Source organism: Mesocricetus auratus, unplaced genomic scaffold (genome assembly GCF_017639785.1).
Source record: "Mesocricetus auratus isolate SY011 unplaced genomic scaffold, BCM_Maur_2.0 Super-Scaffold_2245, whole genome shotgun sequence".
Classification (NCBI taxonomy): Eukaryota; Metazoa; Chordata; class Mammalia; order Rodentia; family Cricetidae; genus Mesocricetus; species Mesocricetus auratus.
The window spans coordinates 47219392-47363570 of record NW_024429180.1 but is presented as its reverse complement, the minus strand read 5'-3'; positions in this window follow the sequence as shown (position 1 = coordinate 47363570).

The window sequence follows — 144179 nt, the reverse complement described above, 5'->3', positions numbered from 1 at the left end:
GTGATAAAAGTACAGCATGGGGGAAGGGACTTGGCACATGGAAGAAGGGCATTCAGAGCATGAGAACAGGAGATGAGAGAGGTCCTTAGACACTGGGGGAAAGCAGCAAAGAAGCATCTTATTCCAGAACTTCCAGAAGAAGTCAGCACTTTCATTAAATCCCAGTGAAACACACCACTGACTTCATACTTCCAAAGTCTCAGAAAATGCACCTGCCTTGTTTTAAACCCCCAAATATTCCTATATATGGTAAAACTCCATCAGGTAACCAAGGCAAGCATGGTTGACAAGTACAGACATACCTGGGATGCTGTACATATTGGAGCATAAACAGGTTTAAGGGTCAAGGTTCTCAACAGGGCACTGTGTGCACAAACATATTTAAAATTCTAAGACTAACCCTTGAAAACACATAAAGGTAAAAGATCAGAATAAACAGAAATAAGTGGAGTAGCTTGTATCTGACTAAAGGTTGTTGATTCCTGGCAAATACTATGCAGGAAATAGAATAAAAAACTTGGACTGCTGGGTCAAACCCTTTAAAATCTCAGTGTATAAAAGATTGATGGACAGTCTTTTAAGCAGATTGGTAGCTTCCTCTACTGTCTAGTTGCCTGACCTTGGGTTAGCTTTCCTGGGAACAGACAGTCATTGTACAAAACCTACTGTGGAGCTCAACTGCTCAGATCCCAGTTAAACTAAGCTTCATAAAAGGCAGTGAGCCCTTGGGGCTGACAGCAGGGTTAAATTTTGTGCTTTGCTTATGTAGTACAGGTCACACAATCGAGTTTAAGAGAACGGTGAAAGAAAGAAGGTAAAATCTCCAGGCTTGGTTGGGCTCCAAATAACTAACTAACTCTCTCTTTCTCTTTCTCTTTCTCTTTCTCTCTCTCTCTCTCTCTCTCTCTCTCTCTCTCTCTCTCTCTCTCTCTCTCTCTCTCTCTCTCTCTCTCTCTCTCTCTCTCTCTCTCTCTCTGTGTCTGTGTACACATGTGAACACCTGGGTGCATGTGTGTGTGTGTGTGTGTGTGTGTGTGTGTGTGTGTGTGTGTGTGCATGTGTGCCACCAGGCTGAAAATGGGTAAACTCTTTTATTTTGTCCGTTGAGGTGGGTCAAATCTTGATCAAAGAATGACAGTTCTTTCAGACATGCAGTGGTGTAGTCTTCAAACAGAGGTTGGACAGTAGAACTGATTCGTGTGAAGCAGGAGCAGGTGAATTTGGCCACTAGACAAATTGCATCCAGGATTTGAATTATCATACTATCTGTCTCAGGGTGTGGCATTCTTCTTGGAGTAAAGTGTTAGTTTTCTAGGGACAACAATAAGCCATTAATTAAAACTGCTTGGGAGCCATGAAAGAATAGACCAAATAAACTGATAGCAAAGTACATGGTCTTTGCAAACTAGTCATTTTAATGGATATATCTTGGGAAAAATAACTTCACTAAGGGTTGGAACTTCAAAGGCTAAAGTACAGAAAAAAATTCTAACTTTGGAATGGAAAAACAAATCATTTTTCCACTTGAATAACGACGTGGAAGATTTTGGGGTTTGTTTTTTATGTGAGAAAATAGGGAACTCTTGATGGGAAGGAAGAAAGAAAGCTCTTATGGGACATGAACAGGTGTGAGGGTGTAAGATAACTAGATGTTTTGTCAAGACTGCTTAGGGCCTGCAAGATGACTCAGCATGTAAAGCACTTATGACAACTGACTCTAACAATCTGGGACCCATGTGGTGGAAGAAAGGAACCAACTCCTGCAAGTTGTCCTCTTAACTTCTATGTGATCCGACACATATACATACATACAATCATCAGTTAATCAACTAGTCATCAATGTAATTAAAGAGACAGGAAAGGTTCACCCTGATGTTATGTAGAATGGGTTGGGAGAAGTCATGACGTAGGCATGAGAAGCTAACTAGGTGAGCACTACATTAAACCAGGCCAGAAGGATATGTTAGGGGACATGAGTGGAAGTGAAATACAGTGAGGGAAATCCATAGAGATCTTGGAGGAGAAAATCAATATGATTCATTAATGACTTGACTATGGAGAGAAGTATTAAGGACTTTGAAGTCATCAGTTTTGGAAGCAATCAACTTTTTATAGCCTTTAGGCATTTAGCATGCTTTTGTTTATTTCTAAACCTTAGCTTAAATGTTTTCTCTACACCATTGTGCTCACAGCTTAGGGTTTTTTTGTTGTTGTTATTGTTTTTTCATACCTTGAGTTTTGTACAAAGTGTTCAGGATCATAATAACCCCCTCCTCAACCATCCAGATCAACATCTCCTTCTCTACCTATTTGCCCTTTTCCTTTATTTCACCCATAAAGTCTAAGGTGTACTACCCACATAGTTTTGGATGTGTGGCCTTTCATGGGTGTGGTTGATTTACCAGTGGTGAAACTCTTAAAGAAAACTGACTCTTCCTGGGCAACAGCAGTGAGTTTCCAAGAGTGTCTCAGCTAGGGCTGGGATTCCGTTCCCACACCCCTTCTGCATGCTGGGGTTTTCCTCTCGGCCTGAGTTTGCAAGCTGCACGGAACCAGATGCTACCGTATTCAGAACCTTGTCTTATGTGCTTGAACCTAGCCTTGGTCATGCTAGGTAGGCCATCTACCACTGAAATATATTCCTAGGTCACAACCTAGTTTTAAACCCAGCATTTGAGATAGAATAAGTAGAAAATTAAAAATCAGTTCCTTTCTGGTACTTTTGTATACTGGAGTTTATAAAGTATGTTTACCTAGTATGGTAGTTTGAATGTAACTGACCCCCAGAAACTCATCGACAGTGGCGCTATCAGGAGGTGTGGCTTTGTTGGAATATGTATGGCTTTACTGAAGGAAGTGTTTTACTGTTGGGGTGGATTTTAAGTTCTCCCTTGATCAGGCTCAGTGTGACACTCCGTTTACTTCCTGTTTCCTGAGGATCAATATGTAGACTTTCTACTCCTTCTCCAGCACCATGTCTGCCTGCATGCCTCCATGTCTCACCATGGTGATGATGGGCTAAACCTCTGAAACTGTAAGCAAGACCTGAATGCAATGTTTTCTTTCATGAGTTGCTGTGGTAGTCATGGTGTCTCTTTACAACAACAGAAACCTTAACTAAGACGCTCAGTGATCATCTTGGTCGTGCTTTCAGGGTAGCATAGCTTTTGCTAAGGCTGGTATGGGGCAGCGCTACTCTGAGTTAGTTTTGCCTCTGCTTCTTGCTGGTTCCAGTGGCTATTGTGGCTATAGGTAATTGGTGTTCTAGAGACAAGGTGACCTTTGTTTTTGTATACTCATTTTTATCTTGAACTACTTATCTACAGTATTCTTACCACTATCAAAAAATAGCTCATTTTGCATACTAGTTCAGACTGACAACTTACTCAGCCAAAGTTCTAGTACAAATGGAAGTTGATGGTTTACAATAAAACTGGAGCTTTTGAGAGAAATGGGCATTATTATTTAATAGTCATATATCTTTTTTAGTAAATAATATAAGCATCATTTTGAAGTCTTATTATGAACTATCAGTTGTGATACCTCTGTGATTTCATTGGGTAAAACAAGAACATATAGGTTTAATGTTCTCTGGTACTGAAGAGATTGTACATCTAGCTACAGTTGAAAACTGAATCTCTTACGAATAGAGAAAACACTTGAGATGTGAGCCCAACTTCTCTTGGGAACTATGAGAGTGAGGAGGGGTCTGGGGTTAGTTGTTAAGTGGACTTAATGCAGGGGGTGGGAGAAGTAGTCGAATGAAGTAGGAGGAATAGTTTTTCTCCTGTCTGCTCTCTTCTGGGAGAACTCAAGGATTTATACTGAAGGCTGGATAGAAGGAAAAACAGCCCTGGGTAAATTTGCCTGACAGATGACCAGGGTACGCACGTGGGAGGTAAAAAGTTACACAGGGCTCTGGATAGTTCCATTAGTGAATATTTTTTTCCGAGACAGGGTTTCACTGTACTGTTTTGGAGGTTGTCCTGGACTTGCTCTGTAGACCATGCTGGCCTCGAACCCATTAGTGAACTTTAAGAGTAAGAAAAGAAGTAAAAATGGGCTATTAAATATTAACTGGTTGTTTGAGCTCACATTTTAATTAAATACAATTAACTCACTATTACTGCGAAAACACTTCAAACCTTTAAGAAATAATTATTTGATTTCTCATGACAAAAGATTGTCCATCTAAACATTCAGAAAGAAAAAGCCCTGCCCATACCTTGATGCTAGCTCAGTGAGACCAAGAACTTTTGACCATGGGACCTCAGGAAATTGCTGTTAGAGTGAAGCTGGCTTAAGGTTTGTAGGGAGAGAATTTAGGTGACCGTGCCACTAACCATGCCCACTTTGGGCATGGCTAGAGGCACATTCGGATGTGGTAATAAAAGGAGGTGCAGGAAAGACTCACATTCTCTTCCCCTTTCAGTCTTCCAGTCAGGTATGGGAAAGCTGCTAATTCACTTTGGTTGCCAGTTTCTTTTGTAAGTACTTTCCACAATAAATAGTTACCTATACCTTCATCAATTGTGCCATTTATTTTTACAGAGGTGTCTGCAATTTCTTCTTACCTTGACCTTGTAGAGGAGATCTCACAAGGCAGAGGTCAGAGCTTCACAAGCACAAGGTGCTATCATGATATCCAAGCAGAGAGCATCAGCTATTGATCCTTCAGTATTTTCTCATGTAGGCCCTACTGACAGAACTCTGAGAGGCTAGAGATGGGGTGCTGAGCTGGTGATGGGCCAGTCTAGGGACATTATCTGTTAAGTCTTCAAACATCTTAAAGTTAACATTTTCTGAAAAGTAGGAATCTCAATAGGATAAGTGAAATGGATCATAATCTCAAGTATGATGGGCAGTCTGCCCCAGCAGGTAGGAGGCAGTTTATAGCTGCTGATAGTGCTGTATTCAAGCAGTTTCAGTTGCTATCTGAGCAACTCCAGATTTCTTTTTTTTGAAATCTTTTTAAAATTTAATTTAAAAACTATCTTATTTTACATATTAATCCGAGTTCCCTCTCCCTCCCTATCCTCTCATGACACCACTGACCCCCCATCCCACCCCCCCCATCCACTCCCCAGCAAGAGTGAAACCTTCCGTATGGGGATCATCAAATTCTGTCATATCATTTTGGAGAGGGCCTAGGCCTTCCCCTGTGTATCTAGGCCGAGAGAATATCCCTCCATGGGGAATGGGCTCCCAAAGTCCATTTGTGCACTAGGGATAAAGGTTCCCCATAGACTGCCCAGGCCTCCCAACTGACACCCATGTTCAGAGGGCTTGGTTCGGTTCAATGCTGGTTTTCCAGTTTTATGACTGGGCTCCATGTGCTCCCACTTGGTCAGGTCAGCTGTTTCTGTGGGTTCCTCCAGCATGGTCTTGACCCCTTTGCTCATCCCTCCTCCCTCTCAAAAACTGGATTCCAGGAGTTCGGCTCAGTGCTTAGCTGTGAATCTCTGCTTTTGCTTCCATCAGCTACTAGATGAAGGCTCCGGATTTGTTAAGGGGAGAGAAAGATTATCAGCATAAATCAGTTTCTCTAAATAGAAAAATCCAAATGTTAAGTTATGTTAAGTAGGAGATAAGAGTAAAAATGTTCAAAATCAGAAAACTCATATGCAACAAATCAAGTGATGTTATAAATATATGGTAGGTCAAATATTCATCACCATAAAATACAGGCAAGAATCATGCAGGCATAAAATAGATTGCATCTAACGTGTTATGACAGGGTAAATAAATACAGTGAAACATGGAATGGATTTAGCTACACAATTTGAGTCAGAAATGGAAACTTATGGTTCAGATTGTTGAATAAATTAGCATTGTGAGTTTCAAACTCCAAAATAGGAAGTGAGAAATTATACTGATGTTCCATGCTTGGAGTTAGGTTTGTGAGACAATTTTTGCATAAATACAAATTCAAATGTATTTTTGATGGGCTCATTCAAGTAGCTTAATGGAACAGTTGGAAAATCAGAACCAAGTGATCTAGATTTGAGTTTGTTTTCTTCACTTGTAGAAATCATTGGACAGTCTATTAAATACTTAGCCATAGAATAAAAAGAATATGGAATGTGAGGAAAATTACCTATGGTATGATCATTAGTTAGAATTTATAGTTGCTTTGCTGATGAAATGGTCCTTTTCAGCAGATAACTGTCCCTTGTTCCCAAAACACAAACTCATCCATGATGACAAAACTAACAGGTAGGCAGAATGTGGAGGTGAGACTGACAAAGGATCATGGGAATATTTCCAATGCGATAGTTATATTCCCAGTCTTTATTGTGATGGTTGCATAGATACAAACATTTATCAAATAACATTTATCAAATATTACTAATATATATATGTATCGTGTAAATATTTTAACCATAGAAAGACTTCTCAACATTTCACATAGTGTAGTTCTGGTAGTCATATTTTATTTAAATTTTTCTATGCATGAACATCTTTGTTTCAAACTCATTTTTAAAAGGTGCTTTGACTGGGTATAAAATTCTAGAGGAGGCAGCTGTAATTCAATAAAGAGATTCTTCAGTGTCTGCATAATTCTGTCATGTTTATTTTTGTTTTTCTTTCCATATCATTCTCTTCATTTATAGATTTAAAGTTCTTTTCCTTGTTCTGTTAGGCTATGCTAATGCTGTGCCTTTTTAGATAGTTAATATTTCCTGTGCTTAGAGTACGAGTTGGAATAAAATATGGATCAGATATCTTAGAGCTATGGATTTATAGTTTTTATTCAAAAGTGGAAATTCTTTCCAATTCATCCGTTCTCTCCTCATATAGCATTTTTATTTCCCTTTGTTACTTTTGGATACTCCAACATCAAGAATATTAATTGGCTGAATCAAGTTGCATAGCGTGTGGAACATCCTGTTCTTTCATAATTTTTCTTGGTTTAATTTTGCACTGTCCTATTTTCCATTAACTTTATCCAGTATCTTTCTCATCTCCTACACTGTAGCCTTCTTCTATGTGGTTCTTTTTTCTATCTCTCATATTTCAACTTAACTTTTTGAACACTGCAATATGGTTATAACAGCAGTTTTAATGAATTTTCTGCTAATTTTAACATTTGATTTCCAGGCCAGTTTAGATTGGTTTCTCTTTTTTTGTAATGTTTTTATTTAAATTAGAAACATGAATGCTTCACATGTCAATCCCAGCTCCCTCTCCCACTCCTCTTCCCTTGTCCCTCAACCAGCTCCCCAGCCCCCCACCCAATCCCCACATCATTCCCCAGGGAGGGTGAGGCCCTCCTTGGGAAGATTTCTAAAGTCTGTCATTTCATCCAGGGCAGGGCCTAGGCCCTTCCCCATGTGTCCAGGCTGAGAGAGCATCCCTCTATTTGGAATGGGCTCCCAAAGATCATTCATTCATAAACCATGGTAAACACTGATCTACTACTTAAGGCCCCAGTGATTTTTGTGGCCTCCTCACTGAGACTACATTTATGGTAGATTGGTTTCTTTTTTACCTCATTATAGATTGCTTTCCCCTCTTCTTTGGATGCCTGGTAAGCATTGAGTTTTGTATTTCTATAAATTATGATGATTTTTTTCTGAGGTAGAATGTAGTTGACAAAAAGAATTTTGTGGGGAGGGGTTTGTTTGCATAATTTCTTAGGTGTGACCAAAGCAGCATTTAGAAGTAGAACTACTGTTTTCACAAAGGCAGGGATCTTCTACATTAATTTAGGTAGTATTCCACGAATTATCAATGTTCTAGGGTGTGTGGTAAGAACAGGTATGATGATATTTTGTTTATGATCATACAAATAAAGCTTGCCTGTAGATCAGAGTGCAGAGCTAGCCACACTAGTTAGAAATAAAGGCCAGACAGTAGCGGCACACACCTTTAATCCCAGAACTCCAAAGACAGAGGCAAATGGATCTCTGTGAATTCAAGGCCACCCTAGGCTACATGAGATTAAATCTGTCTCAAAGAGAAACAGCTCACACGAAGGTGATCCCAGCACTTGGGATCACATGCCTTTAATTCCAGCACTAGGGAGATGGAGATAGGAGTGATATGGCTGGGTGCAGAGAGGAATGCAAGGCAGGAGACAGGAGCTCAATGCAGTATGAGGAGTCATAGAGAAGGATGCAATCTGAGGATTTGTAGGTACAGCATCGGTAGAGGTAAGAACTCTAGTGACTGGCTGATCTGCTTTTCTGAACCTTCAGCTTTCATCGCCTGATAGCTGACTCTGAGTTTTTATTATTATGGCCAATTAGAATTCTTGTTATAAACATGTACTGTTTGGGCCCTTTGTCAATATCAAATAACACCATTTTCTTTCATCTCCATTGTTGTTTTTCTAGACTGGGGGAGTTCATTGACTCTTCTATGTATCTGACGGGAAATGCTTGCAGATTTATGGAGTTCTTTTTCTGTGCTGTTGTCTATTATTGGTACTCTGCTCTGAGCACTATTTCCCCTAGTTTTTGAGTCCCTAACTGTTGCTTCCTCAGTACAGGTGCCCATTGAGCTCTGCCTGAGTTTTCTCTCCCCTTTCATGGTTTGGTATTCTCTGAAGATTGCAAGCTGAGGTAATTGTAGGGCTCACTTAATTTGTCATTTCCCTGGGATTACTGCCATCCATTGCCTGTCATTCAGTCTCTCAAAAATTGTTGTACATATTTTTAATGTGCTTTTTCTTGTTTTGGTTGGCCATTTCCAAGCAAAATGATATATCCAGTCCCTATTTCTATGTCTTGTCCTGAAGGGACCAAACCCAACCTCCCCTAGCCCCATTTTAACAACCATGACATGCTAACATGTGCTCACCTGACCTTGCCCCTTGCCCCTTCAGACCTACTCAGCTTGGCGGTCAGACACTATTAAGAGAAGCTTTTTCCTTGTGAGGAGCCTTCCCGCCGGCCTGGTTCCAGATCTGCATCAGTCCCAAATAAACACACAGGAGGCTATATTAATTATGAAGCTGTTGGCCTTGCTTGTTTCTTACTGGCTAGCTCTGACTTAAGTAATTACCCCATAATTGTTAATCTAAGTATGTCTCTTACCAGAGAGGTTTCCGGGCTTCCTACCCCAATGGCGTTACATCTCGACTCTCTTGTGTTTCTCCTTCCCAGAATCCTCCTGGACTCCTAGTCCCTCCCATCTAGATTCCCTATTGGCCAGACAGTGCTTTATTGACAAATGCACAGGCAAATAACAGGACTTCCCCAACAAGATACCCTTGTGGCAAGGAACCAATCAGAAGTTAGCTGGCAGGACTGTGCTTTAAGGCTCTGGGTGTGCTTTATTTACAAGTGCACAACAGTCATGTGCAGAGCATAGCAACTGCCCTGGGGGGGACTATAGGCCATAACAACAAGTTGACCAATCAATACAAGACAGGTTGCCCAAGCTGGGAAGCACACCAGTCCTGAGACTGTTGCATTCCCCTAGACACTCCCCTTAATCTATCTGATATATTCCCTGTCTCATGGTTTATCGGGGTCTTTCTCCAGCCATCTACCTGGTGATTGGATGAAAGGCCCAAGCTAATGGGGTTAGCTCATTAAACAACTACAATAAAAGACTATTTGCTTTTGCATTGAAATGGGTCTTTTGGTGATTTTGGTGTCTCAGAATTTGGGCACAACAGTTCAGAAGAATAGTTCTGTATGCTGTCGTCTTATCTCCCTCCTGTTTCTTTCCTAAGTTTTTTTTTTACATTTGTTATAGTGCCAAAAGCCAGGACTAATAGCCTGCAGGGTAAAATTTATTCACAGCCAGGTCTAACTTATAGTCCCCTCCTTGGGAATAGGAGAACATAAGCGTTTCTTAGTGTCCTATATAGGTCTTTCGTGACCTTTGCAAGCAAGCAAATTTTAAACAAAAGCAGAACTTTGTAGCATTTAGCACAAACATACCATCAAAGTCATTGTGATTGGCCAGTTTCAGAAAGCCTTGTCAAGTCGACCTGGCTTTTCAGAAGGTCTTTGTAATCTGTTGGTTTGAAAAAAGTCTACACAATAGGAGAATGACTCTTAGTACACCTAAGAAATACAAGTACAAGCATCAAGTTTCTGGGAACAGGTCTGGGAGCTGAATAAGAAGAGGGATGGAAGCACTTATTTTATGTTATTTAACACATGTTGAAATCAATGGTGAAACAGTTCCAGACATGGGGGAGGGCAGCCTCTAACAACATATATCTAGGTGTATAACATGTTTGATATACACATACATACATATAAATGATAGTTAAGCTTCTATTTACAATGTCCATTTCTCAAATAGCTATCCTGCTGTTTGTGGTAAGATCCAAACTCTACTTTCTGAGCAGGTTTCAGCTGGAGTCTTTGTGCTGTGCACTGGACCTCTAGATTAACTTTCCAAGAGACACTGTTTTGTTCCCTGACTGACATCACATTGCTTAACTGGTAACTTCTACCATACTATTTTTATATGCTCAATATTTAATTACACCTCTAATTGGGAATGTGTATTTTTCTTTCCATATGGTCTATTTCACTTAGCATGGTGTCCTACAGATTCATCAGTTTTTTGTTTGTTTGTTTGTTTTCAAAGATAGGGTTTCTCTGTGGCTTTGGAGGCTGTCCTGGCACTTGCTCTTGTAGACCAGGCTGGTCTCGAACTCACAGAGATCTGCCTGCCTCTAACTCCCAAGTGCTGGGATTAAAGGCATGCGCTGCCGCCACCACCACCACCTGGCGGATTCACCAGTGTTATTGTAAATAAAGACTTGATCATTCTTTGTTAAAGCTAAACACTATTCACATCACAGTTTATTAACCAATCATGGAAATAGCAACTTCCATATCCCAGTGATTCTGGATAATTTGGCAATAATCATGACTTTTCAGATTTCTGTGAGTTGTTGATTTAATTTCCTTTAAATTTAGCAGAGAGGACATTCCAGAGTCATGTGATAGTTCTATGTTCTCTCTTTTTTTTTTTTGTTCTTTTTTTTTCGAGACAGGGTTTCTCTGTGGCTTTGGAGGCTGTCCTGGAACTAGCTCTTGTAGACCAGGCTGGCCTCGAACTCACAGAGATCCGCCTGCCTCTGCCTCCAGAGTGCTGGGATTAAAGGCGTGCGCCACCAACGCCCGGCCAGTTCTATGTTCTTAATAAGAGCCACCCTTACAGTATGAGTTGATATTTGATATGACTTTTATACATATTATCATGGTTCACAATGTTGAACATTTAAAAATGTATGTCCATTGACCAATTGTATCAGTGCTGTTGAGGAAGGGTGCAGGGATGAGTTTGTTTTGTTTTTCCTGCCAATTAACAAATTAAAAGGCAGGAAAGAAGTGTTTCTGGGAACCTTATGGTGTCCTAGCAGAGCTACCTTGGAATTCAGGTTCCTCTAGTAAGGTTCTTCATTTCATCAATAAAAGAAGTTAAGAATGGACACAGAAAGAAACTTGGAGGACAAAGAACAGACTCAAAGAGAAGCCCAAGGGAGGTTATTAGAATCTAGAAGGGGAACTCCTGGGCAGGCAGGCTGTCCATCTCCTAGCTGCCTGGAAGGGAAGAATGGAGAAGAGAAGGAACAAAAGTCACACTGCTTGAGGTCTGGCCATCCAGGGAACTAAGAGGCAGAGGAGCTGTAGGAAAAGAGGAAGGTGGCCCAAAGCCTAGGTTAGGGAGTTTAAAGCATACTTAGGCTCTAGAAAGAGCCCGAAGGAAAAGATGGAGAAACAGAAGCATTCACTCCCTTTGGAATCAGGCCTCAGCAATGTAGGTAATAGCCCAAACTCACGGTAACTTGCTGCACCAGAAAGCAGGAATTCTGGAAGGGAAAAGCATTGTCTCGAGGTGAATTTACCTTTCTAGGAGTGGTCTCTGACCTGCCCCATAATCCAGTAATTTATGGATTATTAGACTAACTGATAAGGGACAAGACAAGGGCAAATCTTCACCTAGATGTAGAATCCATCCTCTTTTAAATTTTTTATTTTATTTTTAATTAAAATGCAATTTTATCATTCCCCTTCTTTCTCCTTCCCCCCTCCAACCCCTCTCATATCTCCCCACCTTCTCAAATTCAGGGCCTTTTTTCTTTAATAATTACTGTTTTGCATCTAAACAGATTAATAAATGAAAATAAACTCTGAGTCCATTTAGTGTTGCTTGTCTTTTTTTGGAGGGGGGTGATACTAGTTCTCCCTGTTTAGTAGTTGTTAACTCCCTATAATTCTTGTCTAGGAGTGGTGATCCATCCACATTGGCTTGTCAGTTGGTGTTGTCATTGTTCAGGTCTTTTCTAGGCAGTCATGTTGGGATTTGATGGGTGTAGCTTACTTGCCACATCTAGAAGACACAATCTTGTGGCTGATCTACTGGTCCTCTAACTCTTCACATCTTTCTTACCTTTCTTCCACAATGTCCCCTGAGCCTTAGGTATACGGGTTGTGTTGTAGATATATTAGTTGGGCCTGGACACCTGTGGTAGTTTGAATGTATTTGGCTCCATAAACTCTTAGGGAGTGGCACTATTAGGAGGTGTGGCCTTGTTGAAGGAGGTGTGGTCTTGTTGGAAGAGGCTGGATGACATACACCCTTAATCCAGACCTTGAGACTGGAGGGCACACCTTTATCTGGGTCACACCCTCTGTTGGAAGGGTGTCACGGTGGAAGCTTCTCTCAGTGTGACAGTCCGTTGACTTCCTGTCGCCTCTGCGTCAAGATGTAGGACTCCACCACCATATCTGCATGCATGTCACCATGCTCCCCTTCATGATCAGAATGGGCTGAACCTCTGAAACTGTAAACAAGCTACCCTCAATTAAATGTTTTCTTTGTAAGAGAAACTCAAACTGAGACATCACCCCAAGGTCAGTTGTTCTCTGCATTTTGACCAGCTGTGGCTGTCTGAAATGGCTTCTGTCTGTTGCAAAGAGAAACTTCCTTGATGAAGGATGAGAGCTAGACTTTACTGTGGGTGTAAGGATAAGTAGTATAGAGTTAGGAATTATACTAGTTGTGGAAAGTGACTGTAGTAGAGTCTTTTCTTTTTTTTTGCATAAAGTAAGTCTTATTTAATCATGTTATAGCATTTAAAGACTTTCAAGTGCTTTGTTACCTTGTATTTACATGATTTCTATTAAATATATAACGCTTAGTAATCACATTTGGAACGTAATTGCTTGTTTCTTATCTTTAGTCTAAAGTTCTAATAATTTTTACTTCTCTTAGAAACTAAAACATTTTGTTAACATTACAAGGTGACATATTCTTTATTCAAATGTACTGCCTGAATTTAATATAACATTGACATTAAATAAATAATATAACTCAAACCCTTCAGATCCTCCATGAAAGGTTTTTTTTTTTTTTTAGTAGAGTCTTTTCTAAGCTTCATGACTACTATAGACACAGATTTATGATGCCAGGACCATTTTCCGTCCTGTTGAGTCAACCTTAAATCCAATTAGATAGCTTGTGGTTACCACTAATACATAAGTGCCATTATGGCACCTTAAGGGATCTTGTGCTATGCTGGTGATGGTTGTGCTTCCAAGGTGTCAACACTAGGTTTCCTCCCTTGGCAGCTTACAAGTATCTTCAGACCTTAGGAAGGAGGCTTTTGTGTGAGACATGGCTTGGTTCCTTTGAGCCTTGTGTCTGAAGTGCATGGTATCATCAGGAATAGTGGCTTACTTCCAGTTTTTGTGAGACAAACTAGGACAACAGCAACAGTATAATGATTTGTGAGTCTCATGGAGTTTACTAACCAACAGCTTGAAGAAGTTTCTTTTGTCTGGCACTGGGGTTCTTGAGTAGTTTATTGTGTGTGTGTGTGTGTGTGTTAGCACACACTTTTAATGTCAGTACTCAGGAGGCAGAGAAAGGTAGATCTCACTAAGTCCAAAGTTGGTATAGTCTACATAGTAAGTTCCAGGACAGCCCAAGCTCAAAAAGACCAAAATGTATATGTATGTGTATGTATGCATGTATGTATATATTCCATTCTTAAAAGTGTGTCAAAGTATGTCTTTTGAGAAATTTCCTACTTCATGTCTTTTGTTTTTACTTTATGACACACTAGATTTAACTGGGGCCATTCACATAGGCATGGGTGTTACACTATCCATTGGAACATGAATAACTCAAAAGTGACCTTGTAACCAAAGATAACGACCTCCTCTCCCAAGCAGCTTTTAGCTGCTCCCCTGGACAGGGCCCCATGTTCCTGCTCCATATAAGACCAAATGCAGGTTAAATCATACATGGCTAAATTCACACCCCTTTTGGGGAACCCTTGTAATTTATTAAACATATTGCTACTTCTTTTTAGGCTACAGATTTTAATTTTCTTTCTAAATCTACCCCAGGTCCCTAAGAGTCAAAAACCCAGGACTGTCCTGGGAGATCTTACCATTTGTGATACGTAAGTTGAAAAATAAAGAGTGGAATTTAGAGAGGAGATGCTAGACTTAATGTATGAATCCATCATAGAAATTACCATTTACCCATTCCCACAGAAACTGAGTGAAAAGAACAGAAGGCAAAACTGAAGGTGGGTATTACAACTTGGAATGCAGATCATCGGAACTGAGTTGTGCTTTGAGTATGAAATACATACTAAATTTTAAGGATTTGGTATGAGAAAATTAAAATAATTCATTAATATTTTAATAGTAGTGATTGCTTAAATGATATTATACCACTATTAAAATTGTTTTTTGCCGGTATGACATGGTCGAAGGAGAATGCAATATTAGCTCTCAGGAGGTGGAGGCAGGACAAGAATTCAGGGTAAGCCTTGGCTATATAACAAGCACAAGGCTAGCCTAGATTATGTGAGACTCACCAAAAAAAAGTTTTAAAATGCTTTTGTCCAATTCTTCTTCATTTTTGGAGGGGTGGTGGTTTCAAGACAGAGTTTTTCTGTATTGTTTTGGAGGCTGTCCTGGAACTAGTTTTAGTAGACCAGGATGGTCTTGAACTCACACAGATCTGCCTACCTCTGCCTCCCGAGTGCTGGAATTAAAGACATGTGCCACCACTGCCCAGCTGTCCCATTCTTCTTGTGATTTTATTTTAACTAGGACATTTAAAATTGCAATATTGGCTGTACAGCGTTCCCTTCCATGGAACAGGTGATGTTGCCTGTGAGTCTGAGCCAGTCAAGCTTGCCTTAATGTAATGAAGTAATTACACGAGGTCAAATAAATCTCAAGCAAGGATGTCTGTAAATATTAGAAACACATTTGATTATCCCAGGTTGAACTAGAGAGAAAAGATTCATCCTCTGAGTACAGTGATTCAGCATGTGTGCTTACTCCAGCTCAGGACAGCCACAGTACTATATGGCCAAGAACAGAATTAGAATATGGTTTACTTTAAGGAAATGGAGAAGAGGAGAACACGTTGAGGCTCACTAAATTAATTGAACAGTTATTAAGTATAACTGGGTATTGAATCAACAATCTACTGTGTGTGTGTGTGTGTGTGTGTGTGTGTGCATGAGTTCACATGTGTTCATGAGCTCTTACTATCTATAGATACAAGTGTTCTGGGGAAACTGGAAGTATTGGGGTCTCCCACTTACGATGTATACAGGTTGTCCCATGCTGCACGTGTTAACTGGGTAATACTAAGACCATGACTCGTCAAACTTTTGTTAGTAAATAAAAAGTCCATCCCATAACAGAATTACTGTGGGGATTAAAAACATTTCTAACCCCATCCCCCCACACAGTGACAGTCCCTGCATAGCTTTTGAGTATGCATGTCCTTAGGGCTTCTGAGTGGTACAGAATGGAGATTGTGTGGTACATAGTGGGACATCCTTTCTAACTCTTCTATGGTATTTGATGGCGTGCTAAGGCTCTCCTGTCTTTTCAATATCTAAATATCAGAGGGATTGTCAGGTACAAAATCTCTGAGGAAGGGCAAGGCCAGTTGCTCACATTCTAAGTAGCATGTGGTGACCCAGGGCATCAGTTTCTGGCCAGAAAATATAAGCATCAAATTGTTGAGCAAAGGCTTAAAAATTTAATTCTGCATTATTTTAGCACTTTTTACTTTGGCAAAGTTCTGTCTCCTGGTGATAAAACTGAACATTCTACATTTTTTCCAGAGTATAAATCAATTTATTTGAGATTTCCTGCTGAAGAGATAACACAAAATCTGACTTTGGCACACAATTATTCACTATAAAGCCATTTACTAAAAAGTCAGAATTAAAGTATTTTATATGCTGTCAAGTGTGCCAGCTGGCGAAGGACATTCCCAAGGACAGGCAGTAAAAGCCTTGGACCTTGGCACAAGAAGTACCACACTCAGAGCCTCATCAAAAAGGTGTCCCAAGGGGCTCCCCACCAGCATGGACAACCTGTTGGCTTACCCAGGAGATTGTGATAGCCTTGAGTACCAGATTCAGTGGAGTTGCACAGAAAATTTTTTTCTCATTTTCATTTTGTCTTGTAATTACTTTCTTTAGTGTTCCTTTTTATCAGTTCAACTTCTCTTTGAAAGTGCTATCTTGTTTCTTTTAAACTAACCCACAAAATTGCTTTTTATTTGGAATGGGGATAAGGAAAATTAGGATTTATTATTTAAAATGTTCAATACATGCTCATTGTAGAAAATCAGAAAATACAGAGATGAATAAGAAAATGTAAATAAATGAATAGCTCATCTTCCTGATGTAAGCATTGTTAGTACCTCATGGTATTTTTCTCTGGAGCATTTTTATGGCAGGGAGAAGTAGATGTAGATAACTTTTACAGGAGTCATGTGGATCTTTTCTATAGGAAATCATAATAGTAATTATACTATATAGCAGTATAGAGAGTGGCCATTTGATAATTAAGTGTTTATTATTAAACATCTTTTGAAAATAGTCTTTAAAATGGTCTGTGTTTTTAGTATCTTGCTATATTTTTTCAATTTAGGGCTTTTTAAAAAGTTTATTTTAAATTTACTTGGGTGAGTGTCTGTTGAATATCATACATCATTAAACATCTAATTTTCTTAGGATGAACTTCTAAGATGAAACTTTGGGGTCAATGGGTATGAGCATCTTTAACTGTTTTCATGAACAAATTGATAAAATTTCTTCCTGGAGCTCCTATATTAATTTGTAGTATATGACAGTTAATAATCTTCCTAAAACAGTAAGTTAGGTACCGTAGCACAAGGTAGCAAGACAATGTTCTCATTATCTAATCTTTACCCCTGCAATTTCTTTTCTGGATTTTGTTGTTGCTGTTGTTGTCAACCACAATACTCCCTGGGTACATTTCCTGTTCTCATTACCATTTCTCTTGTCATTTTCCTAGTCTTTGTTTTCACTATTAGGGTCTCTTTATTCATACATGGCTATTTTTTCAGTATACTATTTTCTAACTTTTAGATGTCTTTCAATCTCAACACTTTTTGCTTTTTATGGTTTCAATGTTTTCTTGTGATATAGAATATCTTTATCATGAGATGAATTTGTTGTCAAACTCATTAACATTTTTAAGCGTTTTTGCACAAATCTCTTCAACGTCAGTCTCATTTTATCATAAAAGGAGATGGTGGTTTTGCTACTGCAACACCTTTCTTTGTTCTCCTTTATTGCATTTGCTGCATTGAACAATTTAACTTTTTCTCAATGAGCTGCCACCTTGGTCACCTGACTTTGTCTGTTACAAACACTGTATCTGTTTCTGCTCTTCCTGGAGTCCTGCCCATAGTGAGAGAAGATTTAAGGAGATACTAGTTAGGAAGTACTCTGGATATCTCTGGCCTGAGTCGGTATCAAAGTCTCTAGTTAGGATTATAAAGGATATGATGCCAGTAGAGAGAATATTGTATTTCAGCCAATAGGAGTCACAGATCCTTAGGTGTATGTTGTTTAAGTATCATAAATTGATATACTTACAGCACAGAATGACAAGTTGTTGTGTCATTTATTTAGATTTTAATTACATACTTCTAATAGAGGCATAACTTGACTGCTAAGAGGGAGACGACATATATATTTGTTCTGATGGGACACAGGAGAGCATCTAAAAAAATTGCATTTATGGTAGATGACATCCTGGAACATCTAGTCTTGGCACATCGTTACAACACATTCAAATGCATTGCACATTGGGACACATCCAGAACACATCATGTTATATTTGCTTGCTGGTGATTGACAAGGCAGAGGTTGTTAAAATGACTGTGTCTTTATGCATGTGTTTATTAGATGTGTAATGCAATTTAAATATTCTAGATACATTTAAAAATCAGTCTGTAGGCTCCTCTGAAACAATCTATAATGCATGGAAATATAAGTGACATAAACTTGATATGAATATTTATTTCCTGAACATCTGCTTGAATACAAAATATACAGTTTAAGGAAGCCTAACATAAAAAAGGCAGCTAAAAGTATAAGTATTTAAGAAAAACATTATCTTGAAATAATTAGATCTCACTTGGTGACAGTTAAGCACATATTGGGCATGTGAAATGACAAAGAATAACAAAAGAAACCATTAGCTGAAGTTACAGAATGCTAATGAGAATTATATGAATAATTGTACAAACTTCATAGTATTTAATCAATACTTAAAACAAAAGATATTTGAATAGAACTTTGATAAACAGACTAAAATATTTTAATAGAACAAGCTTGCATAGAAATCCTCTTACAGATAACTTTTCTGGCCCCCAAAAATGTGTAAAAAGAAAAGATCCCCAATATTTTTTGCATTCTGTATTAGCACATGACAACTTTCATATGTAATCAGTGGCAATGTCTTTTAATGGTAGCACTATATTTTTTATGCTCTTTTGTCCAGCAGAATTTATCAGAGTGAAAAGAATACTTTCAGTTTGTAATTGAAAGTTTTGAGGGTCACTGATGTGAGCTCTCTTTGAAAAGTTTGCTGGAATTAGTGTTCATTCCGTTTGTTTTTTTTTTTTTTTGCTTTCCTTTTATTCTTTTGTGTTTGTAGCACATTTTATTCAATTTCAGTGGGTCATATGTGTCAAAGGACTTACCTACTTCATCTAGATTTTTCAGTTTTTGAGAATATAAAATTTGAAATATTATCTAATTGTCTGAAATTTATTGGAATCTGTTGTCAACTCCCTTTTCTCATTTCTATTTTTTAATTTGGTCTTCATTATTACTTTTTGGTTAAATTGGCCAAATGTTTTGGTTAAATTGGCAAAGGGCTTTGGTTACATTGGCCAAGGGTTTTCATTACTTTGTCTGAGGGTTTTGGCTAATTTGGCTGAGGGTTTCCTAACCAGGCCACATGTTTTTAAAGACTCACCTGTTAGTTTGTTCCATGTATTATTATTTTAGTCCAAGTCCACTAACTTCTGCCTGATCTTTGTTGTTTCTTGCTGTATGCTGTTTTGCAGTCTGGCTTCTGCTTGTTTTCTGGTTCCTTGAGGCAAATCTACACTACATTTTGTACTCTCTCTGGTTTGTTCATGAGCTTATCCTGGTTACAAATTGTCCTCTCAGAGCTGCCACAGTTATGCCTCAGACTTCTGGTGATCTGTGCATTCGTTTTCCTTTGATTCTAGGAATTTTAAAGATATCCTGTGATTTTGTTGAGTGACCCCACTGGTGACTCAAAGAGAGCTTTGTTCAATTTATATGTTTGTGCATAGTTTCTGGAATTTTTCTTTTTGCCATTGAATTTATAGTTCTGTGTACTATCACTTGGTAAGAGAAATACATTATTGCATTTGTTAAAACTTGCTTTGTGGTCTGGAATATGGACCATGTTGGAGAAGGCTGCTAAGGAGAATGCGTATTGTGTTCCTGTGGGATGAAATAGTCTGTCATTGACCATGAAGTCTATTTGATCCATGGTGTTTAAATCTGAAGTTTCTTTTCTGATTTCCATATTGGATGACCTATCTAGGGATGGGAATGTGGACTAGACATAATCTGGTCTAGTTTTCTAGTCAGCCCAATTGTGTCTCTTATTGTTGAGTTGAGACTATTTCCATTAAGATGACTATGTATGAACGGTGTTTAATTCTGTAATGTGGGTAGTGGCTTTTCTGATTGGTTGGTGTAATCTTTGTTCGCTTTTTTCCTTATCTATTAACATTAGGATTGTGCTGGTTTATTGTGTTAGTTGTATAGACTACTTCCTATCACTCCTCTGCTCATCTGTTTTCTCTCACGAATATGCTCACATGATTTGTATTTTATTCTTTCTCTACAGTATTTCTTTAGGTGCCTTTTATAATGTGTTGCTTGTGATGAGCTGCCTTTGTTAGTGCATGTTTTCAAATGTTCTTATTTCTCTATCAACATTAAAGATAACTTTGTTATATATAGTGGTCTTGAGTGACACTTTCAGAATTTTGTGTATTTATACACAAAATTTAAATATGTAACCAAAACTGAGCATTGGTCCACCTACCCAGATCTCTGTCAAGGTACCACTCATTATATTACAATTCCCTTTCTGTTGCTGTGATGTATACCATGACCAAAGTGACTTGAGGAGGTCACAGTTCATCACTGAGGGAAGTCAGTCAGGACTGGAATTTAAGCAGAAAAGAGGCAGACAACATGTAAGAAGATGGCTAACTGGTTTACTTGCCTGGGTACACAGCTGGCTTTCTTATACAGCTGCCTAGGTATATGGTACTGCACACATTGGACTGGATTATTCTGTATCCATTAGCAATCAAGAAAATGCCTTCTAGAGATACCACATGCCAATCTGATTGAAGTAATTCTGTAATCAAGACTCAAATAACTCTGGAATAAGTCAACTAGGAGAACCATTTTCCCCCCTCTGAACTTTCTAGAAAACTGTCAAACTGTCAACACCTTTGTGGATTCTCAAAGCTTTCTCCTTTCTTTGGAGTCAGATTTATTTATTTCCTGACATGTCACACAAAAACAAGTCATAGTCTAACATCCCAGAAATCTTGAGCTCTTTGCTGATATCCAAGGGTTCAGATCACATGCGGATTGAGAACTGGCATAGCCACAGGAAGGTAGGTGCCTACCTGGTTGCCCCTGCTCCTTCTCCGTTACTTTCACTGTTTACTCAGAGTCCTCTTCTGCCTGTCCTCTCAGTCTGTGTGTGTGTGTGTGTGTGTGTATGTGTGTGTGTGTGTGCATGTGTATGTGCGTGCAGGTATTCACAAATATCCTCCAGCCTCATTATCTGTGTGAGCCCAGTGGAGCCTGTTTGGGGAATGCTGCTTCTGTCTCTGGTTACTATCTGGCGGATAACCAAACTTCCTGGGCTGACTTGGTGTGACAGCCTTTGCTCAGCCCGACTCAGAGAACTACTCTTGGGTTTTCTTCTTGCCTTTCTGACTCCAGCAATTCTGTTCAGGGGAAGCTGCCACTTATTTATCTTTAGCACAGTGATGCAAAGGAACCTTTGCACGGATTGTCTACTATGTTAGGAGAGGTTTTCTTTTTTCTTCAAAGCCCATTTCTTTTTCTTTTGTCTTCTGTTTTTTCTTCTTCTCACCCCTCTTTATCTGTCCTTCATTTACCTGAAATCTTCATTTTGTCTTCTGAATTTCTTCCACTCCTTTTTGGTATTTCTTTATTTTTAATAACGAGATCATAAAGGTGACTAGAACTTTCATGTTCCCTGCAATCTCCTTTTTTCGTCTTCTATCTCTTTCCCCGGTTTCTCCTATCTTTATGTTTTCATTCTGTTTTCTACTCTGTAACTCCTTTTAATGAACCCATTCATGTACAGAAGATCTTCTGGGACGGAGAAAATGGTCTCATTATTTGAGGTTGCTGATAACTATTAACAGGACACATTTCCCATTCCCTGGACATCTGTTTACTACATTTATCTTTAGAACAAGCAAAACCACTTTAACTATGTCAGTTTTTAGAAACCAGAGTGAAAGTTCATTGTTTGAAGTAGCTACTCTCCATGTATATAGAGATGTTAGCTCCATATTACTCAAATTTCTTCTTAAATTGCTCTTGGAGTCACCAGCCTAGTTGTTGCTGTGATTCATTCTACTTTGATGTGAATGAATAAGGCAGGCTATGGTTTCTACTTGATTTCATTGCCTGTACTGCTTATAAATGGCTGAGAGTGTATGCATTTTGTTGAAATGGCTGTTACGTCTTCATCTTCAAATTTTCTTATTTGTTTTATCTCTTGTTCTGTTTTGAAGTGTGTTTCCCTTGATGTGTGTATGTGTGCATGCACTCATTTATTCAGGAAAAAGTGAATGAAGCCTGACAGTCAAAGGTAGTCATAAAACCCCAAACCCAATACAATACAGATTCCTTTACTTTCTTTCACTGTATCTGGGGAGAAAAGTGATGATTGCATCCATAATGGGCATATACCTAGGAGGAAACAGAGTGATGATGACATTGAACACAGATTTTTTTTAATGGGGTAGGTGCAAAGAACCATTGTAATGAACAGGACCTTGGTTCCAGTATATTCTTCTTCCCTGCCAAGTGCAGATTTAGGAAATTCAGAGCAAGAATGTGCATGTGTCTGTGACAAGGTCTTCTAAATATAACTGGGGGAATAAGATCACTGCTCTGTTCCTGAGACCGGAGAAAGGAGCCAGTCATGCAAGAAATGCAGCAGACTCATCAGCAGCAATCATTTCAGAGTTAATAGGAGATGAAGTTGTGACCTAACCTCCTTTAAGGAGGAAGGTGACAAGCTTATATACTGTGTTAAATTTGAAGCTAGAGGGTTTGCAAAGGATTCTTGAGCTGTGTCTTCCAGTGATGCAGATGACATTAAGGATATTTCCATGTCTGCTCTTGTCAACTATCATTCTCTACTGATTTCGTGGCTCTTGTCTGGCTGTGTTGTTCCCAGACAGCTTCTTTGCATTTGTATGACTCAGTTGTAAGGGGGTCACTAAGCTGTTTGGAGCCTATTGTGGCAAACTGTTAGCATGAATCTTACTCACTCTGTTTCTGGATGCTAGAAGGCCTGGGACCTTCTATGTCTTTTCTCTCTGTCTCTGATTCTCTCTTTTCTTGCTTCCTCCTTTTATACATGGGTCTCTTGTTTGGTTCTTCAGAAAAAAGAGACAAAAATGTGGAGGGAGGGAGAAATTGATTCATGTTGTCAACATCCCCCAAGAAGAAGTCCTTAACATTTGATGAGAAAATTCTGTTCACTTTACAGTTTCATCCGTGCATTCAGATTCAGTGTCTTACACCTCAACAATTTAAGAGCTAACAACCTAACTTGTAAAATGGTGAAGAGATATGATCATTGAAACATCCCACTAAAGAAGATATGTCAAGAGATACACTTTTGTACCCAGTATTATAACACTCAGTTCTGGCCTTAGTGGGCACTATACATACATGGTATAAACATACATGCAGGCAAAACACATACATATAGAATGTATAAATAATATTCCATTCTGTATTTTAAATAATGAGCATTTATCAGACATGTTTTTAGCAAACATTTTCTGAGCTGTGTTTGATGTTAGTATGTTTATTATACATACACTACACACACACACACACACACGTGCAGTGTATATGTGTTGGGCATACAATTTGTGTCAGCACGTGTGGAGGTTAATGGTAGGTGTGTCTCTGTATCATTCCTTATATTATTACTGTTTTAATTTTTCATTTATTTACTGTACACATTTGCACTTTTTGGAGGGCCACCTTTTATCCACTTAATCATTTCTTTGGCCTGATGTTAATATATTTTCAGGTATTCTCTAAATGTTTTTGCATACAATTTTAAGTAGAAAAATGAATTTTTCTTATACCATTTTTTACTTTACAAGCGTTAATTACATTTTATTTAGTGTGTGTGTGTGTGTGTGTTGTGTGTTCCCCCTGTGCTATATACGGAGGTCAAATGACAAGTTGTAGAAGTCAGTTTCTTCATTCCACCATGTGGGTCCTTGTGGTTGAACTCAAGTTATTTTGCTTGGTGGCAGGCACCTTTACCCCCTGAGCCACTGCTCCAGCCTTTAATACACTATTCTATATGATGCTAAAAATAATCCTTATCATTGATATGAGCCTGTTTTCTCCCATGTAAAATAGAGGTGATTATAAGACTTGTGTAAATCAGAGTAAATGCAGGCCTGGAGATCTTAGAACAAAGAGTGGTATGTACGATGCATTATGGAAACAGGAGCTCTTCTCATTGTTACTTTGAAAATGAGCAAATTGAGATTCTCCAACTGGTGAGAGGAGAAGCTGTGACATCCCAGCAATTCTGACTCTCTAGGCAGGCTTCTCTCAGCTCCAGCTCTGAAGGAGAACGAGAGGGAGACGCTCAAGAAGCTGAATGTGGTATGTGTGTGTGTGCTTGCGTGCGTGTGCGTGTGTGCTTGCGTGTGTGCGTGTGTGTGTGTGTGTGTGTGTGTGTGTGTGTGTGTGTGTGTGTGTGTGTATGAGTAGGGGCTACCCTTCCAGGGTAACAGCATTGCAATTGGGTACTTACTCTTTTGGTTGTATGTCTTTCTCTCTCTCCTCTAATCTAAGTAGCAACATTTCCCCATTTCCATATACTTGCTGAAAGACCTGAGACCTGTTTTAAAAATTTCAAGCAGTGCCGGCATTGGTGGCGCACGCCTTTAATCCCAGCACTGGGGAGGCAGAGGCAGGAGGATCTCTGTGAGTTCCAGACCAGCCTGGTCTAAAGAGAGAGTTCCAGGACAACTTCCAAAACAATACAGAGAAACCCTCTCTCAAAAAATATTTTTCAAGCGGTAACACCTGTTAAAAAAACAGCAATTCCCATTCCACATAGAGGGCTACTTTCTCAGTCTAGACACACGGGGGAGGGTCTAGGCCCTGCTCCAAACGATGTGACAGACTTTTTAGATCCCCCCCATGGAAGGCCTCACCTCCCTGGGGAGCAGAAAGGGGAAGAGACAGAGGGTCAGTAGGGGGCAGGGGAGGAAGGGAGATAGAGGGAACTGGGATTGACAAATAAAACAAGCTTGTTTCTAATTTAAATAAAAAGAGATAAAATCAGCAATTCTAGGCTTTTCACTCAACAATTAAGCCTCAGGCTGGTAGAGGAGTGGACTTGATTTTTCCTGTCTCTGTAGGCCATGAATACTGTAACTCAGGTCTCCATGAGCTTGATAGGGAGTCTTTCTGCTTCTCAGTCATGTTTCTTCATTTCTCTTTTGTTCTTCATCCCATCATGTATCTTCCTTCCCTTTGTTGCCTGGAGAATGTATGAAACATCCGTGGCACACAGAGAGGTACTTATCACACAGATGCTGCACGAGGAAATCTCCCATGAGTCACGACGCCGGTGGAGAGGTAGAGCATAGACTGTTCACGGCAGAACTGACCACATCAACTGACTCCTTGAACTGGATTGTCAGGGGGTGGTGTGGGATGTGGCACGCTGCCCTAGAATGATGGACCAAGTGCCCACTTCCTCTCAGGCAGAGAACTGAAGTAAGAGGGAAGAAAACTTTCCTCAGGCAACACTGTGGAGATGCCTTGCCAAGAACTAAGCATGGCTAAGCGATTGCCAGCTAATGTGCCATGAAAATGACTGAAGTTAGGGTGGAGGCGATTTTGGAGCACAGATAGGCATTTTGTTGCTGTATTTGTTACAAGAAAAACAGCTTTAATCCCTAGGAAACAAAGTACCCTGGGATTAACGCTGTATTAAAATTTTTCCCTTTGCATACAACATCATGGTAATTGTCACAGTCTACATGGCCAGAGAAGATTTTGAATACATTGACATGTAGCTGTTAGTTAAATTTAAACAAGTTTTTAAGTGCCGTTTCTGTCACAGGCAGCCTTCAGTAATTTACAGGCACACTTGGCTTGAATGATCCCTTCATCCACATATAGATATGTATAGGTTTGCTGAGCCTTATACAATGTCAGTCCCCCAAGGATGTGTCCGCAATCTCTGCACTGGCAGCACAGTGAAGAGGAAACACTGGAATCATAGTGAGGCGTGGGCTGCTAAGTACGGACAAGAAAATAAAAGCACAGCTCAGGATATGATCTTTTAAAAAGCCACATGTGCTGTCCCCATGACCAGCTCCGCTTGTCTCCCAGCACCCAGGGGAGCCCCTGTGCCTGTGCACCGTCAGCAGACACTTGCTCCTCTTTGTAGCTTCAAACGTGTTACCCGACGTTCTCTTCTGCAGGTTTATTCTGTTTGGGGTTCTTTCATCTTTGGATCAATATGTTTATAGCTTGTGTTCTTTTTAAATCAAGCTTTACCTTCTGGATGGCTATTTCCAGTCAGTGCCATTCCATTCTGTTTTATCGCTGTTCATAATGTAAATGCTGCCCAACAAACTGCATGTATTTAAAGTTTATAGTTTCATGATTTTTGACATATGTACAGCATAGGAACAGCACCAAAATCAAGACAGTGTGCAAATACATCTTCCCCAAGGTCATGCTTGGTTGCATGCCCCTGCCTGCTCCATTAAGCTTCCTCTAACACTCTAGATGATCACTGATCTGTTTTATGCCATTATTCATTAGTATTATTTCTAGAGTTTTATGTAAACAAAATGGATGGTGTTCTCTTTCTGTCTGAGTTCTTTCATCCTAGAGGGCACGATGTGGTATCTTCTTAGGATTTCATTTTTAAATTTTATTGTTTAAAAATGTGTATATGCATGTGTCTTTGGGTCAGTAAGTGCTTGTGGGTGCAGGTGTCTGTGGAGCCTGGAAGAGGGTGTTGGATCACCTGGAACTGGATTTACAGGTGAGCTGCCTAAAGTGGGTGTTGGGAGCTGAATTCATACTCTCCCTCCCTTCCTCCCCTGCCCTCCCCACCAGGTCCCCAGTCCCCCACCAAATCTCCAGTCCAATCCCCAAGGAGGGTGAGGCCCTCCATGCGGGATCTCCAGAGTCTGTCATTTCATCCAGGGCAGGGCCTAGGCCCTCCCTCAAGAGACCCGGCTGAGAGAACCTCCCATATTGTGGCATGGGCACTCAAAGTCTATTTGTATTCCAGGGATAAGTATTACCCATGGCCCCATAGATTACCTAGGCCTCCTCACTGACACCCACATTCAGGGGGTCTGGGTCAGTTCCATGCTTTCCACACAGCCATCAGTCTGGAGTCCAAGATCTCCCCCTTGTTCAGGTCAGCTGTTTCTGTGGGTTAAACAAGCCCACTCTTAACTCCTTTGCCCATCAGTTTTCTCTTTCTGACACTGGATTCCAGGAGTTCAGTTCAATTTTAGTCTATGGATATCTGCATCTGCTTTTATCAGTTTCTGGATGAAGGTTCTGTTTCCTAGACTCTCTGGCAGTGGGATTGTATGCTGGCACTCTCCTGATTCATGTCCAAATTCCATAAATGAGTGAGTACATACCATATTTCTCTTTTTGTGACTGGGTTACCTCACTCAGAATGGTTTCTTCTAGTGCCTTCCATTTGCCTGTAAATTTCAAGATTCCACTCTTTTTTTCCGTTGAATAGTACTCCATTAGGTTTTAAAACTTCAGTTGTAATCTATGCATATTTGGATTTTTACTTTTTTCTTTGGGGTAGGGACAGTAATGAGGATCATATTCAGTGCTTCATGGCTGGTAGATACGTGTTCCACCACTCACCTATACTACTAGCCCTGTGTTTTAAATTCTATCTCTCACTTTTGAATCCATTATATTTATTATATAGTTGTACATAGGTACCTTAAACACTTAGAGAAATATTTTTACTTTACCTCCTTCTTTTTTCCATTAGTTTTATTACATTTTTTTTAGAAAAGAGCTTTCTTCATATGTCAATCCCAGCTCCGTCTCCTTACCCTCCTCCCAAACCCCCTCCACCATCTCCCCCCAGCCTCCCACCCGATCCCCACTCCCTTCCACATAGGGGATATCCAGAGTCTGTCATTTCATTCAGGGCAGGGTTCAGGCACTCCCCTAAGAGTCCAGGCTGAGAGACCATTCCTCTTTGTGTTATGGACACCCGAAGTCCTTTTGTATGCCAGGGATAAATGCTGATCTACTGCCTAGGGCCCCATGGGTTGCCCAGGCCTCCTCACTGACTCTCACACTCAGGGGGTCTGGCTCAGTCCCATGCTGGCCTCCCACCTGTCGGTCTGGGGTCCAAGAGCTCTCCCCTGTTCAGATCAGCTGTCTCTGCTGGTTTTGCCAGCCCATTCTTTGTCCATTTGCTCATCACTCCTCCCTCTCTGTCACTGAGTTCCAGGGGTTCACTTCAGTGTTTAGCTGTGGGTGTTTGCCTTTGCTTCCGTCAGTCACTGGACGAAGGTTCTAGGATGGCATATAAGGTAGTTGTCAATCTCATTATCAGGAATGGGCATTTAAGGAAGTTTCTCCACTATTGCTTAGTTTGCCAGTTGGTGTCATCCTTGTTGATTGCTAGTACCTCCTTTTTCTTACTACCACCCTTCCCCCTGCTGTAGCTGACTCACCTTCCATCCCAAATCCCCTTTTCCCTTACAGATTCATGGGCTCTTTTTTATTATCACCACATATATAAGTGTACTATGTAAGTACAAACTGCTGAGTCTGCTTATTGTTTCTTGTATGTGTATGAATTCAAGGCTGACCCTTGGTTTCATCCTACAAATTAGAAAAACTAAAGTTTTCCTAGGATCAAAAGACAGCTGTGTGTGTTACAGAATCATCTTTAAATGGCTTTCATTTCTGTGGCCTTCTGAAAACCACTGTCTGTTCTGGTTATTGACTTGCTGCTTCTAAAAGTCCAGCACATTCTTTATCACCATCTCTGTAATAAGAGAGCTGGTACCTGTCCTTTGTCTGTGGCAGGATTGTCACACTCTGTCCTCAGAGGGTATTAACTGTAGGGGGAGGGGAGGAAAGGATGCTCTCATTCTGATTTTGCTGCATTTTCTGGGAAGACGTTGCTTGGTTTTCTGAAAATCATTTGATTTTGACAGTGCCTAGCTCTAAAAGGGTTCAGCAGCCAGTAGAGATTAGGGCTTCTCCAGGCCTCCCTTCATTGCACACTTCCCCTGGCATCCTATAAAGTGTCTTTTCAGAGTCTCATGAGTAGCTTTGACAAATGATCCCTTGAGCTGCTTTGAGAGTAGAGCCAACTAATGGGCAGCTTCTTCAGGTCCAGGGCACCTCTCAGAAAGAGGCTTACTAAGAGCTATGACACTTTACCATGGGTGGCTTTCCCCAGAGCCCTCAGTGAACTAGTCTAATTCTAGATGTTATGTTTTATACCTGTAATACAACTATATGAATGGACCCGGTGGGCTTTGTGAGAAGTGAAGAAAGCCAGGAACACACAAGTATAGATAATGTATTTCTTACTAGTAGCTAAAATAAAAAAAAAGACCCATCAGTTGCATAGAATCATATTAGAAAGATTTTCTTTATCATTGTTAGGGAGAGGAAATGAGGAAAGGAAAGATGCAGATCAAAGGCTGTTTGAGTTAGCCCAGAGGAATAAATGAGTTTTATTTATCTAATACAGAGCGTAGTGACCATAGTGAATGATATACAGACACTTCAAATTGCTAAGAAGAGATTTTTAGCCTCTTAACAAATAAAATAAGTAGATGGAGCAATGGATATGAATTAGTTTGCTTGAATCCTTGTGCAATATAGATGAGGATCCAGGCATCATATTGTACCTCATGAATGTACACACTGATTGTCAATTAAGATATTAAAAAAACAATGTCTTATATCCTTGTCAGTTTAGTTTTAGTAAAGGTGTTGATACAAATGATGTAGCTTGTGGTTACTGAAGACTTGAATCGCAGTTCTTTTCCTCTAACAAGGAAATTTGCTGAACTTGGAGAGACAAGAGAACATCACATAGACTCTTCCTCTAGAAATACTGTTCTAATAATCACAGCCCTTTCGTCTTCCTAAGTGCTCCAAGATCTCCCCAGTCCGTTAGCCAGCTGCTTACAGCTCATTATGGCTTTGCTGAAGTTAAAATTTAACACTCACCACCACATATTTTTATACCCAATTCTGAGCACCAACCACCCTGACATTTGCATATGCTGTTCCAGCTTGTATAAGCATTGTCACACGTCTTGGGAAGCATTTGGACATGACCTCTAAAAACTTGGCTGTGTCTGTGTTTTGAGTTTGTGTTTCCACAAACTACTTGTATTCAGCCCATTCATCCTTGGATTGAAAATGTCATTCATTGACTTATTCATTCAGCAGATAGACATTTAACATATTGCTTCCCCTGCCAAGAAAATCAAGCTAGAAAGATGCTGCAGGCAGACATATTTTGCTTTAGCCTTGATTAGTTAATGTTTTATCTTCCTCCAACTATCGTGAGATGGTTATCCTTTCAGGACCTTGTTTATGAGCTGCACATACAACTCTGCAAAAAGTAAATAAGTCATGTTGAATGAATTAGTGATGAGGTCTGAATGCCAAAGAGGAACTAGGAAATTTCAACAGGGAATACTGGTTGAGAAACATTAAAATTGCTATATTTTGAACCAGTCCCTTTAGTAAGTTTATAGGTTTTCCATTCCTTCTATTTCCTGTATTTGATTTTTGTATGATGTGATACATTGTATTCTCTCTCTCTCTCTCTCTCTCTCTCTCTCTCTCTCTCTCTCTCTCTCTCTCTCTCTGTCTCTCTCTCTCTGGTGTGTGTGTGTGTGTGTGTGTGTGTGTGTGTGTATGTTCATGTTAATGCAGGTGAATGAGTATGTGCTTGATTGACCTGGGGACCTGGGATGTCACCCTTTGAATTCCATCTACCTTATTTGTGAGACAGACGCTGTCACTATCCTAGAGATCACTAAGTAGGCTAAATAAGGTAGCTGGCCAGGGATCCCTAGGAGCCCTTCTGTTTCCATTTCCCCAGTGCTGGAATTATAAGTTCTCACCACCACATTTAACCTTTATCTGCTTTATTTTGTGACATATTCATGAACATAAGGAAATAACTCCAGGGATTTGAAGAACTTAATACAATTTTGCAGCTGCATAATTCAAACCTAGACCATATTCAAGAGCCTGCTATCAACACACTCTACCATTTCTTGCAGTTCTGACAAGACAGAGTCTAGAAGATTCGTTGTATTCCAAATGTCTAGAATGACTTTTGTTAATTACTTTAGAAGCTGATGTATAACTCGCTCTCATGGAGGTTGCATAAAGAGCTGGTCATTCAGGATGTGCCTTTGTTCACAACTTCCGTAGCCTTGTCCATCAGTTTGTCTCTGGCACATATCAAGTCTGCATTTTCATGGTTAAACTTTGAAAGGCTGACATTCCACATGCATACTTTCAATAGCTTGCTTCAACATATGGAAAAATAGTGCACACTCTTCCGGCAGTTAGGTATCTTTTAGAACACAGAGCTTGCTTTTCCCATGGGTCCATGTGTTGCCTTTGTGCTTAATTGGAGGGACTGTGGCAGAAAAAGCTTGAGGTAGAGTACATTGCCTCTCTCCTGAGGGTCCAGTTTTGGGAAATGTCCCAGCAATTGCTCACAGGTTGAGAGCCTAAGCTAGAAACCATGGTGAGTGGTACACTTTTATCTTGTGTCTTAATTATGATGGGAGAAAAGACATTTTGACTACCCACAGAGAGGTTAGTTAGCACTGGAGGAAGATGGTTGAGAGAGCAGACATGTGTCTGTAATGTGGTTCACAGCTAGACATCTATGCTCAAAGTCCAAATGAGAATTCTGTCCCTTATGACTCATATGCTTGTCCAGAGTAACCACTCAGAATTCAATTTTTATACCTACAAATAAAAGGGGCAGTATTACTACCTGTCTCAAAGGAATGTCTAGAGGACTACTTCTGTCCAGAGTATCTATGAAACACATTTAATGTTCCCTTTTCATTTTCAAGTAAATGAAATCAAATGTAGCAATATTCCTTAAAGGTTAACCACATGGTTTGGTGATTGGTTAATCTCACTTTACTGACTTCCTGTACTATCAATTTTTTTCTGATGTATACATTTCATCCACAAATCACTTGTTTTAATAAAAATAACTTTTTTATTGAAAATATGGAATAAAATCAGGCTAAAATATCACCTGCTAAAATTATAATATGCCCCCAAAGTAACAACCAACACCATCTGAAAGATGATCAGGAAATGGAGATTTAGGAAAGAGAGGAGTTGATTGTATCTATACTACTCCAAGTAGGAAGTGGGCATTTCTAAGCTACCTAATTTCTGGGTTAGAGAGACACCCTATGTGTTTACAAGACACACTCTGGAAATCCATGAATGGATCAAACAGAATCCTACACGAGCATTCCAGGTACAAGTAAAACTGACACAATTGCCAATAAACAGTCTTTACTGTACAGTTGGAAGATGCCAGCCAACATCATCACCAATCAAATTATGTCTGGTGGGATTTTTTGGCAACTTAATGATAGTCCTCTATACAGTGAAGGCAAAATCTGTAAGTTCTCATTGGTTTAATTTCATTGATGTCCTAATTGTTATGAAGAGACACCATGATCGAGTAAAAGAAATTATTTAATTCAAGGCTTGTATATTATGTCAGAGAGTTAGTCTATAATCATCATGGTGGGGAACATGGTAACAGGCAAACAAACATGGCTCAGAGGAGTAGCTAAGAGTTGACATCCTGTTTCATAGGGATTGAGAAGGGGAAGGGAGAGAGATGGAGAGAGAGGGGGGGAGGGAGAGAGAAGAAAGGAGGGAGGAAGTCAGAGGGGAGGGAGGGAGAGAGGAGAAGGGAGGGAGAGAGAGGGGGGAGGCAGAGAGAGGGGGAGAGAAGGGAAGGAGGGAGGGAGACAGAGGGGAAGGAGGGAGACAGAGGGGAGGGAGGGAGGGAGAGAGGGCGGACACAGGGGAGGGAGGGGGTAGGAGACAGAGAGAGAGAGAGAGAGAGAGAGAGAGAGAGAGAGAGAGAGAGAGAGAGAGAGAGAGAGAGAGAGAGAGAGAGAGAGAATGAGAATGAATATAAATATAGATGGGCCCTGCATGGGTCATGGGTGTTTGAAACCTCAAAGCTGAATCCCCAGTGACACACCTTCTCCAACAAGGACACACCTCCTAATTCTTCATAAACAGTCCACTAACTGAGAACCAAACATCAAATATGTGAACATATGGAGAGCCTTCTCAGTCCACCACAATCAGCTCATCATCAGCCAAGCTGATACCTTTATAAAGGTCATTTCTCTGATATAGGACTTCTGGCATTCAGGAAAGTCCATTATGTTGGTAGTTATTATAGTCTAGTAAATGGGGGCCTTGAACTCTAACCCACTAAGCCATGTAGCTATCATTCTAAAAAGTAGAAATCCGAATGAGGCTAGGTGTTTCTTGTGGCCACTCTGGACTATTGAATGGGAGGACTGAAATAAAAGCAGTTAGTTGGTGGCAGAGGCTTCTTGTGAACTGCATTTGGAGAATGCAATCATCATAACTGCAGATAGTTTCTGGCATCTTCCTACTTCTCATGGGCCTTGCTCTAGGGGTTTAAAAGCAAATACCCAGTGGGAGTCTCTGCATATGGAAATAATTACTACATAATTACTCACTGGTAAGGAATGCACATAGTAATTCCCACACCATATATTCTAACTTCAGAGAAATTCTGTCTGCCCTTATTTGGAAATTTTACTCAAACAGATCAATAAAATTTCTAGGGTAAGGAGCTATATTCCTATATCTTAGACACCTTACAGTGAGAATCTCATAAGCTAGTGGCTACGTTCAAAACCCATTAGAAATATTTCCAGACATACTTTTCCTGTGGGATGCAAGCGTGGGTGGAGCCTTTGTTCCAGTTCTTGCATGGGTGGAGATTAGCTTAGCAATTTTAGCAAATGTGCATAGCAAAAATATTTTCATTTTTAAATGAATTTTCACATCTAATATTCACCAGAGAGAACTGGATACAAAAAAGACTCTAGGTTATGAATTAAAATCACTCTGGTTCTATGAATGAAAATCACTACCTTGTGTGGTAGCAAAGTGTCAAGTGTTTATTGAGATACTAAGACCAGGAATACTTGCAGGAGCCACCTCTAGTGGCTCCTCAGGTCCAGTGCCCACTGATTCCTTAAGTTGAAGTTGGCAAAAGTGTAATATTATACTCATTTTGTGCTATTTCAAAGTGGATTGAGGACCTTGTGGCAGGATTCTGTGTTTCTGCACAAACATCTTAGGGAGAACTATTTTTTATTTAAATTCAACTTTTCAACTTCCATATAGGAGGTCAATTCTTTCCATGGTAGACTTTTTGGTTCTGTTCATATATTCTTGTTATGTTTTTGTCAACTTGACACAAGCTATGGTCATCCTGGAAGAAGGAACTTGAGAAAATGCCTCTCAGACTGGTGTGTAGTTAAGTGTGTAGGGCATGTTCTTCATTAATGATCAATGTGGTAAGGTCCAACCCACTGTGGATGGTGTCCCCCACTAGGGGGGTCAGGTGGTCCTAGGAGGTATAAAAAGGCAAGCTGAGTAAGCCAAAGCCATGATCAGTTTTCCTCTATGGCCTCTGCTTCAGTTTTTGCCTGCTGATTCCTGCCTTGCCTTCACTTCACTGCGAAATGAAATGAACACTCTCAATCTCAATTGCTTTTAGTTGCAGTCTTTATTACAGCAATAGAAGGCAAAGCAGGACACCATACTAAGCAAGTTTTGACTCTTTGGTGATGTGTGTGTTGCTGAACTTAAAGTGACACAAGTCAAATCTTTAGGATAATAAGCCCATCTGATAATTATGCCCTATGGTGCAGAATGCTATTGGCTACTTTAGCAGCATTGTGTAATCCTTAGAGATATCTGGTGGTGGTGTTTTGTACCAAAATAGAACTGAAATACCTTAGCCAGGGTCACATAATAGCGGAGGCATTACTCAAAGTTTGAAATGGAATTCCAAGCATCACATATTTAATTAATGCACTATATCACTCTAATGGGATATTGTTTAAAATTCATGTTTCTTGAAGACATCATTTACCCCAATGGTCAACATTTTCAGAAATGATTATACAAGGATAAGATATTATGTCTCATTGGTTTGGGAATAGCTAAACTCTCATGGAGGAAGGGGACAAGTGTATGTGCACATACGTAATCTCCAATTCTGAGCATCCTGACTTTCTATTTCAGCATATTTATAACATGCCATGAAACTCACAGTATATTTGGAATATATTTAGTGAGCCAAAGTAAGAGCTGCCCATCCTAGTACCACTTGGGAAATCTGGATTTACAATCTAAAAACTTTCCGTATGACTGAACTATTTTTTTTTCTGCTTCAGGTTAAAAAATTTCTGTGAGTTCTGAGAATAGATACCTGTATTCTGATGCTTGAGACAGGCAGTCAGAATGCTGGAAATCTGCTATACAGTTTTCAAACAGTCTTAAGTAGCTGACTTATTTCGACAACAGTGAAGGCAAACTCTTTCTACAAAAACTGCTTCGCTTCAGACAGAATTGAATCTGAGAGATCAGAATAATCCGCAAACACAAATCAGTCTCAAAACTTTGCCCTTAAATTTTCGAAGACAAGGCCATAAATGGATGTGTTTTTTTATTTTCTTATTTTAATAAAGTCTGATCAGTCCTTGGTAAAAAGTATTCTTTGAGGTCACTGAGAGACTGCTGATAAGCTGCCCCTTTACCATGGGCCTTTCAAAAGCCTTTGGGTCATCAATATCCATTTGAAAGCTGCAATCTTAGGCTAGCATACCAAGTTTGTCTGGTTCACATTTGAAAGTGGAACATGTCATTTTTAAACCTGGCTTTTAGCCATCAAAGCTGAGCTGCTTGACTTCTTAGACACATTAATGTTTCAGAAGTACTGTCTCTTTATGGACAGAAACTTCAAAACAAATGTGTAAACAGAGGGGATTACTATAAAAAACACTAGCCTTGGGGATGCCAAATACCTTAATAAGTAAGACAAAGGGAAGACTGCATAAAAATACCCCTGTAAGTATGTAGGTGGTAGCTATAAAAGCCTTTATAATAATTTAATTTCATAAGTATATAATTAATATGTATGCAGATGTTTTATGAGATTAAAAGCATATAGGAAGGCTCATATGCTTACATTCAAACGATTGATAAAGAGTTAGCTGTGACAGGAAAATAGGCCCACTATCCTTGAGTAATAATTTTTGTTTTAAAATAAACCTATTAAGAAATGTTATATATCAAGAGTCATGTAGACTCTTGAACTATTTATTAATTTCCAGTAGAGGGATATATAATATGGTGTGTTCATGGAACATACTTCAAATCCCCCTCAAAGGAAAATGGCCATTAAAATCTTCCTCAGTAGGCACCATGACAGTTAATGTAGATGGCCTTGAAATTGTCAACCAGACCCACAACCAGGACAATAGAGAATCTCAACATGCTGGGAATCAAATGAGGGATGATGAGCACAAAGTGTGGAGCCCGACTCTCAACATAAACACACATTTACAGCTGCTTTTGGTTTAGAGAATTGGATGCGATTTGAATGTGTTAAAATGATTATTTGTAGGTAGAAGTTTCTGTCCCATCTGCCAGCTCCTGAATAACTGACACAGAGACTTAATATTACTTATAAATGTTTGGCCAATAGCTCAGACTTATTACTAACTAACTCATACATTTAAAGTTAAACCATATTTCTTATTTATGCTATGCCACATGATGGTAACTTTTCTCAGAATGGTATGCTCATCTTGCTTCTCCCTGTATCTCCTAGCAACTCTGTGACTCCTGCCTTTTTCCCATCATTCTCAATTTGGCTCTCCTGCTTAACTTTATTCTGTTCAGCTACTGGCCAGTCAGCTTCTTTATTAAACCAATCATAGTGAAAAATCTTCACAGTGTACAAAAAGATTATTCCGAAGTAATTATTTAAACAAATAGCATTGAAAATGGAATTTTCTGTAATTTTAAATTTAATTAAAATATAATTATGCCATTTCCCACCATCTACCTTTCAAATTTATGGCCTCTTATTATCTATTATTGTTACATATGTGCATATATGTGTATATAAGTGAATAAATACATTATTGAAACTTGCTGAGCCCATCTAATGTTGTATGTATGTATATCTGTTTAAGGTTGACCACTTGTGATTGAATAACCATTTAGGGTATTCATCTCTGGGGAAGACTAATTTTCCCTCTCTATAAACATTTTAGTTCCCTATAGCTCTTCATCTATGCAATTTCCCCCATCTACATTGGCACAATGAACCCTGGTGTTGTCTTTGTTTAGGTCTTATTTGAGCAGTCATTTTGTTGATATTTCTTAGGTGTGGACTCCCTGCCATATGCAAGTACTTCCTGGACCTCTGGCTCTTAGAATCCTTCCATCTTCCCTTATGTGATCTCTGAGCCTTAGATGAGGAGCTGAGTTATAGATGTATCAATTGGGGCTTCACAATTTTCTTCATGATTTTCCCCTAAGAAACCTATTTTACAAAAAGGAATTCTGATGGCTTGCATTTAGCTTCACATCTCAGAATTCCAAGGATGGTAAAGTAGGATACAACCTTGCTATCTCTTCTTCTTTCTCTCTTCTTCCCCCATAACTTACATTTAACACACAAGGAACTATTTTTTCCTATTTTCAATCAGTGGATACTCTAAAAATAATGTGCTACATTCAATATTTTAAAGTTCTATCAATTGGGAATTATATGTTTGTATGTTTTCCCAAACACAATGAAATCATAAAGGAAAAATGGTAGTGCTTCATGTATTTTGTAGAATCACATAAAATAAAAAAAGATATACAGTAGTGATTATATGCTGCAACTTCACAAGTGATTCTTCCCATGTTTGGACTTCTCTTTTTGTGTTGTACATGAATGAAAAGCATTCTTCAGCTCCTACTAGAATATTCTGGAAGGGTCAAGTAATTTACATGTCTTTCATTTACACCCGCTGAAGAAACATGTTTGTGCACAAAGCTGCCAGGTTCAGTGTGGAGATCTCTAATTGAAAATGCCCAGCATTGAGCGAGATCAAGGCATAATAAAGCAGAAAAGGTCACCGAGCAGATTGATTATTTCCTCTTATAACTATGTTTCTCTGCTGGCAGAAAAAGAGGCAGTATCATCTCAGGTATATGTGGTTGCCATAGGGACAGACGTTGTGATTTACTGGGGAACAGTTGCTGCAAATAGCAATAAAACAGCAATTCAGCTGAGGTCAGAGGCACAGATTCTCTGAAACTGCAATCAAACCAGACAGCTGCTCAATTCATTCAGTACGAATTTCACAGTTGCCATTGTAAAGCAAGTGGAAGAATGGGGAAATCAAGCCAAGTGTTCCTCTTATGCTTACTCTTCTGCAAATGACGCCAGGGCTTTTGTCCAGAGCTTTCAAGCCACTGTACCAAGAACTCTGGATAATTGAAGGGGTAAAAAGTAGACAAAAATGTTATTTTAATAGAGTAACTTAAAAGCAAAAATTTAGAACCACAATAATATTCTAAAATGCGAAGCTTTATGAAGCAACGTAGAGAGAAACAGCTTAAATATTACAGGTAAACCTGATGCTCAGTTTAGCTGATAGGAGCACTGCATGTCAGCTGAGTATGCTATGCATGTGTGTGGGTATGATATACACATATGGAGACTGGCATGAATATACATGTGCTTTTGGTTTTAAGTGCAGCAGACCGACTTGGCAATGGCCTCTCTTCCTTCTCATCCCTTTTTATCTTGGAACAGTGTGCTCTGAAGTGAGAGATACTGTCTGCTGTCTTAGAGTTGGGGGTGTGTCTCTGTCTCTTTCTTCATTATCAGCACAGCTGCCTCATCTCCTTTGTCCCTTCATCTGAATCTTTGGGTTCAGTATTTCTAGAGCACTTGCTGTTATACCTTTTATTTGGTTCTAGGATTTGACAGGAGAGCCTGTGGCGTTTTGAAAGGGAGAGGTCAGACTTTACCTCTGTATTGGAGGTCTCCCTTTTGTGAACAGGCACTTCATAGAAGCCCGTCTGGTATCTGTTCTCAGGGGATGGAATTTGGAACATGCAAAATAACACCAGATGTGGTTTCTGCACAAAGGAATGTAAATTTTAGTGAGACTCTTAAAAAGAAACTCTTAACAGATGAAAGAGTAGACAGCGCAGTGTTGCCTTATATAGGAATTGGTTGTTGAAGTGACTCAGTATCAGCTGAGAGCCATTGACATGATGTAGCAGGATCCTGGCTTTGGAATGTCCAGTTCTGAGAAGTCTTCACATCTGACAAGCAGAGGAGGCCTCTCAGATGTGCACGTTTCATCCTTTGATGGGATGAGTGAGCCATTAGTTGGTACATATTTGCCTTTTTTTCTTTATCAAAAGAGATTACTCTTTCTTCTGAAGCTCAAGCAAAATAGATTGAAAAAACAAAAACCCTACAACAACAGAACAAACACAACAGGCAGTTTAGTTTCCTCAGTGCTGCAAGTAGAACTAGCTGTTTTGTTCCTGTCTTGCTATCCTGAGTTTTTAGTCATTTGGAAGGGGGAATTTCAATTGAGGAAATGCCACCATCACATTGCCTGTAGGCAAATGTGTAGAACATTTTCTTGATCAATGATTGAAGTGGGAAGGCCAAGGCCATTGGGGAAGTAACTCTCTCCCTGGGCTGGTAGTCCTGGATGGTATAAGAAAGCAGACTGAGGAAGCCACAGGGAGCAAGCCAGTAAACAGCATCCTCCATGGCCTCTGCAATTGTTTGTGCCTTGAGCTCCTGTCCTGACTTCCCTCAGTGATGGAGAGTGACCTGAAGGTTGTAAGATGAAATAAACCCTTTCCTCCCCAAGTTACTTTTAGTCTTGGTGTTTTAGCAAAGGAACAGCTATTCTAACTAAGATATCTGCCCGTAATTATCATTTTTCTCACTCTAAAGCATCTTTATTTGTAAATGTAAATGCAGAAGTGGAAAGTGAAAAGATCAGACAGTTAATTAGAATTGGTAGCATTTGATTGCTTTTTTTGGTCCTTGTTTTGTTTTCTCTCATTCTCTGGTCTGTGCTGAAGCTACTGTTCTCACCTCTCCCCACCTTCCCTTACTTTAGTAGTCCAGTTTGTTTAATGTCTTTTGGTAAACATTCTAAGATGAGTTTTATCCACGACGAATATATAAAATTCTTTTTGCAGGGTATTCACTGTAGTAGGCAAGGCTGAAAATCTGGACCCACCTGCCTGGGAGAGGCCTTCACATTACTACACACTAGGCAAGTGTCCCTGGGGCTGATAAGTCTCTGCCTGGGACTCTATCGGGACAGTGATGGCGGTGATTAGTACCCATCTTGATGGCTGGTTCATAAGATTAATATATATTATATGGACATCTCTATAATGTATGTAGAACATATATAACTATATATACATATGTAATACTGAGGACATGTCTAGCACATAGTATTTGTATTTGTTATAGTAAGGATTATTAGATATATTTAGTTTACACAGATAGAATTGGGTTATAGTTCTTTTTCATAATAGTTATTATTTTAAACAGCTATTTGTATGGCTTAGTCATTTTCTTGACTGGACCTGTTTTCTGAATTGCTGTATTTTGTGGCACATGTCCCTATGCATTCTCACTTGCAGAACACCTAAGCTATTGCTGTCCTCCTGTACTGCACAAAGGCTATAGTGTCTGTCTGTGCCCCTCCTTAGAGGGAATGAGGGAGTTTCTAAGGCAGTACCTGCCACCTTGAGGCTGCCAAGCCCTGGAACATAGGAGCATGTTTTGTCAAGAACTCCTTTCATATTCTTCTATCTATCTTCCTCTACATGCTACCTGGAATTTTCCCATTCTCATTGGATCTTTAAAAAATGAAATTGATACATAATTTTTATTGTCATATAGTTATTGTGCATAGTGATGGGTTTTATCAAGACATTTCCAAGGAAGTATAACAGGTCCTTAACCATATTCATCTTCTCCCATTCTCCTTCCATCCACCTTTGCCCCCTCAGACATTCTTGTTTCTACTTTCATGTATTCATATATATGGGCGTATGTGTGTCTATACATGTATCTATATACAGTATAAGGTACTCAAATTGCAGAAAGCATGGTTGTCTTTCTCACATGGCTTTCTGACTATTGCCAGTTTAACTTAAAACCGCAGTGAAAGAACCTTTCTTTCCATTGCTCTAATGATAAATAATGGAATGTTTCTTTATAATCGGTCATTCAAGTTTTCTTCATTGTCATTTTATGCCTGTTTTCTGCTTCAGTTAATGTCCTTTTCTTGTCAACTTTTGGCCCAGGCTTGTCTTGAACTTTCTATGGACTTCTGATAGTCCTTCCTCCACCTGCTGAGTACTGTGATACAGGCAATGCACCGCCACACCCAGTTTATGTGGTACTCAGCATTGAACCTCCTGCTTCATGCATGCTAGAGTACTCTACCAACAGAGCTGTGTCTCCATTGTTCAGTTTTAGATGCTGTAGATATCAATTATGACTTCCCAGCTAATTCTCTTAAATAAGGAATATAATTTACATTTTTGTCAGTTAATTTTTCTATCATAGAGATATATTCACATGTATAATATTTTTCTGTTATAATTTTCCTTTTCATTAACATGGTAAATTATAATCTCAAACTCTGCTCATAACTTTTTCAGTTGAAAGATTAGTCTGTTGTTTTTAAATTTTCTTGGCTTTTTGATGATGTATTTGAAAATACAAGCATCTAAGTATTACTATAGCTGTTTCCTTAAGGTTTTTACATCTGGACTTAAGTGGTCTCTGAAGCCCCTGATGTCCCTGCCAATCAGCTTCCTTGAAGACAGCATCTTTGTTGCTAAGATGACCCCAGTCCTTAGATTCAAGCTTCTTAGCATTATATTTCTAATTTTCCTGCATAACAGAGCCTGAGAAAGCCTAGTATATGACCTGTTTCCTTGGAAAGTACTATGTCTTGTGGTTATTATACGGTAAGTTTATGATAGTCCCACTGAGTGTAAAGGAATATATTTACAGATATATTCATTTATATATGTTTAATCAGTATAATATTTTCCTTAGAAATCCCATTATGGATATTTTAAAACAACTAATTATTTTTGGCATCTTGAGCTATCAGTTCCTGAAGGGAACATATAATAGCCTAAAAGTATAACTTTGCATTCTAGGTTCACAAATTGGAACATATGACATGATACATAATACATAGAAACATCCCCATTCTACTCTGTGATATCCCTTTTATTTGCCTCCAAGAAGCAAACCACTTACTTTTTATGGGTGATTTCTTCTGTTAATTATTTTCGTACTACTAAATTTTCAATTTAAATGTCAATGTGTATGTGTTTTATTTATACAAATGAAACTCACATGTGTATATATTTTTTATATATTGAGATTTTATGTTCATATAAATTCTGAGCAGGAACTATTTACTATGACAGGGAGATTCAGATTTAATTGTTACATGCACTCCTTTATCTCTCCCTTTCCTCCTCCTATGCCTAACAGTTATGGTTTCCAGAGTCAAGCTACATGGATTACTGTGATAGATGTCACAATGTATTTTTGGTCATGTTTATCAATTGCCGCATCAATATATATACATATAATATATACTTACACACACACATATATTTATTTATAAACACACTTTCTAAGATTCCTTTATCTCTTTTTTCCCCTATAAAGCATGTGTTTTGTGTTTTTCTTATGGCTTCTTTTATAGAACTTCTTGTAATCTTGTGACTAAGAATCTATAAAAGAAATATTTGTAAGACATTGTTACATAGTTTATTTTTATAGGGCATAATTCTACATTTAAACAATTCTCCTGTAGAGTACCGAGACTATAGCTTTGTTGCATTCTAGCTCAGGGCTGTTCTTCTATCATCCATCTTGTGCTTAACCTACCTTGTAATACAAAGGACAGAAGAATGAAAGCGCCAAGGACACATGTGGTTACTAGTTTGGACCCCTGACTTCTTTGGACAGAGAGACTCTCCTGTGTCCCTGGCCCCTGAGACTGGAGTATGATGTTAACTAAACTCATTTTCTGTTTCATAGCACTGTAGGATGGTCCAGCAAAGGCAATGTTAGCAGAGAAATGAAAAGTCCTAGGAAAAATCCCCTTTGGCTTTTTCTGGTCCATGACTTCCTCCTTTGTGGAACCTATCGCTGACTTTCTAAGTCCTCACTAAATCGGGATGGCATGGCAATCTCCTACAGCTGCTATGTTATTCAGGGTCTTAAAGAGATTCTTGTTGTGAGGAACATGAATATTATTCAAATATATTCAAAATCACATTTACTAGTTCATTCCATTAAAGTAAACAAATATTGGAATATATTTGTTCAAAGTGTCATAATGTTTCCTTTTGGCGAGTGACATTTCTCCTCAGCCTCACGTGAAGCTTGGCTCTGAGAAGCAGTTCCGTTTCTTTTGTCCCCTTTACCTCACATACTTATTTCACCACCAGATTCTTAAGACATTTCTTTCTTCAAAATATATCATAAACCTGTCCACTTTTCTTTTGAAACTTATTTTATTTTGAATTATATGTTTGTGTGGCAGAGGTCAGCAGTGCCAGATCTCCTGGAGCTGGAGCTACAGGTGGTTGTGAGCCACTCAGTGTGGTTGCTAGGAATCGAACTTGGGTCCTCTGCATGAAGCTCAGAGTCATTTTCCCAGCCCCACTTTTCTACACGTACCCTAGAGGTAATGTGGATTGCCGTAGTATCTCCGCATGGTCTCCATTCCTCTAACACTCTCATTCTCTACAAGGAAGCAGCTGTATGATCGTCAGATGCAAGTCTCCATGGCAGACAAGAAGCACAGCTCAAGTTTCTCCCAGGTTTCCGGTCTGCAGTGCCATTCTCTTAGCCTCTGACTGACTTTCAGTGCCTACATAGTCTCTGTTCTTCCCAAGTCTCTGATTTTTGTGTGGGAAGTTCTCTTGCCTTTACTGTAACAGCTATTGCTCATCTTTTGAGCATCAGTGTGAATAATGAGAGGCTTTCCCTGAGGACTCATGCTAAGGTGAGCCCTCTCCAGTTTCCACTTAGAGTCATTTCCTGTTCCTTCACTTCTTTTAAGACTCCAATCACATTGACATTTACGTGTTTACTTAGTGTCTGTCTCCCAAGCAGACTGTAAATACCATAAGGCAGGTGTCCTGTTTGTTTTGTTGAGGTTCCCAAATGAGAAAACTGCCCAGGACCTAATTGAGTCATAGTGGCTGTATTTGGATTTAGTAGCATGTCTATTCTGTTCTATTGCTGTAAAGAGACACCATGGCTACAGCAACTGTTATAAAAGAAAGAAAGCATATAATTGGGGTGGCTTACAATTTCAGGGTTTAGTCCATTTTCATCGTGGTGGGGAGCATGGCAGCATACAGGCAGACATGGTGCTGGAGAAGGCATTTAGAGCTTCTACATCAGGACTTGTAGTTAACAAGAAGAGAGAGGAGGACAGACAGACACTGGGCCTGCCTTGGGCTTTGCTCTGTAGACCAGGCTGGCCTTGAACTCACAGATATCCACCTGCCTCTGTCTTGGGCTTTGGAAACCTCAAAGGTCACCCCTAACTTCTAAGTAGTACCAATCCCTGATGACCAAGCATTCAAATATATGAGCCTATATGGACATTCTTATTCAAACAACTGCATAGCATGTGTTACAGCCCCGTGAGTTGTTCTGTAGATGTTGCTGAAGAAGGTGTACCCTGGACATGTGGTCCATATATACAAAATTATTTGTTCAGCTCTGAAATTTTAAATGATACTTGCAGGAAAATGGACAGAGTTGGAGTCGTTTTACTAAGTGAAATGAGTCAGTCTCAGAAGGAGAAGCTTGTGTGTACATAAGGAGAACATGAAAATAGAAGGAGACTTGGAGAGGGGAAGTGAAATTCTAAAAGAGGGATAGGGAGACAAGGGAAGGTAGAGAATTTATATGTCATGAAAGCCAAGTGGAAAACTATTGGAGGAAGGAAGGGGACAAGACAAGCAAGAGATGAGAGATGAGCTGTGAGTGTAGTATCACAGACTTTGAATAAGAACAAACTCTAAAGGTACATATGTATGAAAATGTTACCATGCAATGCATTTGGCTGTATGTTAACAAAAAACTAATAAGACAAAAGTTAAAAGATTAACTAAATGGGAGGCTAGACTGGAGGATAGGATATTAACATATCACCCCAAATAGATGGAGCGATTTCTGCATTCCCTGAAATATACTAGGTGTGGCGTTCCAAGTTTGGCATACTCATCTGAGAAATTTAAACACCCAGTTTGTACTAACTTATGCAGTTGCATGTCTGAAGAAAATCTATGTAATTTTCATGCAAAGCAGAATGATTTAAGTATTCCCACAAAGCCAAGCATCAGACTTATGGGGATGATGGCATCAGGTAAGATTTGGAAACAATGATGGCAGCTTAGTGTTGAAGCAGGTGAAGGATTTTCACAGGTGGCCTGGGGCCCTCCCTCTCTTTCAGGTAATACGGGCAGTTGTGGGATGGATCAAATCTCTTGTCAGACGGATTTAACAGGATTTCCTCTTCTGCACAGTTCTTGATGTCACAGACAAAAATGTGTGCTGCATAAAGAGAGCATGCAGGTGAAAGATTGCAGATATTTAATATGATGGACCGAAAGGTTAGTGGTGTTAACCAAATTTTTGTCTGGTGATTAGCCGACAAGTAACTTAAAGTTTATCTCAATCAAACCTTCTTTTTAGTGGGCCATTGTGATCTTAAAAATAAGGTATTTTACACACCACACATTTAGGTCATATACAACCTATGATATGAGTGTAGAAATCATACAGTTTTTATACTAATATTTTTGTGTATGTACACACAGATCTACTAGGTTGAATGAATTTTGACTTAATTTGAACATAATTCTTATTTTCTTTTATGATTTTGCTTAGATTATAGCTACATACGCAGCAGCTAATTACTTCTGAGCATTTTAACGTGGGAGGAAATTTCTCTTCCCTCTCAAGGTAATTTGCTGCTGCAAATAGGCACACAGTGTTCTCTGTGTGCATATCACACAGTGGTTTGTAAATGTTAGAACCTTTATTTAAAGGTGAACTGATGAGAGCAAAGTGACGATCAAGGATTTAATAATTCATGGGAATCCTATGCTCCCTTGCATAGCATTCTCCTTAGAAAAACTTCCCAGCTTGTCATTTACAATGGCTAATAGAAGCATTCACCAAGGGACTGGGGTTGTAGACTTGGGAACAAGCTTGTGCATGCAGCTACTTTTCCTCTTCTAAGGGACAGTTTCTCTCTGTCATTTCTGAGGAGACCTTCATTTCATTTAACTCTGGTTGCTAAAGGTAACACAAAGGTTGAATGGGGGGTGATGATCCAGAAACTACCAGACAGGATGGAAAGGGAGTTTCTGTTAATCACTGCATGCATGTAAAAGGATGGAGAAAGTTTCAATTTTAGAGATAATGTGAATACGTCTATCATGTATCTTTAATGTTCCAGGTTTAAGGCCTTTACCCTAGAGACTCTGAAACCAACATACGATCTCTTTGGCTCACTTTACAAGGAATCTTCAAGCACACAATTGCTTGGCTGAGTTCAAGAGATGTGGTTAGACCCTTCCTGCAACTTTAAAATAGGCCCTGTCTCTCCCAGCCATCTCCCAGGCTTCTCATACAGTCTTGCCTGCTGTAGCTGCCTTACGTCAAAATATGAAGGTGAAGAACTTGGGGTTTTAGGAATTCTAGAGGAGTATCACTAGTCAGGGTATCCACAGAAGGCAACAAGCATACCTTTATCTCTTTTCAAGTTTTCAACTGGGAATGAAGTACTGGGAAACTTCTGCATGTTGGACAAGAACAGAAGGCAAAGTAGAAACTGAGTTTTGCTTTTTGACAGTAACTGCTATTTGCTCTACTCGATTCCTGTTTCTGCTTGCTCCAAAACTTGCCATGTCAACTTGTTGATCTTGTCCTTGAATTATGAATACAATCACTCTGCCTTCATTCCTGTCTAGTCTTTCATGTCCATTAACTTATTTTCTCCTGGTCTGACTGGATGAGTTCCTCCGTGTACCCTAGACACCTTGTGAAAAGCTGATGGGTGTGTAGATCTCATGGACTATGACTATGTAATCTAGGGGAATGTATTGTTCCCATTTGGAGTTTAGGATGTTTTTGGGCATATTATGCTCAGAGTTGAGTTTCATCACCATGAATTTCAGCTTAACAGTTTCAATGCTTGCCAAATACTCTGAAAAAATGAGTCTGTGAAATTATAGGGCAGATTGTTGAAATATTTATGTCCTTTGACTTACATCTAAATGTTCTTCTATGCCCACAGTCTCAATCTGCTTTCTCTCTATCTTTCTAGTCAGTCACTGTCTATTATACAGGCTCAGGATAAGCAATAGATTCATAATTCTTTTCAATGCTGACAATTTTATAAGAACTCTGATCACCTCTTTATGCTTCTGATAACCTGAGTTACTGATTTCTGTCATTATAGAGAAAACTTCAGAGATGAGAAGTCAGCATGGTTACACACTTACATATTTATTTTTGAATCTGTTTCTGTTCCCTCACACACACACACACTTATATTGCCATTATTAAGGTTTATGACATTTTTTGGCTTGGCCTATAACAATACATCTCTAACTTGTGTCTTTGCTTTGGGGTTCATCTCTCATCTATATTTCTTATATTATGATTTGAGTTAGCAAAATGCAGAGCATAATACCACGTGTCCTTGAATAACTTGTTCCCTATAACTTAGAGAACCAATTTCACACTTCTCATCACAGTATTCTACTCATTTCACAGCTCTGTTTCAACCTTGTTCCAGCCTTATCTACTGCATGTCTCCTGACTGTCCCACTTGGCAACCACACAGTGGGTGCCTCCCTGGATGCATGTTACATTTCCAAGTTTTGTGTATAGGACCTGGAGTTTACTTCCAGCTGTAATACTTCTCCAATTCTCTTTTGGGATAATTGGTCAAGTCCTTCACTACTTGTCTTAAATCCTACCTCCTTCATAAAGACACTAAAAATCTTTGAGGCAAATTGGTTTTTCCTCCCAACATCCTGGTATCTTGTCATTTTGATATCATGGATTTGCTACTTTGTTCTGCAATGCAGTGAGTTCCTGAGAGATGGTGATAGTCTCATATTGGCTTCCTCTCCCTTATCCTTTAACTAGAAAATGGTGTTCATATAGTAAATAGTTGGTCCTTAGTCTTCCAAAGACAGGGCAACAGTTTATTTCTGTTCCCTATTCCATGAATAAAACTGTCTGTGGCAAATTGTTCCAAGTAGGAGGTTGACTTGATCCAGTCAACCATCTCCTTAGAATGACAGCTCTCTTTTTATATGGCTGTATATGGCTGCCCTGACTTGATCATCTGTTATCCTCAAGTCTTCTCTATCTAACCACATAAAGTTCCAGTCAAATAAAAAGGGGATTAGAAACTCCTAGAAGACAAATCAAAATGTCACTGACTACTTATTGTCTGTCATGTGACCTTGCCTAACACTTCTTCTCCCATTGGACATCCTTGTCTGGAATAGGAAGATGTTGACAGATCACCACATGGTTAACCACACAGTTTTAATCTTATCTTACATGGTATGTGTTAGAGCTTACAAACAGGAGTGGTGTGTATATCCATCTCTTTTGAAATGAAACACCAGGGGAATGCAGTTGGAAAAATCAGGAAGGTAGAAATACAGTCTAGAAATGCTTGAGAGGGAGGAGTCCCTTCACTAGAGAACACAAAGTAAGTGAAAAGATTTAGAATAACAAGGGTCTGCTAAAAAGCCAGATTGTTGGATTATAGTCCTTAAACCTAGAGAGAAACAACTTACCCCTTCAAAACAGATGAGTGAACAAGGTGGGGGTCATAGAAGCTCTGGAACCCCACATTGATTTATTTGATCAGTAAGTTTCATGTGGACCATCATTTCTTCTTCTCCAAAATATAAATATTAGGGCTTTATAAGTGAAACTGCAAAGTGATGCTGGGGCAGGAGGCTGTGGATAAATCTCTTCCTCGAGTGACTCTGCCCATATTTGACATCTGCATCTGATTTATACGAAACAAGAGAAGACAGATTGCCATTCTGCTGACATGAAATGTGTTACACCAGGTATGCTCCTGGGAATGGGATTTGATAAGGAGAAAGGCAGAGGAGGACACCAGACTAACAAACAAAGCAAACAACCAACAACAAAACAAAAAACGAAAACAAGCTAACAAAACTAAAAAAAAGTGGCATAATAACCCCCCAAGACTTGGGAGGCAGAAACAAAGTCATAGCTGGGTGATGGAGAAGATTGTCATGAAATTGCTCATTTCTGGATGTGGCATGGTCGTTGCACATTTGAGACCCGAATGACTAGGGCCACCTGTACAAGATACTCAGGAGATGCACCCAGTTGAACATTCCTGTAAGGACAGGTGTAGCTGAGGCACTGGCAGCTGAAGGCTGTTAGTGGAGGAAGAACCACCTTTCTCTGAGGAAGTAGCCACGAGTGTGTTACCCTGCTCCAGTGGGTGACCACACACCCATGTGCTGTGGGCAGCATCCATTGAGATGAGTGGCTCAAAAACTAAAAACCAAGCAAACAAACTAACAAAATGTAAGAGAATGATTTTTTGTTTTGGTGGTGTTAATGTGGGTGAGTTGGGGGGAAGGAGCAGGTCGGCCAGGGTTGGACTCAGCATTCTCATTCTTATCTTTGAGAACATCTACAAATTCTTTAGAGGTTGTTGAAAATTATAAAAAAGTAAAAGGTACGCCAACCTGGAATAGCTTCCAAACATGGTCAAACTGTTGGCAACTTTAAAAGAGCTAGCATGATTATTTACATTATGAAGAAAAAATTCACGGTTTACACAGCATGTTCAACCTTTTGTCCATGCTGGGAATAAATAATACATGTGTTTTTATTATTGGAAATGTTTTCAGTTGTGCCAAGTGTACTGAAAACTAAAAATCACATTAATACGGTATTAAAGTTAATAACATGAGTTTCAAAGAAATTGTTTTTTATTAAGCCCAGGAGTTCTCAAAGTAGGTGTTTTTAACAGCAAAGTAGAAAAAGAATCTTTCTTGGTATGAAACGTTCTCATTAAAAATATTGTTAGGGCTCTGCAGGCTCTTTTCTTTTAGGATATAACAATGATTCTGCCATGAAAGAGCAGGAGACCTAGAAACTTGCTGTATTGATGAATGGTTTACTTATGTGTGGAACAGCTCATGGGGGGCATGTAAGAACTTTAACTCTGAGATGGATTCTGTTATTCATGCTGCTCCTCTCTGCTCGCAAAGTATATGAGATGGACTAAGGATTTCCCAGGGTCAGTAGGATTTCTAATACAGTTCTTTTGAGCATGTGACATAATAAATTGATATAGTCTGTGTAATAATACAATCATATAAAGCTGCAGTTGTCCACAGTGATAGGACAATCTTTTTACATTTACCTACTAATGAAGAACACCTTAAGAAATACTTCCAGAAAGGAATTTCAGCTTTCAGATTATTCCTGGGCAAAGAAAATAGAAACATTCATCACTAACCACATGATCAGGACCATAAGGAAACAAGAAGAACAAATGTATAGGCGCCACATCTGCAGTCTTCTTTAGGCTGCACAAGTGTGTACTGGGCTCACAGAGCAACACAGGCCTGTGTCACAACCAAAGGAACTGCTTGGGGAATGTTGAAATAAGTCTTTTCAGTAATTCCATGAGTTTCTGTAAATATACATTGAATTTCTTCCTAATTATTCTACATCTGTTTAGAGATATGCAATTTCCAACTACGTAATTTGGTTTTAAGTGCCCTTTCATAGCTATAAATAAAGTGTTACTTGCAATTACATAGCAAAATCTGCTACAAAAGCAAGCTGCAGCCCACGGGTAACTGCACCTCAGCATACAGAATGTCCTTTGTGTGGTGTGAGGGTAGCCAAGTGAAGAAGACCGCCTGACCTCCAAGCTGGGGAAGAAGCTGCTTATTGAGTCCCTTCCCACAGTCATTCAGTAGAAAAGATGCCATAGTTCAAACTACTGTTCCTGGTCAGTATCATGACAGAGTGGAAATAGGAGCCAGAGAAAGGAATAAATCTACCCAGGATTGAGATACCAGAGCTTTGAAAAGAAGGATCCATTTTTATCCTGCTTTCAAACCTGAGAATTTTTCTTCCCCAGGATAAAAGCTGTGATCACCTCTTTAGGTACCAGCCTCCATTACTTGAGGCCACATACATCCCTCTTTTTTCTTCTAAGCTACCTTAGTGGATGATCAGTTACTTGTCACAGTTCCTGAATGCTAAAAGGCAGGTGGTCCTTAGGTCTGTTGTTAGGAAGGGGCAGAGGTCAGAGATAACCTGTGTACATCATGGAGCTGTAATGAGGATGCTTTGAGTAAGGTGCAGAGGAACGAGCACACCAACAACAGCGCCTTTGTCTTTGTTGGGATTTCTATTTCTGTGAAGAGACACCATGACCGTGGCAACTCTTAGAAAGGAAAGCATTTAATTTCAGAAGTTGAGCTATTGTTATCATGGCGGAAAGGATGGTGGCATTCATTCAAACTGCTATGCCCTCTAACTATTGCTTCCTCTGAAACTTGCCTTTGTTTTTTTTTTTTCCAAAGTGGCCTCTATTTTAGCTCCTGTCCCCACCCCCGTATCTCCTGCCATTGCCTACTTTGCTTTCTGCTCCGTTGCCCTTCCAGGATGGTCTGCAGTGCTATCCCCTGCAGTCTCTGTTGCTTTGGGACCTAGCCACACTGTCACCGGCTTCTGTTCAGAACATTTTCTCATCCTTGAAATTAAATCCATAGAGCCCCTGGGGGTTCTGTGTGTATTTTTCCAAAGCTTTAGTTTAGATGGCTTTCTGAATTTTATTTTTTAACTCCAAGGTAGAGCAAGCATTTTTTTTGATAAAACTGCTCTCACTTTAAAAATTGCTGAATTGATGTGGTGTGTTAGTTCCTAGTGTGTAACAGATGTCCCAAGCAGAGAGAATGCTCGTCCTCCACACGATGCACAGCTCTATGTTGTTATGCCCATCAGCTGTGGTTTCTGCTTCTTTCATGCCCTCTGGTTCTGCCCTCTGAGCTCCCCTGAGAGCTCAGACAGGATGTGAGAAAAAGTTCTTTCAGCCATTAATATTTATATTCATTGGGGAAGAGAAGGGTGAGACATATCAGTGAGCTCTGATGGATCTGGAGCTGACTCGAAACTTACATTTAGATCTATGATGGAGAAGAGCTGCTCCAGCGTGCACTGGGCCCATTGATGCCGTTCGGTCACTTGTATTGATGGGAAACAATAGAGTCTTCCAAGTCCATCCTACTACAAAGCTGAGTAATAAAACTTTCCCCATAACCTTCTGCTTAGAAGTTAAAACATGCTATAAACACATTGCAGAGGTAATTTATATCATTTAGGATTTAAGCATTTTGCACCTTGATTATTTTTTGCTTGTGAAAATGGTGACTAGATACTGTTGGGATTTTTACAAATTGGTATTTTTACCCCTAGTCTGATTTTTCCAACAAATTTCTGCTTCATGAGTAACAGGTTCCAGAACTATGTGATTTTATGTGTAACTTAAAATGTCCTTTTCTTCAGTACTTATGATTTCTTTTTTCTCAGAAACTGTGACTCATTAGTTCAGTTTTAGAGAAGACAAAAAAATCAGGCATGTTGTGAAATGGAAATCCTTTTGGACTGCTTCCTTCCCTAGAAATAATGACTAGATGAATCGACATCAAGAAAATATACATGAACATTCTCATTAGGAAGCCTTTTTTGTAAGCTGGAGCGTGAGGATCATGGGAAATCCATCATCTATACACAAATACTTACATGCAGTCATGCATCTACATTATATCCTTTGTACATTTGCCTTCAAATTAAGCAAACCACCACTGAGTTTCATTTTCTATCCGAACTTTTATAATTGTCATCTCATTAAGTTTACCATTGCTTGCAACTTAAATTTTATGTTTTGGATACAGTTCTTTTTTTTCCCAAGACAGGAACAGGGTTTCTCTGTGGCTTTTAAGGCTGCCCTGGAACTAGCTCTTGCAGAGCAGGCTGGTCGTCTTCCTCTGCCTCCCCAGTGCTGGGATTAAAGCATGTGCCACCATTGCCTGGTGGATACAATTATTTTATCAGACTTTTTAAAAACTTTATGATTTTCCTTCCATTCTCCTAACAATGTAATCCATGGAGCAAGCATCTACTTTTTCGTTTGTTTTTTTCCAGACAGGATTTATCTGTGTAGCTTTAGAGCTTGCTCTGTAGACCAGCCTGGCCTCAAACTCAGAGATCTGCCTGCCTGCCTCTGCCTCCCAAATGCTGGGATTAATGGTGTGCACTACCACCCCTGGTGTAAACATCTACTTTTCGATGTGGTATCATGCAAGGCTCAGTGTCAGCCCTGCTGTCACCTTTGTTGTCTTCTCACTGTTAGATAATTTTGTGTTTTAACATATAGCCATGTGATCCTTTTGGAGTTAACTTTTGTGTATGGTATAAGGTCTCTGCCCATTTTTAGTTTTCTACACATAGCTGGCTGAAAATAAAGACAGACTTTCCTTTTTCTATTGTCTTCTTTTTCAAAGACCAGACCTGTTTTGTATAACTGCATAGTTTTATTTCTACATTTTCTGTTCTGATCCACCTACTTATGTATCTATATATTTTTTTTCTGTTATGACTAATTTTCTTACAGGAAGTCTTGGGGAGGCTAAGTGATCACCTCAGCTTACTCAAGTTTCAGATAGAATTTTGAGCCAGGGACCTTTGAAATCATAGACCATAGCAGCTCATTGAATTATGGCTGCCTCTCTTCCAGTGCACAGCAGACACCACAAGACCACACTGCAACCCTTTTCTTCACTTCCTCTTGTTTGGACAAGTGATTTATAGCACATTGGTTAAGTGGAGGCACAGTTAATCAAGCAATTTCTATTGCTGAGTAGACAAAACATTGCACACTGTAACAGCCACTACCTGTTCAATAGGAGCCTGGGAATTGTCTAATTTGAGTTTGATTGCTTTATTGAAATATACTCAGGTGCAGATTAAAACCAGAATCTGTCCAGAACCTATTACAGAAGGTTTCTGGTAACATGTACTTGCTGGATAATGATGGAGAGAGCTGCTAATGGTGCAGCTAAGGAGACCAGGGGCTGCCATTCATACTGCTGCTTTTTTTTTTTTACAAAGGGGAATGGTTTTGCTGGGAGAAACATTTTCAACTCCCTGGTTTTGCTCCTGTGGCCATGTTTATAGAAGGAAAAGTTTATTTTGAAGTAAGTGTGTGTGTGTGTGTGTGTGTGCGTGCGCATGCACGTGTGTTAAAGAAAAAAGAGTAACAGGCTTTTATGAGATTAGTGTCTTCAAGACAGTGTTTTCTCATATAGTTATCATTCTTTTAAAAATTACAGATACTATTTAAAATAGAATTATACATTGTTCACTCTCCTTTTTTCTCCCTTCAGGCCCTCCTATGCCTCTGTCCCTGTCCCCTCTCAAATTGATGTCCTCCTTTTCTTTGATGATTACTATGTCATAAATATGTATGTATTCCCAAATATGTAAATACAACCCCCCGAATCCATTTTTTGTGTACATATGCTTTCAGGGTTGACTGCTTTGTCTCATCCCTGGGTGAGGCTAATCCTTCCTCTTTCATCATTCATATACAGTCTATAATTCTTTGTCTAGAGGTGTCTCGAGGTGAGATTTTCCCCCTTCTGTATTAGCATAGCTACTTATATTTCCTTTTTCTGGTCTTCTTTATGTAGCCATTTCTAGGAGAGATTTTATCACAGCAGAAATCCAAGTACTCTCTCCTACAGTCTTCTGTCCCCTCCTCCTCAATGTTCACTGAGTTACAAGTATGGGAGCTGTGATGCTGATGCATCCATTGGGTCTGGGCTTCCCACCACTTGTGAATCTCTGCATTGTGCCCAATTATGAAATTATGTTTTTTGTTTGTGTATTTGTTTTTTTCTGTGATGGTCTCCATTGACTGTTAAAGAGATGTTTGCTTGATGAAGGGTAGTAACTACATTTATCTGTGGGTACAAGATAGTAGTAAGGAAGTATACTGAGAAAGTAAAGTGATGGTTGTGGATTCTTTTGTAAGTTCTATGGCATCACTAGCCCTGGGATGTTAGCTAGGTTCTTAGTGCCAGGTATGAAGTTCCTCCTACTGAAAGGGTCTTATATCCTACTAGACAGCTGCAGCTACCACTAACATATGAACACCACCCACTGCATCTTTAGGGATGTCTTGCCCTGCTGGTCACTGCTGTGATTTATAGGGGTTGCACCTAGATGGAATATTTTACCTCAAACTTGAGAAAAAGACAGGCTGGACAATAGGGGCTAATGGCTTCCCTTTCTTTCAGATGCAAGAACTATGACAACATGAAAAAAATTCAAGAGAGTCCCCTCTCTGGAACTTAGGTGAAGTCTTTGGCAGGACTCTGAATAATGAATGAACTCCATGACTTTAAGATTATGTGGGTAAGTAACAAATCCTTCTACATATGTGTTGTGATGGCCTAGTATTAAGATGTGAAGATGAACAGTAATCTGATTAAGGTACACCCATATTCAGATCCTACAGTACAGTTTTTACCCAAGAGCAAGTTCTAGATAATGTAGCACCTGAGATACAGGTCATGGCCCTTGAAACGTAAGGTTTAAAGATAATTCAGAAGAAATATAGATATGGAATAGGGTTACAAATCCATATTGTTGTTTTTAATACTATGCAGAGTCAAATCTGAGAAAACAAGGTGATATTAAACAATTTATACAGGTACCAATAGTCAAATACATTTTCTTGATTTATTGGCATGCGGTTATTGTCTGCTGTGTTGATTTCACAATGAGATTTTTCTAGCGTATCATATATTTAACCACACCTACCCCTCCTGTTCTTTCTAGTACTCAGAATAAACATTCCCATTTTAAATGGGAAGAATGAGGGCATAGCAATGTAAGGCTGGACCAAAGCAAGACCAAACAAAGCAAGGCAAGCATCAAACCCTGCAGGTCTTTGTCAGACATTCTGGTAAGCAGCAATTAAGGGTTCTGTATTTTGTCATCTCTCCGCAAGCCCTACACCCTCACTATCATGCTTTTGTTTTAGATCAGATGAAATTTTAATGTGGTTTTAATTTTAATTTCTCCAGAGTTAAAGGCTGTTGACATTTTTTCATGTTTATACTTACCTTTTGAGAACAGCTTGTTCATAGATTTAGAAGTGTTTTGATGTTGAATACATTGAGTTTCTGATTTCTCGCAATGTACTTATTTATTGATATATAAAAAAGTTGATGGCGTTTGTGTGTTGATGTTGTATAACTTTTCTAGTGAAACATTTTGGGTCTTTAATGTACAAGATCATAGTCTCTGATAATGATGATAATTTGACTTCTTTTTGTAGTCATATCCTATTTACTTTCGCCTATTGTTCTAGCTGAGACATAAATGACTATATTACACAAATGTGGAGAAAGTAGATGTTTTTGTAATCTTTCTTCTCTTAGTGGCCATGCTTTAGGTTTTTTCCTGTATAAAGTTCACTACAGTTTTATCAGACATAGCCTTCTCTTTTAAGGTCTGTTCCTTCTGACTCTACTCTCTTTGGGGTTTTTGCTCAGAAAGCTGGACTCCTACTATTCACCTCTTAAGAGCTTCATATAAGCTTCATATAAGCTTTCCAGTAGTCCTTCATTTCTGTTCAATAGAAAATTTGATATACAGAGATGTGCTAGTTCTCTGAAACCTTGGTATAGCATGAAGCACAGCTCAGTGGTAGAGTGCTTGCCTAGCCATTTGTAAGGCTCTAAGTTTAGTTGTCAGACAGCAACAAGCTCTAGTGGATTACAGCAGTCTTTGCACAGTTACCCATCAAATCTCCTAACATACTCTGAAAATTATGCTCTTCAACATGCTTAATAAATGAAGATGGCAGTTTTCTTTAGTGAGATTAAAATTCTTCAAGTGCCTGTTACATGGATTCATTTTTTTAAAGATTCACATTTATTTTTATGCATTTGTGAGAGCCTGAGGTGCCTGAGAGGCCAGAATAAGACAAGGGATTCACTGGAACTACAGTTACAGGCATAGGTGAGCTGCATGTTTGTGATAGGAACCACACTTGGGTCATCTGGGAGAATAGTCAGTGCTCTTAACCACTGAGCATCTCTCCAACTACTGACTCATTTTTGTATCAGGTATTCCTAACAGTTCTTTATATTTCCTCAAAGATCTGATTTTGCCATCAGACCACTAAAGGGTTTAGAGTTTGAAACTTCCTTTAAGGCACCAAAATGATTTGTGACATCTATACTTGCAATAAAGTCTAAGAACTGAATCATATATATTAATTGTGTTAGTTTTGAACTTTAAACTGTATGGGAATAAATTATTCTCTATTAGGGTTAATATTTGAAAATGAAATTGATTTTGGAACTTTATAGAAAAGTAAACACATTTTCTTGACATTTTCGGGGGGGTTAAAAGTCCTTAGAGTCACTGTGTTACCCTAAGGTAAGGAAAGGATGTAGGACCTGTTGGAGATCCTAGAACATATCATATGACCTAAAGTTCATTTAGTCCCTATAAATACCATGTTAAACTTTTGGAATTCACTCAGATGTTTGGTTCAGATCTAGGAGGAGACTTTGAGTTTTATATTTTTGAAAACAACTAGTGAAACAAAAAATAAACAATTCCCCTACCTGAAAAAAAAATGTATCTCTGAAAGCAGCTGAACAAAGATCTGTACTTTGAGACATTTCTTCAGATAAAGTGAAACTTGCTTATCATTTCTCCCTTCCCTGTGTTTGTTAGGCAGATATTGTACTCGGCTTGTTGGTTTTTTTAAACCTGTATTTTTATTTAAATTAGAAACAAGGTTGCTTCACATGTCAATCCCAGCTCCCTCTCATTCCCCTCCTCCCCGTCCCCCCCAACTTTCCCAGCCCCCCACCCTTCAGGGAGGGTGAGGCCCTTCATGAGGGATCTCCAAAGTCTGTCATATCATCCTGTGGCAGGGGCTAGGCCCTCCCCCATGTGTCCAGGCACTCAGCTTGTTTTGTTTTCTTCTTATATTCAGGTCAGAGTCTTAGCCCAGCGAATGGAGTCACCCTCAGTAGGCAGGTCTTTCCATCTTAATTAGCTTATCAAGGTGATCTCTCATAGGAATGCTTAATCTCATTCCCCAGGTGATTCTAGAGCCCATTAATTTGACAATTGCGATTTTCCATCATAATGAACAATAATGCTTATGTATCTTTCTCCACCAAGTTCAAAACCAATACAAAGATGAATACAGGGTTGTTTGGATTCAGGGGATTTTGGTAAATGAAAAACTGCTTTGTCACCAGTTTAGCTACATCAAAGCTTTTGAACTAAAAGATGGGATCATTTCTCTCTAAGCCTGTGCTAACCCTTCAGGCTCAGACAGAATGGAATGAGGATAGTTCATTCCTGCAAAGGGAGGTTGTTTCTGGTGACAACATTTCTTCTCCTTCACTGATATTTTATAAGAAATTAAACACTAACCCCATTGTAGGAGAAGTTGGAGCAGGTATAAGAAAATTTATCACTAGATCTAAGATCTTGTACTCCTTTTAAACAAGGACCTTAGGCCTTACACACCATGTTACACATTGCATTGACTCACAGACATCCCAGAATTCAATAATTATATTTCATGATAACCAAATGATAGACTCACATGATGTAATAATAACCACACTTATTTTCTCAAATTTTAAACATTTCTCTTGGAATAATCCTAAATGAATTGATGGAGAAAGATTTGTCCTCTAGGGCTGCTCACTCTAAACTCTAGTATCCTTCCTCTCAAGGAACCAAGGTTCAATGTGGTTTAGAACATTCCTCAAAAGTACTTGGTATGTTGAGAACACTGCAAATGTTAGCCCTGAACTCTGATTGCTACCTATCAAAGAAGATACAACTGCACTTTGACAATGACACAATAGATCACAGTATTAGAGTGTGATCTAGTTTTATGTCTTGTACAATAGTACAGTAACACAAGATTTGTCTGAGGTTGTGATTCCAGAAGGTCATAGAGTGATACTTCCCCAAGCAGAATGTGATTTCTCTGGGTGCTGTCTAAACTGTGTAGTGAGGGGAGGGAGTTCAGGATCAGAGGATACTCCAGGCTTCAGAAAATTGAACTAATGGCCTTACGTTTAGGTCTACTCAGAGTCCTTAATTTGTTAAACTACTTTGAATGTCCATGGAGGGAAATGATGGCTAATGTTTATGGATCAAGTATCAATGAGGCTGTGTTTCCATGGAAAGCCATTTGAGACACTCTCTGAAAATTGCACTAACGGTTGTGGTTGCAGCATTGAACAACAGAGAGACTAATATCTATTTGGAGCCAAGTAGAAAGTGAGTTCCCTTTGTGTAATCGTGGCTAAATAACAAAACCATGGCAACTCAGTGTGTTCTGCAAAAGGCAGTGGACCATGAAGATTTTTGAAAACAGTAAGACCTGGACTTGACCTGTGTGCTGACTGAGTGGGATTAACAAATTCATTAAATCATAGCCTTTATCTCTTTGTAAAACAGGCAGCAACAATTACCATTTAGTTAAGTCAGTTCTGCAAAGACCTAGAGCACTGTTTGGAATACAGTGTTTGTAAGAGAAAGCTTAGTTTTTATTCCTTCCCCAGAGCTTTGCATCTGTCTTTACAAGGGTTAAATGAAAAATATTAGGAAAATACAGTTTTTTCATATATATTCATTTCCTAGTTATTATAAGCAGTCTAGGCGGGGCTAATGAAGATATAAATAGTGACTTAGAATTATTATTCAGCATTTTCACTTCTTATTTAATGTTATGAGGTCTCCTTTGAAGTAGAACTTAACTATTGCCACAGAAATAGAAAGAAAAAGAGAGGGGTAAGGTCTAAAGGAGGTAATCGGCATCGACAAGGTTCCCTAGTTGCTAGCCCCAAAGGTAGGACTGGGAATTCAAACTTTTTGTGTCCTTGCTCTATCAAATACTCACTGCACTTAACACTTTAAAAGTGAAAGGTTTCTTGGGAATTCTTTTCTTTTTAAATGAAGGCCACAAGACTGGATGTCAAACAATGACTGATGGTCAAGTAGTAAAAGGATGCTTGGTTTCTTAAAGCTAATCATTATGGTGACAGATTAACCATATGAATGTCCTTGAAAGGGTACATTTTGGTAGGTTTTAAGACCTTCTGTATCATGCTGTCTAATCTCAAATTAAAGAAGAACAATACCCAGACTTCTTGTTGACAATAAGAACAATGAGATAGTACCTGGGAGTATTTAGGAGGCACAACATTGCTGGTTAAGTTTCTAGTGTTTAATCATTCTCTCTAATGTGGGAAGCAGTGATAATGTGAAAGCAATTAATAGTTGTACAAGTTTGTAATACATTACTTGATTATCTCTGCTAGGCAAGAATAGTATCAGACATTAATAGTCTATTTTCCCTGGGTGTTTACAAACCAGTGGCTAGAGAAGGGAATTGGATTCTGAGCTTGATGATTCCAAAACTAACTTGTTAATTTGACTGACTATAAATAGACCCAACAAGTCCATGGATGGATTATATGATCCTTGTTTCCAAAATAAGACGTGCATAAAACAGGAAAGCTCTCTTTTCTTAGTTCAATTGGAATAATTTCCTTTTTCTTCCATGTATCTGGAGATAGGGACTCACTCTGTATTATATGCTGAACTGAAATTACTAGGTAGCCCAGGCTGGCCAAAACCTTGTAATATTGCTCCTGCCTCAGCTTCCCAAGTGCTAGGATTTCAAATATTAGTCACTGCAGACAGCTTGGAATGATTTCCTTGGCTAAAGCAACTGGGATGTCACCATGTATTGTGTTGTGCTCTTTCTCCAGTCCACATAAAGTGTCAACATTTCTTCAGGTATGAAAAGGATAGGTCTTCCCAAATGCATGTAGTGACTTAAGAGGATGAAGGTTTTTCTAAAATATATAATTTGATTCCCACATGATTTTCTTGTAATTTTATTTTGTCAATAATTGTTATTATCTAGAATTTGGATGAAAGTGATAAAACTTATTGCTGGTAGAGATATGGGTAATGTTACAGAGGTACAAACTAATAATCCTTATTTGTTTAATAAATATTAAGTATTGGATTAAGGTTCCTTGTTATGTACCGAGAATATCATGTGAATAATACATTTTCCCTGCTTAACATGTGCAATAGATTTGAGTAGAGGGCAGAAACCTTTCTTGAAGATATCAGAATTGAGTGTTTTACTTTGTGGTAATAAACCCTGACTATAAATTCCAGATACCAACACAGGCTCAGCCCTGACCACAAAAGTTCTTGAATGCTTCTTCAACTTAAAGTGTGGTTAAACATGTCTTTGCTCTTTGGAATATGTGGTATTGGAATGTGAGCTCTGAGCAGAGTGCTGCTATGTCCTTGGCCACCTGAGGTAATGCTGATATGAACAAAAGCATATCTCAAAGCAGAAAACACAATAGAGTAAAGAGTTCTAACAAAAGTCATTTCTGAATTGATGCCTCTTACCCAATTCTTAAGGTTTGCTTATTTGAGGCAAGTAATATTTTTGCTCAGAGTTCACTTTTTGTTATTAGTAATCTGAATAACATAGATCATTGCTGTTCTAATGAAATATGAACTATAAAATTATTTATACCTAAGGACAAAGTAATTTTACTTTGATAAAATCTATGATTATAGTTGGTCTTCACTTTTTTCAGACTCTGGACTTGTGAATTCTCCTACTCATTAAAATTTATTTCTAATACTCAAGGAGAAACTAACCATGCTGTCTGCTCATTTGAACTCATGTGGAGAGGGCTAGAGGGATTTAGTTTTCTTGACAAATACATTCCCAACTCATTTGTACAAAGTGATACTCTGCCTTCTAACTTTAGTTGTCATACTAGAAACAGATATCTTTTCTGTGATCTCTGTGATAGCATGCTTAACACTGAAAGAATATAATTTAAAACCTTACCAATCATCATTTCACATTGATATAATGGGGATATAATGTTTAGATCACTAAATGATGAGGAGAACTGTTTAGTTCAGGAACTAAAACCATCACTTATTTCTGGTAGAAGATAATTCAGTTTGCTGAATTGAATATATCTCAGCAACCCAGCAATTCTGCTTTGCAGAAATCCATCCTAACAACACTCAGATGCATGATGCCAGGGAGACAGATCCAACAAAAGTCATAGAATTTGAGTGACTGTGAATGTTACAAATAAATTGTGTATTCACTTAGAGGAGAATGTTATATACGGATATAACATATTCATAAGATGAGATATGGCATGACAGTGATAATAAATGCCACACACAGTGATGGGTTATTCTAAAAACCATGGTATTTAGTGAAACAATCTTGTATGAGATCACATGCTGCACTTACAAATTCATGTAAAGTTTATATACTTGTAAAAGAAGTATAGGAAAATCAGAATGAAATTGATGACAACCTATTGTATGCTTGCTTGTTTGTATGTTTGTATGTTTCTTTGGTGGGAAATATCAAGGACTTCAAGTCCTGTGATTTTTCTTTCTAAAGAATTTATCTGTGACTGATAAATGGCTACCTTTTGCATTGTCAGTTTGTAAATTAATAACATAGACATTGATTGCATTTGTCTAAATGTTTCAGACACTTAACATTTTCAAAATAAATTAATACAGAAAGTCACCAGTATGTATTTGAATTTTTGAAAGGAGTGCCCAGGTACCTAAGTTACTAAAGGAATCCAAACTGGAAGCTGAAGGTGTATGCAGGAGAAAGTGAATGTCCCTACGTTTGACTCCAGAGCACAATGACTGTTTCCCCCATTCACTGTTTCCATTTTCTTTCTGTCTGTCTTAGTTTTTCTATTCTATTCTCAGTGTGAACGTTTAATGAAATTCCAAGGAAAAAAATCTGTAAGTTGTAAGTTTTAGAGAGAAACTTATGGAGGACCATGTGATTTATTCAAGTCTATTTAAAACTTACACATACGATTGCTTTCTCTATGGTACATCTTACAAAACAGATCAACCCTTGTAAAATAAGAGTCATGTTTCATTTACAGAATTCTGGATTTCCTTTGTGTGCTACTTACTTCTCTAGCTCACCTGTGACTCTCAGAAAACTACAGCATTTAGAAAAATATGGAAATGAGTAACCTGCTATCACCTACATTATGTTTTTGATACTCAGAGACATTACAAGTTTAGAGGAACCTGAACTGGGTGAGGCACTTTTTCTGGCATTCTGTGTGTTACTAATAAAAAGCCCAGAGAGAGAGTCTTTGCAAAAAGAAACAAAGCTCCCAGTGTGTCTCAGGCAGGAAGCTCCATCTGCATACTGGGCTTCTCTTGAGCTACAGCAAACACTAGGAAAGAGTCACAAAAGACATCTAACTTCCAGATAGTCCTTCAATCCAACTGGCCCTCCAAAAGGTACAACATGTCTTCACTGTGTTTTCTCTTCTCTCATGAGTTAGAGAGCTCTGCTCTCATTTTTCTAAGAAATCAATGCTATCAGGTAAGCAAGTGATACACATATAAAGCATTTTACAAGTATTTAGAAAGATGAACAAGGCTCATATTTATAGACTCACCTAAACCATGATGTAAACTTCTCAAAGTAACAGTACTTTAATAGGATTTTTTTGTAAAACTTGCTTATCTTTTAATTAACCTTTAGGGTATATTTGCATGAAATGTAAAATTACATAACTGATGTCAAAAAGGAGAGATGGCATAAATATGAAATCTAGCTCACTGTATGTTTTTCTCTCTTTTAAAGCCCACAATGGATTTTAAATTCATTAGCCTACATAGAAGGAGTACCTTCTGTGTCTAGAATGGCAAGCAACTATTTACTTTGTATTTTAATACTTAACAGGGGATTTTATTCCTGTGCTTAGAGTGGTAGAATCCAAAATAAGCCCCACAGGTCACTTATAGTAGGGCATGGAACATTCTACAAAGCAAGTTTCCATCTGGGGATATCTGAAAATGTAATAATTATTTGTCAAATGAATAAATGATATATAGAAATGCCAAAGTTACTGTAGAACACAGCTAACTGTAGAATACCTAATGTGGGTGTCAGATGATAAGTATGATAAGTATCAGAAGGTGGAATGTGATGTTCTTCATGCTACATTGAAATATAGTTCTTTACACAGAAACCTGTTTCCTGCTACCTAATGAGAAATTGATAAAGTATGAGACTACCATTTGAGGTGAAGTCAAGTCTGAACTAAACAAAAATGCTGGGCTAATGTGGAGGTACCATTTGAGGTGAAGTCAAGTCTGAACTAAACAAAAATGCTGGGCTAATGTGGAGGATGTATATATTGACCTTGGGATAAGTAAGTACATGTTATTATAAGTAGTATCTCTGGAAGTGCAGATTTTCCACACAACCAAAATGATACCTCAGTTTGCTTCCATCTGTATGGACTTCACTTGTATAGAGTAAATAAGTCTATAGTTTATTAGTTGGTTTGTTCATAGGTTTGGTAAACGTTAATTTATCATCTATGACTTTAGTTGAATACTGATTTCAACTGCATGCCTTGGCTGTGTTCTGTGACAACACCCAGCTTCTTTATGTCTGTCTGCTCTACTCTTCAGGGTGCCATTCCAAGAAAAACAGGGTTTTTTTCCCAAAGTAATACCAGAAAATATGGACAGTCAATGTGGTTATGGAATAGCTAGTCACTTAGAGAAAACATTAATTACCATAGACAGGGCAGATTTGTTGCCTGTCTGGCTTCCCCCAGAGAAAAAATTTCACACATGAGTTCATCTAATCCTTCCATTATCTGATAACTTTATGATATTTTATAACATAGACAAGCAAGAAAACCTTCCAAATCCTTTTTTACAAATTTCAACTCACAATGCTACAAAAATATCTTGCAAAACAAATTAAATGAAATACTGTGGGTCACATTTCAAACAGCACCCAACAAACCTAGGCATTTTGTCTGGAAGTACAAGTTATTTGGATTTCTTAAATTTTACAGAAATTCAAGTTATAAATATTTAAAAATTGTTTACGTTACTAATACTCTAAAATTATTTTTACTCACTATGTGAACTTTTAAGTTATAAACATTTCTAGTGAAACCACATTTACTCAGTTTGAATTTTCAGTTAAGTATGAAGTCTCACTTTACTGTTTGGATGTCTTTCCTGAAATTAGGTATTTTAATGTTTTTCATCAAACACTGACATGTTTTTCTGTGTTGTATTTTGAAATGGCTATCATTTTTGCAATGAAATATGATATTTTATTTTGCTTATAAATATATTTTTCAAATTAAGATGAATCTGAATTTGAATATTAAAATTACAAGGTTTTTGTTGTTGTTTAAAGATAAAAATCGATTTTCTTTTGAAGCAGTCTGATCATATGACTCTGGTAGCCTGGAACTCAAAGTGTAGACAAGGTTGGGCTTGAATTCACAGAGAACCATATACCTTGCCTCTTGAATGTTGGGATTAAAAGTGGGCATCACCATGCCTGACTATCATTTTTTAAAACAATGCTTTTTATTTTATAATTCACACATTATGCAGTATATCTTGATTATACCTACCCACTTCTTTCTGACTTTACCTGCTCCCCAACTCAAACTCTCCCAGCTTAGTCTTTTGATTTTGATGTACTTCACTGAGTCCAATTAGTGTTGTTTATATGTACATGGGTGTTTATTCATATTTAAACCATTGTTTCTTATAGTTAACAATCTCTAATGCAAATCTGTGAATGGTTATCCTTTTCAGTATTTGTATGCCTCTCACTTTACCCTTATTCTTGATTAATCAGTTATAATTTTTATTTTTCACTATAATTCTGAAGGTAATCTATTTCCAAATCTTTTACAACTAATGAAAGGTTCATTTTTTTCTGGTGTTGCTGTTCCAGTAATAGAGTTTTCCTCTCTAATTATAAAGGGCTCATGTAAAGGGAAAATAGCAGAGAAATAAAGTTGAAAAGGGGATAGAAAAAGAAGAGCAGACATTTCTCCCAATAATGAGAAAGTCACAATCAACATTAGATAAATATAGAAAAGGCCAAAAGTAAGAACAAAAGGATTCCAGAAATTAGTATGATCAAAAGATTAGCAAAGCACAGGAGGAAGAGGGAGAAAGGGGTGAAATGGTGGGTCAAAAATTTACCAAAAAGTATAACAGTTACATTTATGAAAGCCAGTGTGTGTGTGTGTGTGTGTGTGTGTGTGTTTAACTTTTTTTTTATTACTTTAATTTTAAATAGCTTGCTTCACATGTCAATCCCAGTTCCCTATCCCTCCCCTCCTCCCCCACTTCCCCACCATCCCCCCCCAGCATCCCACCCTATCCCTACTTCCTTACACATAGGGGATATCCAGAGGCTGTCATTTTGCCCAGGGCAGGGTCCAGGCCCTCCCCTAAGACTCCAGGCTGAGAGAGCATCCCTCTTTGTCTTATGGACACACAAAGTCCTTTTGTATGCCAGGAATAAACAGTGATCTACGGCCCAGGGCCCCATAGGTTGCCAGGCCTCCTCACTGACTCTCACACTCAGGGTGTCTGGATCAGTCCCATGCTGGCTTCCCAGCTGTTGGTCTGGGGTCCAGGAGGAGATCCTCCTTGTTCAGATCAGCTGTTTCTGCTGGTTTCACCAGCCCATTCTTTGCCAGTTTGCTCATCGCTCCTCTTTCTCTGTCACTGGGTTCCATGGGTTCAGTTCAGTGTTTAACTATAGGTGTTTGCCTCTGCTTCCATCAGTCACTGGATGAAGGTTCTAGGATGGCATATAGGGTAGATATCAAGTTCATTATCAGTAATGGGCATTTAACGTGGTCGCTCCACTATTGCTTAGCTTGCTAGTTGGTGTCATTCCTTTAGATCACTAGAGGTCTCACTGGTGCCAGATCTCTCTTCTAACCTATGATTTCCTCTATTATGGTATTTCTCATCATGTTCTCCATTTCTACCCTCCACTCAACCTTCCTATTTCCCCATGACCTACTCTTTCTTCCTCTCCTCCCCCTCTCTTCTTCCCATCTCCCACTCCCCTCTCCCCTCACCTCTAGCCATGTTCCCAATTTGTTCAAGAGATCTTGCCTTATTCCTCTTCTCTGGGGTACCATGCATATCTTTCTTAGGTTCTTTCCTGTTTCACAGACTCTCTGTCAATGGAAGTGCAGACAGGCACTATCCTGATCCATGTCTAAAATCCATATATGAGTGAGTACATACCATGTTTGTCTTTTTGTGACTGGGTTACCTCATTCAGGATGGTTTCTTCTAGTGCCATCCATTTACCTGCGAATTTTAAGATTCCATTTTTTTTTTGCTGAGTAATACTCCATTGTGTAAATGTATCACATTTTCTCTATCCACTCTTCAGTTGAGGGGCATCTAAGTTGCTTCCAGGTTCTTGCTATTACAAATAATGCTGCTATGAACATGTTTTTGTTGTATGAATTTGCATCATTTGGGTATATGCCTAAGAGTGGAATTGCTGGCTCTTGTGGTAGGTTTATTCCCATTTTTCTGAAGAAACTCCATACTGATTCCCAAAGTGGCTGTATGAGTTGGCACTCCCACCAGCAGTGGAGGAGTGTTCCCCTCTCTCCACATCTTCTTCAGCATAAGCTGTCATTGGTGTTTTTGATTTTAGCCATTCAGACAGGAGTAAGATGGTATCTCAGAGTTGTTTTGATTTGCATTTCCCTGATGGCTAAGGATGTTGAGCACTTTCTTAAGTGTCTCTCAGCCATTTTAGTGTCCTCTACTGAGAATTCTCTATTTAGTTTTGTAGACCACTTTTTAATTGGATCCTTTGGTACTTTGGAGACTTGGTTCTTGAGTTCTTTGTAAATTTTGGAGATTAGCCCTCTGTCAGATGTGGGGTTAGTGAATATCTTTTCCCATTCTGTGGACTGCCTTTTTGTCTTGCTGACTGTTTCCTTTGCCTTACAGAAACTTCTTAGTTTCAGGAGGTCCCATTTGTTAATTGTCTATCTCAGTGTCTGTGCTACTGGTGTTATGTTGAGGAAGCAGTCTTCTGTATCAATTCATTGAAGAGTATCTTCCACTTTCTCTTCCAAGAGTTTTAGTGTGGTTGGATTTATGTTGAGGTCTTTGATCCATTTGGACTTAAGTTTTATGCACGGCAATAGACATGGATCTATCTGCAGTCTTCTGCATGCCAATATCCAGTGTGTGTGTATTTTAATGTAATAAGTTAAAAATACTACCAAAAGTTCAGTAAAAGATTAAAAGGTAAAACAAAAGGAACAAAAATAAGACAAGTAAAAAAAGGATACATTTTTACTGGAAAGTTTGGGGAGTCCCTTTGTAGTCACTACAATATTGGGGAAATCCTCTGTTTAATATAACATTATTGGTGTGGTTTCTTTTCAGAGTCTTGAAAAATTTGGGAGTAGGAAGAGGGGGGTGGGTTAGGCACAGTCGGAGTCTTTGCTATGATTTATGCTGCTAAGAAGTCTCTTAGCAAATATGCTAGCCATGTCTTGGAAATACACTACAGCTGTCTTAGCCTCCTGTCTGCATGATTAGGGGTCTTGGCTGGCTACACTTAACTTTTTTGGCTGGGTAGAGTCTCCCACCTTACTGAGACTACAAGGTTCATAGCCCAGGCCCTAATGTTCTACCCAAGAGGTATTTTCTAAGCACTTTGGGATTGTAGTAAGTAACCACAACTTTGAGATATATACATCTGGGCCTGGATTAGTGTTTAAAAAAATCTGTTAAAACAGATTTTTAGGATTTCTGTTGCTGCAACAAAACACTGCGTCAAAAAGTGCAAGCTGGACGGGAAAGGGTTTATTTGGCTTATACTTCAACATTGCTGTTCATGTTGACTGAAGCCAGGACAGGAACTCAAACAGGGTAGAAACCTGGAGGCAGGAACTGATGCAGAGGTCATGGATGGGAGCTGCTTACTGGCTTGCTTCCCTTGGCTTACTCAGCCTGCTTTCTTACAGAACCCAGTACCACCAACCCAGGGGTGGCACCACTCACATGGGCTGGGTCCTCCCACTTAAATCACTAATTGAGAAGATGCCCTACAGCTAGATCTTACAGAGGCATTTCCTCAACTGAGGCTCGTTCCTCTCTGATGACTCTAGCTTGTGTCAAGTGGACCCACAAAATCAATATGTGTAGTATTAATGACCCTGCTGGAGGGAATGTGATTAGAGATGCCACCTGGTCTATAGAGCTTGGTGTTTGGATTCTGTACTACTGAACTATTACTGAATTTTGTGACATATAGGTAGATCCAATGTTTTATCTATCTCATCCTCATGTGTGTGGATATCAAACTTCAGAGTTAGTTGATGAGGTCTGTACCAATTGCTAAGTGTACACTATGAGAGGGATACCACACCTATAGCATGTCAGAGACTGACCAGAGCTTCCCATAACCTGTACTTCCTTGGTCTGTTAATGTCAACCTTCCTACTTTGCACAGTTGTCTCTTAGGTCTGTATCTCACCCTGACCTGTTGTTGAATTTAGCTTCTCTGACATGTAGCTGTTCCTTGTTCTTGGAATCCAGGAGAACTCCATTTTTAAACATTAGATTCCATACCAAGATGATGATTAGCCACAACTCTGAGTTGGTGGGAGATTCCTATCCACAACCAACTTGCCAGAGAAACCACTGTCTCAGTAGGACCTCTAATTGTGTTTGACACCTTTGAGACCCATGAACTGGTACTGTAGATAGGCTACCAGTCTTTTTACACCATTGCCATCTCTTCTGGTTTAGCTGCTTTTCTCCTTCTCTTGGTATCTTGGTTTCTTTACCCAGTGATAAAATACCATGACAAGTAAAACTTAATGAAAATAGGGTTTATTCTGGCTCTCAGTTCAATGGCAAGGGCATAGTCTATCATGGTGTGGAAGCCAAGACAGTGGGAGTTTGAAGCAGCTGGTCACATTGCATTTTCATTCAAGAAGCTGGGGAGATGAATGCCTTTTGCTTGGCTAACTCCTTCTTCAGTTCATGTAGTCATGATGGTCACCCACAGGCATGCCAGAATTCGGTCTTCCAGGGGAATCCTAGATTCTGTCAGCTTTGCAATTAAAACTAATGCCACTCCTTGCCAGGAAGCTCTATGAATCAGACTACATTTGGCTTGATTTTCATCATAGTACTTTGCTCTTCCATTTTTTCTTACTTTTCAGCTATTCTATTACTTCTTTAGTGGGTTCCTATCTTAGTTAGGGGTTTCTATTGCTATGAAGAGACATCATGACCATGGAAACTCTTATAAAGGAAAACCATTTCAATGGTGGGGTTTATAGTTTCAGACGTTTAATTCATGGTGGGAAACATGGTGGCATGTAGGCAGCCATGGTACAGAGTCCTACATTTTTGATGTGCAGACAAAAAGGAAGTGAATTGAGACACTAGGCTTAACTCAAGCACTCATGAGCCCTCAAAGCCCACCCACACAGTGACACACTTCTTCCAACAAGGCCATACCTACTCCAACAAAGCCACACCTCCATTCCTTTTGAGCTTATGAGGGCCAATTATGCTATGTTCCCCTCTCTCTTTGGAAGAGCACTGACATTTCCTTCCCTGGCCACACACAAGTAGCATCTAGATGCAGCCCTACTGAGAAGTCTTCTGTGCAGTGATTCTTCCATTGAATGTACATTTTTTCATTTCTTATCCTTGGGAATGTACAAGAAATGAATCCATTGGATTTAGATGTTTGTATAGTTAAACTTTGATGTTTTTGTCTTCCTATCTTGATAGTTTTTTGGTGCTATCCCTCAATGCCCTCACTCTTCGAATCTCATTTTATCCTACGTATTAAAATTCTTATTACATATATATATATATATATTGGCTACAACTTACATGTAATGATTTGTAATTCATATTTCATCTCCCATTTTTAATTCATGTGCCTTTTTTACTATCCAAAGATAATTACCAAAATGTCTTTTTGTAAGTACACTTTAAAATGTATACTTCTTTCCTATTCCATCTCTACTTTAAACATTTAGTCTCTTATTTCTTTGCTTCTATCCATTCCCATGTATCAGATTTATATCTGTCTCCAGATACTTAATTTGGGGGCTCAAAAGTCCAGCAATAAATATGGTGGAATAAATCAGCACAAGACAATGACATAAGTACAGACCCACACATAGAAAGTCATGTCTAGATTAAACAAACAAGCAAGTATTTATTGCTGGACCTTTGTGCCTCAAACAAATTCCAGGACTCATAACTGAGCTTTGAGGCTGCTGCCTGAGGCGATACTGAGTACATAACAGTGAAAAACTAATAACCACTGAACACAATCTCCTTTGTGTTTTTAAGGCCCTTGAGTTTCTCCTGGTCAGCTTTGATAACTGAGCATGGATACGCAAAATGGGAATTCATTGTAGCTGAAGAATGTGATGCTCAACTCATACATAAGCAGCGACTTTATCATCTCCATTTCATAGGATAACATTTCCCATTTTCTTTACTACAGCCTGTTCAGCCTATGACAGTTTGACTTCACCAGGGATAGTTGCCTGTTTGTTTAATCTAGATATGTCTTTCAATGTATGGGTCTGTGCCAATGTCATTGTTACATGCAGATTTGTTGTACTGCATTGAATTTAAATGCCTGCATTTTATATGTTGGAAGGTAACACACTAATAATAACTAAAAGTATATTGTATCTCTTAAAAATCCATTTATTTTGCTCATTGAATAATAGTTTTAGAATCTTTGAAAATGGACATTACTAACCATAGTTACAGTGTGTATGTTTATAGTCTTTTAAACGTCAGTTCCAATGTATTAACAAGAGTCTATTCATGTAATTTTAAGCACAATATTTCCCAAATTATGAAAAAATGCAGTATTCACAGCACATATAATAAAATTCTCAGTGGTGTTTTATTTATGTATGAAAAAACCAACAACTTTTAAATTAAAGCCAAACAACAAAATCTCTTGAGAATTTAGATGACCATAATTAATAATAAACAGAAAAAATCTGTTGATCATGAGAATTTGAAATCAAGAAAGCTAATTTTATCACTGAAATTTTATAACATTTTATAGTGATATAAACTGATTTAAAAACTAAAAATAGGACTGGTGCACAAAAGAAGCAATTCTATATTAAATGAATCTCAAAGCACAGCAAAAAGGGGCCTTCTGACCTCTGGGTTCCCTTAGGTCGTTGCTTCATCAAGTGCTCTGTCCTAGATGTAGCAGCTTAAACATCATGTGAGCATTGCTGCTATGCTGTGGTAATAGCTACAGTTTGGGTTCCTGGTTTTGGATTCATTCACTATGACAATGCAATCCCCTGATTCCTCTATTTGACTAGATTCTTCAAAAAGACTTACTGAACTAGGAAGAGCTTAATATCTATGTTTTTTTCCAATGGTGTGTATGAATGCATGTAAATATAGAAATCTTTGTTATAAACTGTTATTTAATACTCTAGTAATAAGCAAAAACCATTTATATAAGAAAGTGTCTAACATGTAACTTCTTAGGCTATGAATTTTTAAAAATATCTCAATATATTATTGGTATCATAATTACAACATTTCCCCACTCCCTTTCATCTCTTCAAACCTCCCATGCACCCTTCCTTACTTTCTTTTCCATCCATAGTATCTTTTCATTAATTGTTACATTCATGTAACATACATATATATATATATATGTGCATATGTATTTCCAAATGCAAAAATACAGGCTTCTCAGTCTGTATAATGTTATATCTATATGGTTTTGGGCTGAAAATTTGGTATTGGATAGCCAATTAGTGTGCTCTTTCCTGGGAAAGACTATACTATACATATAAAATATACTTTGAAAATAATTTTGATTTTCAGAGAGGTAGTTTCCATAGTAAGTTGTAATTTGTCTCTTAGGAAATTCTGGACCTCAGAGAGTGAGTCAAGCCTGGTCATTTCTTGTTAATTTAAATCCAGTTTGACAGCATCTTTGTTTTCTGAAGCTGTTGTTCAGGCTTCATGTAAGTTTGTGTCTCTGAGTTTGCAAATGAACCTTGTGTGCTCTATATATTCTCATCTAGACTACTGATAAACAATCATTGAAGGGGATGTGGAAGATATCTCCAACAAAAACCAAAGATTCTTTTCAAGACTCTGTTAAACTAAGTTTTCATTAATAAGCCCTCCCTGGTCCCACACTGGAGCCCAGAATCCTATTCAAATCTTTGCTAAATTCTAGAGCCTTTAACTTAGTGAAATTCCCTTTACTAGTGTAAGAATCTTAAAATTTCATCAGCTAAGTCTGGAATGACTTGTGAATACACAAATGAATTGTCACCTTTTCCTTGTTAAGAACAGGCTGAGAGAAGCTGGAAGTGAGTCAGGGATGCCGGTAGTCATAATCACAAGGTCGAGCCTATAATGGAACCAGGTGTCAGGTTATCATTAACTGCACTCAAGGCAGCATGCGGTCCTTCCCTTTTCAGATAATGATGAGAGTGTTGTCTGCTTTCCCACCTAGACTTCTTATGGAAAGTAGATCTGCTTGGACTCTAGGACTATAGCTGTGGCCCCTATCCCTTTCTTTCCCTTGTGTAAGGTGTATGTGTTATCCATTCTTAAAGTAGAGAATCACAGGACAAGTTTACTTCCTGATGTCATAAACTGAATAGAAAGATGTTTAATTTGTTTGTTTCCCTTGTGCAGTCTTCATCATTTAACACTTTGCCTCCATATGTCAAAGTGGTCCAATGTTTGGTTTGTGGTTGATGTTCTTGGTCCTGGATTGTATTGTCTGTATTTGTGAGTAAACTGCTGAATTATCTTCAGTTTTATTGTACTCTCCTAATGTCATCTTTCTCATCCATTCAATGGGAATAATGATACTGATGACTGAGGAATTGTGTGTAAGACATTTAGAAGAGTTTTTAGCGTATCACAAGCTTTAACTTGGCATTGCTTTCTAAAATAATTTTATTTTATGTGTATGAGTATTTCGCATGCATGTATGTCTATTACCACATGTATGATTGGTGCCCACAGGGACCAGAAGAGGGCGCTGAATCATCTGAAACTGGAGTTTCATGCAGTTGTGACCCACTGTGTGAGGGTTGGGAGTCAAACTCTGGCCCTCTGGAAGAGAAACCAGTGCTCTTAACTCCTGTGCCATTTTTCTAGCCCCCCCCCAAATTGGTATTGTTTTAATTGTATTGAGAAGGGTATGGCCCCTCTCTGTTTGAAGAAATGCTGGGTAGTCGAAGATTATAGTGTTAGTTAATTAAGGTTGCCTTGTTTAGACATTGTAAAAAGTATTTCCAGGCATGGGTAGTTTTTGCTTTTCAGAGAATTATAGAACATAGTGAAAAATGTTAGGCAAAAGAATCCTGTTTCAATTGCTCAAATAGGCCAGTAATGGCTTGTTTTTTATAAAGCCCCTCTCCATCTAAAAGCAGAAGGCACTCCATGGTATTATCACATAATGTCTTCAACAAGTTGCTAGGCTACCAGGACTATGTTATTGTTTCTGTTTTTCAAGGCATTCCAGGTTACCTGCGTGTGTTCACAGAGGACAGCAGAGGAACAGGAAGAAATCAATTACACATGTCATTGAAATCCTACCCACAGGTCCAGGTCCCCAAATGACGAACTTTGCAACCTACATCACAAGCACTCTGTGAATCTAAGATAATTCAATTACAACCATTTTGCAATGTGAACTATATTGATATATATATTGAGTATATATAGCCTTTGCTTAATTCAGTAGGTCTAAAAATCAATCACTTGGCTCAAATCCTAATGTATTTGATTAGTGTGTGGGGGGAGAAGTTCTATAATGAGGGCAGAGAGCTGTCTTAGTCTATGGATATAGGGGTACATGTTTAGAGGGTAGTTTGATAAGAATACTTGATATAGCAAGATTATTTGTAAAATAGGTTCACCTCTGGGACCTGTGGGCTTCCAGTCATAAGTTCTTGGTCAGATTTATTCTACCAGACATGTATTTCAGGAGATGTTATTTTAAAATGGGTTCTGGAAAAATCGAAAAATCTTCTTAGAGAGATGATTTGAATGACATATAAAGCATAAGCACATTGTAAATGGCCATTGCTGCTTGGCAAAATGAAAGTAAAGACCTTAGGTCAGGTAGAGGGAAGTTTTGCAAACTTTTGGACAATTATGCCTTATCTCTTTCTGTTTTATACAAGCTTAAAGCCAGATTCTCCTTTAATCTATCAGGGAGGATAAGAAATGAGAGAAGCACAAAAGGAGAGGCAAGAATGAAGAAACTATTTAAATACTTTTCATATTTCTCTCATAGATTCTATATAAATCATATATATGCATATTAGCTCATTTGATGGCTTATTTTAGTAGCTAAATCTGTGTGACATTTCTTTATTTCCTTCTCTGATTAAGAACATGGTAACAGTGAACTTTGTATTCATCTCACTGATGAGATGTTGGGATTCTACTGAATTCCACTAATTGCAACCCAGTGGTACATCCGTGGCCAGGATGGCATATATAAGTATATAATCACTAATCAAAGTAGTTGCAATTCATTTTCTTGTTACCTGGATTAGGAAGGGATAGTTACAGACTCATTGTATAACCATATATATGTAAATTATTTTGAAGTCTTCCAAAATTGAAAAGATTTATGCTAACTCATTTAGTCTATATATTATTTTCCAAAATAAGGCTTAGTTATAAAAGAGACAAGTAATAGATACAGCTGAGGGACAGCTAGCAGACAGCTTCAAATGAAAACACATTAACATTACTTTTTCAAAAAAACAAAACACAGTACATGTATAATTGGCTAGCCATGTGCAGGGGAAGAAAAATGGACAGGTAAATCATACCTTACATGATGCACTAGAATTAATTTCTCAAAGAGGATTTAAATTTTAAGTAGAAAACTTAATAAAATATTTGTCATTTTGGACCAGGAAATAAGTTTTCAGGTAAGATGTCAAAATTCAATGTGTTTATAAGAAGGATGTATTGAACCTCTTCAAATGTGAAAATAGGCACATTTCCGGCTATAGGCTGTTGCTCTGGAAACCACAGTTTCCTCTTATCTAGTGTTTGGAAAGGCCAAGTGAAAGAGAAAAGGAAAAGCCACTAATATTAGATCAATAAAACTGCACAGAGTTCATCAGAAGGCATTAGAATTTGCAAATTTTTATATAAAGGTTTTGACTATGAGAGGCATGCATGAATGCTTGGTGGTGATGGAAATGTTCTGTCTCTTGAATGAGGCTATGGCTGCTTAAAAACTCACAGTGAAGTGTGTTTAAAGGGTAACTCTTACGATGTATAGATTATTAATATCTCTCTTTGGAAAATGTTCCTTTTGGTTAGGCTAAAACCTGCTTCTTATGAAAAATTTTCCTAAGTCTTATCAGGTACAGTTTGACTTCAAGAACACACAGAAATCTAGTATTTCATTACATGAATGTTTGAACAGCTTGTGGTTACAACCAGAAGAACCTAACTATTTCTAACATCTTAGGCAATATTCTGTACATACGTTTATGTGTGTGTGTGTGTGTGTGTGTGTGTGTGTGTGTGTGCGTGTAGGCTGGGCTGCCCATACATTTTCTAACAGCTTATATATACACGCACGCACACACACACACACACACATATATATATCACAACTATTTTTATATAATATATAAATTTTATGTAATATATGTACTTTTAACAATTGATTTATTTTTATATACATTGGGGGTTTTGTCTGCATGTATGTCTGTGTGAGGACACCAGACACTCTGGAACTAGATTTACAGACAGTTGGGAACTGCCATGTGGATGCTGGGAATTGACTCTGGTCCTTTGGAGGAGTGGCCAGTGCTCTTATCTGCTGGGCCATCACTCGAGAGATGGCTAAAGTCTAGACTCATTACAAAAAAAAAAAAAGCATTCTCCTTGTAGTTTTAAAACAGTGAAATTATGAGAAAAGGAAATGTGAGTTGACTTTGACCCACCCCAGCCTGGATTTTCTGACAGTCTTTGGAATGCAAATGTAGACATTTACCCATGATTTGAATGTTCGATATTGAGAACACTTTCCCAGCTCATTGAAATGTCAGGCAATGCTGACGTTGCTCTCTATCTCCAGAGATGCATTAGTTAGTGTTAGAGCCGGGGCTGTTGCTCGGGAACCATAGACTTCTTCATTGCCAAGAGGGACCAATGAAAGGAGGGAACATGGTTGGTGGATATAATACATTTTAGAGAGGACTGGCCCAGAAGAAACAAAAAAAAAATGTGGCCTACTGTACAACTGTGATTTGTGTCCTTGTATGTCTCTGTGCCTTTATCCTTCCTGACCACTGCTTAAGTCTGATAGCACAAGCCGAAAGCAGGGGCCAGGAAAATGGCATTTGATCTCATTATCTCGACCCACAAATATTCAAAGTCTTTATTTGCTTCCAAAATGTAAGTATTGAATTCCTTTTTTTTCTTTGTTTCTTTCATGCTTAAGCTATGTTTTGATGACATGGAGGAGGAATTCCCCTTTTTATTAATTTAACATATAAGGATAGATAGATACTAAAGGAAGAAACTATTATTTAAAGGGATTTCCTTGTTGCTAAATCCATGAGATATTTTATGAACATATTATAATTAGTCTTCACACTGACCTTGACAGTTAAATTCAACTGATTGAATTTCCAGTTCATCAGCGTGTCCTGGAATCCTACCCCTAGGCCTAACATAGTAAAGATAATGAAATTTAAGAGAAGTATTACAGGTTAGAGAGTAGAGGAAGATCCTAGATAAAGGGATAGTTTGCTTACTATTAGTCAAACTACTTGACATTTGTACATATGACATTTGGCTCAGTTAATTAACTTGAAATTTTCCGTGTATTTCACCATCTTACCTGTTTTCCAAAATACCTATGGCACAATTAAATAGCCATTTGCTTTTACATATCTCAAATGACAAACAAACTTAGCACAGTGGGATTTAAAACATCATAGAAAAGGAATCAAGCAGTAGAGAAATCATGAGGTTTTCCCAAGGTCTCTTAGGTAAGTGACAGGCCTAAATCTTTTGGCTCTTAGACTGGTGCCCCTTTTGAAATATGAATATACGGTGCCACTCTTTACTTTGGTCTCTGTTGACAGCGAGAAAACCAATTAAAGATGGAGCTGCTGCTGATCAAAGTGAGCTCTTGAGAGTCAAGGACAGCAGAAACTTGTGAAGGAAGGATGCACACCAAAGAGGAAGAATCAAGTCCTTTGAATTGAGACAAACAGGTTGGCTTGAGTCACTGGGTTTGAAGTGTTTTTGGCTGTTTGTTTGTTTTGGTAGGTACATTTTGACAGTGCTTCCTAAGAACCTTTAATCTAGTTACGTTTGCTTAATTATCTGCCAGTCATTATGATTATTTTTGCTTAGTTAGCCTTTGCTTATGGGGAAGGAGGTAGACTGATGATAGATCCCAAACTCTTTGCTTAAAAACAAGTCTGGTAAAATTGGATTTGGAATGAATTATGAATTCCATGAGGAATTTGTCATTATGTTTATGTTCACTCTACCTCCACCACCTCCCTCTCTCTCCTCCTTTTTCTTTTTTACTCCTCAAATCCTTTTTATTGTTATTTTATTCTTCCCCAAAACCATGCCTGAGAAGAATGACAGAGTGAGCACATGCTCCTCCTTAGCAGTCTCTGGCACATTGACTTTTCATCAATTGAAGGTTTGGGGCATTCCTTACTATGTTTAGGAACTGAAGTTGTCTACAGACCCCTGTGGGTAGGTATCAAGCTGTCTTGCATATGTCTGAGGCTAATTTGTGGCTGGATCAGACATAACTAAAATCAGAAAGAGACTCTAGCTAGAGCTTGGTTATTTTTCCTCATAGTTACAGGGGGGTCTTGTATAAAGGGAGCATTTAAGAACCATGGTAGAAATCTGCTAACCTCAGCAGAGCATGAACTTTTCCCTTCACCCATCACCCCTGCACATATTTCTAGATTGTGAATGTGGATCAGGCTCTAGTCCTTTTATAGTCATGGTGAGGTGGCCAAGTGTAGAGGTCTATGTTCAAATAAATACCTCCAAATCGGGGGCAGGGCTCCTTTTATCTGGTTTTATGACATTGCAAGTTTTAAAGGAATTGAATTTCTTGAGAAATCATTCAAGCAACAACAAGTTATATCTCCTGCGAGAGCTTAGAGATTTAGTGATTTAAAAGCTGTGAATAAAACTATGCCTAATGTTGGCAAAAGCAAGTGGGGTAAGGATTATGGAGTTAGAATGGGACCCATGTTGAGAACTAGCAGTGTCCTAAAGAAAATGAGCAAAAGGTTGATGTTATAAATCTTCATAATCTCTGAAATACTTAGCTTGTCATCATCTGCTTAATAAATTCTGCATGCGTGTGCTTATATTTAAGACCACATCAGACTGCAGAAAATTCATGTTTTGAAATGCTAATTCCTCTTGTCAAAATATGTGTATGTTGCAAAAAACCAGTGCACATTTTACAAAGAGAGGGCACCAAGTAGTTTCTGAACTTTCCATCATAAAGGTTTTTATTATTTTTGCCTACAAAAAAATATCACCTAAGAGACAAGCTTATTTCATGGACTACGCATTTCTGCTTAGGTCTTCGTCTCTGATATATCTTCTATATTTTTTCACAATAGCTAAGACAAATGGGTATCTTGATCATTTCAATCCTTTATGAATGCCAGGCTTCTCAAGAAACTGCTTATTTAAATACAATTTAAAATTTAAAAAATTTCTAGCATGACAATATATGTCTCTACTAAAGCTAGCTCAAGATAGAATTGATCTGTGACAGAAGAATGTATGTATGCACAGATTGGTATATTTGTATGGATATATTCTATTCACATGAGAACCTTCCAAATGTAGCCTTCTTGACTTCCACTGAAACAGAGAATAATGAATTTCTGGTTGGGACTGAGCTGAAATATTTGGCCAAATATTTCTTTTTTCTATTTTATGGATAAGAATTTCTTCATATGTACCCATAGATTGCAAACTTGTTCACAGAAATACAAGCATCCTTCATGGTAGTCGTGAGATCTGCCAACAGCTGTGGGGGTCTATCCCAGTGAGCCATGCTGAGGCTGCTTCACTTGATGTGTCTCTGGCCTATACTCCACACAGTATTGCACATTCCTGGGGGGACCACATACCTCCAGTCCTATTCTCAGTCAGTCATGGTGAAGAGGATGGCAACTGCCTCTTTTTGATCCTCTAATTGGTCTGTTGTTTGCAGTGTACCCTGGTTGTTTCCCAAATTTAGACAATCTCTAAGCTTTCCAGAAATTTGTATAATTTTTAGTGTTTCCACTTATTTTCTAAGCAATTAGAAAAAGTTACACCAGTTGAGCATGAGACCCTCTGTCTTATAGCTCTCCATGTGAGTGCACTCATATTCAAATCTTAGAGATAATAAACTTTAAATGAGTGTTAAAGATATTTCATATTTGTTAAAGCTATCCAGTTCACGGTAATTCTTACAGGATACCTGCTTGAGCCACTGTATATGTGTCTGAACTCCCCAAGGAAGTACCTGGTTAAGGGAATTGTAGTACTTTCACAACCTTCTTCAAGTCTGGGAGTAAAATACCGAAGAACAGCGTAGCATTCAATGATATTTACAGTTACATTAAGAAAAAGATAAATGCATATACACTATGCAACCACTGAGGCAGGTATGAAGAAAGTGAGTAAAAACTGCTTTTAGAGCCACTATAAAATGTTAGAATTCCTGGTGCTTGGAGAGTGTGAAACATGGGCAGTTGGGAGAAACTGATAGCGTGAAAATGTTTTCTGCGAGTTGTAATGATTATTTGCATGAAAGTTGCTCTAGCAGCATCCCTGATGAAGACACAGAGCTCATATTCTCTCAACACATTGCTGTATGTGTGGAATATGTTAAACTAGAACACTTGATCCATACACTTACTTTGATTTGGAGTCTGTTCTACCCATCTACTGAATTTCTTTATCAAATTCCCTCTCAAATTCCCAATGCATTTCCTAGATGATAGTATGTTTGGGTCAAAGAAAGTATTTACACAACACAGGAACAGAAAACAGAATGCAATGTCCCTTTAGAATACCTCTTGGCTTCCTTAAGCCCCATAATCATTACCCTACCCTGATACACAGTAGTGTGCTTCTATCTGACAAAAAAAACCTTTAGGTTTCAGTCTAGTGGCACTTTCTCAGTTAAAAATGACTCAGAGTCACAAAGTGCATAGTCCATTATTGGTGCAGCAAGTGAGTCACTGATAGCCATCATGAGTCAGTTGAGAGCATATTTGTAGCACTTATATGCTTGTGATGAAGGTACCAACTGGAAGTCCCTGCAAAACCTCTTCTTAAAATTATGTTTTGATGGGTAAGTAATATATAGGTGCTAACCTGGAACCAAGAAGTTAAAGTCTGTAAGACAATATATTATGTAAGAAAGGAAAGGAAGAGTGAGACCCGCTATCTCTACACGGTTGGCATATTGTAGAGATGGCATGTTTGGTCCATTCTGTCTCAGATTCACTGACTTCATGGCTATTGGTAGTTGCTTGTCTCTGTGAGTCAGTTTTATCATGTTCAAAAGGGCATATATTCATTGCACATAGGTAGCTCAGAAATTGATGGGAGAACAAGAGAAATATCCCCTAAGCTGGGCTTTCAAAAGCAGCAGTGAATGCTGTGCTGCTGAAGTGACCTCATGAGGATGCTACAGCTATTGTATCTTCCTGTCTGTGGCTAACACTTCATTAACTAGACTCTTCTACTGCTGTCCAGGCTAGCAACACAATGCTCCTTACTCACAGCCAGTAAATATCTCTTGTAGGTGTATCTGTTTGGAAGCCGGCAAGGAGACATAGAAAATTATAATGATGCAAGAAGGATGGTAATTGTGTAATTGCAAGTCATGCAAGCCAGATGTTTGCATGCTGCTTTGTAAGCTACCAACACTGCTGAATGAGTGGTGTTGGAAAGAATCATTACAGTGGCTGGATGATTTGGTTTTCATTCTCTCTCTTGTGCAAAATTTTAAAACATGACTGTATAGGACTTTGAGAATTCTGCTATGGATTTGTCCTGTGTGATACTATTGGTATGACTCTGTCTTTGCCTTAAAGTAAGAAGGGGGAAAAATCTCAGCTTCATCTGAGCTCTTCTGTAATGCTCACTTTGGCAAGGAGCTTGCTCCTTAATACAGGGGTTGGAGTATAGGATAGTGGACTACATTTTCTTTCCTGTCTGTAGAAAAGTGTTCAGCCCTAAATAGAAATGGGGAAAGGGGGCTGTTTGTGCCTCTTTTCCAAAGCTTGGGAAGCCAGTCCCAATACAGTAATGAGTGCAGTCCCATGGAATTGAGGACTGTGACCCTCCACCAAGAGGCCATTCATGGACACGTATGTGTTGACCTTGAGTTGGATGAGCCAACTCTTTTACATAGATATGTATGTCACAATGCCAGTACCCAGGAAATGATCTTGGGAGTTGGGAAGTGAGAGAAAGGAATATATTTTTTTCCTCTTTGGGGGATAATTTTAAGAAGGGACACTTCCGGATCTGCTGGTGCTGAGTAGCAGCCCTAGTTTCCAAGACTAAAGGAAGATGTTTCTGAAAAGTAAGTTAGCAGTGTCTTCATGTCAGAGTCAGAAATAAGAGGCAGCACTGAGAAGGGTGAGGGCTAGAATAATAGAAAAGAGGAATCCAAGGTAAATAAAGGTGGGAAAATCAGAACAGTCTAGGACGTGTCTCCTAAATAGCAAAAATGGAGACCAGAATGTCTTCTAGTTGCTATTCAAATAATGTCTATCTTAAAGAAATGGCAATATTCCATTTATACTTTTGAATTCAGAAAAGCCAGAGACTGGTTTTGGCATGACTGGCAAAGAGACTACATATTAGACAAAAATGTGATATTTGTCTTCCCAAGCCTGACATTTCCCTGATCATGATGATCTTCACTTTTGTTTTCTTAAAAATGGAAAGTCAAGTTATTCATTCCTTATGACTAAATAACTTAATTTTTGTGCATGGTGTAAGGCTTTTGTTTAAAAAGATAATAATGTAAAATGATCAAACTGTGGAAGAGGAAAAACATAGGACAAATTTATGAATAATGAGTTGCAGATACATAATAATATTTTGGACAGAAGTGTTAGCATGATTTTACAATCAGGAAAGAACTGTTCAGGAAATTCCATTGTCTTGTGTAATTGATACCTGGCTATGAAGTCAAAGACATAGACTATTACTTAGAGTAAGACAAAAAATATTTGATAACTTTAGAAGTGGTACAAGCTCCCTGCATAAGGCCATGTTAGATGACTAGGTACTTAGGGACAATCTCCCAATGATATCATTAGCCTGATCCCCTGAGCCAAGGATGCTATACTTAAAAGAACTGACTACTATTCTCTGGAGACACAGGATATGTCACTGAACAAGATGGTTCACATGACTCTAAGAGCAATAAAATGAGACCAAGTTGTGATGGAATGTCAACACAGAAGAACATCTCCTTCTAGTTGTAGATATCTGAGTAATACTATGTGAGAGAGGAACAGACCTGAGACAGGGGAAAACAAAATACCGTGTCCTTCCTTTTGTTCTGTGCACAGAGTGTACATGGGGTGAGTGAGGCAGCAGCAGTAGAGGAAGAGGGCCCATGGACCTTTCCTCATGTTTCCAGGACAGCTGCAGAATTGTTTGCCACACCATTGCTAGAAGCATAAACAGACTCAAAATAACCAAGAAAAGTTGATACCTCACAATCAATTTCTAATTTACTGCTATCATAGGATTTAGGGTAGCAGGCTCCTTTCTTCCTTTCTTCACTCAGAGAAGCTCAGTCAGTTGTTCAATGTAATCTGAGATGCTCCATGCTTTCAGCAGCTAGCACCTCTGCAAATGGTATTCAGTTCAGTTCTTGGCCAATGTCTTTTGGCAAGGTAGACAGCAAGGAGCTGTGTCTAGCCATGAATCCTGTTGAAACAGCTGGATTCTCTCAAGAGGCATCTGAAAATATCCCAAGACTCTAGAACTCCACTTGCAATGTGAGGGAGAAACTAGGTCCAGGTATCTTCAGGGAACTCCTGCAAAATGATTGCACTCAACAGGAAGAGTCCCGGTGTTCCTCTGGAGGCTTCTCTAGGAATTAAACTGGGACCCAAAGTGTCAGACATTGACACTGCTCATATTTTAAGTTTGCATCGCTCCTCCTTGTCCTATCTGATCTCTTGAAAGTGACTGGCACCAGAAGGTCAGAGAGCCAGTGTCTCAAAGGTCTTTTATGGGCAAAATATAAGCTGAGACATTTAGAAGGAAGGTGCTCTTAGGTTGAGTTTTCCTGGAATTCAGTTTTAGTCTCTCAGAATACTGTTGAAAATTAGGATTCTATAGCATGTATACAGTAGCACATATATAATTTAATGAAGAAATGACCAAACAATGCCAAAGAATGTTTAGCAATTTTCAAGACCTCACCAACTGTGTGAACTTGGGTGGCACAGGCGGGCAAAGCATGTATAAGCTGAGTACTTTTTTTTTTTTGGTTTTTCGGTGCCTGTCCTGGAACTCACTCGGTAGACCAGGCTGGTCTCGAACTCACAGTGATCCGCCTGCCTCTGCCTCCCAAGTGCTGGGATTAAAGGCATGTGCCACCAACGCCCGGCAAGCTGAGTACTTGTGAAAGCCTTGGACCCAGGGGACGATAAACATACAAAAATAGAGTATAATGGGTTTCACATTTCCCTCGAGGACCTCCTACATTGAATTAGCCTTTATTCCAGAGGCAAAAATTTAGAATCTTTGAAGTTGTATAACTCTTAGGACTTAGAGAAAAATATCAATGGCCATAAATAGAGTTAATAACTAATGTAAAGATGTGTCTCACACAGGTAATAGCTTTATTTAACTAAGCTTTAAAACAGTAATTTAAAGATTCCAATCCAAAGCAGATATTTAAACGAGCCTTTACTTCATAAATAGGTGACCAATTTCATGGGAAACACAGTTATTTTGATATGACATTAAATCTTGGCTATTTAAAGTTAGTCTTTTTAAAAATCTTCTGTCATATATTATATCACAATTACAGTTTCCCCTCTCTCCTCTCCTCCAAGTCCCTACCCCCACTGTCTCTCTTTCCCCACAGATTCACTCCTCCTCTTTGTTTCCCTCCAGAAAAGGGCAGTCCTCCTGGGGATATCAACCAACCATGGGATTTTAAGGTGCAATAAAACTAAACACCTCCCCTCATATTAAGGATGAATGAGGCAACCCATTAGGAGGAAACAGGACCGAAAAGCAGGCAAAAGAGTCAGAGACAACAGCCATTTCCACATTGAAGAGTCCCACAAGAAGACCATGCTACACAACTCTAACATATATACAGAGAGATAAAGTTATACATGTGCAGGTTCCTTAAAGAAACTGAAAAGCTTCTATCAGGCAAAGGACAATAGAAAAAAATAGCAGTCTACAAAATGGGAAAAGATTTTCACCAACAGCACATCTCACAGAGGGTTAATTTCTAGAATATACGAAGAACTCAAGAAACTAGACACCAATAAACAAATAATCCAGCTAAAAATGAGGTATAGATCTAAACAGAATTCTGAACAGGAATGTAAAGTGATCGAGAAACACTTAAGGAAATGTTGAACATCCTGAGCAACCAGGGAAATGGTAATCAAAGTGACTCAGATTCCATCTTGTACCTGTCAAAATGGCTAAAATAAAAATCACAAGGAACAGCTCATGCTGGAGAGGACATGGAGCAAGGGAAATGCTCCCCCATTGCTGGGGGGTGGTGGAGAAGCAAACTTATACAACCATTTTAGAAATCACCATGATGATTCCTCAGACCTCAAAAACCTAGCTATAACACTCCTGAGCATATGCCCAAAAGATGCTCCGTCCTACCACAAGGACACTTGCTCTACTATGTTCATAGCAGCTTTATTTTTTTATTTTTGTTTTTAAATTTAAATTAGAAACAAGGTTGCTTCACATGCCAATCCCAGGTCCCTCTCCCTTACCCTACCCTCCTCCCACACCCTCCCACCAATCCCCCCATTACTCCCTCATTTCCCCAGGGAGGGTGAGGCATTCCATGGGGGTGTCCATAGTCTGTCATTTAATCCAGGGCAGGGCATATAATCTCCAATAAGAGTCCAGGATGAGAGCGAATCTCTCATTGTTGGATGGGCACCCAAAGTCCATTTGCATGCCAGGGAAAAATACTGATCTACTACACAAGGCCCAATAGATTGCCTAGGCCTCCTCACTCACACCCACATTCAGGGGGTCTTGATCAGTCCCATGCTGGATTCCCAGCCATAAGTCTGGGATTCAATAGTTGACCCTTGTCAGGTCAGCTGTTGATGGGGGTTAGACCAGTCCTGTCTTAACCCATTTGCTCATCAGTCCAAACTCTCTGCAACTGGGTTTTCTGAGGAATCTCTATACTGATTTCCAAAGTGGCTGTACAAGTTTGCACTCCCACCAGCAGTGAAGGAGTGTTACCCTTTCACCACAACCTGTCCAGCATAAACTGTCATTGGTGTTTTTTATTTTAGCCATTCTAACTGGAGTAAGATTGTATCTCAAAGTTGTTTTGATTTGCATTTCCCTAATGGCTAAGGATGTTGAGCACTTTCTTAAGTGTCTCTTGGCCATTTTAGCCTCCTCTATTGAGAATTCTCTACTTAGTTCTGTATCCCACCTTTTAATTGGATCCTTTGGTGTTTTGGAGACTTGCTTCTTGAATTCTTTGTAAATTTTGGAGATTAGCCCTCTGTCTGATGTGGGGTTAGTGAATATCTTTTCCCATTCTGTGGACTGCCATTTTGTCTTGCTGACTGTGTCCTTTGCCTTACAGAAGCTTTTTAGTTGCAGGGGGTCCCATTTGTTAATTGTCGATCTTAGTGTCTGTGCCACTGGTGTTATGTTCAGGAAGTGATCTCCTGTACCAACTCTTTGAAGAGTATCTCCCTCTTTCTCTTCTAAGAGTTTCAGTGTGGTTGGATTTATGTTGAGGTCTTTGATCCATTTGTACTTAAGTTTTGTACAAGGCAATAAACATGGATCTATCTTCAGTCTTTGGCATACCAATACCCAGTTATGCCAGCACCATTTATTGAAGATGCTTTCTTTTTTCCATTGTATAGTTTTAGCTTCTTTGTCAAAAATCAAATGTTCATAGATGTGTTGGTTAAAATCAGGGTTTTCAATTCGATTCCATTGGTCTACCTGTCTATTTTTGTGCCAATACCAAGCTGTTTTCAGGACTATAGCTTTATGATAGAGCTTTAAGTCATGTATGGTGATGCCTCCTGAAGTTCCTTTATTGTATAGGGTTGTTTTGGCTATCCTGGGCCTTTCGTTTTTCCATATAAAGTTGATTATTATTCTTTCAAGTTCTGTGAAGAATTGTGCCGGAATTTTGATAGGGATTGCATTGAATCTGTGACTACTTTTGACAAGATTGCCATTTTTATTATGTTGATCCTACCAATCCAAGAGAATGGGAGATCTTTCCATTTTCTGGTATCCTCTTTGATTTCTTTCTTTAAAGACTCAAAGTTCTTGATATACAGGTCTTTCACTTCCCTGGTTACATTATCCCCAGATTTTTGATGCTGTTTATGGCTATTGTGAAGGGTGTTGTTTCTCTGATTTCTTTCTCAGCCACTTCATCATCTGTATATTATAGGGCCACTGATTTTTTTTGAGTTAACCCTGTATCCTGCCACTTTGCTGAAGGTATTTATCAGCTCTAGGAGTTCCCTTGCGGAGTTTTTCGGGTCACCTTTATAAACTATCATATCATCTGCAAATAGTAAAAGTTTGACTTCTTCTTTTCCTATTTGTATCCCCTTGATCTCCTTTTGTTGTCTTATTGCACTAGCTAGAACTTCAAGTACAATATTGAAGAGATATGGAGAGAGTGGACAGCCTTGACTTGTTCCTGATTTTAGAGGAATTGCATTGAGTTTCTCTCCATTTAATTTGATGTTAGCTGTTGGTTTACTGTATATTGCTTTCATTATGTTCAGGTATGTTCTTGTTATCCCTGATCTCTCTAGGACCTTTATCATGAATGGGTGCTGGATTTTATCAAAGGCTTTTTCAGCATCTAGTGAGATGATCATGTGGTTTTTCTTTCCCAGTTTGTTTATATGGTGGATTACATTGATAGATTTTCTAATGTTGAACCATCCCTGCATTCCTGGGATGAAGCCTACTTGATCATGGTGGATGATTTTTTGATGTGTTCTCGAATCCTGTTTGCTAGTATTTTATTGAGCATTTTTGCATCGATGTTCATGAGGGAAATTGGTCTATAGTTCTCTTTCTTAGTTGTATCTTTGTGTGGCTTGACTATCAAGGTAATTGTAGCCTCGTAAAAAGAGTTTGGCAGTGAGCTTCCTGCTTCTATTGTGTGGAATACTTTGAGAAGTATTGCAATTAGCTCTTCTTTGAATTTCTGGTTGAATTCTGCACTGAAGCCATCTGGGCCTGGGCTTTTTTTTGGTTGGGAGACTTTTGGTGACTGTTTCTATTTCATTAAGTGTTATACGTCTGTTTAGATTATTTATCTGTTCTTGATTTAGTTTTGGCAAGTGATATCTATCCAGGAAATTGTCCATTTCCTTTAAATTTTCGAATTTTGTGGAGTGCAGATTTTCAAAGTATGCCCTGATGATTCTCTAGATTTCCTCAGTGTCTGTTGTTATGTCCTCCTTTTCATTTCTGATTTTGTTACCTAGCATGCTTTCTCTCTGTCTTTTGGTTAGTTTGGACAGAGGTTTGTCTATTTTGTTGATTTTCTCAAAGAACCAACTCTGTGTTTCTTTGATTCTTATCAGTTCTCCTTGATAGATTTGAGCCCTCAATTTGATTATTTCTTCGTGTCTGCTCTTACTTGGTGAGTTTGCTTCTTTTTTTTCTAGAATATTCAGGTGTGCTATTAATTCTCTAGTGTGACTATTCTCCAGTTTCTTCATGTGGGCACTTAGTGCTATGAACTTTCCTCTCATCACTGCTTTCAGAGTGTGCCATAAGTTTCGGTATATTGTATCTTCATTCTCATTGAATTCCAGGAAGTCTTTAATTTCAATTTTTTATTTCTTCCTTTACCCAGGCATGGTGCAATTGTGCATTGTTCAATTTCCATAAGTTTGTAAGGTTTCTGCGATTTGTGTTATTGTTGAATTCTAATTTTAATGCATGGTGGTCTGATAAGATACAGGGGGTTATTCCAATTTTTTTGTATCTGTGGAGATTTGCTATGTTTCCTATTATGTGGTCAATTTTAGAGAAGGTTCTATGTGGCGCCAAGAAGAAGGTATATCCCTTTGTGTTTGGGTGGAATGTTCTATAGATGTCTGTTGAATCCAGTTGGGTCATAACTTCTATTAGTTCAATTTTTAATTGGATCCTTTCGTGTTTTGGAGACTTGCTTATTGAGTTCTTTGTAAATTTTGGAGATTAGCCCTCTGTCGGATGTGGGGTTAGTGAATATCTTTTCCCATTCTGTGGGTTTCCTTTTTGTCTTGTTGACTGTGTACTTTGCCTTACAGAAGCTTCTTAGTTTCAGGATGTTCCATTTATTAATTGTCAATCTCAGTGTCTGTGCTACTGTTGTTATGTTCAGGAAGCTGTCTCCTGTACCAATTCGTTCAAGGGTACCACCCACTTCCTCTTCTAAGTGTTTCAATGTGGCTAGATTTATATTGAAATCTATGATCCATTTGGACTTAAGTTTTGTGCATGGTGATACACATGGATCTGTCTGCATTCTTCTACATGCCAGCATCCAGTTATGTCAGCACCATTTGTTGAAGATGCTTTCTTTTTTCCATTGTATAATTTTAGCTTCTTTGTCAAAGATCAGATGTTCATACATGTATGGGTTAATATCAGGGTTTTCAATTCGATGCTATTAGTCTACCTGTCTATTTTTTTGTGCCAATATCAAGCTGTTTTCAGGACTATAGCTCTGTAATAGAGCTTGAAGTCAGGGATGGTGATGCCTCCAGACGTTGCTTTGTTCAGCAGGGATGTTTTGGCTTTCCTGGGTCATTTGATTTTCCATACAAAATTGATTATTGTTCTTTCAAGGTCTGTGAAGAATTGTGCTGGTATTTTAATAGGGATTGCTTTGAATCTGTAGATTGCTTTTGGCAGGATTGCCATTTTTACTATATCGATCCTACCTATCCAAGAACATGGGAGATCTTTCCACCTTCTGGTGTCTTCTTTAATTTCTTTTTTTAAAGTCTCAAAATTCTTGTGATACAGGTCTTTCACTTGTTTAGTTAGAGTTATCCCAAAGTATTTTATGTTGTTTGTGGCTATTGTAAAGGGTGATATTTCTCTGATTTCTTTCTCTGCCTTTTTATGTAGTAGGTATACTGATTCTCTTGAGTTGATTTTGTATCCTGCAACTTTGCTGAAAGTATTTATCAGCTGTAGGAGTTCCCTGGTAGAGTTTTTTTGGATCACTTATGTAAACTATCATACCATCTGCAAATAGTGAAAGCTTGACCTCTTCCTTTCCAATTTGTATCCCCTTGATCTCCTTTTGTTATCGTATTTCTCTAGCTAGAACTTCAAGTACAATATTGAAAAGGTATGGTGAGAGTTGACAGCCTTGTCTTGTTCCTAATTTTAGCAGAATTGTATTGAGTTTTTGTCCATTTAGTTTGATGTTGGCTGTTGGTTTCCTGTACATAGCTTTTATTATGTTTAGGTAACTTCCTGTGATACCAGATCTCTCCAAGTCCTATATCATGAAGGGGTGTTGGATTTTGTCACAAGATTTTTCTGCATCTAGTGAGATGATCATGTGATTTTTGTTTCTCTGCTTGTTTATATGGTAGATTACATTGATGGATTTTCTTAGGTTTAACCATCCCTGTATCCCTGGGATGAAACCTACTTCATCATGGTGAATGATTGTTTTGATGTGTTCTTGGATCCAATTTGCCAGTATTTTATTGAGTATTTTTGCATCAACGTTCATGAGCGATATTGGTCTGAAGTTCTCTTAGTTGTGTCTTTGTATGACTTGGGTATCAAGGTTATTGAAACCTCGTAGAAAGAGTTTGGCAAAGTCCCTTCTGCTTCTATTGCATGGAATACTTTGAGAAGAATTGGTAAAAATTGTTCTTTGAATTTCTTTTTTTTAAATTTTATTTTCCAGTTTAAATTTAGATAAGAATCAAGGTTGCTTCACAAGTCAGTTCCAGGTCCCTCTCCCATTCCCTCCCTTCCTCCCGTGCCCTCCCCTCCCCCCCCGTTATCCTCTCATTTCTCCAGGGAGGGTGAGGCCCTCCATGGGGGTGTCCATAGTGTGTCATTTCATATAGGGCAGGGCCTAGACCCTTTCCCAAGAGTTCTGGGTGAGAGTGCACTTCACATTGTTCTATTGGAGTCGAAAGTCCGTGTGTATACTTGGGATGGGTACTGATCTGCTGCCCAAGGCTCAATAGATTCCCTAGGCCTCTTCACTGACACCCAGATTCAGGGGGTCTTGATCAGTCCCATGCTGGCTTCCCAGGCTAATGCCTGGGATTCAAGAGTTAACCTTTGTCTGGTCAGCTGTTTCTGGGGGTTAAACCAGCCCAGTCTTAATCCCTTTGATCATCAGTCCTCCCTCTCTGTTACTGGCTTTCTTGAGTTCAGCTCAGTACTTAACCAAGGGAGTCTGCCTCTTCTTCGATCAGCCACTAAATAAAGTTTCTGTTTCCCAGACTCTCTGGCCATAGGATTGTAGGCTGGCACTCCCCAGATCTATGTCTAAAATCCATATATGAGAGAGTACATGCCATGTTTCTCTTTTTGTGACTGGGTTACCTCACTCAGGATGGTTTCTTCTAGTGTCATCCATTTGCCTGCGAATCTCATGATTCCATTATTTCTTTCTGCTGAATAGTACTCCATTGTGTAGATGTACCACATTTTCTCTATCCACTCTTCAGGTGAGGGACATCTAGGTTGCTTCCACGTTCTGGCAATTACAAATAAAGCTGCTATGAACATAGTGGAACAGACCTCTTTGTTGTATGACTGGGCATCTTTTGGATATATGCCTAAGAGTGGAGTTGCTGGGTCTTGTGGTAGGTTTATTCCCATTTTTCTGAGGAATCTCCACACTGAATTCCAAAGTGGCTGAACCAGTTGGCACTCCCACCAGCAATGGAGGAGTGTCCCCCTTTCACCACATCCTCTCCAGCATAAATTGTCATTGGTGTTTTTGATTTTAGCCATTCTGACAGGGGTGAGATGGTATCTGAGAGTTGTTTTGATTTGCATTTCCCGGATGGCTAAGGATGTTGAGCACTTTCTCAAGTGCTTCTCAGCCATTTTAGACTCCTCTATTGAAAACTCTCTATTTAGTTCTGCAGCCCACTTTTTAATAGGGTCCTTTGGTGTTTTGGAGACTTGCTTCTTGAGTTCTTTGTAAATTTTGGAGATCAACCCTCTGTCAGATGTGGGATTAGTGAATATTTTTTCCCATTCTGTGGGCTGCCTTTTTGTCTTGCTGACTGTGTCCTTTGCCTTACAGAAGCTTCTCAGTTTCAGTAGGTCCCATTTATTAATTGTTGATCTTACTGCCTGTGCTACTGGTGTTATGTTCAGGAAGCTGTCTCCTGTACCAATTCGTTCAAGGGTACCACCCACTTTCTCTTCTAAGAGGTTCAGTGTGGCTGGATTTATGTTGAGGTCTTTGATCCATTTGGACTTAAGTTTTGTGCATGGCGATAGACATGGATCGATCTGCATTCTTCTACATGCCAGTCTCCAATTATGCCAGCACCATTTGTTGAAGATGCTTTCTTTATTCCATTGTATATTTTTAGCTTCTTTGTCAAAGATTAGATGTTCGTACGTGTGTGGGTTAATACCCGGGTTTTCAATTCGATTCCATTGGTCTACCTGTCTATTTTTGTGCCAATACCAAGCTGTTTTCAGGACTATAGCTCTATAATAGAGCTTGAGGTCAGGGATGGTGATGCCATACCACCCTGAACGCGCCCGATCTCGTCTGTTCTTTGAATTTCTGGTACTGCACTGAGGCCATCTGGACCTGGGCTTTTTTTGGTTGGGAGATTTTGATGACTGCCTCTATTTCCTTAGGGGTTATAGTTATATTTAAATTGCTTATCTGTTCTTGATTTAATTTTGGCAAGTAATAGCTATCCAGAAAATTGTCCATTTCCTTTAAATTTTTGAAATTTGTGGAATACAGGTTTTCAAAGTATGACCTTATCATTCTCTGAATTTCCTCAGAGTCCATTATTATGTCCCCCATTTTTATTTCTGATTTTGTTAATTTTCATGTTCACACTCTGCCGTTTGGTAAGTTTGGACAAAGGTTTGTCTGTCTTATTGATTTTCTCAAAGAACCAACTCTTTGTTGCATTGATTCTTTGTATTGTTTTCCTAGTTTGTATTTTATTGATTTCAGCCCTCAGTTTGATTATTTCCTGGTGTCTAGTCCTCCTGGGGGAGTTTGCTTCTTTGTGTTCTAGATCTTTCAGCTGTGCTGTTAATCCTCTGTTGTAGCTATTCTCCATTTTCTGCATGTTGTCGCTTAGTGCTATGAACTTCCCTCGTAGCATTGCTTTCAAAGTGTCCCATAGGTTTGGGTATATTGTGTCTTCATTCTCATTGAATTCTAGGAAGACTTAAATTTCTTTTTTATTTCTCTTTGACTCAGGAATGGCACAATTATACATTATTCAGTTTCTATGAGTTTGTTGGGCTTCTTCAGTTTGTGTTGTTGTTGAATTCTAATTTTAAAGCATGGTGGTCTGATAAGATGCATGGAGTCACTCCAATTTTTTGTGCCTGTTGAAGTTTGATATGTTGCCAAGTATGTGGTCGATTTTTGAGAAGGTTCCATGTGCTGCTGAGAAGAATGTATATTCTTTTTTATTTGGATGGAATGTTCTATAGATGTCTGTTAATACCAGTTGAGTCATAACTTCTATTAGCTCCTTTGCTTCTTTGTTAAATTTCTGTCTGGTATTACTGTCAAATGATGAGAGTGGGGTATTGAAGTCTCCCACTATAAGTGTGTGGGGCTTTAAATGTGATTTGAGTTTTAGTAATGTTTCTTTTATGAACATGGATGCCTTTGTATTTGGGGAATAGATTTTCAGAATCTTGGTGTATTTCTCCTGTGATGAGTATGTAATGACCTCCTTCATCTCTTTTGATTGATTTTATTTTAAAGTCTAATTTGTTTGATATTAGGATTGCTACCCCTGCTTGTTTCCTGGGTCCATTTAATTGGAAAACCGTTTCCCAACCTTTAACTCTGAGGTAATGTCTATCTTTGAGGCTGAGGTTTGTTTCTTGTATGCAGCAGAGGGATGGGTTCTGTCTCTGAATCCATTCTGCTAGCCTGTTTCTTTTATTGAGGGATATTAATGACCATTGATTGCTCATTTTTCTTTGATTTGGAATGGTTGGTGGTGGTGGAATTATGTGTGGAATTCCACCCTTTTTTCTTTTGGCTGTTGGTAAAGTGGAATTGTCTAATGCCTATGCTTTCCTGGTTGTAGTTAACTTCCTTGTGTTGGAGTTTTCCTTCCAGAACTTTCTGTAGGGCTGGGTTAGTGGATCTGTATTGCTTGAATCTAGTTTTGTCATGGAATACCTTGTTTTCTCCATCTATAGTGATTGAAAGCTTTGCAGGTTATAGTGGTCTGGGCTGGCATCCATGCTCTCTTAGTGTTGGAAGATTATCTATCCAGAACCTTCAGGATAGAAGGACTTTAGGAAAAGTCAGGTGTAATTCTGATAGGTTTTCCTGTATATGTTACTTGACATTTTTCCTTAGCTGCTCTTAATATTCTTCCTTTATTCTGTATATTTTGGTTCTTGATTATTATATGGCAAGGTGACTTTTTTTTGTGGTCCACTCTATTTGGTGTTCTGTAAGTTTCTTATACCTCCATTGGCATGTCTTTCTTTAGGTTGAGAAAGTTTTCTTCTATGATTTTGTTGAATATATTTTCTGCCCCTTTGAGGTGGTTTTCTTCACCTTCTTCTATAACTATCATTCTTAGGTTTGGTCTTTTCATGGTGTCTCATATTTCCTGGATGTTTTGTGTTAGGGATTTGTTGTACTTAAGATTTTCTTTGGTTGATGAATCTATTTCTCTTAGTGTATATCTTCAACACCTAAGATTCTCTCTTCCATCTCTTGTATTCTGTTGGTTATACTTGCATCTGTAGTCCTTGACTGTTTGCCCAGCTTTTCTATTTCCAGCCTTCCTTCAGATTGTGTTTTTTATTGTCTCTATTTCAGTTTTCAACCATAGCACTGTTTGAATTGTTTCTTGCAATTTTTGCTTTGTCTTTTTGTCCATTTGTTGCATTTTTTTTAATTTTTCGGTTTGTGTTTTCTTGCATTTTTTGGTTTGCTTTTTCCATTTCTTATATTTTTTGGTTTGTTTTTTCTTTCATTTCTTGCATTTTTTGGTTTGCTGTTTCTTCCATTTCTTTGAGGGATTTTAGTATATCCTGTTTTAGGGCCTCTATCATTTTCATGAAGTTGTTTTTAAGGCCATTCTCTTCTGCTTCATTTGCATTGGAATGTTGGAGTCTTGCTGGTGTGGAGTCTCTATAATCTGGTGGTATCATATTTTTTTGAGTGTGTTTTTGTATTGTCTCTTTCCCATCCTTTCTTCTAGGTTGTACAGAAAGAGCCCCTTACTGGTCTGGTGATTAGAAGATTTTCAGTGGTTGCAAGCAAGTCCAATACTCTGGTAGTTCTCCTCTTACTGGTTCTAGTCCTGGTCCAGTGGGTGGAGAAGAAAACTGGGAATCTGGGGTGCATAGGCTCTCACTCAGATGGGAGACTCAGTGGCAGTCCCCAGGCACTGGAAGGCAGGCCCAGATACAGGGCCAGGTTTACCTGGTCCCCTGGTTCTTTTGGTGGAAAAAAAACCGGGAGGCTGGGGTGCATGGCTCCAGCTGAGAGGGGAGGCTCTCTGTCAGTCCCCAGGCAGCCCCCAGGCACTGGAAAGCAGGCCTGGATACAGAGCCCAGTTAACCTGGCTTCCTGTTCCTGTTGGTGGAAGAGAAGACCAGGAATCAGGGGTGTGTGGCTCCGGCCTGGAGGGGAGGCTCTGTGGCAGGCAGTCTCCAGGCAGTCCCCCGGCACTGGAAGGCAGGCCTGGAAACAACGTAGATATCCCTCAACTGAAGAATGTGTTTCAAAATATGTGGTAAGTTTACACAATGGAGTATTACTCAGCTGTTTAAAAAAAAGACATTATGAAATTTGCAGGCAAATGGTTAAACCTAGAAAAAATAATGATCCCGAGTAAGGTAACCCAGATCTAGAAAGACAAACACGGTACGCATCCACTTGTAAGTGGATATTAGCTGTAAAGTAAAGAATAATCATGAAAGAATCCACAGATCCAGAGAGGTTAAGTGACAAGGAGGGCTAAAGGGGGAACACAAGGATCTCCTTGGGAAAGAGAAATATGATAGATATCTCAGATGGATTGGGGAGAGTGGAGAAACGAAGGAGGGATCAGGTGAGGCAAGGATGGAGGGAGAGAGTGCTGGCAGAGACAACTAGAATTAGGGGCATTTCTAGAGTTAGCTAAGAACCCAATGCAATGGAAAATCACAGGAATGTATGAAGATGACCCTAGCGGAGACTCTAGTCTTTTTATGAACTTTGTCAGAGTAGATAACATTTTAAGAAAGTCTACTTCTTCTAAACATGAAGAAGTAAGAATATTACAAATAACCTTTGGATTATAGCTCAGTAAGTAAAATTCCTTCTTATGACATATATCCTTTACAATATATCATCTTACGTCTACATAAAACTTCCATCACTTTTCTATGTTTTTGTAACAAAAACATAATCCTTAGGTTACTATAATAGAACCTTCTTATAAGCAAAAATCATATATAGGTTACTAATATTCTCTAAAATTTTTATTGTAGTCTATATCTGCTATGCAAAACTATATATCTGAATGTAGAAAACCACAAAAATCATTGTATTATGAATACAAATTTAAATTTCATTCCCCGTAAAATCTTAGTTGTCTGCAGTTCATGTTATAATTTCAGATATTTTAGCCCATGCATTCTTAAGAATAAATTCTCAAGGTGAGTTGGGTAGTCGATAAGGTTTTATAGATGGCATAAGACAGGTAATTAGAAGTCAAATAGTTTTGCTCAAGTTCATCTGGCTCCTCTTTGGGTCCAGAGCTCAAACCAAATGCTTCATCTTCAGAAGCCAGAACTGTTACTGGCAAAGCCCAAGTACTATGGACAGATATATTGGATAGCAAATGAGCTCTGCGTATTCCCTTGTTTGGATTTCTTGGGTCTTACATGGTCTGGAATTCAGTTTGATCTGATTATTTCCTGAGTTTCTAATTGTAAATGTGAACATCAAGCAACTCTTATAAACTGAGTAACATTTGTGATTTTTAAATTATGTTAATTTTCTCATTTGCATAACTGTTTTCTGCTTGGAGACAGGTGCTTGCTAGTCGTGGGAAAAGGTAAGATCTCTGAATTCCCTGAATTTTGTCGGTCCTGACTACTTAGCTGTTGAGCTGAAAAAAAAAAAAGGTGGTTGGAAGCAGTAGCATACATGGACAGCTAAACACTGAGCCAAACTCCTAGAATCCAGTTGCAGAGAGGGAGGAGTGATGAGCAAAGGGGTCAAAACCATGCTGGGGAAACCCACAGAAACAGCTGACCTGAACAAGGGGTTGCTCATGTATCCCAGACTGAAAGCTGGAAAACCAGCATGGAGCTGACCCAGACCATCTGAACGTGGGAGGTTAGGAGGCCTGGGCAATCTATGGAACCTCTAGTAGTGGATCAGTATTTATCCCTAGTATACAATTGGATTTTGGGAGCCCATTCCACATAGAGGGATACTCTCTCAGTCTAGACACATGGGAGAGGGCCTAGATCCTGCTCCAAGTGATATGACAGATTTTGAAGATCCCCAATGGAAGGCCTTACCCTCCCTGGGGAGCAGAAAGGGGATGGGATAGGGTTTTGGTAGGGTACAGGGGAGGAGAGGCAGGAGAGGGTACTAGGATTGACATGTAAAACAAGTGTGTTTCTAATTAAATAAAATAAAAAATGATGGTGAAACCTAGACAACTCTGAACTTTGGTCGGTTGTTTTAAAGTTGCATATACATTAAAAAGTTTATTCATAGAGAAGAGATCTTGGGATCTCTGTACTCTGTATCATTGGGTAAATAGTCTTTATACATAAATAAAATTATGTTCTCATTCCTGAGTGTCCCCTACTTTGCACCAATAGCCCAGCATTACCTTCTTCAGCCACTTCCTGCTCCTGACCTTGGCCTACAAATTGTCCTTTATAGCATCCACTTCAATCCACACAAAGTACAAGGAATATTAATAGAGCTGATAAGAGCTGTAGTCTGAGAAGGTTTGTTTGCAGTGGGCAGTGTTTACTGCAGAGACTTATAACTAGTCACAGCGCTGAGATCAAGACTGTGGAATGCTCAGCCCTACTCCTACTAGGGAATTCTGTACCATCCCTACAAGGTTAATAGAACATCCCTAAAGAGGCAGCAGAAAGAAAGAGCCACAAGAAGGGGCAGGATGATGAGCAAAGTTGTCAACTACGCATAATATGGTAATTGCACTCTTGAATTCTCAGCATCTATGTAAAACTTGCACAAGATTGGTTCTGTCAATGTCCTGTTATGGAGTGGGAAGACCCTGTCTCTTTCTGGGGATTTACAGACAGATAATGGTTACAGAGAGAAGCAGTATTGTAGCCACTAGTAAGTTGCTTATGCTCTTGTATATAACCCTTACCTGTGCTTCTGCTAGTGACCCTAGTTAAAATTATTGATTTGTATGAACAAAATAATATTTAATATAAACAATGAGACCAATATATATTTAAGTTAATTCTGGCTCATATATTAGATGCATTCTTTTTATTATTTATTTTGTTTGTTTTTTTTTCTAGACCTTTTTTTCATTTGCTGATCTCTATTGTTTATTTAGCCCCTTTAGTGTGTCTTTTTTTTGTCTGAAAGAATTCTTTCTATTATCATTTATATGGCTAGCTTAGTGATCACAAATTACTTTAATTTGTGTCTATTGTGGAAAGATTTTATTTATCCTTCAATTTCATTAAAATTTTTTTACCTTTATATGTATCAGTGTTTTGGCTTCATGGATGAACATGTGCCATGTGTGTGCAATCCCTTGTAGAGACTAGAAGAAGATGTTAGATCTTTTGGGACTGAAGTCACAGATGAATGTGGGCTGATATGTGGGTGCTGGGAACCATACCCAGATTATCTTTGTCTCCTGTGACTTTCAACAGCCTTTACTTAATCTGTGTTTTTAATGTTTTGACTATAAGATGTTCTTGGGAGTTTCTTTTCTGGTCTTGTCTATTTGGTATTCTGCAGGCATCTTGTGCCTGAACTGGCATGTGTTTCCTTGGGTTTGGGAAGTTTTCTTCTATGATTTCATTGAAAATATTCCCTGTGCCTTTAGCATGGTATTCTTCTCTTCCTTTTATGACCCCAATTCAAAGGTTTAGTTTTCTACTGGTGACAAAAAAGCAACCCATGTTCAATTTGTACATCTTTTAAAATTCCCATTGATTGTTATTGAGTATTCCAATTCCTATCCTTTGTCCCCCAGCCCTGAAACTTGTTTTCCACATGACCTATTTTCCTAGTGATGTCTTCACTGATACTTTTACTTGACTTGCTGAATTTTTCATTTCCAGCATCATTCCAATTTGAGTTTTCTTCAGCAATTCTACCTCTTTATTGAATTTTATTTTCATGTTGTGTGTTGACTTCCTCATCTCATTCAGCTCTGTATCTTTGTTTTCTTAGAATATGATCTTATTTTCATTGAGTTGCTGGGTTATAGGTCAGTTCTTTTGTGTCCTTTGTCTGGATGTTCTCCCATGTCAATCTTATTGGGATTTGTTAGTATGAGATTAATATTTTTTGGAGAGGAAATGTTGTCATGGCTTTTCATAATTGGTTTTATTTCTTTTTAGGAACATATGCAGCTGGAATACTTTGTTGGTTGAGGATTGCCTTTCTTTCTTCCTTCCCTCCTTCCCTCCTTCCCTCCTCCCTCCCTCCCTCCCTCCCTCCCTCCCTCCCTCCCTCCCTCCCTTTCTTCCTTCCTAGAATCAACTTTATCCTTTAAGTACAAGTACTAAATCCTAAAGTTGCTGAGATATTGTTTTCTTCTTCTATTGGGATCTATCCTTACTCCTCTCTTGGTAGGTCATTCCTCTGTCTACAGCCTTCTGGCATGGCTCTTTACACCTGTAAGACCTACCTTGAATCAGTTCTGGTCTGATCCTCACTTCCTCTGCTTCTCATGCCTGTTGTGGGTCTCCAAAGACTGGACCACTTTACCTGATTCTCTGAGTCCATGTGCCCCTGCTCTGGTTCATACTGGTTTTGTTTGAATGACTTGTTAGTGACTTACAATCCATGGGTTCATATGAGTGAGCAGTGTTTATGCTGAGGTGAGCATCAAAGTTACCTCTGGACTTCTACATTTTTTGTGCTTAGACTTCCCTACAAACTAACAGATTGAGATACCCAGAAATAAATCTAAAGACATACATTGTGGAACAATCTCTCAGTGATTAGTGAAAACTTCATATAAGAACACTTTACAAGAAAAACTTAATGAGTTTTTAGCAATATACTAAAAAATCTCACTGTTCCTTTTCATTTTTCCCACAGTGAAAGATTTAGAAACTCACACTGGTTCATATAAGAGCACAGAGGTTTTGGAGTGAATTAATGCCCAAATATAACAATATAAGGTCTCCCCCTTCTTCAGGTAGGATTACTGGTTGTGACCCTAAAGGATAGAATTATTTTCATGCTGTCCCCTCCCAACATGTTTTCTTCTATTATATTATTAACTCTTTCCCCTTTTGTGTGTGGTATGTACAATGTATGTAGGTGTGGTTGCATGTACATGTATGTGTGGAGGCCAGAGGGTGATGTCAGGAGCCTGTCTCAATTGTTCTCCACATTATTTTTTGAGACAGGGTCACTGACTGAGGTGGGAACTTCCTGCTTTTCCAGCAAGCTCTAGACATTTTCCTGTATTTGCCTCCATGACACAGTGCTGGAGTTCCAGGTCATTTTATCATCCCCAGCTTTTATGTGGATGCTGGAGATTTGAACTAACATTATCATTCTTGTGCAACAAGTATTTCACATATCTAGACATCTCTTCAGTCCTTCATTAACTATTCTAAATGTGAAAAATTGGATAATAGTATAATAAATGTGTATAGTATATAACAAGCAAATTGTGATATTTAACATATGCATCTCTTTAAATGTTTACAATGAACATAAATGTATATATTCATGAGATACAATTTGAAGTGTCAATACTTAATATATTGTGTATTGGTCAGATGATGTAACAATACTTATTATTATCCTTTGTTTTGGGGCCTTTGAATTATTTCATTTATTAAAATATGTTATTATAAATTATATCACCCACTGTGCTATAGAACACTAAAGACAATTGCTGTCTTACTGTGTTTTGGAATCTGTTACCTAATTTCTTATCTGCCTACTCACATGCTTCTCAGCCTCTAGAAAGCATTATTACCCTTCATGACCAGTGCTATTTAACAACCATGAAACAGTAAATGTAGGAATCACCTTTCTTTGCTTTTTCACTTAATGTGATGCTTTCCAGTTCCATCTATTTTGCTGTAGCTGGTAGGATATTCTTTTTTATAGCCAAATAACACTCCCTCATGTATACATGCCACATTTTATTTACCCTTTCATTTGTTGGTGGACAGATACATTCCATTGCATGTCTTAATCTTTAAGGACAGTCCATAAAAAGCATATGCAAATGCCTTACTATTTGCCTTGTACACATACCAAAGCTTGGCATTATCAGTTGACATAGCAGATTTACTTTTTTGATATTTGAGGACCCTAGTTTACTTTCTCATCAGCGGTAAATATGGTTTTCCTTTTCTCTACATTCTCATCAGCATCTGTAACATTTTTTCTTTTTTTTCAGTAGCTGTTTTTACTGGGGTTAGGTGATACCTCACTCTAGTTTTCAATTTCCTTACCTGGGCTTACATGACACATCTTGTAGTTTAGATTTGCTAAGATGTTTAAAGTATTTTTCATAAATTTCTTGACTCTTGAATTTTCTATTTTTGAGAAGTATCTATTTGTCTTCTTTGTCCATTTTAAGTTGTATTATTTGAATTTCAGTAATGAAATTTCATTATTGACCTTTCATATTCTTCACATATTGTGGCTGTTAATCCTTGGTCAGATTAATACTTTCATTTTTTAAATCACATTTTGAGGCTGTGTCTTCATTCTGTTTTCTTGGCTAGGAGGAAGCCTCTTAGCTTGATAAAATCTTATTTATCTTCTTTTGCCTTCCTTATGATTTTTAAAGGTTTAAAGTCATGAAGGAAGTTGCAGTGAAGGACTGACAGTCACTACTTGACTGGGCAGTTTGTATTTACTGGTATTTGTGGCTGTCTCCATATGTGAGATGTAGGGCCTGGGATGGTTCAACTTTTGTGCTGTGAGAAACTCCTGTAGCTCCCACGACCTTACTTGGTACTTCTCAGCTTTGGGTGATCAGCAGAACCTACTATTAACCCCACATATTCAGTGTAGCCATAGCCCCTACCCCAGCCGCCTCCATAGCCCCATACCCTCCCCTTCCCCCTAAGTTTTCCTGATTTTTGGGGGGTAATGCTGAGCATATCTTACTTAGACATTTTTCATGAACTGCTTACTTTCATGATGATGGAGTAACAGCACAGCAGCCTCACCAGACTCTCCTTCCAGGCTGAACCACCCCTAGGTTTTCCAGAACATAGCATTGTCAGTTGTCTGAGGGATCTGATTGGTCCTCACCAGGTATGATGCTAGAAGGAAGCAGCACTTCTACCCATGAAAGAGGTATTGATCCACATCTGACAGTCCACCCCTTCTCAAACCTTTCCCTATTACTTATCAGGCACGTGGTAGTAACTCTAAACTCTGAGAGGCTCAGATCTGAGCATCTCACCTTGTCCAGTCATATATACCTACATGTTTATTATGAGTCTAGTAAAGGTCAAACTCAAGCCAATGTGATGGTAGTTTACCAGCATGCGGTATGTACTTGGATTTATGCCTTTCTTTCATGCAGCTTCCCCTGCCTGCATCTAGCACATGCATACACATTAACTCCATAGTTCCTAAAGACTAGACAACCGCTTCCCTCATGGTCAGCTTTAATTCATTGTTAGGATAAGGTGGCTGCAGAGCTCTGGCTCTAGTTTCCAGACTCGATAAAACTTTAGGTTAGCAGTAACTCTTTTTCCACAGGGAAGTGTTTGGGATTATGTACCTTTACAGATGTTCTGAATTACAGGAGCAGTCAAATCACTTTCATAGATGAAACAGACACAAAGGCTCCAACATAAACTCAGATGTTGACATGGAAACAGAGAACACCTGCAGGTCCAAGTTGGCAGAGTCTTTGTTTTGGATTCTAAAGAAAGTGTAACTCTGCACTGCAGAGCTGATGACATGGTTCGTGTCCCCTCCCATTTTAGCCTTCTCACAGGTTCCAAACATTCAGCAGTAAGGTGTGATGGAAATAAAGTCACAGGCTTCCTTTCACAACAAAAATGAGTGTACACTTTAATGCAAAGGAAGTTCTAGCACCACATACAGAAAAGCCTGTGAATAGGCTATCTGACTATGTCTGGCCATCCTTGGAAGATTTCTCTTAAGAGACACTGCCACTGATACAATCCAATACATTATTACCTTCCTACATAATTGAAAGTGAGGTGGCTAAAATGACTATATTTTCAGGAAGTGTAAAGCTAGATTCATTGCATCTGTATAAATTACTTCTTTAAACATTTCCTAGGCAAAGTAGCTGATAGCAGCGGCTTTGGTAAGGGAAGGATTACTTTGGCTCATGGGTTCATGGGGCTCTTAGTCTAATCATGGAAGAGAAGATGACTCTGCTGCTCATGGGGCCAAAGCAAGTGTTAAAGTGCCTCCTGTGACCCTGGACTAGAAAGCAGGTAGTGCAGGCTGGTATTTTAGGTGACCTACTTTTGCCAGCTACACACCAGGTGGCACAGCCTTCTGGATCAGCATCTGCTGGACCCTATCTTCTGGGATCAAGCATTGAAACAGATGAACCAGTGAGGACATTTCATATTTAAGACATAAAGACTGTCCTTCTTTTTGCACGTTAAATTTATACCCAGCTAATTGTGCTTGCGTGTGTGCTTATGTGCCTGCATCTATGTGTATGTTGACCTGGAGTCTTGCATAGTTTGGAGATTGCTCTACCCACTGAGATACACCCCAGGCCTTTGAAACAGGAGGTGGAATGAAACTGACTGAGGTATGGAGCTTTAACCAAAAGAGTGAATTAAGGCACATCTGCTGTGTGGTAGTGTTATATTTCCCTGTGGGGCCAAGTTCTGACTTCTAGCCAATATAACAATGAAAAACAGTTGCTAGTGATTTATAAGTTGCTGATGAAGGCTCAAAACCCCTAAGAATGTACCTTGAAGTGTCTTCTCCACATTGATTACTGAAAACTAATAGCTTTATGGTTCACTCATAATTTAACAAGCTCTAAATTTAATCTCTGCTACATGACCATATATATAGGATAGGACCCTGGGGATTCCTCCTGGAAGGCAGGACTCTATGGTATTTGCTTTTAAATCTTTCAGTACGATATCTTTGCCTTTCATAAAGTCTTAGAAGAATATAACATAATGAGCTTCATGAAGCTGGCCAGTGTGCCTGCGGTGGTGACAAATCTTATGGACGGAACCTGATAGTGAAAACAGAAAGCAACATCAGTGGTAGAAGTCAGTCTTCCAAGTTGATGTCAATAATCCAGAAATCATGTGGATCAAAACCGCAAATACCTTGGATATCAGTGAGTTTTGCTACTCCTTAGGGAAAGGACTGACAGAAAGTTAAAAAAAAAGAGAGAGAGAATGGCATCTTTGGCACCTTTGTATTCCAGTACATGGTATGATCCTTGTTTGCACTTATTCAACTGTTTATAAAATAATGAATAAAGAAGAAAAGCGATGGAAAGACATAGCCTTGCAGGCTGATGTTCCTGTAGGTCTGAAACCCCACAAGGTCCCTCCATAGTATACCTGTGTTTCATTTCTCTGATAGGCCTGCCTGTTGAGCACAACCGTATCCATCACATCCTCCTTAGTGTTTCGATCCCTGCTGAGCACTATATCCAAACAGAGCAACCTCAGCCCAGCATGAATTTTTGTACTATTTCGCTGTTCCTAGACTCTGTCTTCACCTTATTCTATGTGTGTGTTGATGCCACTCCAGAATGTAAGTTCTGTTTGAGTAGATGTTTACTGTGTATTGTTTACTGTGTGTTGACAGGCTCTGAGCACATAGATCCTACTAGGTAGTCAAGAAACAGTTATTGCATGGATAAACTCTTGCGCTCACATTGTAGTTCTTAGCTATTTGGTTGTTTAGTCATTAGCATCATCAACCATCCTGGATTATCCAGGGTCTATTTTGATTCGAGTGTTCCAATTCAGTTTGTTGCTTTATCATTCATCTATGTGTTGATTAGATATTCATTCAGTGCAACTGTATAGTATATATACCTTGATTTAGGTATTGGAAACATAGACACAAATCAGTCAGACTAGATGTATTCTATCATGTAATTTGTACAAGAGAATTATTAGCTTAACTCATGCCCATGGATCTTAAGGCTAATTCTAGGTACCTGGACTAATGTTAGAGCCCACCATGTAAAGTGTATGAAGATTAAGAGTTAACACATGAAGGGATTAGAAACATTCACAGAGCTAACCTAAGGCAAAGTTCTTGATCCCTTCCTGTGGTGGTTTGAATAGGAATGGCCCCCATAGACTCGTGTTCGGGTGCTTGGCCCATAGGAAGTGGGATCTGTGGCCTTGTTGGAGTTAGGTGTGTTCTTGTTAGAATAAGTGTCTCACTGTGAAAGTGGACCTTGAGGTCTCATATGCTCAAGCTACATGCCATGTGGCACACAGTTGGCTTCTGTTTTCTGGGGATCAAGATGTAGAGCTCTCAGCTCCTTCTCCTGCATCATGTCTGCCTGCACATCACCATGCTTCTTTCTCTGGTGACAATGGACTAAACCTCTGAAATTGTCAATCCTCCCCAATTAAGTGTTTTCCTTTATGAGTTGTCATGGTCATGGTGTCTTTTCAGAGCAATAGAAACTAAGACACTTCCCATAGCAAATTCTGTACTCAGGGCATTGTATTACAGAGACATTTAATGTGAAATCTCACCAAATTGATGTTCCACTTTTTTTTTCCTGAAATTTCTCCTTACTCAGTATCATCTATAGTCTTCTTCCTCAGTTTTTGAGGCGAAAAAAAATCTTGCAGATATTTAGGGGTAAATCTTGCAGATATTTAGGGGTAAATCATCAAATATCAGAACATTTGCAGGCATCTTGGGGGAAACCTAAAGATAATTTGATTAATATGGTGTCAGGTGTCTGTTATTTTCTGTCTCCTATCATAGACATCATCAACCTCACCCTTACCAGGAGTACCAAAGCCTTAAAATTCCCCATTTCAGGTCTCCCCTGTCCTCATGTTTCTTGCTTGGCTGTGCACCATCCTTTTTCTGTCTTCCGCCAGTCTCCCGGTGATAAACCTTTGACTTGATGAAATGTGTCACAGGCATTTTGAATATCAGCACACAGTCCTCCATCTTAGCAATTCCCCTTATCCAGGGGGATGTGGGTAAGGATGGCATTTGAAGAGCACTTTGCTCAGTGAATGCTTTCTCCCGCAGCATTCCTGTCAAGCATTTTAATTATGCAAATGAGCACTCCTTAGCATAGGGGCTGGGGGAGGTGTGGCAGAGAGAGGAACAGAGCAAAGATGTGCTAGACAAGAATTAGGCCAAGAATATCCACACTTCCTATACTGAGAAAGTTCCCAGGGATAGTTTTTTTCCCCCTTCCCTCCAAGATGATAAATCATTTCAAAGCCTGCTCTTTTAACTTCCTTTACATTTTTTCTGTCCTACTTCCTGTTGTAAAAAAGATGGAGTCTTTTTTAAAATACCGGTTTGTTTTGATAATTTTTTTAAACATCTCTGTCTCCCTTAAAGAAGCTCAAATGGCGAAGTCACAATAATAATTTTCACAATGATGTTAAATTTCATGGAGTGGGTCTTCCTTGATACTTTTTTAGGATCAGTTGTTTCTGGGTAGAGTGAGTAATCCAGTGCTGGGTGCTGGGGAACATACAAGGATGGGGGTGGGAATGGGATACACGGGGACACATGCACGCGCATACACACACACACACACACACACACACACACACACACACACACACACAGGGATAGGACCTTCAGAGGATAGCTTCCAGTCTGAGCTTTCATCCATGCAGCAGCTGTGGACAGAGGCTGTAGGCAGGGGCTGTGTGCAGGGGCTGTGGACAGGGTGGACACAGTTACCCAGCCTACATGTAACTTCCTTAGAGAGCTAGAGACCCATAGAATTAAAACTAACAAGCTGGATAGCAGCTCACAGAAGTATCCACCTGGGGTGTAGAGAATAATACAGTGTTTGGTTTTATTTTAACCTTTATGGATAGATAATGAAACATTCTCAAAAACCCTTTTAGGATTCCAATAGAGCTAAAATAGAGTACGATAACCTCTGAGGTTTAGGTTTAGTGCTCAGTGAAAGCTATGTAAATTCTCAGAGGCTGTTTCTTCATATATAATTTAGTATTTTCCACCTTGACAAATGTCCATAGAGGACTTGCTATTTAGAAATAGAGTACACCCTAGATGTTGGATATTGATTAAAACACACAAGTCCTTATAGTAACAGAGCAGGGTAGGAATGGTAGAGTGCTCAAGAGGCCAGGCCACATAGAATGTTAAATGTTGAAATGATAAAGGTGAACTATAGTCTAAAAGGGAGTTATGTCCCCATGGGTCCATTGGAATTGAGCGGTTCATTTGCCAGGGTATTGGTGACCAATGTAGCACATTTGGGACATCAGGCTTCAGTGAGAGTCTTAGGTCATTTCTGTCGAGAGGTATTTGTCAATTAGCTCCTTCAGTATGTCTTGTAGAACGTGATTGTAAAAGAGCAAGCCTGTTTCAAGTGTCTTTTCCCACCTGCTCTGCTTGTAACGTGAACTGCTCACTCACACATACACTATGTTGTGATGTGCTATCATCTACCGTCGTCACTGGCTTCTGCCTTCATAGCACTAGGCTTGTTTCTGAGTTGGTCCTGGAATACAATAGTAATGTGAATGAGACAGTGGTGTCCGGATAACGGGAACTCCTGAGAATAATGTTCAGTTTGACTCTTTTAATCAAAATAGGTCTGCCTGTACTGTGTACAGGAGGCAAAATTAAAACTATGACAAAAATTTTAAAAAACAGGCAACACTAGTTAATTTTGAAAACAAGTTTTGGGATTGTATTATTAAGCAAAAGGGAATTCATGTTTTAAAACCATTGAATAAAACAGAGATAAATAATAGTAATAATTGCCCCATCAATGACCCTTACAAAATAGAATTTGATGATGTTCTAGTCTACCCTGCAGTCTAGAATAGTAGCATGCTTTAACAAACTAGTCTAAGTGAACTCTGTTCACTATAAATTTCAGTGTACATGAAACATTCATAAAATAACTACATTACAAAATGAGCTTGATGACCAACCAGTAAATACACAAATGGTAGTTTCCAGTCTTATTACAGTGAAGCAGAAATGAAGTTGATAAAACCAAGGAAAATGCTAACATTCACTTAAAAGCTATGCATTTAAAGACGAAGAAAATCTAACCAGAAAGTTTACTAATAATTTTATTGGTAAGAAACGTTTGATTGTATATAGATTCAAACTTAAGTATGATGTAAAGAACGGCCTAGGTGTGGGTTCTCATCCTTTCTCTGTTGCCCTTTCTCTCACCCTACTCTCCTTCTCTTCCCCTTTCTCTCTCTATTCCCCGTTCCTTTTGTCATTGTCTGCTACCTTTTGTATGTGTGTATATGTATCTATATATTTATGTGCATAGGCACACCAATGTTTTTTTCATGCATCAATTGTTTTGAAATAGCCTCCATTTCATCTTAGCTAATATCTCAGACTTCAAATTATATGCATGTATACACACATATGTATATATGTGTATATGTATACATATATGTATGTAATACACATATACACTGATATATAGGTATTTATATCTCAGATGATTTTCACATATGATCTGGGCTGGGAACCACTGAAATAACATGAGAAAAAATGTAGCAAGCATATGAGAATACATAAAAAATCCTAGTGAAAAAGACAAGCAAAAATTTTCATATTGTAGTAGTTCCTTAAATATCAGGTAGCCATCCAAGTCATTATTTAAGCTGCTGTAAACTCAATTTAACAGTGTAAATATACAATAATCATAAACTTAGAACATAGACTGTATAGCAATATATGAACATTTGTCCAAGTTATTCTACTATTAATTTAGAGAAATAAGTCATAATCAAGAATTTTATTACAGGAATTTTTAAAAAATGGCTCATTAGTGAATAATCTTCCACAAGCCCTTTATATTCATAGATGAAAGGGGTAAATGTATCTTTGTGTGGTGGCTTAATGAGAAATGTCTCCATAGGCTTGAGTATTTGAAAACTTGGTTCATAGTTGGTTTTGCTGTTTGAGGATGTTATGAAACCTCTAGGACGTATGGCCTTGTTGGAGAAGTATGTTACGAGGGTGGTCTTTGAAGGTCATCATAGCCTTACCTCACATCTAGTTGGCCCTTTCTGCTTTGTGTGTGTGGTTGAGAGTGTGATGTGTCAGCTTCATTCATGCTGTAGCTGCTTGCTGCCATGCTTTCTCCACCATTATGCAACCATAAGCCCAAATGCACTTGTTCTTTCATAAGCTTCTTTGGTCATAGTGTTTTATCACAGTGACAGGAAAAAAGCTGGATACCCTTGACTTAGAAGTTAGTGTTGCTCGGTAAGTCCCATTGCCTAGTTAGAGTTGAGTAATTGTGAAAATTTGGAATAACATAGGATTTTCTTTAAAATCGTTCATACTTTGTGGTCCCTCATATCTCCTTCCTTCTTACATAATCTCAGACTTTAATATTCAGTTCAGGCTGTGGTCTTGTCTTTTAGAAACGTGACTGAAACTTTCCATTCTTGGAATGGAGTAGTTGCCCATCACTGTGTGCCTGGTTGCACACCTTAACCTGTACCCATTGCAAATACTAAAATTAGGATGCAGAGTTGGTGTGTGAGACGCTAGATGCCCTACAGTTGAATGGTTGTATACTTGTATCTGACCTTTGCACTCTTTCCTGACTAGGACCTCACATAGAAACTAGCCTGTCCTGTCTACGATGCAGTTAGCTAGAGCATTTTTTTATTTATTTTCCAGTTTAAATTTAGATAAGAAACAAGGTTGCTTCACAAGTCAGTTCCAGGTCCCTCTCCCTTTCCCTCCCCTCCTCCCGTGCCCTTCCCCCAACCCCCCCATTAATCCCCTCATTTCCCCAGGGAGGGTGAGGCCCTCCATGGAGGTGTCCATAGTCTGTCATTTCATATAGGGCAGGGTGAGAGTGCATCTCTCATTGTTGGATGGGAGTCCAAAGTTCGTGTGTATACTCGGGATGGGCACTGATCTGCTGCCCAAGGCTCAATAGATTAGCTAGAGCATTTTAAACACTTCACTGGCCACTCACAAGTTACAGGTTAATGTCTGTGCTTCCCACGTGATGCGGTATATTTAGTTCTGTTTGGGGTAACTTGTATTTCCTCCCTGAGGCAGAATTAGACTTCCCTGCTACATACCCATTGTCATCAGACCTAAAGTGGTGATTTGCTTGGCAGATGAGCTGAGAATAGAGGTGCTACCTGCCCTGCTGAGTCAGTAGCTGTGTGGGCTGTATTGTGGTTCTTCCCCTTTAGCTCTTTATTCTCTCATAAATAATACCCTATATGGGATGTGCTATTCCTCTTGGATGCTGGAGTGAAGAAGATGCCTTGAGCAGTGCTAACGTGGACCAAGGGCTGGTGTATGCCGTAAGTAATGGACTTGTATTACTTCAAGCTAATGATACAGGTTGTTTGCTATGAATGATCTAATGAATCATAAAACCCTTTCAAATCAATGCTTCCCCTACAATGCAGCCTTATTTCTTGCTTTTTATATCTATGTGCTTTAAATTCCCCCATGTACAACACCTCCTGGAGTTGCCACCAAACGCCTTTTCTCCCCCTCTACTTAACTCTGTGATGTTTCTCACCTTCATGACTTTGCATATTCCACCTCCTTTTTCTAGATGTTCCTTCTCTCTGGTGTCCTCCTACTCGACCCAACTGTTGGCTCCTACATGGAACTTTACTTAGGCTTATTCCCAACCTGGAATGCTTCTGGTTGACATAGATTTACTTGTTCTCTCATCCTACAAACTGTCTAACGATTACTAATTAACTAAGAGGGGTTTCGTTTGTTGTTTGTTTCAATATTTTCATTATGGGTATTATACCTCACTCCTTTTTAGATATCAGGGATTTGAAAAATACCTGACATAAAATGGAACTCACTGAACTCTTATATTATTGACTTTTTTGTTAAAAGTAAAAAACAGACTAGTTAAACAAGAAATATTAAAAAGTGTTAAATTGCTATTAAATAATCATTTGACATGGACGGTAGCAGGACCTGGAAGTGATTTGGTAGAAACTCTTAAGTGAGGTTTGTGTAAGCATTCTGCTTACATTGGTTCTCTTCCCGGTAGCTTTCTCTGACCCTCCTACTGGTTGTAGGAACCCACTCTGTGGATATGTAGATATGGTATTCACCATATGCTATGTTGTAATTATGAAAGTATTGTCTCTTCCTGTACACTATAAGCATAGAAAAGGCATGGCTCATTTTCATGTATAAAATAGATGTAACATAAATGCTTGATGATGAGCAAGCACAGTAATATTGGCAGAGAACATTAGTCCATTTGGTAACATCTTGATGTCCCCTGGTATTAGAACCCCAAAGCGAGAGACATGCAAACAATTATTAAATGCCTATAAAAATTTAAATATTAACATATTTATAATCTTTAAGACTTAAAACATAGAACATCTTTTCTCCAAAGATCTTTATGGTGTCTCATGGACTTCTATTCAGTCACTCAGAGCTCTGGTTTATTTTTAATTCCTAAAGAGATCTTAGAGTCCAATGATGTGGGTTCACACCACTACTCACTTCCTTTTCATCATCTGATTTTGGGAAATTTAATCTGTCTAAGCTTCTAACCCTGTGTAAATAAAGTGAGGGTGATGATAGAAACCATGTTGCAACATTTTAGGAAGGTTAATGAGAAGATGCATGCAAAGCCCTTAGCTCATTTCTCAGCACCCAGTAAATAAACTGCAGCTGGTATTATGATTATCGTCTTTTTTTTTTTTTTTTGGTTTTTGGAGACAGGGTTTCTCTGTATTGTTTTCGAGGCTGTCGGTCCAGCCTGGCCTTGAACTCACAGAGATCTGCCTGCCTCTGCCTCCCGAGTGCTGGGATTAAAGGCGTGCGCCACCACCACCCAGCATGTTTATCGTCTTTTGACAATGATGGTAAGACAATTTCTTTTCATAAATTTCAGGATGGAAACCTGTACTCAGATAGAAAAAGAAACACTATCCTGTCGGAAAGTGTATGCTTAAAATGGCAGCGTCCAGGACCAATGTTCTTTTGTTTAGTAAATAAATGCTGAGAACTTAATGTATTCTGGGCACTGACAGTACAAATGTGAGTGTTATACAAACACTGCTCTCAAAGTTGAAAAAAAAGTGGAGAGAAGGCTTCTATACTTACAATGGGAGGCAGTGGATGAATGTGTGGAGGCATTTTAGGACTGGAGCTTAACTCAGGCTATTGTCAGTAGAGCATTTTTACAAGTAATTTAACAGGATGTAAAAGAGGTAGAAAAGGGTTAACCCATTGAAGTGAATAACAGATATCTTATCATCTCTTCGGGACGGGGACGAAGTCAGTGTGGAGAGTTCAGAATATGCATGCTGATCACATGATGAAGATAGTTGGGGACTGAGGGGGTACCTTAGTGGCCAGTGTTTGCTACTCAAGCATGAGGCCTTTGGATTGTCAGCACTCAAGTAAAGATCAAACATGACAAGCTTGTAACCCAGCATGGGGAAGGTGGAGACAGGAAGGTTCTAGAGGCTTGCTGACCACCAGCCCAGCTCCAGGTTGAGTGAGAAGCCCTGCTGTGATTAAAATGTGAAAGTCCTCCATTGGCTTTGCACTTTAACTCTCAGCCCACAGCTGGTAGAGTCCTTTGAAAGGATGTGAAAGTTTAGGAGGTATAGCCTTAGTGGAAGAGGTGGGTCTCTGGGGGCGGGCCTTGAAGCTTTATAACATACTTCCTATTTACTCTCTATTTCCTGAGTGTGTATACAAGGTGACCAGCTGGCATCATACTCTTACAAATGTGCTTTCATTGCCAGTGCTGGCAATTGTAGATTGTTGTTTCATAATTCTGACTGTCTGGGGAGCATAATTTTCTGCTAAACTGCATAGATAGAGATGGCAAAGGTTTATATGATTTTACCTAATAAATAATTAGAGAAATCAAATAAAATATAAATCATTTTTAGTAGACTATACCAAACCATTTTGCATGTTTGCTGTGTAAAGGATTTTTTTCCAGTTACTTCTTTGTATTCTGAGGCTATAACTTCTAATTTTTCAAAAGATACTAAACTCAATGATTTACCTGTTTCACTATGGAAGATGCAGCTTCCAGATGGAAAATGCTTCTAATAAATAGTAATTTATAGGCCATAATGGAAACAGGGGATTAAAGGATGCTTAACATGTACCTCTATAGCAACTTAGTCCTATTGTTGTCATCAAAATTGAGGGAAACAAAACCAGGAAAGAATCAGATACTGTCTCCAGGAAGTCAGCATGCCTGGGATCTCTCATTCTCTATGTTGGAAAATTCTAGGTTGCATGTTTTTAGTGATCAAGGTGAGAGGGCCATAATTATGCTACATCTTGAAGGGAAAGAATTTATAATCAATAGTGTGTGTGTGTGTGTGTGTGTGTGTGTGTGTAGATGTATAGGTATATGCCAAAAGACAACCTGATGGGTCAATGTAAGGCACTGTTCACCTTGTTTATTGAGACACTTCCTTGGCCTTGAAATCACCAAATGGGTTGGGCAACTGATAATTCTGCATCTAATGAGTGTACCTCTATAAAATAAAGCAAAAAAAAAATCAGATGAACAAAGCAGGGTTCACTCCCTTTCACACATGTCTGAAAGTACTAAGGGAATTTTATAGATGCTACAAAGGCAGTTTTAAGTGTGAAGTGGAAGACCATCAAAGACTAATTCAAATCTGTAGAAAATGCATCGTACAAATTGTAACTACACCAGTAAGTTAAAAAATACAGCTTCTGTTGTGTCTGATTTAAAAGTCATTGTAGAACTTTTCTGTGTTCTTGGGCATACAATATGCATAGCTGTAATTTAAATGGAAATAACAGCACAAGAAAGAGAAAGGGCAGGGATATATAGTTGTAAAATATCAGTTGTATGTAGTTCAATCAGTATAATGTTGATTTAATTTGAACTAAGTGTTTGTGAATGAAGATGTTGCCAATCTCAGTCATTAAGATCATTAAAAAGTATAGATGAAAACGTGAGAGGAATAAAATAATACACGACATAATACATATTGAGAAATGTTTATTTTAAAAAAATATTAGTTCCTCGAGAGTTTCTTAGAGCACATGCTTAATTATATTCCCAGATCCATCTTCTTCTCTACCCATCCAACTTTGTGTCATTTTGCCACAAATGAGTACCAATTTGTGTTGCCCTAACATGCTTAGATGTGAATATGATTTCTACTATAGAGTAGTCAATTTGTCAAGTGACTAGACTCTTAAGGAAATCTAGTTCTCCCTCTCCCCACAACTATCAATTGCTAGCAGATCCCCAACTAGAGGTAGAATGTCGTGTCTACTTACCCTTCTCATGCTGAGGTTTGGTTTGGCTTGGGCTTGCACAGATCTTGTCGATGACTGCACAACTGTGGTGAATTTGTTTGTGTGACTGCCCTGATGTGTCCAGAAGACACTGTTTCCTTATAGTTACCCATAGCCATTGACTTTTACACTCCTTTTGTCCCCTTACATAACGATCCCTGAGCTTGGAGAGGTTGGACATGCAGTAAGTATGTTCTCTTTGGAACATTCTGCCATTTCTTATTCTCTGTACCTCAGCTGGTTGTGGCTCTTTGTATTAATCACCATTTATTACAAAATGAAGCTTCTCTAATGAGGACTGAGAGGTGGATTAATCTATGAGTATAATTGCAATTCTGTGGGAGTAAGATTACTACTATGCCTATTTAGCGGGATAATGCTAATAGGTTCTTCCCTAGTGCCCATTTGTCTAAGTACAGTTTCTTGACCCAATAGTGGTGGCAGGTATATGTTTCCTTTTGTGAACTGGGACTTAAATCCAAAAACAGAGTGGTTAGTTACTTCTATGATGTCACTATTGCATCAGTGGGTAGGTGTTGTTTGGCTTCCCAGTATTGTAGCTTGCAGGGTTCCCAAGCAGGGTTCAGTTTCCTTTCTATTCTGGTAGCATGCATACTTCTTCCAGTACCAAGAAAGCTAGCTGGTAGGGATGTGATGTCTTGTTGTGGAATATTAATTTAAGATGTGTTACATTTGTTTATGCTTTGCAACATTTGTTTAATGATGCAAAGATGTGTTGCATTCTTTTATGTTGAATTTGTTTAACTCTGTGAAGTTGTGTTACTTTACCAGCTTGAACAGCTGATTGTTCTAATAAAGAGCTTTGTGGTCAAAAGCTAGGCAGAAGAAGGATAGGCGGGGCCGGCAGGCAGGTGAATAAATAGGAAAATGTAAGAGGGAGAAAAGGAGGAATGAGAAAAGGAGGGAGAGGAGGATGCAAGGGGCCAGCCACCCAGCTACACAGTCAGCTGTGGAGTAGGAAGTAAAGAAAAGTATATATAATAGAGAAAGATAAAGCCCAGAGGTAAAATACAGATGGGATAATTTAAGTTAAGAAAAGCTGTCTGGAAACAAGCTAAGTTAAGGCTGGGCATTCATAAGAAAGAATAAACCTCTGTGTGATTTATCTGGGAACTGGGTGTCAGGCCCCCTAAAAGAGAAAAGAGGAAAAAACACCCAACAACAGTCTCTAGGTCAGTGCCGCTTGATTTCTTCATGTATTGTGACTAAAGGTGAAGTCTTTAGCAATAGGTTCTTTACATCATATTCTGGATAGTACCAAGAGCAAGGCAATCACCTGTAATGTTTATGTATCTTTGGGAAGTCACTAATTCCTGGCCCTGCGCTTTTATCCATTAGGCTGTGTTGTCTAGAGGGTCATTGTTTTCCTGCATGCATTTGGGTATTTCAGGAAATTCTACAATAGTAGGTTTCCACGTGACTATTAAAAGGTTCTTAGTGTTTTTATCACTCTTTTTACTCACTGCTCTACCCTGTCTCTCCTCCCAGATCCAATTTAACCTTTTATCTTCCATTATTCCATTTTTACTTTATGTAAATAGATATGGAAATACAAACTTTTAATCCCAGCACTTGCGGGCACACACAGTGGACCTCTTTGAATTTGAAGCCAGCCTGGTCTGCGTAGCACGTCCCAGGCCAGCCAGGAATACATAATGAGGCCCTGTCTCAAAAGTTAAAGGAAAAATATTGGTTATCATATCCATGGGCTGGAGACATGGTACAGTCATTAGAAGGTCTACAACTAAAAAGACAAGAGTTTATTACAAAAAAGAATTAGTAAAGAAATAATAAACAAATAACAAAGACAAAACAGATGAGAAGCAAATAGTAAAAGGTCAGCATTAGTACTAGCATATTGTGAGTTAACTTCTAAATAGATTACTCCTATGAAAAGTACATATTGATGGAATGGATAAAGTACCAACCATGTACTGTGTGCAGGAGACACATATCAGAGTAAAATGTACAAAATTAGAAGCTACCAGGATACTACACTATGCAGACTATAACCAAACAAACTATATTAATTTCAAGAAAGACAGCTATTAAGACAAGCATGGTATAGAAACAAATAAAGACATTTAAAAATAATAAAAATTTAGAACAGGGCATGTAGTTAAATGGGAGATGCTTGCCTAGCCTGGGTTGGGTTCCCAACACCAGAACGAAAGCAGTAGTAATAATTACACAGTTATAATTACATATACACCTACCTAAATAGTTCCAAAAGATATGAAGCAAAATTTATATGAATCAAAGGAAGATGCAATGGAATGATTAATAATGGAGTTTACAGGCATCAGCACCCATCAATAAAGACCAGAGCAGTTAGAGAAGATAAGCAAAGGACATGGAAGACAAGAATAGTGCTACCTACCACCTAGAGGCAGCAGCCAGAGGTGCATGGCTACACCTTGCAGTACAGGGTGTTCTTTTCCCATCCACATGAAGAGTCCTCAGGCTAGCTCTTACAGGAAACCGCAAAGTCATCTCCAGAGACTATTACACTACAGAGTATCCTGGTAGGACTTCTTACCATTGCTGATTGACATTAAAAGGGAGCATTCAGTTCACCACAAAGAAGCAAATCAGAGATTATTCTGAGGTGGGTGCAAATGAAAGCATAATTTTCCTAATCTTATGGAACATAATTGTAAAAGTGCTTAGGAATTATTAGTGATGAATGTTCATTTTTGCAGAAGAGAAAACCTCTTTATTCAAACAACATGGCCCATATCATTACAAATATAGATCTGAAAGGAACTAGAGAAGAAACAGAAAATTAAGTCAAGAATTAACCTAAAGAATAAACATTAAAGTGGAAATGCATGGAATACAGAAAGACAGGGAATTCAGAAAAATAGAAGTTGGAATGGGGTATGTTAGCACACACTTGTAATTACCTCACTGAGGAGTAGACAGGAGAATCTCAAGATTAAGGCCAGCCTTAACCATACCATGAGATGCTATATACTTCCCCACACCAAAAATAAAAGCTATTTGAAAAAAATCAACAAAATGGAAAAAATTTCATTTGTAATAAGCTATAAAGACTCAAATTTGCTAAAAGAAGGGAAGAAGCTGACATGACTACTATTGACCTTATAGGACTAGATGAATACAGGACTATTAGTAATAATTGTATATCAATAAGTTAAGTAACATAGATGAAATAGAAAATTTCCTTGAATGACAAAAAAAACCCTAAACTGACTTTAAAATAATTAGAAAATTTGAACAGATCTATTAAAAATGATTTTATTAGTATTTGAAGCAGCTCCAAGGAAGAAAATCTTATCTTCATGGCTGAGCTAATCAGTCTTCCTCCATGTTGAAAAATAGGTACCAGTAGTTCACAACTCTTCAAACACTGATAAAGAAAACAGATCTCCATTCATTCAATGAGTCCAGAATTTTCCTGATAGCAAAACCAAATATAGCTCTAGAAAAAAAATAAAAAAATAAAGTAGACTTTTACCCTGATGAAGTGGTTACACTGGCCCGAAACTAAACAACTAAGCTAAACTAAAATCCAGGAACATGTAAACATGATGGCTCATTGTAGGGATACAAGATTAATGATGGCTCAACATAAACCAAAGCATCACCTCCAACAGTGGGGGACATTTTAGTATCTGGCATGAGTCAAATACACACAAATTCAGGATGGTCTCATTTTCACAAGGGCTCTCAGATAGGCACAGGGACTCTGTGGAGTGATTGTTGCCAAAGGCTGGAGGGAGGGGAAGAAAATGGTGATGGCTATTAGTAGGTTTACCGCTTCAGTTACTCCAGATACATAAATTCTGGTCACCTGCTATTTAACATAGGACTTACGGCTAACCATATATTTTGTATACTTAAATTCACCAAAACAGTAGATGGGAGGAAACCTTGAAAGGAGTCATGTTGATTGCCCTAGTGGAGGTGGCTATGTATTGTACGTCTTCAAATACACAAACTTATCTTCAAACTTCAGATGCTTACACTAAATGTGTTCACATTTTCATATATCAATCATTCCTTAATAAAGTGATTTAGAAATCAGGGCAAGTCTCATATAAAAGAGTATTGTGAATTTATAAAATATGTAACAGAAACCACAGGATGATTTGCAGAGACAAGCTTTTTTGCAAAATCAATTTCTCTCATGATGAAACCCAAGAACAAAGAACTTCATCCAGCTGATTACAGATGCCTATGAAAAGCACATAACTATGTGAATGTATGCTTATGTCACAGTGACTCCTAAATGTATACATTTATATCTACGGACTTGTGCTCTCAGCTTTGCTCAGAGAAGCTTCTTTTTGCAGGGAACAGTGATTAGTGTGAGTCTCACAGCTAGTCAGAATGCTGAGAATGTGTGACTGTGGAGAGCTTAGTTCTTAATGGAACAGCCAGAGCTAATATGTTTATCAGTGGATCACTGAATTGCCTTTTCCAATACCAGAAACAAGACAAAGGGGCTTCTCATGAATTCTATTCAGTACTATTAAAAGCCCTTGCTAGTACAATGAGGTAAGAAAAGAAGGGGAAAACATCCAAATGTGAAAGGAAGAGGCAAATATCTTTTTGCAGGCAGAATGATCTTGTGTGTGCAACATCATATAGATACCAGATAAAATGGTTTTAACAGATTGAGCAAGGATAAGAAATATGAAATACACACACAAACATCAATTGCATTTTATGGATGTAATGAATAACTCAATCATGAGGAATAAATGCATCATGAAGAACAAGATGAACTTTAGCTTACAATGTATCATTGAAGGAAGACAGAGCGTGTGAGCTTCTGGACCATAGTATTTTATGGCTAAGCAATGAATAACTCAATCATGATGGAATAAATCCATCATGAAGACAAGATGAACTTTAAGTTACAATGTATCATTTAAGGAAGACAGAACATCTGAGCATCTAGATCATTGGTTCTCAGCATTCCTAATAATTAGCATGCAAAGGAGTTACCATCCACAAATTGAGAAATGCTATTCTAAAAATGTGTGTTTATGGAGTATACTCAGTAGTGTGAAGGTAGGATTGCTCTCCTAATCTGAAGGATTAATCTGATGTCTATCTGATCTTTCATGGCTTCTTTGCCTGTGTATGCAAGGAGTAGGATCCGCTAAAATGCCAGGAATCTAAAAGAGTTAGAAGCAACTGAGGAAAAACTAAATCAAATGTTAGAACATTTATGCTTCACAGTTTCAAAACTGACTACTGATTAGGATGGTGTGGTGCTGGTTCAGCACAGACTTACTGATCAAAACAACACAAGTAAGAGTTCAGAAGTAAACCCTTTTGTTTATAGTCAATCAATCTCATCCAAGTTGCCAAGACTATTCAAGTTGGATGAAATAGGCTTACTTCTGAAGAAACAGGGCATTCATATGCAAAGAGATGATTTTGAAGCCCTGTTTCACATTTTTAAATAAAAATATAAAATCACCATAAAACTTAAAGTCCTCAGGAAAAAAACAGTGCTTTGTGGTCTGAGATTAAGAAATTATTTTTTAAATATCATATGTGAAAAGGGAGAAAAGTAACATAAGTTGTGTTAGGGTCCAGGTAGTCTGGGATTACTTCCTGAGGCACAAACCCTGATAGAGATGTGGCTTCAAGCAGCAAGAGATAATGCCTAGGAGAAATGTCCTTTGGTGCAAACAAGACCATAGCAACAGGGATATAGGAGATGGTACTTAGGGGAGGGACAAAAGCTCACAAAGACTGTTTTCTTAAGCCATGCTGTCAGTGCTGTTTTTACTAGCCAGCTAGATGCTACACAAGCAGCTGTAGATAAACAAAAATGTTTACTCGTGAAATGAGATCAGAGTCCTATGCCTGTGTCTATGATTGCCCTCTTTTCCCAGTGACTGTGTGATTCACAACTGTGCTGGACATGGCAAACCTGTACCCCATGCTTACAAACTATCAAATAGTACACAGACAAACTCCGGAATAGAAGGAAATTCATACAATCAAAAGCGGGCACATTTCAAATGTATGAGAATTTATCTAATGTCCAGAAAGTTAAGTATCACTTGTCTACTGGTAACTGTGGGAAACAATAGTCAAAGTCAAAGAAATCCATCACAAAGGGGTCCTTTGACTTTTCTACTTTCTAAAATTTTTGTAGCATCAAAGGCAAAATTTAAGGTTCATCAAATCCCATGGAGAATGTTACTTGACTTTTTTTCCTGTCTCAAAGGAGGAGGACTTCTTTCTTAGCCAACAGTATAAGTTTTTCTTTTTTTTTTTCCGAGGTGGGTTTCTCTGTAAAACAGTCCTGTCCTTGAACTTGTCAATCTAACAGCAGTAAAAATGAGTTCTGTGTCCTGCCATTGGTTTTTGGTTTTTGAGCTCTCTCTCTCTCTCTCTCTCTCTCTCTCTCTCTCTCTCTCTCTCTCTCTCTCTCTCTCTCTCTCTCTCTGTGTGTGTGTGTGTGTGTGTGTGTGTATGTAGCTCACTGAGCTTGCCTCAGGTCTCCTGAGTTCTAGAATCACAGGCATGCTTTTCTATACTGGTTCATTTCTTTCTCCTTTGGGGAGATTTGATAAAATTTGAAGCTGTGGGATGGAGTTTCAATAGGAAAGTTAAAATGAAGAGATACAGTGGCCCTAGGCCAGACGCCTAAGAGGTGCACACCAAGTGGAGAGGGCCAGCTCAGGTTTTGGGAAATACATTCCATTCCTTAAACAGTGTAATTATTATTGCAGCAGCTGTATATTTATACACATTAATAGTCTGAAAAGAATGAAAGAAAAATATAAGTGAAGGTGGAACAGGATGCAAACATAAACCGAGCTTATTTGACACCTGAATTCCAGGTCAGCTTCTCACATAGTCCATAAATAACTGCTCTTGGATCCCCAGTGATTATATTTGTGAAACAAGTAAATTAAAGTCAGACTCTTGATTTCTGACATAGCACCCACACATCCTTCAGTTTCCCCTTGCCTTATGTTGACGGTTTCTTGGATCCCACCAAGTACTGTAGCTCACACATTTCCTTCATTCTCTTCTGCATTTCCAGAGTTACTTGGGCTTTCCTGTTTTTCCATGCAAAGACCCTGCCTACAGCCCAGGCTTATGCTTTGATACTTCTATGGGCTTTGTAAGCCACAGAAACAGGTTCTATTTCACTTAAACAAAATTCAGCCAGCTAGCTCCCTTTGTAGTGCTGGAGTTGAACTCAAGCTCATGAGTGTGACAGTCAAGGAAGCACACTGAGCTGCACCTTACCCTGAGTGTTTTGAGACAGGGTCTCCCTACACAGCCCAGAGAGGCCTTGAATAGAGGAGCAGGGTGACTACAGAAAGGTACGCGTCTAGGTTGTTTGGAAGAGGAGGTCTCTCAACTCTTTCCCAGCAAGTGGAGGCTGACTGACTGAGCTTGCACCCCTGCTTATGCCCGGTAAGGAAAAGAGATGTTTAATTATAGTCTCATCAATATTGAATGCTAAATGGCACTTATCCCTAGAGGAATCACAATGCTAATGCCAGAACAGGGCAGGCTGAGCAAACAAAATCAGTGCTCTCTGCAGTGGTTCTAGGAGAAGATGGCAGGGGTAGGGGAGGACTGTTGACCTTAGTTCTGTGTGAAGTGAGTCAGTAATGTCCATTCTTTTCTGTCACTGGGATTAGGCTGGGGATTCTGTGATAGAAGCATGTGTTTCTAAATTGAGATACTTAGCATATAATCCCATGTGAAGCACAGGGCCAAAGGGAAAGCACATCAGTCTTGGACTATTGGTGGCTATGTATTTTTACAGGTTAATGAACAATTTGCTCTGCTGTTTTGATCCGTTATAATCCACTGGCATTTTTCACACATGAGAGGATCATCATGCTTCTATCAATAGCCTTGTCAACAGAAAAATCTTAAGAGCTTGGATATGATTTAATAAATTGTTCAAAGCCAAGCTATCTTTGTCTCAGTTTATCATCTCATTTTTGCAATTCCTTATGTAAACGCACAGCATTTGCATCCTCGGCGCACGCTTGCCTTCTGAAGGGCCTAGAAGGAAACAAAGAACGGTTATTAATCTGCTTATATCCTCTCAGAGACAAGAAAATGGTTGATAAGGCCATTAAACTTTTTAAGACAATTTGTATGAGAAAATTCATGAGCTGAGAAAGAAGTAGCAATTACCCACATTTTAACGATGCTACAGAAAAAATATAAACATTTGTGCCAGCGTTGAAACAGTAGCCATCTTATTAGTTCTCATTTCTTTGGCTCATCATTTCAGACACAAAATAGAAAGTACAGCATTATCTCTCCAGTGAAAACCATGGCCCAAGCATCTTATCTCCCATATGGCTCCCCTCAGGATTTGTTAGGCACAGAGCTCCGAGTCCCTGAGGCCTATAAATGGGAATGGTCTATGTCTTTGTTTCCTCAAGAAGACCCTGGGTTCAGGACAGGGATTTCCGATGACAATGCTGATGTATTTATTCTACTCATGTCATCTGCACTTTTGGCTTTTAAGTCCGCAGGTCCAATGCTGCCCCACTTTGTCAAGATGGGCACATCAAAAGCTAGGGAATTTTAGTCCATCCCGCTTTTGCGCAGAGAAAGAATCTCCTCTTGTTGACTTTATGGAGACTAGAATATAATTTCCTTTTGCATGCTTAGAGGATGATCATTTTGTGGTGGTGATGTGAATTTTACCCATGGACATAGTATTAAAATAGACTTTGTCTTTATATATGGCTCTATTCATTTTTATTATGCTGTGCTTGATAGCTTGGCTTCCATATGGGTAAACAGGACTGCATCACAGGAAGCATCTTCTCTGTAGGAGTGGTGGTACATGACTCCTGCTGTTTCAAACAGAGCAGATGTACTTAAAACCCCAGACACCACTTTCGCAGATTGAAGACATCTCTTTCCAGTAGCTTTCCTGGGGTAGGAATGCTGAAACCTTTGCTTGGAATAAGACAAAACTGTCTGTGATTTGGTGACTTACTGACCCACCTCACATGTGTGGAAGAAAGCTATGTCCTGGTCATGGATGTCTGTAACAGAAGAGAAGCTGCATGTGTTGTCACAGGTAAAAGTGTGCCTGCCACTGAGAGGCTACAGGCATACCTGAGGTGATAATCGGCTGATGGCATTTACCATGTCTGGCTGTAGTGTCTAAACGATGGCAACTGTGTCTTAATTATGAGTGTCCACATTCAGCCCTCAGAGCCCTGATGAACCAATTTTACAGTCCAGGAAAATATTATATAGATGGAATCATTTGGTCCCATAACAGGTATGCTTTCTTTTGTCATGCTCATAGGGCAATGTTGGCTCTGTTGCAGACTTTCCCGTTCCACTTCAGCAGCATTTTAGTTTCCCTCCTCATTCATATTCTAGAATTGATTTCCTTTCTTTTCACATGAACAGATTTATTGATGTGATCTGTGGTTAGCTTGGCCTTGGCCACGAAGCTGATGACTTTGCAAAAGTCTCTTTAAGGCTATTTGTTCCCTAAAGGGGAGCCTTGTACAGGCCTGGCTTATAGGAAATGCTGCAAGAAACGCTTGGTGGTTGGTCATTACAGTTAGTTCAGATGAAACAATAGGTAGGATTTTAAAATTTATTTTTATTTTATGTGTGTAAGTGTCTTGTCTGAATGTATGCCTGTGCATCATATGCATGAGGCACTCATGGAGCTCCAAAGAGAGCATTAGAGCCTCAGGAACTAGAGTTAAAAATGGTTGTGAGTTACCATGTTAACTATGATCTCTTTACTGCTTTTGTCTTCCAGTAACTAGAAAGTATTGCTTCATTCTGATTTTCTGAAAAAGGAAAATGGGATGTACTTTTAATAGACTAAAAATCTATTTAATAGACTAAGAGAGTGTAATGGTCACATATTTCAGCATTTTGTTAATAGAATGAATTTATAAAAATTGTAAATGTCATGGTGAATTAAATGACTATATATATACACATACATATGTATATATACATATGTATATATATGTATATAGTTATAATTATGTTCCTCATGGGAAAATATTGGCCAATCTCTACTAAGTTACTTTCAGATAGGAGAAATAAATTCTGGTGTTATGATCCATAGGACAGTGACTGTGAGTGGGGTAGATAATAGAGAATGAATTTCAGAAAAACCAGGGGATAGGATGTTGAATGCTTTCATCATGAGGCATTGAATTTGTGTGTGTTTGTATTCTTTCCCCAATTTGAGCATTAAACAGCACATATACTATATAAATAAGTATATATTTAATATATTGTTAAAATGAAATTTGATTTCAGTTCATTATAAGGAACACAGTAGTATGCTAAATATGCTAGACAAAAAATTGAGCAAGAATATTCAGTGTGTAGTGTTCAAAATAGGAAAAGTCATAAATAATACCTGGAAAGAGAAGACTCTTAGCAGTGGCAATTTCTGGGAATGGTGTGCTATTTTGTATTCTTTACATTTTCCATCATTTGAAGCTATTTTATGTACTATGCATGCATATTCTATATATATGTAAAACCTACATATATGTACACATATGCAATAGATGGTAGGTATGTAGATAGTTGATAGCAGATAGATGACAGATAGATGAGAGGCAGAAAGATATATACAGTGTTTTTATATTTTAATGACACAAGAGACTCCAGAATTATTTTAGAAAACAGAATTATGTTAATTAAACTATCATGTAAATTTCCAAGATATAAATCACTGTTTTCCTCTTAACTCTCATGTAACCATAATATATAAACGAATATACAAATGCAAATAAGGTTTTAAACCCAATTAAATTGAAAACACTGGCTTAATATGATATAAAATATTGAAATGTAATAGAATATTTCATTAAGCAGTAAGGACTTAAATGCAGTCACTTTTAGAAACTTCAACTGCATTAAGCTTTAGTTTAAAACAGTTTATATATACTTGTATTTATTTGTAAATCACCATACACATAAATATACATATTATAGATGTGTATCATATGTCATATTTTATTAGCACGATCCTTAGAGACTAATACATACTGTACAATATACATATACTAATATGTTATTTGTGATCATCAGAGCTCATCCATAGCCAACACTCTGCTAATGACCAAATCTCAAATATTCATTTTAATGTTTCATCATTTGATAACTTTTAAAGATACTGAATACATTAAAATAAATAGGATCCACATTACTGCAAAATTTAAGGTGCATATATATAATCTAATAATTTTAGAGTGAGAAGCAGGATGTTCTCATTTCTTTTCTGCTACTACTATTACTGTTTATTAACATTAATTAAATTTTGATTCAGACACCTGTAACAAAATTCCATAAACTGGATAATCTAAAAAGCAACAAAAAATTTTCTTTTTATTATTATTAATTACATTTTTTCACTTATTTTGCATCCAGATCAAAGTCCCCCCTCCTTCTTGATTTCCTCTCTCTCCCCATATACTGCCTTCCATTCTACCCTGCTCCCCGCATCCACTCTTCCATCTTTCTTCAGAAAGGGCCAGGCCTCCCATGGAAGTCAACCAAGCATGGCATATCAAGTTGAGGCAGGACCAAACTCCTCCTCCTGCATCAAATCAGGGTGGGGTAATCCAGCGTGGAGAACAGGTTCACAAAAATCAGCTTAAGCATCAGGGATGGGTCCTGATACCACTGCTAGGAGCTCCACAAACAGACCAAGCTACACAACTGTCATACATGCATAAGGCCTAGGTTGGTCCCGTGAAGGCTCCCTAGCTGTAGGTCCAGGGTCAATAAGCTCACATGAGCTCAAATCACTTGTCTCTGAGAGTTCCCTGGTCATGACCTTGACCCTCCCTCTCTTCTACAAGGTTCTTCTGGAGCTCTTCCCAGGGTTTGGCTGTGGATCTCTGCATCTACTTCCATCAGTTACTGATAAGATAGTAACCAATCTGATTACAGTAGATAGCTGGTTCAGGCACCCTCACCACTATTGCTAAGTCTTAGTTGGAGTCATCTTGTAGATTCCCAGAAGTTTCCCAGGCACCAGTTTTCTCCCTAACCCTGAAATGCACCCCCATCAAGACATCTCTTTCATTACTCTCCCCCTCTGTCCTACTCCCAACCCCACCCAATCAGATCCTTCATGTTCCCATTCACCCAGCCTCTGCCCCCAGTTTACCCAGGAGATCACTTCTATTTCCCATTCTCCTTCTTTGGGACCTTCTTGTTACCTATCCTCCCTGGGGCTGTGAATTGTAGCCTTGTTACTCTTTACTTTAGCCCTAATATCCATTTATATGTGAGTACATACTGTGTTTGTCTTTCTGGGCCTAGGTTACCTCACCCAGGATGATTTTTTTCTAGTTCCAACCATTTCCCTCAAGTTTCATGATGTCCTTGTTCTTTATAGCTGAGTAATACTCCATTGTGTAAATGTACCACATTTTCTTTATCCATTCTTTGGTTGAGGGACAACTAGATTGTTTCCAGGTACTGGCTATTATGAATAACACTGCTATGAACATAGTTGAGTAAGTGTCCTTGTGGTATGATTGAACATCCTTTGGGTATATGCCCAAGAGTGGTATGTTGTAGAATATTATTTTAAGATGTGTTAAATTGTGAGCCCATCCCCCATGGAGGGATACTCTCTCAGCCCAGATCCACAGAGGAAGACCGAGGCCCTTCCCCAAATGTGACAGACTTTGATTCCCCCATGGAAAGCCTCACCCTCCCTGGGTAGTGGATGGGATATGGGGTGGAGGTGGGTCAGTGGGAGACATGGGGGGGGATGGGAAGGAGAGGGAGCTGGGGTTGATATGTAAAATAAGATTGTGTCCAAATTAAATAAATTTTAAAGATGTGTTTATGCTCTGGAACATTTGTTTAATGATGCAAAGGTGTGTTCCATTCTTTTATGTCGCATTTGCTTAACTCTGTGAAACTGTGTTGCTTTGCAGTCTAAAACACCTAATGAAGAGCGGAACGGCCAATAGCACAGCAGGAAAAGGATAGCCGGGGCCAGCAGGCAGAGAAAATAAATAAGAGAAATCTCAGAGGAAAGATGGAGGAGCAAGAGATCAAGGAGAGGAGCATACTAGGAGCCAATCATATAGCCACACAGGCAGCCACAGAATAAAAGTAAAAGTAAGCTATGCAGAAATAAGTAAAGGAAAAAGCCCAGAGGCAAAAAGTAAATGTAATAAAAAAAAGTTGGCTAGAAATAAGCCAAGCTAAGGCTGGGCATTTAAATGTAATAATAAGACTCCCTGTGTGATTTATTTGGGAGCTTGATGTCAGGCCCCCAAAAGAGTAAAAAGAACCAAAGAGTAAAAACAATCAACTATGTTGGTATAGTTGGATCTTGAGATAGATTAATTCTCAATTTTCTGAAAACCACCATACTGATTTCCCAATTGACTTTACAAGTTTGGTCTCCCACCAGCAGTGAAGGAGTGTTCTCCTGACTCCACATAAGCTGTTGTCAGTATGTTTTATCTTAGCAATTCCGGCAGGTGTAAGATGATATCTCAGAGTCATTTTGATTTGCATTTCCCTGATGCAAGCTAAGGATGCTGAACATTTCTTTAAGTATATCTCGATCATTTGAGATTCTTCTGTTGGGAATATATCTGTACCCCATTTTTAAACTGGATTATTTGATATTTTTATGTCTAGTTTCTTGAGTTCTTTATATGTTTTAAAGATCAGCCCTCTATCAGATATGGAGTTGGTGAAGATATTTTCCAATTCTGTAGGCTGCTGTTTTGTCTTATTGACCATTTGCCTTACAGTGGCTTTTTATTTTCATGTGGTCACGTTTATTAATTGTCAATATCGGTATCTGTGTTGCTGGTGTTATATTCAGGAAGTTGTCTCCTGTGCCAAATTGTTCAAGGCACAGTTCACTTTTTCTTCTATCAGGTTCAGTGTAACTAGATTATGTTGAGGTTTGATCCACTTGGACTTGAGTTTCATGCATGCCAATAGACATTGATCTATTTGCATTCTTCTACATGCAGACATCTCATTATGCCAGCACCATTTTTTGAAGATGCTTTTGTTCATTGCATAATTTTGACTTCTTTGTCAAAAATCAGGTGTTCATAAGTGTGTGGATTTACATCAGGGTCTTTGATTCAATTCCATTGATTCATGTGTCTGTTTTTATGCCAATACCATGATTTTTATTACTATATATCTGTAGTAGGGCATAAAGTCAGGATTGGTGATTCCTCGGGAAATTCCTTTATTGTACAGGGTAGTTCTAGCTATCCTGACAGAAGTTTATTTTTCACACCTTTCAAAACCTGAAGTTCAAGATCAAGACATAGGAAGTCTGTTGTCTGTTAAGATTCACTTCTGCTTCTTTCTCTGTGTCCTTCTTGGTAGATGGGCTGTGAGATCGCTCATTTACAGGTTCTCCTAATACTGTCACTTTGGGGGTTGGGATTTCAACATATGGATTTGAGGAAAAATACACAAACATGCTTAGCTCATAGATACACAGAACAGCTAAGTTCAAAATGCCAGTGTGTGGTTGATTGGCATTGTACTGTTTTTGTGTGCCTTTTGTTTACCTTCATTAGATAATATTAGTGACAACCCAGGGCTGTATCATTTTTTTAATTTCAATGACTTTAAATAAATAAAATCTTTGTTGTTATTTTGGGTTCATTCCATGGATCTTATATGAATAGACTGATGATTATAACCATCAGCCAATTGGGACAATCAAATAATGTATAAGACTCAACTTATCCCCTTCCCACATACTCCATTGTGTTGATGTTTATCACTTGGATTTAACTGACCTGTTCTTGGAGTTGGTGTACATTGAATCCATTAAATGTTTTATTCTGATTTCTTGATCCCAATACAGTATTTTGGAAATGTGTCCATGTAGTTTCACTGTTTATTTTTCCTATTTATAGGTAAGTAGAACTTCAGTACTATAGCATGGCTTGCTCATAACATTTTCTTGTGGATAGCATTGTTAATATTTTGAGTTAATCACCTGTGTAAGAAAAGTCATATTCCAATCTCCCCATGGAGATAAGGTATCTTTCTCCTTAATAAATGTTTAGGAGTGGAAATGCTAGGAGGTAGTACATCAGTATGTTTAGCTTAATCAGAAAATGCTTCTATTTTCCAAAACGATTATGCCATTTACATTCCAATCAGCAAACTATGAACATACAATAGGTCATATAATCTTTTCAAAGGTTGTCATTGTCTATCTTTTGAAAAATTGTATCTAATTTAAGATCTTTTAATTAGTAAAGTATGTCATGCAGGCATGAGAACTTAAGGTGGGATGTCTGGTACACACATAAAAAACTGGGGTATTTCAGCAAAGTGGCAGGCTACAAGATCAACTCAAGAAAATCAGTAGCCCTACTATATACGGATGATAAAAGGGCTGCGAAAGAAATCAGAGAAACATCACCCTTTACAATAGCCACAAACAACATAAAATACTTTGGGATAACTCTAACTAAACAAGTGAAAGACCTGTATCGCAAGAAATTTGAGTCTTAACAGAAAGAAATTAAAGAATCCCTCAGAAAATGGAAAGATCTCCCATGCTCTTGGATATGTAGGATCAATGTAGTAAAAATGGCAATCCTGCCAAATGCAATCTACAGATTTAATGCAATCCCCAATAAAATCCCAGCACAATTTTTCACAGACCTTAAAATAAAAATAATCAAATTTGTATGGAAAAACAAAAGACCCAGGATAGGCAAAACAACCTTACTCAACAAAGCAACATCTGAAGGCATCATCATCCCCGACCTCTAGCTCTATTATAGAGCTGTAGTCCTGAAAACAGCTTGGTATTGGCACAAAAATAGACAGGTAGACCAATGGAATCAAATTGAACACCCCGATATTAACCCATACATGTATGAACTTCTGATCTTCAACAAAGAAGCTAAAAATATACAATGGAAAGAAGAAAGCATCTTTAACAAATGGTGGTGGTATAACTGGATGCTGGAAGGTAGAAGAATGTGGATCCATCCATGTCTATCGCCATGTACAAAACTTAAGTCCAAATGGATCAAAGACCTCAGTATAAATCCAGCCACACTGAACCTCTTAGAAGAGAAAGCAGGTGGTACCCTTGAACAAATTGGTACAGGAGACAGCTTCCTGAGCATAACACCAGTAGCACAGACAGTGAGATCAACAATTAATAAATGGGACCTCCTGAAACTGAGAAGCTTCTGTAAGGCAAAGGACACAGTCAGCAAGACAAAAAGGCAGTCCACAGAATGGGGAAAAATATTCACTAACCCCACATCTGACAGAGGGCTGATCTCCAAAATTTACAAAGAACTCAAGAAGCAAGTCTCCAAAACACCAAAGGACCAATTAAAAAGTGGGCTGGAGAACTAAATAGAGAATTTTCAATAGAGGAGTCTAAAATGGCTGAGAGGCACTTGAGAAAGGGCTCAACATCCTTAGCCATCCGGGAAATGCAAATCAAAACAACTCTGAGATACTATCTCACTCCTTTCAGAATGGCTAAAAACAAAAACACCAACAACAATTTATGCTGGAGAGGATGTGGTGAAAGGGGGACACTCCTCCACTGCTGGTGTGAGTGCCAACTTGTACAGCCACTTTGGAAATCAGTATGGAGATTCCACAGAAAAATGGGAATAAACCTACACACACACACACACACACACACACACACACACACACACACACACTCCATGAAGTCTTTAATTCTGTAACCCACTTTTCAAAATTGGATTATTTGGTGTTTGGGTTACTAGCTTCTTGAGTTCTTTGTATATTTTGGAAATCAGCCCTCTGTCAGATGTGGGGTTGGTGAATATCTTTTCCCATTCTGTAGGCTGTCATTTAATCTTGTTTACTGTGTTGTTTGGTTAGCCCCCTATGTATTTTATGTTGTTTATGGCATTTGTAAAGGGTAATGGTTCTCTGGTTTCTTTCTCAGCCCTCTTATTGTCTGTATATAGTGGGGCTACTGATTTTTTTGAGTTGATTTTGTATCCTGCCACTTTGCTGAAGATGTTTATTATCTGTAGGAGTTCCCTGGTAGAGTTCTTTGGGTCATTTATGTAAACTAACATATCATCTGCAAAAAGTGAAAATTTGACTTCTTTTCCAATTTGTATGTATCCCCTTGATCTCCTTTTATTGCCTTATTGCTCTAGCTAGAACTTCAAGTACAATATTGAAAAGGTATGGAGAACAGCCTTGTCTTGTTCCTGATTTTAGTGGAATCACGTAGTTTCTCTCCATTCAGTTTGATGTTGGCTGTTGGTTTGATGTATATAGCTTTTATTATGTTTAGGTATGTTCCTATTATCCCTGATCTCTCCAAGGCCTTTATCATGAAGGGGTATTGGATTTTGTCAAAGGTTTTTTCAACATCTAGTGAGGTGGTCATGTGATTTTTGTTTCTCAGTTTTTTTATATGGTGGATTGCATTGATGGATTTTCTTATGTTGAACCATCCCTGCATGTCTGGAATGAAGCCCACCTGATCGTGGTAGGTGATTTTTCTGATGTGTTTTTGGATTCTATTTGCCAGTATTTTATTGAGTTTTTGTGTCAATATTCATGAGGGATATTGGTCTGAAGTTCTCTTTCCTAGTTGTGTCTTTGTGTGGCTTGGGTACCAAGGTTATTGAAGACTCGTAAAAAGAGTTTGGCAATGACCCTTCTTCTTCTGTTGTGTGGAATACTTTGAGGAGAATTGGTATTAGCTGTTCTTTGGATTTCTGGTAGTATTCTGCACTGAAACCATCTGGCCCTGGGCTTTCTTTTGGTTGGAAGACTTTTGGTGACTGCTTATATTTCCTTAGGGCTTATAGGTCTGTGTAGATTGCTTGTCTGTTCTTGATTTAATTTTGGTAAATGATATCTATCCAGGAAATTGTTCATTTCATTTAGATTTTACAATTTTGAGGAGTACAGGTTTTCAAAATATTACCTGATGATTCTCTGGATTTCCTCAGTGTCCGTTGTTATGTCTCCCTTTTCATTTCTGATTTTGTTAATTTACATTCATTGTCTGCCATTTGGTATGTTTGGATAAAGGTTTGTCTATCTTTTGATTTTCTCAAGAAACCAACTCTTCAATACATGGATTCTTTGTATTGTTTTCCTAGTTTTTACTTTATTGATTTAATCCCTCAATTTGATTATTTCTTGCTGTCTACTCCTCTGGGGTGAGTTTGCTGCTTTTTGTTCTAGAGCTTTTAGTTGTGCTGTTAATTCTACAGTGTGACTATTCATGTGGGCACTTAGTACTATGAACTTTCCTCTTAGCACTGCTTTCAAAGTGTCCCATAAGTTTGGGTATGTAGTGTTTTCATTCTCATTGAATTCTAGGAAGTATTTACTTTCTTTTTATATTTCTTCCTTGACCCAGGAATGGTACAATTACACATTGTGCAATTTCCATGGGTTTGTAAGTTTTCTACAATTTTTGTTGTTGTTGAATTTTAACTTTAAAGTATTGGGGTCTGATATGATACAGGAGCTTATTCCATTTTTTTTGTACCTGTTGAGGTTTACTATGTTGCCAAGTATGCAGTCAATTTTAGACTAGGTTCCATGTGGCACTGAGATGAAGGCATATTCTTTTGCTTTTGGATGGAATGTTCTATCAATGTCTCTTAAACCCAATTTGGTCATAACTTCTATTAGTTCCTTTGTTTCTTTAAGTTTCTATCTGGTGTTTCTGTCTAGTGGTGAGCATATGGTGTTGAATTCTCCCATTGTAAGTGTATGAGGTTTTATGTGTGATTTGAGTTTTAGTAATGTTTCTTTTACAAATATGGATGCCTTTGTATTTGGGGCATAGATGTTCAGAATTGAAACTTCATCTTGATGGATTTCTCCTATGATGAATATGAAATGAACTCCCTCATCTCTTTTGTTAGTTTTAGTTCGAAGTCTAATTTTTTTTTGATATTAGGATTGCTACCCCTGCTTGTTTCTTGAGTCCATTTGATTGGAAACCTTTTCCCAACCCTAAACTCTGAGGTGATCGTCTGTCTTTGTATTTGAGGTGTGTTTCTTTCTTTTATTTATTTATTTATTTTGTTGAGACAAGTTTTCTCTGTAGCTTTGGAGGCTGTCTTGAAACTAACTCTTTTAGACCAGGCTGGTCTCGAACTCACAGAGATCTGCCTGCCTCTGCCTCTCATGTGCTGGTACTAAAGGCATATTCCACCACTGCCTGGCTATTTTTTCTTGAGATGTGCTTCTTGTATGCAGCAGAATGATAGATTTTTTTCTTCCTATCCATTCTGTTAGCATGTGCCTTTTTATAGGTGAGTTAAGACCATTGATATTGAGGGATATTAATGACCATTGATTGTTTATTCTTCTTTGTTTTAGATTTGGTTTTTATAGTGATAGAATTATGTGTGGATTTTCACCCCTTTTTTTCATTTGGCTGTTGGTAAAGTGGGATTATCTATTGCCTATGTTTTGCTGGGTGTGGTTAACTTCCTTGGGTTGGAGTTTTCCTTCCAGAACTTTCTGTAGGGCTTGATTAATGGATATGTATTGTTTAAATCTGGTTGTAACATAAACTATCCTGTTTTCTCCATCTATAGTGATTGAAAGCTTTTCTGGGTATAGCAGTCTAAGCTGGCATCTGTGGTCTCTTAGTGTTGATAAAATAACATCCAGGACCTCTGGCTTTCAAAGTTTCCATGGAAAATTCAGGTTTAATTCTTATAGGTTTGCCTTCATATGTTACTTGACCTTTTTCCTTAGCTGCTCTTAACATTCTTTCTTCATTTTGTATATTTGGGGGTTTGATTATTATGTGGCAAAGGGACTTGTTTTTGTGGTCCATTCTATTTAGTGTTCTGTAAGCTCCTTGTAGTTTCATTGGCATGTCTTTCTTTACATTGGGAAAGTTTTCTTCTATGATATTGTTGAATGTGTGTTATGCACCTTTGAGGTGGGTTTCTTTACCTTCTTCTTTATCTCTTATTCTTATGGTTTTTTTTTCATGGTATCCCATATTTCCTGGATATTTTGTGGTAGGGATTTGTTGGACTTAAGATTTTCTTTGGTCAATGAATCTATTCCTCCTAGTATATCTACAGTGCCTGAGATTCTCTCTTCCATCTCTTATATTCTGTTGGTTATGCTTGCACCTGTAGTTCCTAATCGTTTACCCAGCTTTTCTATATCCAGCATTCCCTCAGTTTGTGTTTTCTTTATTGTCTCTATCTCTATTTCAGTTTTCAGGTCTTGACCTGTTTCCTTCATCTGCTTGTTTTTTTCTTGGCTTTCTCTAAGAGATTTGTTGATTTCTTGCATTTTTCAGTTTGTTTTTCCTTCCATTTCTTTAATTGATTTTCTCATATCTTTTTTATAGCCTCTATCATTTTCATTAAGTTGTTTTTAAGGTCGTTCTTTCCTACTTCATCTGTGTTGGGATGTTGAGGTCTTTCTGGTGTAGAGTCCCTAGACTCTGGTCATGTTATGTTGGTTTTTCTGTTGTTGGATGTGTTTTTTTATATTGTCTTCTTCCCATCCCTTCTTCCATTGGGTGCAGGAAGAGTCTTTTCCTATCCTGGTGGGTATGGGTCCAAGATTCCTTTCTGGTGAGTTCAAGCAGGTCCAATACTCCAATGATTCTCTTCTTCCTGTAGTTGGAGGTGGGACTAGTACAGGGGCTTTGGTAGTCTTTGGGTGGGCTGGACTGTTGGGATGGGTTCTCCAGTGTGCATTACCCAGGCCTCAGGCAGCTCCAAGCAGAGCACCGGAAGACCATGTTTCTCTTTTTAAGAACTGTCTATTAAGATCATTAGCCTATTTATTGATTAGAATATTTGGCTTTTGGGGGTTTAAGTTCTGTGGACCTTCATATATGTTAACTCTCTATCTTGTTTCCTTCCATTCTGCATGTTGGTTCTTTACTCTGTTGACCTTTTTCTTAGCTTTGCAGAGCATTTTAATGCCATTTGCTAATCACTGGTCTTCCTCCCTGTATCACAGGACTCCTTTATGTTTTCAGCTGCAGCCTGTTTCTATAGGGTTTATTCTGATGTTTACTTCCAGCACTTCCAAGCTTTCAGGTCTTTGCCCCATTTTGAATTGATCTTTGTGTAGGATGGAAGGGATGGATCTAGTTATATTTTCTTACATCTGGATATCCAGTTTTTTTTTCAGGAACATCTGTTAACAATCTGTTTTCTACCACAAGGCATTTTTGATAATCTTTTACTACTGAAAATTAGGTTGCTGTAAGTAGGTAGGTTTATTTCTGAGTTCTCCTTGTTATTCTATTGGTTTGGTTGCCATAGCATGTTATTTGTGCTACTAATGTAATGTAGTATAATTTATGGTCAGACATTCTAATATATCTAGCAATATTCTTTCAGCCTAGGATTGCTTTAGCCATTGTGGGTTTTATGTGATTAAAAATGAACTTCAGGATTTTTTCCTTATTTTGTAAATAGTGTTATTTTAATTTTGATGGGAATTGTGTAGACTCTGCAGGCTTCTTTCAGTAACAGAACTGTGTCTGCAATGGTAATTATGCTGATCCATGAGCATGGCAGATCTTTCTGGTGTCATATCCAGTATCTTTCTTTAATGTCTTAAAGTTTTCACTGTAGAAATCATCTTTTTTCTCCTTAGTTATGTTTATTACCAGGTACTTTTTGATGCTGTTATGAATAGGAAAATTATTGTGATTTCTTTCTTATCAAATTTGTTACTGGTATATATGAAAGAGATGGCTACTTTGGAATTGAGATTTTCTGTGCAGGTGTTTGCTAAAAGTCTTTTAACCTTTAAAGAATTTTTGATTTTGCTGGAACCTTTAGGCTGGCTTACTGCTTCAAAGTTTTAGTCCATTATCATCATGGTGGAAGCAAGGCACACGAGCAGACATGGTGTTTGAGAAGTAACTGAGAGTTCTACATCTGGGTCCACAGGTTTGGGCTTTTTAAACCTCAGAGATCACCTCTGGGGATACACTTCCTCCCACAAAGCCACACCTGCTCCAACAAGACCACGCCTCCTAATTTTTCTCAATTATTGTCACTCCCTGATGAGTCATCACTCAAATCTACGAATCTATAGTGGGTCACTTTTATTCAAGCCACAACATTTATAGAGAACATTTTTTTCATATACTTGGCCATTTGTATATCTTCTTTTGAGAAATATATGCATAGGTTTTTGCCCCCTCTTTCAATTAGCTCATTTCTTTTCTTGCTATTGAGTTCCTTATTTATTTTGTATGTTGTCCTCTTTAATGTACATGGCTTATATAGCTCCTTCCATTGCATAGATTATTTTTCACTCTGTTGTTTACTTGGCTTTTTAGTTTACTGTTTTGCTATGTTCTTATTTTTGGTTCTGTTGCTGGTGTTTCACCAAATCTATGTCCAGAACCATTTGTTTTCTTGTAGCTGTTTCAAACTTTCAAAACGTATGTTCAAGTCTATAATATATCTTGAATTGATTTTTGAATACATGTACAGAATTTTGTTCCTCTTCATGTGATTATTCAATTGATTGTGTTTCCTCACTGTGTGTTTGGGGAACCTTGGTCAAAAATCAATTCACCTTAATATCATTGGTTTTCTTTTCAACTGCACTCCATTGGTTCATAAACTGTTGGTCAAGATGCTATACAGTGGCCCAAGTAAATGAATTAAAAAATATTGGCAACAGTAAAAGGTTTCTGAACACAGCAAAACCACACATTAACTCAAAATCAAATATGTAATGAATCTGATGTGATGTGGGCAGTAACCTCTTTGCAGTCTTGGGTCTAAATACACAGCAAACATCATTAGAGTTGTTGATGCATCAAGCTCTGTGGTGCCAGTGAACACTGCTTGAGCTGTCTCTGCTGGGATTTGAGAGTACTCATATTATGAACCACAGTATTTTTACTGTCCAACAAAATTTGGTTCTCTTATGAATACATAGTGGTTTAATTACGCAAAACAGGTACTTTCAGTATCTTCCTGTCGTCCTTCCTCAGCATGCAAGCTTCAAACTATTGCTACAACATTTGAGTTGCTCACTCTGTGTTTCATTAAAATCATTGAATATATTTTGGTTTGGGATTGTGACAGAATTCTCAACAATTTCTGAAATGTCCCTAAAGCTATTTCTCTTTTTTATACTATATATTTATGCAATGTAGCAGTGTCAGTATTGACTACTATTAATCAAAAGAATGAATCAACTCTGAAAATTGCTGAAAATGCAGTATTACAGTATAAAATATTCAGCTAAGTTGTAATTTTTTATTCAAAATCAAGCACATCTATATTGTTAATATGTACACTTACCTTAATAATAAGTGGTAAAATTATACCCAAATTTAGAATTATCAAGTTTATTATTTATTGTCAATAAATGTTTGATTCATATACCTATTTCACATACCTTTATACCCTGGATCATATTTTAAAAACTCAGGTGAGAGGGGATCATAATTGGAAAAAGTTTAATAAACTCTCCGATTTATACATATACATATGTACAAGTAAACATACATATTTTTTTTAGTGCCACACTGATTACATTATTAAAGTCCTGCAGTGTATTTTGATGTATGTGTGTATTTTGAAGTCTGTTAATATGAAACTTTGAACTTTTATCTTTTTATTCAGGATTGCTTTGGTCATTCAGGGGTTTTTGAGGCTCCATACACATTTGAGATTCTATGTAATTATATATTTACTGCATGATGCCTTGGCAAACAGTTGAAGAACAAATGGAATATAATCTAAGTCCCATAATAAATATATTTCTTGAACAGTCTCATAAAGAATATATGGAGATATTAATCCCTCTCCTCTTTTATGAAAGCCTTTTAGAGTTCTAAAATTTAATTTTTCCCTACATATCTTGTAGAACTCACTATTGATGCCTGTGGTACTGGTATTTCTTTTATTTTATGCTTCTGGTAAATCATTCAATCTGTTTATTGTTGGTCTGTTTCAGTTTTCTTCTTTTTTTGAGTCAGTCTTAGTACTTCATGTGTTTCTTGGAATTTTTTAATTTCTTCCATATTACACAACTTTTTAACACTCAGTTTTTCAGTGTTTTATTAAATTTGTTTGTGTTTGCATCATTTGTGTTTGTATCATTTTCAGTGTCTCTATTTATTTTAGTCTTTTTCATTGTTTAAGTAAAGATTTTATTCAATTTTTCTTTTAAAACCTCAATCTTATCTTTTCTATTATTTTCCCTCTCCCAATTTCTCTTAGCTCCTTCCCACCTACCTACCCAACCTCATGCTGTTTCTCTCTTTTCCTCTGAAAATAATGGAAATCAACATAATAATAAAACCAATAAGGTAAATAATACAAACCCAACCTAAACCAAAAAAATATGGAGTCTATTTTGTGTTGGCCAGCTACCCTTAGGCATGGGGTTTGCCCTGGGGTATTGTAGAGAGCTTCAAGGCGCCTTGACCTAATAAAGGCGTCTACTTCCACCTTATGCTAGACCGACAGCAAGAGCTCTCTGTGATAAACAACTCCTTATTTGGACAAGGCTGGATATCGGGCTCGCTTCCGTGTATGTGGACCTATCTACATGTCCCACATGGCTTACCAGGGTTGGCTACCCAATGTCCATTTAAGCTGTGGGTTGGCACTCCGGGGGCCAGAAGATTTGTTCGAGGTTCCTGAATAAACTGCTTAAAGAAGAGTTCGAGTGTTGCGTCTTCCTTGCTAGTCGAGGTGGTCATGACAGAATATGGTTTATATACATACTGTCCCTTAATTAAAAAACACTTATTTTCTGTTTCCCAGTAGTAGGACTTTGTGTCCACTACCCCTTCTCCATGCTGGAATTTTGTCTGTTTGGAACTTTGTAGGTCTTGTATATACTGTCACAGTCTCTATGAGTTCTTATGTGCAACAGTGTTTCTTTGGTGTCATCAGTCACCTCTAGATCTTACAGTCTTTCCACTTCCTCTTCTAAAGACCCTCGAGCACTGAGAATTTGATGAAGACATCCCATTTCAGACTGAGTGCTCTAAAGACTTTACTTGCTGCACATTGTCCAGTTGTGGGTTTCTGTGTTCCTTGTCTACTGCAAGATGATAATTTCTCTGATGAGAGTGAGAAAGACACTGACCTATGGGTATAGCAGCGCATTATTAGGAGTCATTTTATTCCCATGTTCCTTTAGCAGAATAACAGTGGTAAGTTTTCTTCTAATATTCACTACCTATCTAATCTTGGGTTATTGGCCCCTTGAACAGTGTCAGTTTTGGTTCGATCGCATGTAGTAGACCTTAAAACTAATGAAGAAGTGTTTGTTTCCTATGTGTTTGTGGTACTATTGCACCAGTGTATCTTGTAGGCAGTTCAATGTTGTAGTTCTTAGGATTTGTAACAAGGTAATAACTGAAGATTACTTTTCTTCTTTAGTAGAGCATATAGTACCTTCCTGCACCATTAGCTTCTAGTTGAACATCAGCTCAATGTCTCCATGTTTGATGAAATAAGTAAGCAGTGTCTACATAAATAGAGTATTACCTTCAGATTGTGGTGAATAAACTATAGACTTGACAATTCCAAGCATTGCTTGGGGAGTTCAGTGGGACCACTTTGGCCCAATTTGTCTCAATAAGATAGAACTCATTCTGGCACTGGGGACTTTACTTGGTGGTATAAGATGTCTAGTTGGGGTATCATGTTCCCCATTATATGGAAATTCCATTTAAATTCCTTTTACTGAGTGTATATATTTAAGGATCAGGCTAGAAACAATGATACTGAGTGAAGTGACACAACCTCAAAAGGAAAAGCATTGCATATTTTCTCTAATATGGGAATATTTGAGATCTATGTGTTTCAGTCCAAAGAACCACAGAGGTAAGGTAGCTAATAAGGAGCCAGTTGGGGAGGATGGATCTTCCAAGAAAAGAGAAATTAAATATAACATTATAAAGAAATAATGGAGAGACTAGAATAGGGGGATTAAATGGGAAATAATGGAAGGGTGGGGAAAAGGAGGACATATGAAAAGAAACAGCTTACACTCAAGTATTTTGAAAATCCTTATGGAAACCACCAACTTAGTTGATTATCTTTCTTAGAACTGCTTTTGTTATAACCCAGAAGTACTGGTATGTTTTCATTTTGCTTTTTCTAAGATATTTCCAATTTTGCCTTTTGATTTCTACTCAGACTCATTGGAAGTCCCAGGTTGTAATGCTTCATTTCCACACATCTATAAATATTCTAATTTTCTTTCTGCTTATTATTCCAAGTTTTGGTACATTTTCATAAAAGATGTTTGATATTATTTTGGTCCTCTTGATTTTTCTCAAGACTTATTTTGTAATCTGATGTCATCTATATTGCAGAATGTTCTTTTTGTGTTTGAAGAATGTGCTGCTGATTCTGTGAGGAAATTAACACACAGAGAGGTGGGGGGGGGAGAAAAGGTGAGAAACAGATTGGCTTGCCTGACGAGTAGCAAAGGGCATGGGGAGCACAGCACAGGAAATGGTCAACTGTTGAGAGTGCGTGGAGTAGGAGAATGAGGGGCGAGCAAGGGTCTTTTTAGTGTCATAATTCATATTTAAATTATGAATAAGCTTGTAAAGAGAACATGATAGATGAACTATGAAAGTGCACCTGAGTCACTGCGGACCGGAGCTAAAATGACGTCTTCACTCGCCTTGACAGCAAACTTTCAGGATAACAAATTGAAACCTCTGAGATTGTGGGCTCATGACATAAGCAAATAGGGCACAGAAAAGTTGCTGTGTTTGGAGGTTGGAAAAGAGAAAAGACACAAGAGGGAGATTTGATGATGAGGCAGCTATGAAATACCTACCTGTGGAAAGCATAACCAAGGAAAAGATTTCAAATAGAGTAGGGTGGTGAATTACACAGGGGCAGCTCAGGTTAGATTTGAAGTCTAACTTTACAAATCCCATCTGTGTCTATGACTAAGCAAAATCTTAATGTTGTTTATCTTATCTGTATATTTAAAGTAATATCTTAATTTTCTGTAGCGAACTGCAGGACAAATGCAATGTATACATGATACTGATGAAAAGATTGACCTTTACTTTTCTTGGCTTCTAGAAGATCACACTTTGAGTAAGACTGAATTGTTTTGCTAAATATTCCAAAAGATATTGGACCTTTTCACATCAACAACATGCTCCCATGTAGTTAAAAGAAAATGGAAAGCAGAGACAACAGCGTTGAGTCACTCTCTCAGCCAGGGTCCTAGCAGAAAGAAGACTTTAATGAAGGACTAACAACAGAGGTGTGAGGAAGATAGAGGGGAATATGTTCCATCACTGAGACAAACAACCCCAGGAAGCCATTACTAAGTCTGAGGCTGGTGGGACAGTGGGAGGAAAGAGTGTCCATATAGCCCAGTGGAAACCAGGGCCTTGAAGGAAGATTACCAGCAGGCACTGCTTATAAAGAAACCCACAAAATAAAACTGAATGTAAGTGAAGGGGAAATGCTGTAAATCTTATCTTTTCCCATCCTTTTATCACTGGGCAATAATTCTCCTTTGTGGAATTAATGGAGAAACTGCAAAGTTCATTCTGCTGATGTCCTTGGCAAGGATGAGCTTCGTTGTGCTGAGAGAGAATCTATCAATGGTCGAAGCACACATTCAGTTAGCCAGCAAGCTCATTCACTAAGGCAGTGTGCCAATGATGGGAGACTTACTCCAATGAAGATCATTCAAGTGCCTTGTGGTATATGTCTCCTCATTTGAGTGTTTGAGTCCCAACAAATTAGCCTCAGTGAAGGGTCTAACTCTACCAAGCAGTCCACGCAGGGTTCTGGTAATCTGCAAAGGAGTCCTATCTGCAAGAATCAGTTATCTCTTGTAACTCATCCTTCCTCTACAAGTGAGTGATGCAGCTCACTCCTGGGAACCTACCAGATGATTGCTCCTTACCCAAGTCCATGCTCTCTGCATGCAAATACCTGCTTACCACCTAATGCCCAGTTTTACTTTGATGTCTTTCTAGTATCCATTCCCTAGTGTGATTTGTTTATGGCAAGAGTGTGACCCTCTGGAAGTCTGAAGACTTTTAACCTTTATTTCTTCCACAAGTGCTGAATACAAAAATATGAACAGGGGTTATAATGTGACTGTGTTTGCCTGACAGAAATGCACATGAAAACCCTTGTTGCGTCTCTGTGATAGGGGACTTTTCTTGTTATTACCTTTAAAAATGAATTAAGATTGCTTCTCAGCCTTTTTTGTTAAGATCAAATTTGAAATTTAGACCGTTCATGAGCTTTTAGGTTTCTTTAAATATTGATATTAAATGTCAGTAGTTTATAAAAATAGGAAATAAGGCTACACTTATTGATTGATTTTGGGGTGAGAAAGATGGAATTGTATCTTCACACAATAACAAGGTGGCAAATAGCTGTCACACTGAATGTGTTAGATGGTACTTTTCTGTCAACCATCAAGATGCAGTTACTATGAGAAAAAAGCATTTGTGTTCTCCAAATCACCTTTGAGTGTTCTGAGCTGATAATGGAATTACTGAGGTTAGATGACTCATACCATCATACTTATCATTCATTTATAAAACTTAGGTTATTTGGCTCACTCTGATGTTCCTGTATATTAAGACATGGGACGGAAAGTAAAGAGAATATATGAGAAGTACAAAGGGGTTGGAATCCACAAAATAAAATCAAGGTAGTTGGGAATTTCTGAATCATTTAAAGAGTAAGATACTGAAGATGATAAGACAAGGATGTGAGCTGCTAAGAGACATAGACCTTGAGTGAGCTGTGTGTTTTAGAGGAAGCCATTTAATCTCTATCTTGCTACCTGCAATATGGAAGTCATATCCCAGAAATTCTATCAGTATTAAGTCAGGCATAAAATACAAAGGGAACAGTAAAGAAAATTACAAATGACTGCTATAATTATTACAGGTTGAGTTCCAGACTCACAAATGACTAGAA